General features: G+C 38.4%; 1 protein-coding gene across 3 annotated transcripts; it reads right to left on the reverse strand.

Annotated features, from left to right (window-relative positions):
• Nucleotides 1–54297: 54297 nt before the first annotated feature.
• PAPSS1 (3'-phosphoadenosine 5'-phosphosulfate synthase 1) lies at nucleotides 54298–108999 on the reverse strand. Of its 3 annotated transcripts, none has more exons than XR_008576888.1 (13): nucleotides 108714–108962; nucleotides 101751–101865; nucleotides 99763–99998; nucleotides 98260–98398; nucleotides 96093–96211; nucleotides 85646–85759; nucleotides 83516–83627; nucleotides 80260–80465; nucleotides 77842–77977; nucleotides 76148–76416; nucleotides 72157–72386; nucleotides 61017–62337; nucleotides 54298–60501 (listed from the first exon to the last, which is right to left on the reverse strand). XR_008576888.1 is itself a non-coding variant. In XM_054824223.1 (12 exons), exons 1-12 carry the CDS (start codon nucleotides 108771–108773, stop codon nucleotides 62199–62201), a joined length of 1875 nt encoding a protein of 624 aa, XP_054680198.1. In that variant the 5' UTR covers nucleotides 108774–108999; the 3' UTR covers nucleotides 54298–62198. The 3 variants fall into 3 exon arrangements, 1 of the variants encoding a protein (XP_054680198.1); XR_008576889.1 differs by having other exon boundaries at nucleotides 54298–55532; nucleotides 60350–62337; XM_054824223.1 differs by having other exon boundaries at nucleotides 54298–62337; nucleotides 108714–108999.
• Between the last annotated feature and the right edge of the window lie 12897 nt (nucleotides 109000–121896).

Consider the following 121896-nt stretch of genomic DNA (forward strand, 5'->3'; position numbering starts at 1 on the left):
GGCTAGAATTTTTCAATTCCACTATTCCCAGTTAGGGTCCCCTTTTTTTCCAAGTCCCAAGTTCTTTGCCTTCCCTGGAATTTCCATGTAACAAATACAAAGCCATCATGGTCTGTCTTGGAAATTGTTTAGCCAAGCTTTCCATGTGTAGTTGCTTTTATCTTTCTTTATTAATATGTTCTTCCACCCCCTTGAGCATGTTTAAATTTTGATGGGCTGTGTTTGAGACTAGAGATAAAAAAATACAAGGAAGAAAGATGGTCTAAGATAACATCAGATTTTTTCCAGCTAACTCCATAATTAGAACTCATTCAAAACTGCCCTAGAATAATATTTTCATAGCTAGGAGATCACTAGCTATGAGGAGCAAGAAACAGCAAACAAAGCAATTTATCCCTTTTATTTGTAGCACTTACACCTAACTACATCAGGTGATTTCCACATGGTTGACACATAGCAAACCGATGACGTACATGCTGACGCTAAAGGCCTGTGTGATGGAGGGAGCTGAAGTAGAAGGTCAGTGCCACAGAATTAAGAGATAGTGTCTTAAAGGTGGATCACAGTGACAGATATTCATGAGATAGAGGAAGAGCAAACATCTGGAAGGCAGATCAAATTATTTGGGGGGGGGAGGATGAATGACATTAAAAGCACTGAATCTCAAGGATGAGCCCAGTCTTCAGTATCGTAAGGATTAATATCAAGAGTTTATAACATAGAAACTTCAAAACAACATGTCAATACCACGCTGCGACAGATGTGTTTTAGATGTACCTGAAGCAGCCAGCTCTATCCTAGTCAGGGTGGCAAAGCACAGGAGTACAGCAGATTGACCAAGCCTCAGCATATATTCAGTTGCTAAAGCCTACTCTGCGGCAGACCTACCGTTGTGCACGTATAAGCCAGTTTTAATTGGACAGTTGAGATATGCCATGAGCTGTAATTGTTCCTCTGATCACAGCAGAGCATACCCAACTCTAGCTGAAGACGTAGATCATTTTTGTTTCTCCTCCTGGAGTTTGAGCATTGTATGCACCTAGATAGAATTACATAAACTCATATATACACAGATGTGTATGTGTGCGTATATATATATAAACCCCCATATATATATATATATATATATATATGTGGATTTAGGGTTCAACTTTGTGACTCTGATCCATGGAGTTTCAGATCCAAATCTGGATCCAGATGCTTCATTTGGAGAAGTGGGTGCAGAGAACAGAAGAATTGAGAGTTCTAATGTGCAGCAATATGGATAGAGCTTCTGAAACTAACACAAACTTTGTGCAAACAAACGAAAATAGAGAAATGTTTACATTAAAACTAAGGAATAGTCCTTTTGATCTTTTTAACAAGGGAGAAGAAAAGCTTAGGAGCAATGCTTTACAGGTGCCATGTGTGTTCTTCTAAAAGCCATCCATTTAGCCTCAAACCTGGCTCACCTGTGAAAAGCTGCTGTTTCAATCAACCCCCAGTAAAAATCACAACACGCCCTTTGTGTGCTGGTGGGCACTGGAAATATTCCCATACTCCAGTTTGCTTCCTCGAACACAGAGATTTCTGCTTCCTACACCTGAACTGAGCATCTCTTAGAAATGCTACAACTACCAGGGAGAAAACTGCACTTTATGTATTTCTTACACACATTTGGCCAACATTATACAGGACTGTTTTGCAAGAGAGCAGAATTTATCTCCAGAGTAACGGGCCACATTACACTGTTAACCCAACGCAGAGCCAGTGCCTGCAAAACACGAAGTCTCAGCATGAAGTATACAGCATGATGATTCTTATTCCTTTTCCCAACCTGAAATCTATGTTAAAAGGTGTAATCAGAGATAAGAGGACTGTACCTAACAATATACAATATAATACATTCTTTTAAAAAGCAAGTTCTTTTGAATACTTTCCATCCAAAGTTTCCCTCGCTCTGGGCACCAACCTCAGAGGTTCAGCACTATGACAAGGATTATTTATGCTGAAGTAGAAGTCTATAAAGATAAGAGAACTCGAAGTCTTTATAAATAAATTTTGAATGGTGAGTTCCTGAATTCAATCTACTGATATACTAATACATTATGGTCTCAAACACATTAAATGTCATTTCTTTCTCACCTAAAATAAATTTTAATTGGTACAGTATATTAATTATTTCAGCCAATTAATACATTGACTAAAGCAGGAACCAGTGTTACAAAATAAGGGGGAATCATTTCAATAGATATATTACATGATCTGCAGTCCTATAAAGCAGTAAAAAAATTTCTGCATTTCTGCAGTGCCAAAATTAGGACCATCAGCAGGAGAAACACAAGGGATGTAAGTTAGGAATACAGTCTTACACAAGAACTAAACAGATACATAAGTAAAACAGGTGAGATTTGTGAGGATCAGAGCATAGACAATATGGTTATTTACCTAAAACTACAAAAATACTTTAGAAAGAAATATGCTAATAAGTAGAAGACCATGGGGATCCCTGACTTACGAAATCTGGCTGTTATTCTTAAAAGCTAAGATGCAGTCCTGTAAATCCATCATAATGCTTGAATGCAATTACTGGCAGGAACAAAGGGATTCAGAATATGACCTGGAGTTGAAAAATATCCCTATAAATCTACAGAATGCTTTTACCACTTTTTCACATATTGCAGTGGTATACAGGACCAAAGTGTTACAAGTCCACTTAAAAAACCTCTTTAGCATCAGTCAGAGGTCCTTCTCACTAGCCCTAAGGTCTATTCACCAGGTCTTTGTTGAAGAGCTGTATATAAAACAGCCTTGAAGTCAACTTGCACCTCCCTTTCTATTGTTGGGGTAATTTGCAAAAAGTATCAGTGTCAGAAAACCTAAAGGCCACTCCTATTTTATAACTGTGCTACTTCCCCCTCCTCCCCAAGACCCCTCCCCAATGCTTGGTGGCATATACAATTACAAGTAAGATCAGACAAGCCTAGTGAAGGATTCATAAAACAAACATGACATCTCATGTAGCAGTATGAAGCCATTCAGTAAAAGCAGACATATCGACACCATAAATGCAGTTGTTTGACAAGCCATTTGTAAAATGCATTTTTCTCATTTCTGACCTGTTAGCTTTACCTGCCAAAAGACAAGGCATCATTAAGCACCAAAAGAACTAATGGACACCACTGATCAAGAAAGTGACAAAAGGAAAGGGCAGGTAGAAGCTTCCAGGTCATGGGCATACACAAAACAGGAGTCTTTTCTCAAAACTGAGCTGCAGCTGTGACTAGCCCAGCATCACAGCTACACAGTAAAGACTCCTTAATATAATTTTTTCTGTATTAATGAGAACCAGTCCAATCTCAGCAAAAGTTTTTTTTTCTTAATGCAACTTTGATTCAAAGCAATTGGAAAAAACACTGTGGTTTCTAGAGCTATTCAGTCTAACCAAATGTAGGCAGATCCTGCTGATAAAGGAATGATTTAACTGAAATGAATTTCTATAATCAAAAATAAACTAGGCTAGAGAGCTCCAAGACAACTCTGAATGAAAGAAAACTTTAAAAACATAAATTACTTGTTGCAGTACAGTTAAATATGAATGCATCCTCTTTAAACTCCTTCCAGTCAATCACTTAAAAAAATGACAAAACATGGGTTTAAAAGGGAAATAAAATGTAATGTCTGGGTAACTTCCCCTCTGTGCTATATCCAAACACTGGAAAGGCCCAGATAGCTTACACAGATGTAAAAGGACAGAACCTGGACCTCAGAAGTAAGCCCAGGTTTAGGCCAGACTTGAGCCCCTTACTTACGCTGTCCTGCTGCAGCAGGTCTTAAGGACAGCTTCTGAATTCAGTTCCATGGGACAAAAGTGACCATCTTTCCACCAGCCCACAGGAATCACATGGGAAGTAAACCAAAGCAAAAGCAAAAGCAAAACCAAAAACCAACAGACCACTCCCGGCACACACATAAAGCCTCTCCTCACACCTCAGCCTCCTACACTGCACTACTGGCTGCAGTGGCCTGCAACTGAAAGCCATGAAAGGAGATTGGAAACACCTGGTTCCCCCTCCCCAGCTGAAACCTATCCAGCCTTACCCAAAACATGCCCCACAGGGCATTGGTTGCTGTCCTGTAAACATTTTGGACACTTTTTTTAATGTTCAGGCTAGAACATTTTCCCCCTTTCCCCATCTTCCTAACCCAAACCTGCAAGTCCTGGGAGTTAGTCTTTCCCAACAGTGGCAGAAGATCAAGCAGAAGGGTTAAGCAGGTCAGTGCAGGAGGGTGATCTCTCCAGGATTACCTGCTGGGAGGTATCACACCACTCCTACACCCCAGAAACCTTGACAGTTTCTCAGAGCTGTTTGTTTGTAATCTGGTCAGCCTACTTCAGCTTGCTGGTTACATCACATTTGCAGGAGAAAATATCTTCAAAGCATTCCTTACCCTGTGAGTTATTTGGCAAAAGGAGAATGATGACAACTCTTCCTCCTCTGGCTAGTCTGAGAAACCCTCTGTTTCCTTTGGTCTTTAGATGTTCTGATAAAAAAAAAAAAAAAAATTAATTGCTCAAGCCTTGTTTCTTTCACCTGCAAAATCAGGGTAAAATCTAAAATCTATGAAGACATTTAGAAGGCATTTTCAAATACATGTTTTAACATAAATAAGATAATATCTTCTAAATACATGTATTGCACAGATTACCTACACTTTCCTAGTTTTCCTGTGCGGGATCGTGTGTGCCCAGCAACGTTCCCAGTAACAGCCAATACCCCAGAAATCCTCCCAGAGATGCAGCAGCCAGCTTGTCCTTCCACAGTCACGTCATAGGAAAGGCGGCAGCCATGCCGTGAACTTTCCACTACCCCAGCCATCTCTTCCTTTCAGCAAATTCCTGTTTTCTCTGTATGTACTTCCAAGAGGCATGTGTAGACTGCAGGTACCCCAAGCCAACTCACAGGCCATCCTTTTTCCTTATCCAAGAAAAACACTGCAGTTCTAGTCTTCCATTTGTCTTTGGTCACTGGGACAACTCCAGTTTTCTTCTACAAAGCATACAGCAGTGTGCCTGCACTGTATTGCCAGGGATGCCCCTGGGCTGGAGACTCAAGTACAACATGACAGGATATTTATTGCACTTTGCCTCCATCTGCTGCCTTCAGCAGTATTGTCCTCACGTAAACCACTGCCTACCTTGTCATTTGCTGCCTCTCAAACTCAAAGGGGAAAACTTCTCCCTGATGTACGTCTCTGACTACCTGTCATCATAGTCACATTTCCAGGACTCAACCAGATGGTCTAGAATAAAGGAAAAGATTATTAACAAGTGTGCAGAAATGCAAAGCAATGCAACAAGAAAGGAAGAAATTAAAACTAAAGATGCTTGAAAGAGGTCAAGTTCTCCTCCTTGTGCAGTTATAATCCTTAGATTAGACCATGGAAACATCACCTGCAGTGCAGTGGAAAAACTATTCTGTTTTTTCACAGACTAAGGTTTCTTCCATCACCGTACATATTCAGTTTTCTATGGCCATTTGCAAGCAATAAACATCCCCTTATCCTGAAGGCTCTTCTGACATAAAAATTTTGTTTGTTGAATGTCAATTAACACCTAGGTTGACTTTGCCTTCCAGATCACACTGAAATTGTCATTTCCTTCATTTGAAACAGTAAAACAGGGCACATTCTTCCTCAAATAACATTTCTGGAAAATGACAATTTTTTTCCCCAAACACACAAACACTTGCACAATACTCTCATATTAAGCAGTGAGGACAAGTTAGGTCCTAATAGATATACAGCTGCTCATTAAGAAAGGATATCTTTCCAATGTTATCAGTCAGCCTTAATGATTTCCCCAAAACCATTTTTGTGCAGACGTTACCATTAATTATAAGTGTCCTCCTAGCCCAGTTTCCCAGGATGCAAAGTCATTTAACTACAGATCATTAATATTACATAGGAGACCACATAGGTGCATAAAATTGGAGCTGATCTGAGCTGACTTTGGGCTTTCCATTTTTTCAGTGACATTTTGCCTGAACCAGACAAAGAAGTGTTTTATATTAGCAGTAGGAGCTCCTGCTCTGTTTTGAGGAGAAAAAATAAATAGCCTTCACATAATGTTATGCTGTCTCAAAACAGACTTTTAACAGTGCATTTTGTACTTTATTCAAGTATATTCAAATTATTATCCAAGTATATTAAGGTATATATTATTCAAGTATATTCAAATTATTATTACTGAATAAAGCATTATTCAAATAATGCTTTATCCATTTATAGTGTGATGTTGCAGCCAATTGTAAACTTTTTTGCCTGATTGTGTTGATTATTATGAAAAAAATTCTTTGGGGATTTTGACCTTTCTTGATTGATTTAATCTGAATTAAGCTATTTATTTTGCACTCTTTGCAAATATCATAGGAAATGTAAAACTTCCTCAGCTGGAGATGCCTATGCTTTTGCAATATGTAGAAACAGTCTTACAGTACAGTCCATGTAATGCATAGACAACATAATAATTTTTGCCTCATTCCTTTAATGTTCAAAGTTTACATCTCTTATAGTAAGGCAGCTATAATTTTCTTTCCATAATCTGCACACATCTCCATAAATAAAAATACGCATTCACATCAGATGCAACAAAACAAATATACATACCTCCATTTATGTTCGCTTTACCACATTTATGAGTCACAATTGACACATAGTGACCATAATCCTAAAATCTAGTAAATGCTTTGAACAAAATAAACTTAGTTCCTGGTCTACCCACCGCAAGTCTCCAGATCAGTTTTCTTTTCTTGTGATTACTTTGTCATTTTCACAAGTGTTTTTCCTCTTCTGCTCTACAGAAGACCCTAACAAACAGCAGTGAAAACTGGGTATGGATTAAATATTTCCCTTTTATGATATAACTGTCCACAAAACTATTCCATAATTTGTGAACTATGCCATCATACACCTTTTTAAGAGTATCTAACCCTGAAAAATGTTGGAGTAGAAACAAGTAGAAATTTGCTAATTTCTGGAACAGCAGGGAAAGAAAGGTACAGCCTTAACTCTGCTCCCTGAGAAACACAGGTATTAATCACTCCTCACCAAAGAAAAGGGAGGAAACTCCTTGGCATTCCAGACACAGGACTCATTATGAAATAGATTTAATCACTAGAGGTTAACTATAAAACCATAGGGGTAAAAAACCAATGGCATTATTTTCAAATTGACAGTATGAAATAGATGAGATATTAAAACAAAATCCATAGCCAAACCATTCTTAAAAGGTTCTATTGTTTGGGAGGGAGGTGGGTTGTTATAGACTACAATACACCAACTATGGAATATTGACATCATTTGACAGTGAAACTGGAACAGACCCAAGTAGAAATAGTTAGCTGGGTGCTTTGTACACAAAAATTTAAAAATATTGATATGAACTTCAAATGTCAGGAATATAATTCGAAAAAGAAAATAATATTGTTGATAGTTATAGCTATTCGCAAGTGCTAGTAGGAAATGCTAGCACATCATTTTGCTTTACAGCTAGTTATTCCTTCAATAAATAAGCTGGAAACATGTAGGATGCAACTTTGCAGTGATGTGATAAAAATCATAAACATTTAGCTATTTTATTACTTGTTACGCCGCCTTGTACAGAAGTCCATTTTCAAGGCAGGGGAGAAAAGATATTGTGACAAAATGATTGTCATAGCTTAAAATAGCACTAAGATTAAATTATTTAAATGGACTGAAAGTGCTGAAAATTGTTGTCAATTACAATTTTAGGTCAGCTTTCCCCCTTCTGCACACATAAAATATGCCTTTTGCCTGGCTTTGCCACCAAGTACATTCTTTCTACTGGAGTGTTCAGTGGATCAAAGCCAGTCATAAAGGTTTACGTTCCTGCAAATCTGGTGTGTATATGTTTTACTTTAGGCACATGAGTTGTGACATGAAACTTCTAAAAGGAAGATAGAGAATAGAGAGGAGACTGAATGTACATGATGTGTCTGAATGACTTTGAGAAAAAGAGATTGGCCATAAAACCTCAAATATTTCACCAGGAAGGGTTGCTTTCTGAGAAGCTCAACCTGAGATGCACAAAATCAAGGGAAAGAGAATTGCTGACTACCTACATCACACTGTTCAAATCAAAGAGACACTTTATAGGTTTTATTTTGGTACAAAATACCTGAGATTTTCTTACATTCCTTAGCCTATATTTGTATAAAAATCTTTACCTGTGTTGTCTCTTTCAAATATTCTGTTTGCATATAACTATGTCATAGCTTGAGTTAAAGATAGTGGGATAATAACCATTTATTCTTCAACTAATAGTATGGCAGATATGAAACTGGGTGAAGTAGGACCTATTAACATGTGTTCAGCTCCCCTCCACATCATCCTAAGCTGTCCAAGAACTAGTAGGCTGCAACAGAATAGTATCTGTACAGACTGATTGTAGAGTTGATATCCCAAGAGTCCTATGCAGAAAAGGAGTTTTCTAGTGACCAGCAACAGCCAAGAAAGCCGATGGGCACATGGCAAAGATGTGAAGCACACCTGATTCTTTGGACCTGGGAGATCACCAGGTCTGATGTCATAAAACCATTTTTTTCCCAACTTGGACTGTGAAAGACTCTGTGGGAAAAGTTCTTCTGCCTCACAGATCACTGAGGAATATAGCACCTACTTGGGTTCCTGTCACTACACGAGCCTCAAATATTGTTCTTTTCTGCCTTGAGTTAACCTCCCGCTCAGTCTGAAATACTTTATACAGTGGTTGGTCTTGAAAATGGATATTTGGGTGAAGTATATCTCCTGTGACAAACCAGAGATATGGCAAAATATTCTATGATTTCCTGCTGAGTTGGGAGTTTCTGAAATCCAAGCTACTCAATATGAATCCATGAGTCTGTATGGAATGCTAAGTCTCCTCATCTTCTTCTTTCCAGGTTGCTGCCAAATTGTGATTCTACCTTCATTCAGACATAGCTCGTACCCAGAATCGTTGTTGTTCTGAGATGGCAGAGATCCATATAAATAGCTTGAGGTGCTATTGCAGCGGGTAGTAAGAAGAAAGTATCTTGGCCACCAGTTATTTGGAAATAAGAATGGACTAATCTGGGAATGCAGCCTATGTGCCAGCACTTGCCCTGAATATACCCTATCTGAATGTTCTATGTCAATCTATATTGAAATAATGTACGTAACATCACACAGCTAAAAAGGAAGCTGTCTTGATAAAACTCTGCTAGCTTAAAAAAAAAAAAAAAAGGCAACAAACAAATGGACTTGCTTTCTCAAACTGTTTTACAATGGAACAATTTCTGTGGAATTGATTTCTTAGATAGGATGGATGCTTTCCATTTCCTCAAAAACTCTGATGGCTTAATGGTTTAAGCATTATTCATTCCCTTCTGGATTGGGCTGGTAACAGCCTAGTAATGTGAGATCTATTAAGATTCTCAAAAAATCCTGGATTTTGCTTTGTTTGAACTCTTAATTATGAATTCATTTTGGCTGAATAGTATCCATGATATGCTTGGAGATTTTGCTGTGGAAAATCCCTTTATTAAAGAACAACATCTGAGATCTTGAAATATGCAGAGGTTTTTTTGCAATCCCCAGAGTACAGAAAGCCTTGAATGCTTACCAAAGAGGGTGATACATGTCTGTTCCATCTCCTAAAAACACTTCCTCCTTCAGATTTACAGTCACTAAGAACACAGAGCAATTTTGATCAAAAGAAGCAGCAGCTGTAAGGGAAAAGTGTTCATTTCTGATTGCCTCATCTGGACTAGAAGGGGGTAATAGAATAACTTTATTACACCAGATGCAGTGAAGGACTTTATTTCATTTAATCTGGAGAACAGAGGAATTTGTCACATAGAGAAGACGAAAATAATCTTGTTCTTCTCGCCACCACCCAGGCATGATGGTTATTGGCTGAGTCCACAGAAGAAGCTGGAGTTTATGATGACTATTTACTAACTTTCTCCTGCATGAGTGTCCTAAGAGGGCTGGTATTTTTCTATGCTCCAGAGACATCTTCTGTTGAAAAGTTATTTTTGTTTGGTATTTTCTGGAAAGCATTTGTTTTGGGAATGTGTGCTTCTGGGATTTGTGGTAGGCTCGAAGTTTCAACTGTACACCATAACATACTATTTGTTCCTTGATACAGGTCTTATATTTAAGTTGGAATTTATTAACACTTATTCTTATAACCTTCTGTATGCCGAAGTAATTTTTGACTAGCGATGTACACTGATGACAAACAATGACAACAGATGTTTGGTTTTGTTTTGTTTTTTTTTTATTCTGTATACTTTCAGTGATAGTATATATACCATGTCATTTATTTGTTTAAACTTAGTTTTGAGGGTTGCATATTCTGTAATTATATCTACACCATGAATTCAATATTATGGCTCTAGGTGAAGTCTTTTTTGAGCAGGAGCTTTCGGCAAAGTTAATAGATATGATTAATCCATGAGTTTTGGGTTTTTTTTTGACAAATAGATTTTAAATGCCACTGTTTCTGACATGTTAATATATTACAACTTCTTAGGAGAAGCGGTAATATCTATACAGAATGGAAAGCAGGGGAGAATCAAGCCCAGAATTTACCAATGAAGGAATGCCAGGCAAAAGTATTAAATGCATTTTTTGGAAGATGGAAAAGGAAAAGCAAAAGTTATTAATTTATTTTCCTCTAAAAGAAGAATAATAAGTAATAACTTGTTTTCAGTGGACTAGCAGGTTCATTAACTTATATTTGGCCCACAACGCAGCCAGGAAATTGGGATCCAGATCATGTCCCTTCGAGTGTCCAATATCATGATACCAGGTTGCTCCCATTCCAAGTCATGAGAGAGTACATGGGAAGCAAGTACTTCAGAGTTAGATACAAAAATATAGTTGTGTGTCTCCAGTCTAAATGTACACAGACCACAAGTGCCAGACAAATTAAATCTTGTAAATGTGACTGACCATATAGATATCTTTCTGGAAAAAAACAGACTTTATGAAGATTAATGCCTAATGGCCATAAAAGGTTCTCGTGCAGAAGTAATGACACAATGGTTGCAGAAAAGAAGAGAGATTTTGGCAGACAGGCGGTCTAGCAGTTAGATTCTTGCCTGAATTCAGTTCTGTCACCCATCAGGAGAAACTCTCTTAGTATTCAGCATGTTTCTACTACAGGTTTCTCCTATTTTCTGGTGTCTTGACTATAGGACTAGAAACCAGCACTAGTGAAAGAAATCACAGGTAAACCACAGGTAAAAATCTCTTTGAAACACAAAGCAATATGCCCTCACACAGACACTCACAAAATATGGCTAGGCATAAGTCTTTCTAACACTCTTTTTAGATCTCGATTTGCAAGAATAATCCTGCCCTCAGTGCACTACTTATGGTCTAGCTGGAATCCTACTTGTTATTATGGCTAATGATGTAGGAGTTACTTCATCTTTGCTGTCTTCATAGCACTTACAATCTTCCCCATTTCTTTAGTTTCCAAGGCCACAGAGGTGAAGCACAATTACAGGGGCTTTGTAGGTACTCAGAACAGCAACAGGAGGGACATTTGATGGCCCCATAATGATCTAATACTACTTGAAATCCTGTCCTGTCAGTGTTTTTGTCATTGACTCTGCTTGCAAGTTATTTTTTTAGACTCAGAAAGATAGATCTTACATCGTTTTCACCCTTTTCCATTGAAATGTCTGTTTTCATTCTCCTAGGACCTCTCTGTTAGTATTTACTCCTTCCTGCTAGTTACTATACTGGAAAGAAATAAAATATCTTTATAAAAGGATGGGAGGGATTATCAAGCACTGGGAGGCAGTGGCTACTAGTTCAGAGAAAAGTACAAAAAAAAAATGCTTCTGAAATATGCATTCATGGTGCACAGTGTCCTGTGCCTGAGGAATTACATCTACTTTCTCCATTAACTGCGCGAAGAGCCAAGGCCTATCAGGTCTGCATTATTAATGCTCCCAATCATACATTATGGCCCTAAATATCAGAATTGCCTAACTCTGTTTTAGTCGCTAGAGTAGCCAGTCAGTATAAAATCACTGCCAAAATCCTTGTGTTCTGTTAAATAGGGTAAAATGAAGTCATGCATTTACTAGATTAAACTGAGAAGTCAGCAGCATGCTCTTAACTGAAATTCTTTTGTGATTGGCACAGGAGAACTAAAACACATTTCCTGAAAAAGATAAAAAGCATCAAAAATCAGACTGTAATTCAGTAATACTTTTGGCTATTGTGTAAAAAGCACTGGCTATTTCTGCTCATCCATAAGCTAGTTATTTCCTTGTGCTGGTTTAATTCACATTTGTATAAACTTTTGTTATATTTGATTGCATTTGTTAGGTATGCGGTTCCCAATTCTGGAAAGTGCTTCCTACTAAGAATAGGACATGAAGAGCAGTAATCACATCCTTTCCTGGATCACGGCCATTCCAAGGAAATTAATATTAGTCCTTATACCCAACCTAATCTCATTGATTCCAAAACATCCTTTCTTATTATTGTTTATTCCCCATCTCTCCTGTTTCGTGGGCTATCACACTGCTTTTAAACCACTTGTTTAAGACACTGCTGTTACCAGGGCATCTTCCATAGGCAGAACCTTTGGTATAAAACCACCATAGCCCTGGACAAAGGGTGCATTTCAGGGGTACAAGCAGCATTCCGCTGCAGAGGGTGGGCAATACGCGCTGTGGGGCACATCACTGGGCATTTGTCAAAGCTAGAGATGCAACTTCCCTTTCTCAATGTGGGAATATCCATATGAGCATGGAGTTGGAAAAGATGACCTCCTGCAGGCCTGTCCAATTTAAATTATTTTATCATTTGAGGAACAAACTGTTAAAGCAAAGGTATTCAAAGAATGACACAAGAGCGACAGTGCTATAAAGCCGCAAAGCCTGCTCTAGATCTGAAAGTCCAGCTGTTTGTTTCTTTCCCTGTACTATTGCGGCTGACAAAGGTTTTGAAGCCAGACTCTAGTAAACAATTGATAATACATGAGCCAAGAAAAGATCAAATTATGTATCTTCCACACATTGCAGTCCTTGGAGACAAACTTCTGCTGTATCCCACTTACATAAAAACTGTGCTTCTGGAAAGAAAAATTTTAATATTAATCTCTGGCTATCATGCCTCAGGCTGGGCTACCAGTTTCATGAGTGAACAGAGCACCTTCAAGCAAAATAAATTATGCATCTTTCCAGCTGAGACAATCGGAATTATTCCATGCTGAGGATGCATTTGGTTTCCACTTAAATTTCTGCTGAGAACCTGAATGAATCCCATGAAGACCCATACAGAGTCAGAAAAATTAATGCCGATGTGCCTCAATGAAAAAGAGGAGAGTTACACAGAGCTGATTGAAGCAGAGAAGCATCAGGCAGAAGGTAAGTCCAAGCTAGCGACGAGAAGAAGAGCAGTCCTTCCCTAGGAAGAACACTGCTTGAAGAAGCTCTCCCAGGGCTGTGATGGGCAAGTTCCCATTTCTCTAATTAGCCATATCACCTAGTGAGAGCAAAGTGAAAGTGATTGACATTAAAGAGAAGAAGATGTAGACTGGGATGGGATTTCTGGTGGTTCTACAAGCAGCAGAAAGCAGATGCTGATAAATTGTTTTAAGCACCAGGAAAAACCTGGAAGAGTGGACTTACTTTGAATTTGCCAACTGACACGCTCATAATTCTTTAATCTATGGTCAGGAGGCTAGTGCCTGAGCACAAACACTGACTCACTGCTGCTTTCCTGTAAGGCAAGAGTAATACAATAAGAGATGACCACAGTGTAAAAACAATTCCTACTCAGAGAGCTAGCATTCTATTCCCTCACTTCTTTTTCACCTCAGATCCTCTGCTGAGAGTGGAAGAATCACATACACCTTGTTTCAGTCCCCTGCTCACGGATCAACTTCATTCTGTGAAAACATAAAAATTAGTAACACAAACCTGCCCAAAAAATTTGCCGTGTATCCTATGCATGTAGAAGCTGCTTCCACAGTTGCTTCAGAAGGACTTGTTTGTCCTTCCCTTTAGGCTGTGAGAAAAATACCTGTTTGGCTGACTAACTTTTCTCAAGCCCTAAAAGATAGATTAGCAGTCCTCAGGAGGGGAGCAGCAGTGGCTCTGGCTAATGACAGCAGATCCAAGGAACTATTTGTCCTACCTGCTGGAGAGCTCGTCCAGCAAACCACTCATGGCTACAGCAGATGTTAAAGCTTTGCAGCCACATTTGTTCTCCCCTCCCAGCAGCAAGCTCACAGAGCGTGGATGTCTGGAGAGAAATGGGGCACTGGTACATTAAGAGTGTGCAGGATACAATAGAGGATGTCCAGAGGCCTGCTACCGTGCTATTCACCAGCATGCTCAGCCTAGCCTTCCGTACCCTCAGCAGCTTCATGGCTGCACACCGAGGAAAGAAACACACTGAAGAAATGCACTTCTTGCTCAAGTTGCATGCTTCTTTTTGATTCATTTAATCAATTACTGGGTTTCAGCACTGATGGTGTTTTATGTTTCTGAAAATAAACACTTGCAAAGTGAGCCTTTGGTACTGATGAGCTTGGTTTGTGCTATCTTACGTGACTTCACAGCTAGAACATTTAAAAGCTTTACATGCTAGGAAGGTGGGAGAAAGAGCCTAAAAACATAGATCCTAGGTTACAGTTACAGGAAAACAAAGTTCACAGTTCCTTAATGATATTTGAGTCTTTTATCTTTCAGGTGGATTTGTGTGTTCTTTACTATTCACTTTCCATGGATTCTCTAGCAAAAAGTTTAATGGCAGACACAGCCACCAAAACAACGATTTCTAAAAAAAGAAAAAGAGTACAGAAAGTGTGCCTAACGTATTTTAAAGTGGTGGTCCCAAATGTCTGTGCTGAAAAATTTATTTTAAAGTTTGTTCTGAATAGCACTAAAGTCGGTAGAGATGATTGTGGAGTGTCTAAAGTGAAGCTATAGGAATATCGTGATTCATGCTATTATTAATTTGCATCATAGTAACACTTAGGAGCCTCATTTGTAATCCATGGGCTATTTTGAGTAAGGACCATACACAAAGAACAAAATCTGACCCCCATATTCATGACAAATAATCTTTATTTGAAGTATATTTTGAATATTCACTACAAATTGCTTCTGAACAAGCTACAAGCCGAACTACTGTGCAGACACTGATGAAAAATGCTGAATAATGAATAAATTATAGAAAATTGCAAGCAGAAAGGCACAGCACAGACCACATAATTTCTTCCTCATGCTTTGTCATCCATCTCTCCTCAGCAGGTACTTTTGGGGCAAGTTTCCATGGGTGGTGTTGATTTATTTGATTAATAAATGTCCATCCACTCACTAAGCAACCAGTGAAATAAAGTCTTCCTGCAATAAATGTATTTTATATATTATAGTAAATTAAATGGAGTCTTTTAATGACTCAAACAGTAATGTATTTTTAGTAATCATGTTCCCACCACATAATTTTAATGTAACTAGTTCCATCTTCAGATAATTTCTAAAATAAAATGAGATAGAATTATAATGCACTACAGCTGGTAACAGAAAAATTCTTCTATACCTCCCATACTAGGTCAGTACCTTCAGGGCCTTAAGCATGATACAGGGCATGCTCCATATCAGCTAAGCATGATACAGAAGTCAAGCCATAAATCCAGTGCAACAGGAAGTTTTAGCATCAAAAGCGCTTCCAGGTTTATTGTCAACCACACCAAACTGCAGTAAAGTCACCTCAAAATCTTTCACTTTAAAGTGCTCCTTCAATAAAAATACACTGGGATATCACAGATTGGAGATAAAAAACACATCAATATTTTAAAACCAAAACATTTTAAAGGAGAAAAGTTGTATAGAAAGTAATTTGCTACACATGTTTTACACATACATTACAAAAAGGGGTTTCTACAACAACATATGGAAAGTATCTGAATCAGTAAGACAATCACCTTCATAAATCACTCCAGGTTCCAATTTTAAATTATGTCTTGTTCCCTCTCTCATGGGATATTCACTGCATCTCATACAAACTCATGGTTATGTGTGCACAGTATTCCTAGCTTTATAGGGAATGATGTCATATTGACACAGGGTATGTAAAATGAAGAGTAAACACATTTTTACATGACTCTGACCAGATGAACCCACATATTCCACTCTATCAGTTCCCTTTAGCTTAAGGGATTTTTTTTCTTTGTACATGATTTATTAAATGGATTCGCCAAAACTTTGGGGGATTCCACGTTAGACTTTATTTATGCAGCAGCGCGCTGTGGGTGGCAATGGCCAAGAATAATGTGGGACAGAAATCCCATTTCCCTAACCTCAGGTACATGAAAGCTTCAGGTTCGTGCAAGCCAAAATACAATTGTCCATGAATACAATGAAGATTTATGGGATTTTGATCAAAAGCATCTTACAACTCAGTTAAGACAGCTTTTTGTGGCTACTTACCTTTCCCTTCTGGTCACAGATATGTTTACTGGACAGATGTAGTGTATAGTATCAGTCTTTTGTTTCATCTTCAAAAGCTACAACTGGGCATATTCCCCTCCTAAACGTAAAAAGAGAGTATATAACTGTGCATGCTTGAATTTTATCTCCTGTTTTCAGTAAATGTATACCTGTTCATCCTGTTTGCATAGTCTCAGATGACCACCTCAAACTAACACAACTTTGCCCAGTGATTTTAGACAATAACGATGTAGCTTTAATTACCTGTTCAGTATGCTCTCTTTCTTCTCTAGAGCTTTCTTATCCATAAAGATCTTCAGGGAAAACTCATAGTAATTTTCTCCAACAATTTAGCAGTCAATACTTAGAAAAGACATGTCTCCAAATCCAAAGTTTAGTTCTACTCATAAAGGCAATTATTTGTATCTGGAATATTTTCGTTCAACATCTGCTAACAACTATTTTCGCAGGGTGTATATGCAAAGTCCTACCCAACCATTGCCTTTGTAAAGACAAATGCAGGAATTTACATCATGCTTCATGGACATGATTGGTATCATAACCAATATATTTCTGTCAAATTATTCTTTACTTCAGTGAAATTTATTGAAGGTAAGATACAATAATAGCAGAATTTTACAGTGCTGGCCTTAAACATACATAGATTTGAACAGAATATTATTTCAAAATCTTTATTATTGAATGTGTAATAAGAATATAATCTTTGAAAGGATGCTTGAACTACTACTAATTTAGTCTGTGAACTAACTGAACTTGTTCTGGAATATACTGACGGATGATAAACACAAAATCTCAGCTCAGATGAAGATCATACTTCAGTAGAAATCACATGTCCATCTGTATAGTTCAGTTGTATGTGGTAAAATAAATGTTCTTTCTCCAGCTTGCTAACAAGAGATTTATGAATTAATAATGTCACTGCTTTGCTTAAACATTTAAATCTGTGTGGTTCAGAATCTTCTTTGGCTCTAGCAACCAGAGATTGTTTAAAACAATTAGACCAAAGTGCAGTAAATTGCAATTCGACATAATGGCTGTGTGAAACGCTAAACAAAAATTTTCCAAGTTTCCTACGAAATAGGAGCAACTAAAAATCAAAAACTGGTCTTAAACTGTTGTTGTTTGTTGTTGGGTTTTTTTATGTAATAGATAAATGGATGGTGACTACATTTTTGCTAAAATGGTAACTGTTTATTTCTAGTGACCTGGATTCGAATTGAGCTTTAATTTGAAATTGTTACATAGTTATTGGAACTTAGAGAAAGAAATGAGTGTTAGTCCGCAGTCTAGAGATGAATCTGTCTTCTGACCCGAGACAAGAGATTCTCATAAAATAGCATTTGCCCTCCCTTTCAAACCATATTCCCAGGCAAAGTTAAGAATATCAAACCCCAGACAAAAAGAAAGCATGATGTTCAGCTTTAAATCAAGATATAGCTTGGATGTACAGTATATAGGCAAAGCACAGCCACATTGCAATAAAGACAAATTAATAAACCACAACTATATAGTGCAGGTAGCTGTGAAGAGAAAGAAAATACCACCAGTGCTGTATCTTAAGCAAGATATGGTATTTTTTACTTTACTAGTGGTAAACAATTCAGCTTCTCCCAAGGGTGGCAGGATCTGTTTCGTGTTTTCAGAAATACAGATCAGCTTTCTGGAAGTAACCAACAGAGCTTCAGTGGAAATTTTGTGCCCTCTCCCAACAGGAACACACAGATGAGTGGACAAACACTATGAACAGCTAGTGGACACAAAGCCAGCTACTTGGAAACAAAAATTCTTGTTCGTGCAGGTGCACGTTAATGATGTTCTCAAGCATAGCTTTGAAATTCATGTTACAGGTCTGCCTCACTGTTTTTCTGTACGCAGAGCCATATTTAATCCCTTGGATAACTCCCTTGTCCTCATTAAAGTGTGCCAGCTTACACCATAGAGAATGAGGTAAGGAACAATTTTCCCTTTTTTAGCCTAACACAGATGAATTTTTCCATATATAATATCACTCAGTTAAATATATAAACTGATTAAGTAGCAGAAATGTAGATGCTGGATTTACATTGCTAAAGGGTATATATATAAAAAACATCATATTAAATTTTTTTTAATGCATTTAAGTTAATGGAACTAGAAGATTCTGATTTGAGATTCATCATGACTAAATAAAGTAGTTCTGGCTTTCTGTTTCCCTTCACTGAGACTAGCCGCATGAACGCTGCCAAATTTATCACTTATTCTTGGAATGTCTCATTTGCATCCTTTACTGCTCATGCATGTGCCAGAACAACTGGATCAGGACTTTTCCCACCGGCTTCTGCACTGCAGTCATCAGGTTTCCTGAGCAATTTGACTTCCTCCTCTAAAGTAGAGGGACCAGAAAAATTCCTGAACGTAACATCTAGTAAAACCCCTTTCCGACACACTATAATGAGGCCATGCCAATAATTCCATAGTCAAAAGGTAAGAGTTTCCTTTAAACCATAATCCCAGTAGTGAATTCCTGTAACAGAGGGAAGGAAAGGCACCTTTCAGTTTAAAATATCTCCTGTCTAGACCATACCCGGAGGAGATTTATCACGAAATAATCAGACAAACCATTTTTTAATTATGAGACACTGAAAAATCTGAAAGTTTGGAGTTGGGGGGGTGCTGTTTGAAAATTATACTCTTTCTCTCTTTCTTATTTTCCCCCCTCTCTCCTATTGAAAGGCTACAGAACTTCAGAGTTTAAAAACTTCCTATGCAAACCAGCCCTCAATGGGCTCAAAGAGCTATTTCCAACAAAAACCCATAAATTTGGATATACATGAAATGATTGAGACAGGGGTCAAGAGCTTCCCTGACATAACTGACAAAAATTGCAGTCTTTGCCATGCCTTATGTAAATTTTTCATATTTGTGTTTTATCTGTCTACATTTTATCTTCAAGGACATGTTTGCTTACAAAAACAGTAGTGCATTGGGTCTGTACAGCTGCGGGTCAATTCCTGCATCACTTAAATCATGGGAACAATTTGGATATTCAACATCTTTGAAAAAATACTGCTTTTATATTTAGGGACCTAACTTCAGGCAAGTGATCTGTTAACTTTTCATTATTGAAATTAATTATAGCATAAAACCAGCAGCTCAGCTTGTAAACCTGCCACAGACTTTTTTTTTCCTTTCCCCAAGAATCACAGATGATTCCAGTGACCAAAACCAAATTTACTGCATGAAGTCTAAGCGAGTAGCCCAAGTTCTATAGTTTTCTTACAAACTGGCAGCGCAGTTACCACATGTTTGTTATTCTCTGAACAGTGGGTGTGATCAGAAGCATCTGGACCCATAGACAGAAACTTTTCTTTCCCAGTGAGCATCAGCTACCACTGCCAACAACTTCAGTGCCTCTGCCAGCTAGGAAGGTCCAATAGGGAGAATATTTTCTTAAATCATAGACACCCAGAAGTAATACTGCTGCCTTATAGACCTGTTTCCTTCTTCTGGATTATCCAGGGCCACGTGGTCTGTAATGCTGGAGAGGACCAATGACAAGTTTCAGATAACTATCAGTCATTTTCTCAGAAAAAAACCAAACAATTTTTCCTCTAAACACAACAACCCAAAACTATCAGGGTAAAAAGGTGAAAACTTAAAATGCCCTCACAGTCCATTGCCTCTATTAAAATAAATGTGCACCACAAAATGTCACATTGCACATTCCAAAAATAACCTCCTTGCCCTTGTATTTCTACCCTGCCTCAGGCCATTGAAAAGAACCCTCATAAACCACCACTCGCCAGCGGCATCTGGCAATTTTTAAATTTCTGTAATGAAAACAAGAAAGGGTTGATCAATTTACTTGACACTTAAAAATAAATCTAATTCAGCCAGGGATTAACAGTAGAATTTTTAGGTCAAAGAAATTTCCCAGCAAGAGTTATACAGGAATAAATAAATCAGGTTTCTAATGAACTCCTAGTCCTAATTTTCATTATAAAGAAACTACCATATCTAAATAACACAGATTTCCTTGAGTATCATAGATTCAAAAAGTGTTTCTCTGATGGGTGGTTGCTTTAGGGACCCTAGGTTCTGACCATATGCAATCTATTTTAGGCTTTTTTTAAGCCCAGGTTTTGCCATAAAGTTAAAAGCCTCATTAGTTAGGCATGAAATATGCTCACAGAAGTTGCAGGCTCCACAGGTCATGTCAGCAAAGCTGATAAACCTCTGTGAGGCCTCCAATACCTTTTTTGCTCATGCTGGTTATAAATCTGTACACTACCGAGAACTATACATGGTGGCTCAAGGGACACCACCACTCTTGACAGCCTTCTGGAGAGCTGTCAGTCTCAGGTGAACTTCTGATGCAATGGAGGTCTCACTACACCTAGAAGTGCAAACTATTCAGTCATTTTTTTGCCATTTTAGTAAAGATAAAGGCATCTCTTAATAAAAATGCTTAGGTAAAGGAGAATTAAGGCTGGGGATATATTGTCCTTAAAGGACACTGTCCTGGTTTCAACTGAGAGGGTTGATTTTCTTCATAATAGCTAGTGTGGGGATATGTTTTGGATTTGTGCTGGAGACAGTGTTGATAATATAGAGATGTTTTTGTTCTATGGACTTATTGTTGAGCAGTGTTTACATGGGGCCAAGGCCTTTTTCTGCTTCTTGTGCTGCCCTGCCAGCGGGATGGCTGGGAGTGCACAAGAAGTTGGGAGGAGACAGACAGGACAGGTGACCCAAACTGACCAAAGGGATATTCCATACCATATGACGTCATGCTCAGTTTATAAGGAGCTTGGGGGAAGGGGGGGGGGGGGCAGCGGCATTTGGAGTGATGGCATTTGTCTTCCCAAGTACCTGTTACACATGGCAGAGCCCTGCTTTCCTGGAGATGGCTGAACACCTGCCTGCCCATGGGAAGTGGGGAATGAATTCCTTGTTTTGCTTTGCTTGTGCGCACGGCTTTTGCTTTACCTATTAAACTGTCTTTATCTCAACCCACGAGTTTTCTCACTTTCACTCTTTCAATTCTTTCCCCCATCCCGATGGGGGGGAGTGAGCGAGCGGCTGCGTGGTGCTCAGCTGCCGGCTGGGGTAAAACCACGACAGACACATCCCTTAAATGTCAGAAAACCTTGAAATTTGTAGTTAAGCTCCTTATCTCTGATCCTGTAACTTCACTGTTCTGTCTCAAACTGTTTACGCCAACTCTACTACACAGACAACTCTCTACCCCAGGATCTGACTTCCACACTGAACAGTGGATGACTCTCCTTCAGTGCCTTCAAATATTGAAGGGAGCACGACGTCTGGAGGCAGATTTGCTCTGGTGGAACCAGTATGGATGGGAACAGACTAGAATCTTGCATTAGACTCTCAGTTTGAAGACGCAAGTTTCTGCTGAACTTCCTTAACTGCAGGCATAAAGCATTTTCAAAGAGATGAAGAGTAAATCTCCGCTTAAACTGCTTCGATATCTTGATCTACATGCCAAGAGATTTCAGAGCCAATAAGAAAAAACATGCCAGAGTTAAATTGAAATGGAACTGGCTACATTACTTGTGTAGCTTTTGCTTTTCTCTCTGGCTGGCTGTGCTGCTGATTGCTACCATTTGGTTTCAGCTGCCTTGGGCACTGCTCCATCCAGCTCAAAATTAATTCTCACAGTGGCCAAAAAAACTTTGGAGACTTGTGTACTGGGGTCCCCAGCCCGTTTTGAGAGATCCAATAGGGTCAGAACAGCACCTGCACTTTTTACTGCTATCCAGACTAGAACAAACCTCTGAATATTTTGAGATTCACACATCACCACTATGCTATTATTTCTTAGACACTCAGTGTTGCCGGTATGAATTAAACAAGCTTTGCAACCTATAGTTATGGCTACCCATCAAATACAACATAAAGTACAATGCAGAGCACACAGCTGCACTCACTTGAGTTCTACAGGTCTACACAGTTTTGACAGATCTGTTGAACATTACGTTGAAATACCCTGCCTCTCGTCCATGATTAGAAATTTTCCCCTTATGTGCATTTGTCTCTGTAACACGCTGCACCTCAGGGACAGGAGGAGCATGATAGCCTTACCTTTTAGCTCCCTGTCTGTCCCAAGAGCTGAACAATGGCTCATATCACGTTGCAAACAGCAGTTTTAGGGAAACAGGTTGACACCCCCCCCCCACACACACACACACACACACCACCCCCACCCCCCCCCACCCCCCCGGACTAGTAGTAACATGCCATTGACCTCAGGTTACTCAACTATAAACATTAAATGCCAAAAAAAATCCAACAACAATCTTTTCATTTTCCACTATTTTCCCACACCGAGAACAACATTCTGGTTGACGTGTGGGGCATGATACTAGACAGCTTCAGCAAGGAATGTTACACACAAAGCAAAATGTGATGAGTAAGTAGGACACTGATCTAAGGGAAGCCTGATCTGGCATGGGGAAAGCACAGCTGAATAGCCACCAAGTTACTCTTGTCTCGAAACCAGAGGAAGACCCCAGAAGGGAGTATAGCTGTTAACTAACTCACTGAGCATATCATGTCATCTTTCATCTACTAACCACCACACTTTTACCTTGGCTTTTGAGAATAAAACCAGGGGAAGAAAAAAGGGTTTCAGCTAGTTAGGAAACTCATCCACACTAAAACACTTTGGCTTAAAGCACGGTAGGCTGGTCATCACCCAAAAGCACTAAAATTTTGCTCTCACCAACTTCTCTCTGACATGTGGGAGCAAGATGTACCTGAAACCAGAGGTGGTAGTTTGTCCTGTTCCCTGCTGTTGACGGGGCAGTTCATGGAGTGATGTGGGTAGCAAAACTGGGAGCCATGAATATGTCCATCCTATGACAACCCATAAGCTTGTTCTCACAGTACAGGCAGGTAGAGAGCAGCCAATACATGGCATGGGCCAGAAGAACACTTCAGAAGTAAAAAAGCAATTTAAAGAGAATGGGAGGGAGCTCTTTCGGGATATGGGGGTGTGGGGGGGTGTGTTTGGTGGGTTGATGTTTGTTTACTTTTTTAAAAAATGACACTTCATATGTAGAAAGCAATAATTTCCTACTCCTGTATTAAGATAAATGGTCTAGATCTATTGACTTCAAAGCAGCAGCATCTGTTTACATTGACCAAGAATTACATAAATCTGTTTTTATTAAAACCTTAATAGTTTGAGCTACAGACTTCCTCATTTTTCCTGTGATCTTGTTCTAATTGCTCACTGCTTGCTAATTTAAAGTGTTACCAGTCTGGGGGTTGTTACTCTCCATTTCCAACCAGCATAACAAAAGTAACTGTAGCTGAGGAGAATATTTCTACAGTATGTAAATGCAAAGGCTCTGAAAGGCTTTTAAAAAAAGCCTTTCTAAAAAGTGAGGTAGACATTTCTTTATCATTTAAAGTACTCATGGCTCAGTAGTTGACATATTTTTATGTGTTACTTTATTGGATCAGACATGGAGGCTTTTGTTAAAGAAAGTGGAAGCAGATTGTGGGAAAGAATGTCATAACTGCAGACACAAAAACACATTTCACTCTCACTGAAGTTTGTGGTAGTGATTGGTTTGACCCCGAGGTGTTGTGTGAACAGTAAAAGTGGACTGAAAGCAACTGAGACTGGTTTAAACCATAAAAAATTAAACAACTAGGATACTGAACCTTATTGTGAAGGGAACATAATGCAGTTATTGTTACCCCACATTAACTTTACACAGATTTCACAAACACTTCCTTTCAAAGTCATTACCTTGCATGAATTCTTCAGCAAAAATAAATATACAATAAATAAAAATAAATATTTGGAGGTGCCTGCATTGTTTCATGGAGCTATCCATTAACAACATCTGAAAAAAAGACAATTTCTGGTTGTGCTTCATCCTGGGAAAGCAAAATTCAACAATTTATAGGCTTAGCATAGCTTTTTCTCAACTTCTCACATGACCAATGATAATAATAATAATAATAATAATAATAATAATAAAGCTTACCCTCACTTTCTCTTGCCCCTCCAAAATAAATGAAAGCATTAAATTTGTCTCCTCTTGAACTCTGCGGCTGGTGAAAACCCCCAGAAGATGTCTCTAAAATTTCATTCCTTAGAACTGGTGCACCAATAGTACTTCTGTGGTTGTAATAATTTTTTTTGCCTGAGACAGTTTTAATAAGAACAGATCTCCTTCCAATTTTATGGTGGTTAGCATAAAGAAAAACTCCCTCATTCTATACACATTAGAATTTTTATAATGAAGAAACTCAAGGCTCCATAAAGAAATGTTCCTTCACAAATTCACAAGACAAAAGATTTGGAAGAATATAGAAATAGAACTGGGAACATATCTATTTTTCAAGGATATTTATAGATACTAATGAACCTCTATCATCTGAATTAGTTATGCATTCTGTGTGATCTATGTCTAATTTAAAACGTAAAACCGCTAGTACTCCAACTCAGCTTTTTTTCCATTCCATTGAATGCAGTGTCCTGCTCAACTAGTCAGAAACTGAGCAGAAGCAAATAACAGTGACTTAAAAATTAATTATTTCTAAGACATACCTGGTAGAAAGCTTAAAAAAAAAAAAAATCACAACCAAACTCATCGTCAGAGATAGACGCAGGAATTCATTCTTTTTTGTTTCAGAAGTTTGTGGTTCATGCTAAATCTCCTTCATCAAAAGATTTGTCCCTCTCCCCCTTTTCTGGGAAAAACACTCATTAGCACCAATAGGTTTTTCACAATATGTACCTACATTTACCAAAAAAAAGAAAAAAATTCTAAGAAATATATTTTCCTTTCATAAAATGCAGGAAAAAGTGAAAAACTGTTTCCAATTCTGATTTCTTCAGTGTGTGAGCAGTCTGTAAAAGACATGATGTGGTCTTGAATGTCTGAAAATGAGAAGAAAATTCAGATTCTTCTGTGTCTCACATTGGAAACTTGTAGACTTTTAGCAAGGCATTCAAAATCACTAGTCACTTCAGAAAATCAAAAGCTTTTATATTGAGCCCCTCCAGAGTAAAAACAGTAAGACAAGACAGTGTAACTGTAATTAAACCAAGACATCATGATTGTTATTTTCAAGGTGCAACCCTTCCATCCGAGTTCCTAAGTGGGATTTTTTTCATAAGGATGGATGCAATTAATTTTTTCATGATTGGATTGCAACAACCTGACAAAGACTGCATGGTGGCTGCGTAATCAGGTATTTATCTGCAGTACAGTGATACAGAAACAATAAATCTGTCCCTCTGTGTTCTAAGAGACATAGGAGACTCGCTCACAGGAAGAAAACAATAAATTAAAATAATTTTTGGCATTTGATTTTTTTTTATGTTTAGTTAACAGGTTTACTACTTTTTATTTATATACATATATCCAGAATAAACATTTAAAAAACAGAAGGCCACAAAGAATGCTATGCCCTGTTTAACTATTATATTTCAATAATAAAATCACAGCATTCAGAGCAACTGGAACAAAGTTAATGCTTCTTTAATAGCTTCATTTGGGATTTGAACTAAGAAAAGCCACAGTGCTACCACTATTGATGTACCTACTACAAACAGACTAAATACCAAGCAACAAAAAAAATATGCCGTAACAGAAGCTTATCCTTTTTCCTACCATTCATTGTTGGAATGTTGTTTCACTGCTCAGAAAATGGCTGCCAGGACCTTTTTGTCTTTGATATAAATTAGGGAACTACATTATGGAGTTCATCTCATCTGTTAGAGCCACTCTTTTTTTTGTGCAAATAAACATCAATTGTATCAAACCAACACTGTAGCCAAACAGTACAACAACCTTTGGGAGGTCCAGACTGAGTAATGTATCAGGCAAGGCAATGCACATCATTCCTCCATTGCAGAAGGCAGCCTATTTATCTCTTCTCTAGCATGTCACTCTTTATAGTTGTGTTTTTATCCACATCTCTATCTTTTTCCCCACTGCTGAATGAACGCAGGTTCCAAAATCTCAAAGTTTTATGCCAAACAGAATTACAGCTGGACTTAATAAAGGCACACCCGGAGAAGGCACTCAGTTGCCTCATGTTTCTCATCTTTTTTCATCTCCCTCCCTCTCTCTCTCTAACAATTATATCCTTTCTTGTGACATTAAGCCCTTCTTCCTGGGCTGCACATTACATCTGCTACGTTGCCCTTAACCTAAGAAGGTTCCATTTTAAGCAGCTTCCATCAGTTCAAACCTCAGCAAACAAGAGGCTGAGTACAGACACAAAAGAGATTGGAAACTGCACAACCAAGAGCATGGATCCAAAAGAATAGTTTTCTGGTAGTGTAAGGGCAGAATATAAAGAGGAAGAAAACACTACAATGAGATAAGGAAGAGAGAAAGACCTGGAAAGGGAAAAAGAGAAAACAAATCTAATAGTACCTGATCTTACCTTCACTGGCATATTGGGCAAAATTGCCAAGGGTGATGGTTTTAGTGAATATGAAATGTTTTTTTCACACATTTCTGAGCAGTTGAAAACTTACTATTCAGTTGAATTAAACATTTTTTGAGTCCTCAGTTAAATCTTGTGTTCATATTTTAGCATTTTAGCCTAATAAAAAATTGAGAAATATTTATTTAGGAAAGCATAAGCCAACCAATTTAACATGCATAAAATCAAAATAAAATGTCTTGAGAATATCTACTAATACTTCCCAATATTTTGTAGGACTTACTCACAAAGTCATAAAATATCAAAATGGGAAATTAGAAGCAAGAAAGGAAAACCAAATATCTTCAACTGGGTTTTGAAAACAAAGTGTATACAAACAGAAGGCAACTACAACTGATAATATTTGATCAAGAGTATTGCATGTGAAACTATTGAACCAACATATCATAACTGGGTGTTTTGGCAGCACAGTTATAAGTGCAAACTGTAAAGTGTATTTTTTGTCATAGGTGAAGAAAAAAGGAAAATAATAAAGTGTTTCAAAGATGAGTGTAATGAAATTATCGGCAATTTAGACTGTTGCGTTTTTATCATCCGGTACTTCAGAAAGCAGGATAATGTGAAGCAAATTAAGAATTAAAAACTAAAAAGGTTTCTGATGAGTTCTTCAGTAGATGGTAACATTATATATATATATTTTTAATTAGTCCTGAAATCATGGTAAGTGCCAAAAAAAAATCCTGAAAGACTTCATTCACTATGTAGTATATGGAAGACACAAGGTATCAGTAAGCCAGATAGCTTGACAGCACTCCAAGGCATAATTAAGAAAAACCTTATGTGGAATTAATACAGAGCTAAACAGTAGTCCTCTGCCTTTTACAATTTCCATATCCATATGTATTTTGCAATGGATCTCAGACTCCTTGATAGTGAATCTATCCCTCTGAAAAAGTGCTTTTTTCCTCTTAGTGGGTCTTTGCAGACTGTCTTTAGACACTTGTGTACAGTTGACAGCTACTGAACTAATAACTTGTGAAGGTAACAAATGCCAGTTGCTACTGTTTTAGAAAGCAATACTCTTACCAAAGACATGTGACTTCCTTCTCAAGGGTTATTAGAGAAAAAGTAATTGCATAGATGTAACAGATACAAACTAACAAAATCTCTGACTTAATTCCACATCACATTCAGTTTAAATCATGAACAAGCGAAATGCACCTTAGATGCCTCAAAAACAAAGCGTTAGAATCAGTATTAGAAAAAAAAAAAAACTAATGGCATTGTTTCTTGTGGGTTCTACAGTATTCTTACTCGAATAAGCTTTGTCTATACCTGCCAGAAATCCTTAATGATGATGACAGTAGATATAGTAAAATACACCAATAGTAAGGAAGACAGGTTTTTAAGATAAACTGATCTGAATTTCCTAGTAACTTGCATCTTTTCAGATTATATTAATTTCAATTCAGTGAAATATAAAGTAATGCATTTGGGAAAATGACACACAGGCCAAACCTACAAAATGGGGACCAACAATCCAGAGCCAAGGCAATTAATGAAAACCAACTTCTCAGAGCTATGCTGTGACTTAAGAGGCTGTCATGCCTTTCAGATGTATAAAGAAGGGAATGCAAGTAGGAGACAAGACAGGATCTCTGAATGCAACAAAGCACAAGGGAGCGCCTCATTCACTTTCAGTATCTGTCTTTTCTCTATATTTTTCAAAATTGTTTGTAAAAGCATAAGTAAAAATGAAAGCAGCATTTTTCCATCCTAGTCCAAAAGAGAACAGAGCTAAGAGATGCATCAAGACTTTTGGCCAATTTTAGCAGATCATATAGTATTTCTAGACACTGTCCCCTGAGATCCCACTCCATCCCACTCTAAACTTTTCTCAGTATGAGTTTGAAAGCTGCTGACTATATGAATGACTTGCTGACCTTCTATCCTACCCATTCCTGCCCCTGATGAGGGATTCTTATGTTTAATTTTTGCAAAACTGTAAGGGATTACACTGGGGACAGCTTACATACACAGATGTATAGGCACACATCTACGTATATTTGTGAAATAACACAAAGTGCAAGAAGGCAAAGTTCAACAATGCCCATCAGGAATGAAAAAAGCTGTTTGTTCAAATCCATGTTAAGGCACCTAATTAAAAGGTTAAATTTTCAAATCCACTGAGTAAAATTAAATTAAAATTAATCCTCTTAATCAGATGCCTATATCTGGTCATAGAATCATTTAGTTTGTAAAAGACCCTTAAGATCATTGAGTCCAACTGTAAACCTAACACTGCCAAGTCCAACCACTAAACCATGTCCCTAAGCACCACATGTACATGGCTTTTAAATACCTCCGGGGATGGTGAATCAACCACTTCCCTGGGCAGCCTGTTCCAGTACTTGACAAACCTTTCAGTGAAGAATTTTTTCCCTAATATCCAATCTAAACCTCCCCTGGCGCAATTTGAGGCCATTTCCTCTTGTTACTTGGGAGAAGAGACCAACACCCACCTGGCTACAACCTCCTTTCAGGAAGTTGTAGAAGGCCATAAGGTCTCCCCTCAGCCTCCTTTTCTCCAGGCTAAACAACCCCAGTTCCCTCAGCCGCTCCTCATCACACTTGTGCTCTAGACTCTTCACCAGCTTTGTTGCCCTTCTCTGGACACACTCCAGCACCTCCATGTCCTTCTTGTAGTGAGGGGCCCAAAACTGAACACAGCACTCGAGGTGCGGCCTCACCAGTGACAAGTACACGGGGATGATCACGTCCCTAGTCCTGCTGGCCACACCATTTCTGATCCAAGCCAGGATGCTGTTGGCCGCCTTGGCCACCTGGGCACACTGCTGGCTCATATTCAGCTGGCTGTCGACCAGCACCCCCACCAGGTCCTTTTCCACTAGGCAGTTTTCCAGCCACTCTGCCCCAACCCTGTAGCATTGCCTGGGGTTGTTGTGACCCAAGTGCAGGACCTGGCACTTTGTTTTAACACAGTCTGGTTAGATCTGTCGTTATCTCAACCCTTTGTGTCCCTTTTCAGGTGTCAAAAAGGACTGTCATGGTTTAACCTAGCTGGCAGCTAAAACAACTATACAGCCATTCACTCACTGCCCCCTTTCAGTGGGATAGAGGAGAGAATTGAAAATGAGAAAAAAAGAAGAAAAAAAAAGTAAAACTCATGGGTTGAGATAAAGACAGTTTGATAGGACAGAAAAGGAAGAGAAGAGTAATAATAATAACAACAACGATAAAAGAATATACAAAACAAGTGATGAACAGGATGATTTCTCACCACCTGAAGCCAATGCTTGGCTAGTTCCTGAGCTGCCCTGCCTCCCAGCCAACCCCCAATCATATACAGAGCATGACATCATATGGTATGGAATATCCCTTTGGCCAGTTTGGGTCAGCTGTCCTGGCTGCATGCTCTCTCAGCTTCTGGGGTGCCCCCACCTTCTCGTTGGCAGGCCAGTATGAGAAGCTGAAAAGTCCTTGACTGCTTGGCAACAACTGAAATATTAGTGTGTTATCAACATTATTCTCATCCTAAATCCAAAACACAGCACTATACCAGCTGCTAGGAAGAAATTAACTCTATCCCAGCTGAAACCAGGATAGTGGTTTAGCCCCAGCCAGTAAGTAAGTACCACGCAGCCGCTCGCTCACTCCTCCCCATCCCACTGGGATGGGGAGGAGAATTCAAAGAAAAAAGTAAAACTCATGGGTTGGGATAAGGACTGTTTACTGAGACAGCAAAGGAAGAGGAAAATAACAACCACAATACTAATAAAAGAATATACAAAGCAGATGATACACAATGCAATTTGCTCACCACCCAGAACCTGATGCCCATCCCATCCCATCATGGGCATGTAGAATAACATTTAATTCTTTTATTCTTCATCTAATGAAAAGCATTTCCTAAAGGTACTTAAAATATAAGAACCTTAAGGAACACAAAAGGCTTCTCCTAATGCAGGATTTGCTTTTAAATTTTGTTTTTTCCCTAAAAGGTCTCGTTTCTGACATGAAGAGAGCAAAGGAAGTAAGAATAGAGGTCTCATTTCTGATTACAGATGTACCAACTAAGAACATCCTAACTAAGGAATGATAAATAGTCTGGGGTTTAACAAAGACATTCCTATTTTCTAGATTATTTTTTAGTCTCTAGAGTGGATAGATTTTCCAACATAAAATAGAAAAAGTTAGTGGATTGCAGATCATATGCACTGTTTGGCATCATTTTTTCCAACCTATGGCCTGACCCGTGTTTGGATATGCTATGATGTCAGTGCATTCAAACAGGATTAGCGGCAATCCTTGACATTTTTCAGTTTCTCTGATGTTCTCTTTTGAGCCTATTACCTTTTAATTTCATGTGCTGTGAACAGAAATACATTATATAATTCTGGTGGTCTTCCAAAGAATATACCCAGTGCTTTCAGTATGTAGCACAGATTACAAATATAATCAAATGAAAGGGAGATATAATGGCTGTTGGGTTTTTTTTTTCCTCCGGCTGCAGGAAGAGAAGGAAGCAGGAGTGACTGCATTCCAGCTCTTAATTTTACATATGTTTGTTGTTGTCAGCTCAGTTTCAGACATTTAAGGAGAATGATTATTCTTTTTAACATGCCTTCATTTACAGAACAGGCCATCTATGACAGTTTTCTACATACTATACTAAACCCATGTTAGTAAACATATTTATTGTAATAAATGAGTTATGAATAAAAATTTCATAATGAAATGGTAACAGTATGTAAGACTTTCTTCTTCAAAGCACAAGCCCTTACTACTCCGGCTAATGAAGAATCCCTGGCAGACTGTGACAGCTACACAGTCGCAACCAAACCCAGCCATAATTTCCTCCTGTTCAATAGAATTTCAGTCTCAAATTCATTTGCATTTTCTTTCCAACTGACCTTAGTCAAATTACAATATCAAACTTTTTATCCCTCACACCCCATCTGAGCTTTCTAAGAATCTGTGGAAGGTTAGAGTCTTACATTAATAGGACATACCTGGCTGGACATGAAAGCAGGAGGAAAAAAAACAGTCAGCAAAAACAGCATTGCAGATTTGCATTACGAACATTTCTATCTGCCTTCTTCATGCGGTTTCCATTCAGCACTTAAAATGTAACTGCATGGGAAAAAAAAATTGTTAAACTTCTGCTGTTGCTGAAGGAGGTCTCATTTGCATCTGCTGACAAAAGGTTTCATTAGCCTAACACTGGAAAGCCAATGAAACCAACAGCAGCAAAGAGCAAACTGTCCTGACAACCTTATTTTTGTTAATGGCAAAAAAAGAACTGCATGATCATTGTCAAACAAGCTCTGGGGCTGATCTGACTCAGTCTGGTGTTTATGTAATTTCCGTTTTTGACTTCAGGAAGATCATTATTGTGATTCAAGTGTGTAGCATTGGTCGTAATTATAATTTCAAAAAAACACTATCAGGTTAGTTGGCTGTGACCTACCTTTAGTATACCCATTGTGCACTAAATTCCATACTCCACTTATCTTCAAATTATCCTTTCCTTTGAAATTTTTTCCAAAGCCCTGAATAATATTGCAATGAAGCTCATAATCATCACAAGCTTCCTTTCTGCCTTGCCTTAAATATGCGTAGTATCTGAGATAGTCTTGAGGGTCCACCTGACTAGACAGATATACTAAAAATACTTGGTATTATACCTAAAACTTTCATATAAGCTTTTTCAGAACTCTGGGAAAGTCACAATCTAATTCTCATTCTCTCAGTTCATCAAGATCTGAGTTTCACTTTTCTTTCACTATGAGATCTTCTGTATCCTTGTTTCTACTTTCTTTCTTGCTTTTATCCCTTGCTTCACATGAACTTTGATTCAAGCTAAGAAAAGTATACTCTTGGAAGCTTGCCTATGCTATCTCTTAAACTCCTCCTCTCCCTCCTTTGCACAGATATGAAGAGGTGTGAAACGTATGACACTGGTAAAATGTAACAGCAGCCATACGGGGTCACATCAACAGTCCATTGAACCCCGTACCCTTCCTCCAAAAGTTGTCAGACACATGATGAGGGAACAGTACAAAAACAGTGTGAGCAGCTGGGGACACCATCCTGGAGCATGCTTTCAGCTGCTAACATTTCTCAACTTCAGAGACTTCACAGGCAGTATCTTCATAGTATGTTAAATTATGGTTTACAGCAAATGGTGAAGACTCACTGACCCTGCTGACTAATATAAGTAATCTGCTCTGTGACCATGCCAAGAAAAAATTTGTGCTGTATAACTTGCATAGTACTGACTTCACAGAGATTTGATGTAGCTTCTTCCATACTAAGAGAATAAGGTTACTCTCAGGCACGTAATCACTAACCTAAATGACACCCTAAGCAAGTCTCTATCACTGTAATCAGAAGTTTTCAAGGAAGCAGAAGAAAAATAAAGAACACAACCACATTAAATATCACAGTGGATAAGAATGTTTTATACCTCAATTTTGTATTTAATAATCTGTTTGTCTTTGAACTTGCTAACAACAACAAATTAAAAAATGGAATATTATATTGATCTGGAACATATTCTGAATTTCATTAACAAGAGATAAATCATTTACAAAAGACCTAGCAGGGCTGTAAACGATGAGATAAATATGGAAGGGGGGAGGGGAATGGAAGCTAACACAGTATAGCTGGAGAAAAAATAATTGATAACACCAATAGTCAACTGGAAGAAGAATGTATTGTCAAAGAGAGTTAATGATATTATGTATCTATATTGCAACAGTGCCTGGAAGACCTGCTGAGAACATTGCCCTACTGCATTAGGAGTTGTGTAAAACCAAAACAATACAAAACCGCCCAAACAAACAGCTTGAATCAAGTCCCAAAAGACTTCTTTCTCTGACAGCAAATCAGGAAAGCATGGCTTAAAGTTGCTTCATGTCATGGACCAACAAGGTGGTCCTCTGCTGTTAATTATGTATAACCTCACAGCTGTTAACAATGCACTCTTATACTGTGCCCTTTACAGTTCCAGTACTAGAAAAATATAATTAAATAGGAAAGAAATTCAAATATTAGAATTACAAATAATTTTGGACTAACTCATATTGAAAAATTCAGAGTGCTAAACATTAAAATTAGGATAGAAAGGTCTTTTCAAACATTGACAGTGAAAACTTGTAAATTTGAACTGAAATATATATCAGAAGTATTTTTGAAAGGCAGAGAGAAAACAGTTATGTATTATTAACATGAATAGAATGCCACTCTCAAGGGCAAACCTCTACAGTATTAGCATATGACAAAACAATTAGGTTGTTTTCTCCTTGTGTTACAAGATCAACTGCTTCATATCCAAGAGTAGAAAATAACTACTTTACCAGATAGGCAGCATTTCCTCATAGAAATTCACCACTGGAACAAAAACAAACAAACAAACAAAACAAACAAACAAAAAAACCCAAACCCACAAAAAAAAGGAAAATTTTACCGAATCTGCCTCAATCCCACACAACATCAAGCAGAAATTATGTTAATAGAAAATTGCATTTTTCAATCCATACTATAGATCCCTTTCAGTATATTTATGTATATTAAAGCAGATAGCAAGAAGTTTTGCTCTTAGTTTTCTGTTATGCAAATGACATAGTATTGTTTAATAGCTTTGACTCACTTTGCCAAGAGGTATTTTGGGTTTGGAATTTTGCTGATCATAGGTTTGGAAACTGATTTAAAGAGAGATGTTTCTTTTGAGTTTTACTGCTGTGGTAGTTTTCACCCCTTTTAAGCCAGGCTCTTTATTTTCTGCCAAAATGCACAATTACTTGATAACTAGCAGAATCTGACCTAAACATGTATCCTCAGTACTGACTTCCCAAGTGGCGATTACAAATAGGCACTGGAGGGTAATTAAAACAACAAGATTGCAGCAAGTGGAAATCTTGCTTATCTTGTACTTGTCAGCATGTATGTAACACAGCTTTTGTCTCTGCCAGGAGCCCCTAAAGCTCTGCAAAATTGGAACCTCCTGCTTCAGCTGATTGTTTGGCAATTTGTTCTTGTGCTACAGCTGAGTGCAGGTTTTTTGGCCACAGATTATTTTTACAATATTTTTAAAACACAAACCACTGGCATTAAATTTTTTTAAACATGCAATTTTGGTGCACTGTTGGCTAGTTGAGTGTCTTTATGCAAAGTTCATTTCAACAAAAAGAGCACTGTTTACTCCAACAGTTTGGATCTGGACTGAATGGGGAAAAAAAGTTTATTTTCTGAATCGCCAATGATTCAAAACATTTCAGTGAGGTCCATCCACTGCTATAATCTTTCATTAATACTATTGTCCTGGTTTTGACTGGGATAGAGTTGATTTCTAATAGCTGGTATGGTGCTGTGTTTCAGATTTAGGCTGAGAATAATGTTGATAACTCACTGATGTTTTAGTTGTTGCTAAACTGCGTTTACACCAAGTCAAGGACTTTTCAGCTTCTCATACTGCCTTGCTAGCGAGGAGGCTGGGGGTGCACAAGAAGCTGGGAGTGGACACAACCAGGACAGCTGACCCCAACTGGCCAAATGGATATTCCATGCCATATGACGTGATGCTCAACATGTAAACTTGGGGGAAACTTGCTGGGGAGGCCACTGCTGCTCAGGGACAGGCTGGGCATTGGTTCACTGGTGGTGAGCAATTGTTTTTGATTTCTTTCATCACTTGTTTTTCTTGGGTTTTATTTATCTCCTTTTTTTTGTTCTTAAGCAATACCGAAGTCAATATACCTGATACATGCAACAATACTCTAACAACAAGTTTGATCTAATAATGTAATTTTACATGCAATTGGCTTGTAATGGCCATCAGATACAATAACAAGATGGGAAGTCAGGTGGGGGAACATGTTCAGTAAGAAACTTAAAGTTTCTAAGAAATAACAGCAGCATTGTTGACTATAGCAGCTAACAGCACTGCTAAGTACATTTATTGACCCTGACAAACCAACAATCAACTATTGTCAGTGGAAAACCTCCAATAAATTCAAAATGCATTTTTGAAGACAGGCAAAATACCAATGAAATCTTTTTTTGACACCAATACCACAGTTTCTCATCCCTCTTAAACCTTTCCAAGGCTCAATTAGTAGTGCTTCAGGTGTATTAGGGAACTTCTTTTTCCTCTGTACTGCCTAGTTTCATGTCCCTAAGGAATTTCACCCCCTCTGAAGGTTGCAGTTCATGATTGCAAGGAGAGCTCAGGCTGTGTCCCTTAGGGATACACAACCCCCTACATCAACACAACTCCCACCAGTAGAACTGTATTGACCACACCAATGCAGTAGCTCTGCTTCAAGTCCTTGCCAAAGAGACAGGAGTGATGCCAGCTGTAGACGTAGAAAGAAATGTGTAAAGTATCAACACATATAGTTTTGGGAGGGTTTGGGCATGGGCACAGAGATGAGCAGGGGCACAGGAGGGCTAAACCAAGCTCTAGAAAGCAAAATATGTTGTAAATACTGTACTATTACACAGCTACTACATTAAAGCCACAGTACTACCATGCTACTGATACACAATTCATCACCAGTTCAAACTTGACAATCCTGTATATATAATGAAATAGAGCCTAAAAGAGATAAAAAATACCCCTTGAGGAGGCACAAATAGTATAGTCATTTATTCTCTGCATCAGCTTTGCCAGATGTGTCTTTTAATTCAACCACATTAAGTGATGATTATTTGTATTACATTGCTATACAATTATACATTGCATAGCAGCTACAGGAAAGCAGGGTGGCACTTACACAGAAAACTTAGAATTTAAATAGAGAAGAAAAGATTCCTTCTAGACAGAGGATCAACGAACAAATAATGCAAGGCTAGGAACAATGAAACCAGTAGGAGATAGATGCCTAAGGAGGGGTGGATTCACCAACAAGGCGGAAGCAATAGCTGTGGCAGGACAGAGCAGCATGAGCTCTCCATCCTGTGGGACAGCTGCATCCCACTCAGCTAGGCACCTCTGAACATCTGGCCACAGTGCCTTGCCCCAGGTCACATGGCAAAGAGGCAGCAAAGCCAAACCCATTTCTTTCAAGATCCAGCCTAGCTCTTAATCATAAGGGAGCCCTCCTTTTTGGGGTTGAATTTACTATGTTTAGAATAAGAATGTTATACCCAGAACACTGAGACAAGAATGAAACAGGAGTGCTAGGACATAGATGTACCTTTTTTCCTCTTGAAGCAGTTGCAATTGGGCCTGTTTTGTTTTGGGGCTTTTGGTTGGTTGGGGGGAGTGGAGGCTGAAGGGCTTGGTGGGAGATGTTAATTTGTTTTTTAACTGATACATCTGATCTGGAAGGTTTCAGGCATTAAAAGGTACAGCAAGCCAGTTCCAGACTTATTTCCTATGCCAAAAATAACAAGTGATACTTGTTATCAATGAATAACCCACATCAAACAAATAAACAACTGTAGAAGGACCAGTTCTGGTAAATACACAAGGCATTCACGGACATTACACAGAAAAAAACAAACCATTCAGGCACTTGATGAAAACTATTCACCAGGGTTTAATGTTCATTGCCCAACAAATGGGTTTCTAATTTATCAATATACATTGTGCCAGTTGCACAAAATCTCCTGTAACTATAACTTGGACAATAACTTTATGAACTATATCTGACTCATCAAATTCTATCCTTTTATTCATGTAATAATCCTCCACATCACTTGCAAAGTAATAGGGTACACGGTGCAACTGATGATGACAGTGTCTTGCTGATAGTAGAAAAATAATCTTTCCATTGACTTGAAGGGGTTTGGGATGAATAAGTTTCCTAGCAAAAGCAAATGGTTTGATTCCTGTCTTCCTGAGACTCGCTGTCAAACAGGTGAGAGATTTTGTCAGATGAGCTTAAAAACTTCATTTGGAATTATTTATCAGCACTGATCTCAAAAGCTTGATGATATCAATCTGTACCTCACTGCTCAGGAAATTATTTATTTTTTTCAGTTCCTCTTTGCCCTTAGCTTTTTTCCCTTTAAGCTATATTGAAAAGTCTATCAGCATAACATATCGGCATTTAAATCCTTCTCCACCAGCAGCATGCTTTCAGTCTCTGTAATTTCCTCTCAGTAAAATGGTGGTTAAAATTGCTTGCAACAGCATTCCCAACCTGTTCTCATTGGTTCCTTACTTAATGCCAGAATAACTGATAGCTGAAGTGCTATATTCTCACTTTTCATATGTAATATGAATTTAGTTTTGCCTTCCTTTAAAGATGCTAAAAGCTGAACAGGTGGTTTAGATTCATTATGCAATTTACACTGTGGCTCACTCAGCCAAAATTCAAGCAGAAAGGTAACAGACATAGTATATCAGAATACTCAAAATTAGGAAGCAACAGCCAAACAAGAGTAAAATTATTTTGCAAATTCACTGGACGTTTCTCTAAGTTTTAAGATGGTCTTCGGTTGGACCCTGCCCCCCCCCTTTTTTTTTAAGGCTCAAGCTCAGTAAATATTTCAGCATAAGCCTAACTGCCACAGAGCCAACTTTAGGCCCCACTCGACTATGTTTAGTCAAACAATGCAGTAAAGAATCAGGCCATTAAAGTAAAAGAAAATAGATTAACCCCCAGATATATGCTAAGATAGAGGAAGGGATGAGGTCATACTTGGACTTCATGCTTCTACAACATACTTGTCTGAAAACAATGAATAAGCAAGTTTACCTTTTCCAGAAAGGTTTCCTTCTTTTCTGGAAAACCAGTAGCAATATGGAATCTTACATTCCCATTCCTGAAGAGATAATGTTTCTAGTTCACTTGGTCACCTTTAGAGGTTGGAATCTGGATAATAAGAGTACTGTCAAGAGAGGAAATTCTCTGACATTAAGTCTGGCACTGAAGTCTGCCTTTAGTCTCAGAATTCCCAATCTCTGCACTGTGACGCAAGCCTATGCTTTTCATAACAAAAATAGAGAAATTTGAAGAGGTGCATAGAATCATTTTGGTTGGAAAACACCTTTAAGATCATCAAGCCCATCTGTATGTAGCACTACTGAAATGTGTTACATCCAATTATCTACTGACTTTCTGATTACGTTCTTACACCATGACTGAAGTGTTATGCAGCCATGCTGCTCCTGTTTCAAGAGAAGCCTTCTTAAGTAAAATTCAACCTTCAGTTCTTCAGCTAAAAGAGAATTATACTCATCATGATCAAAATAGAATAAGGGAATCAAAAAGCATTACCGCTGTTGAACATTGTCATTTGCCTGAAAGGTGAGACAATTGGTGGGAGGTGCTTTTTTGTAAGGCAAACACAGCACATTTGAAGTCAAGAAAATTAATGGCTGAAGAGCTAGAGCTGGAGGCAATACTTACAAAACTGTCAAAGAGACAAAGGCAGATGAACAACACCTGAAAAAGGTCAACCTCTACAATGGAGAATTCTATACCTGTTTTAGGGTATAGAGGCTCCATTTCTACAGTCTCCAATGTATCCAGTTGCATTATTCATCCATTGCTGGTCAATCTTAGTCAAAGTAGTCAAAGTTGTTTGCTTTCCTTTGGAATTCATCAATTCACCTATGACAATATGCATACAAGGCATTTATTGAACCATAGACTGTTACAGAATAATTATTTTTATATAGTTCATTATACTATGTAATCCTTATTATAAGCAACAATGGATGATATTTTCAATACAGGACCAATTTCATTATTCTGAAGCAAATTTTTTCCTTCTGAATTTTAAGGAATTCAAAAGTTTTTACTCTGATTCCAGATTCCTTAGTACCTACAAAAAAGAGCAAGTAGTACATTTTCATTGCTAATTTAAAAAAAAAAAAAAAAAAAGGTGTTTCTGATTCTTTGAAATAAATATTGTTCAAATGAGTCAGATAAATTCACATTAAAAAACAAATTAATACTGTTCATGGTATTTTCTTAATTGTTTTTCTATGTGAATACTTTCTGGGTTCCACCCAACACCAGGATCTGGCGAAGATATTGAAATAAAGCCAGGAAGGACACTTTCATGCTCTTTCCAGCTCCCATCAAGCTTCTGGCATGCAACTTGTTCAGCCGTCTGTGGGAGGAGAGGAAGAAAGGGGCAGTGAAAAGAGCATATGCATGACAGCAGTTAGTCAAAGTCATCCCAACGAGGAGACCAATTATGATATTCAAAGCAATAGAAATAAGTGGGAAAGAAAAATACATCTTAACCCAGCACAGTCATCCTAGGATGTGATCTTCCTGATTTTGCCTATTGTTCTATAATGTGAACTGGAACAAGACCTAAGCCTTTGGCTACTTTGTACAACAAATATGTCCACAATTGACATTTTCAAGACACAATAGCAAAGGTCCATGTTGGATATCTTCATAAAGCTGATTCTGCATGATGTTGAGTGCTTTAGCCACCCTTAAGTTAGTCAGAAATCAAAAATATCCAGTGCTACTTTGGATCGGATGTTCTTAAGAAATGCAACAAGAGCTGAGAATTTGCTTGAAAACAGGTAGTAGTCTGACACAGCTGCTATGTAACAGCTCATTAGTGGTTTTTGACTGCTCCAAGGAAAGTTGGTAGATATTTATTTATAATGGACACATCTGGAAACAATAGAATCATAAAAAAATGCCAATAGAAAAATGAAATAAACATTGTGCATACAGTTGTTCAACATAGTTGGGCTCTGGTACAAAGTGTTCCCTTTCCTGTAAAAATAAGAATACAGGTGAAAGGAGTTACTTCTGTTCTTTCCCTTCCTGAATACAATGAGTTTATAGTGGAAAACAAGTTGCAAAACATTCAGTACTTTTTGACTTACAGGTGCAGAAACTCAGCTGTCTAACAACCAAAGTAAACCCTCCTCAAATTCATGCTCCTTTCTCTGCCCAGAAATCAAGATGGTAGTTTAACGTCCATTTGCCTTCTTCATGGAAACTGTACAGTGCCCTCTTGCGAGCCCTTCTTTGCAGAAAAAGCTCATACCAAGAGAAATTGGATTTTGGATTTATGCCTAAACCCTCTGTGACAGACAAGATGTTTTAAGGGGGGTCGGGAGGGAGATGGGGTATTATTTGGTTGGCTATTTTGGTTTTTTTGGGTTTTTTTTACATTTCATTGCTCCTCTAAAAAATTAGGTCGACAACTTGGAGAGGGGTGTAAAAGACTGTGCTTGGCAGACAGAAGGCAAAACTGATGGAAGAAAGTCAGAGGAATTACAAGTTGCAGCAGGAAGCTTCATACAGGGGACAGAGTCACCAAATTGACAATGGTAAGGACAAGCCTGCAAAAATAAAGCAGGCAGGAGAACTGGGAGGCAGTGGGAGCTGGGGAAATCTTTAAACCTGTCATGCCTCTCCCTATCAATCAATTTACTCAAAAAGTTAACTTTTTTTTTATTGTAGTAAAACCTAGCCTTGAGCTTAAAAGCATTTGAGTCCATTTTATGGAAATCATAGGAGCCCTAATGCATGCCAATACTGAGCAACCTTTGGCCTCACTGCCTTTTTTTATAGTTTGCCAGGATAACTTTCTTCCTTAAAATGAGAAAAAGACTACAGTGAGAGAACAATTGAGAAGACAGTATTTTTTCCTTAGTTTTTCTCTTAAGTTCACCTTTTCTTCCCCCCCCCCCCCCCCTTTTTTTTGCCACCTGAAGATGTAGATTAACAAAGAGATTGTAACTCCTATGGAACAGATGTTCTTCTACAGCTGTGGAAGGTGATACAGTACAGAGATAAATCATTTTGTTATAAGACGGGGGAAAAAAAGCATACATCTAGCTTTGTTAGAACAAACAAAACCAAGTATTTTTGTTCCCAGGTTTGTTCCTCAAAGCATCCAGATTTTCTTCCATGGGTCAGTTTTAACATCGCAACAAGTAATTTTCATCAGAGCAATACGATTTATTTTTTTTCCCTAAATAAAATCTTTTGTTCTTCCCTTTTCTCCATCAGGGTTCACAGAGTAATTTAGGTTAGAAGGGACCTCTGGAGTTATCTGATTCAACCCCCCTGTTCAAAGCAGGTTACAGTTGAGTTTTGAATACCCCAAGGAGACTTCACCTCCTCTCAGGGCAATTTTTTCTAATATTTTAAAATCTTTGCTGTGAATATGTTTTTTTCTAAAAACAAACAATTTCATGTGTTGCCACCTGCGTCTGTTGCCTCTCATATCTTGCTATATACCTCCAAGAAGAGTCTGTCTTCATCTTCTCTAAACTCTCACATGCTCTAAATCCTCTCCTCAGCTGTAGGCAGACAGAAGATCTCCCTTTAGCTGTCTCACAGGCTGAACAAAGCCAGCTCTCTCACCCTTCCCTCGTGCTTCATGTGCTCCAGTCCTCTGATGATCCCGGTGGCCCACTCCTGGGCTTGCTCCAGTATGTCAATGCACAGCCACACTTGTCTCATGTCCTCCTTGTCTCCTAGGAATCCCAGGTCTTTTTTGGCATAGCTGCCACTTAACCCCAAAGCAAAAAAAGGAGTTAATATTCATAATTTTAAGTAGGCATTCTGATGAAAGATCCTAGTGTTTTACTTTACCAGGGTCTTAGAACTGTATCGGTTCTCTTCCTGAAGAGCTTGTGAAAAGATGATTGGGAAAGATTCAGAGAGTCTTACAAATGTCCCTAGACTACAAAAACTACAGTTATAACACTCTTGCATGTGTTATTTGGGCTATTGTACCATAACGTTGCATGATGAATAATGAATCAAGTATCTTTACTTCTCAGTCCAATGTTACATCCTAATAATGTATTTTTTATTGAGAAATGAATTGACTCAATATGAGTAATAAATAAAAGCAATAATTGCATATGCCTAATTTACAAATAACTTTGGGCTGAAACCAAACTATTTAAACCGTTGTTCAAAAAGAACAGCTAACCAATATTTATTATAGCCAAGGGACTCTTAGCTTACATAATACCAAGACACAGGAGGAATTTATAAAGAAACTCTTTTGAAAGAAAGGCCTTCTGGGAAAAGGATTATGCTGTCCTCATCATACAAAAAAAAAGTCTCTTATTCATTAAATGATTTAAACAGGTTTTACAATGTATTTTTTAAACATTTTAATTGTATAAAATTCCTGTATCAGAGAAGATATATTTCATTTGCTTATTTAATTTTGCATGTCATAGAACAAATAATTTCTCCCAGAGTTAATTAACAAACAAAACTATGCTATTTGTAGTAAAACTAATGGATCCAGGTGGTGTTCATGTAAATCTCTGACCTCCTCCCACAATTGTATCTAGCATTATTTATCAAGATACCTCCTCAGATCTTGCTCTCACGGTAAATGACAGTCCAGTTTTCTTTCAAGCACGGAAAGAGAACAGAGGAATTCATAAAGTTTATAAATCTGAAGACAGGACACCAAATGTACTCAGCATTTGTTTTTCATCACAGGATCCCTTATTACCATTATATTTTCTTATCTTGCGATGTGGTTTTTTTTTTTCTTCTATGATACTGAAAGGCTATAAAGTCTTCAGCAGACTGCCTCCCTGTTAATTCAAATATACAGCGTTCATTTCAGCAGGCATTCGCAATGTATGACAGCAATAAAACAGCCAGTGAGATCTCTATCATTCTTATCACCCTCAATCATTCGATGTAATAACAGCACACATAACATCATAAGATTTTAAAATGTTATCTTCACGTGCCAATTTAAAAGAATGAATAGGTATAATATCCCTTCATACACTCTGAAAGGACTTTGCAGTATACTGAATACAGAAAAGGAGGACATCAAGTTCATGTACTGCGAAAGTATACCATAGTCTATCTGTATTTTTAGATTTTTAGAGATTTTAGAGACTTCCTTTTTTCAGATTTTTTTAATGTAGAGATTTTTAGATGTATCCTAATACTCTACATTTCTAAGATGTCATAGAATATTCTGTGGAATAAGAAGTTTGTTTTTCAGAATTAAGAGCACATTTAAACAACTATAGGATTCTATATGGGACAGTTAATATCAACTTGTGTGCGAGACAACTCTATGGTAGGCAATGATGTGATACACACATTCGATAAGAATATCAATGTGATTTTATACACGTTTCATTTTTAGCCAGCTAATGATCCACTCTGCGAATGGCAACCCTGTGATTATGAGTCTGTGTGCCAGTATGTCTGAATACAAATACAAACAAAAGCCTTGAAACCATCTGAAAAATGGCCACCTTGAAACTCGGGTGTTTTTTGAGTGAACTCCCCCTGCCTTTCCCCTTTGGGCCTATGAGTAGCACTAATGGTGACATCTAATTCCATATTTCAGGACTCTCAGGATTTTGATAAAGGGCTGTGACTAAGGATTTATTCAAAGTACAGTGTTAGGTTAGCAATGGAAATACTTCAATTCCTTGTGAACAGTGCTTGCAGTGCAAAAAGAGTTTTTGCTTCGATCAAATAGGAAAGGTATTCTGACCATGGCAGGGACAGGAGTTCTTTTACTTCCCATCTCTATCTACTTACACCTACTTTATACTGTTACAACCCTCTGTGTAACAAACAATAACATCACACTGGCATAATGGTGTACATTGGGCCCAAGATTTTTATATAAAAGTTGATTACTTTCTACACATTTTCCCAACACTAGATAGCAAAGTTACCTTGGTAGGGGCCAGGCTGTGTGGTTACAGCAAGCGTACTACTCCAAAAGAACCACAGATGTGCACCCTTAACTTAGGTTACTCCTTCTGAAAGAAAAGTAACTTACCATGAGGCAGTAGAAGTAAGAACTTGCACACACAAGCAACTTTCAGGGGGCAGCTTGCTCTCTCTGTTTTAATATCACTGCTTTCCACTACCAGTTTGTGAATCTGCACCATTGACCTCTGTGAGTGAATCAGCCTTTTTCTCTTGAAAAGAGACTTTGTATACTACTAGTTGTCAAGCAGCAGTTCCACTTAAAAACATTAGTGAGAAGAATATCATAGAATCATGGAATGGTTTGGGTTGGAAGGGACTTTAAAGATCATCTAGTTCCAACCCCCCCTGCTGCGGGCAGGGACACCCTCCACTAGACCACGTTGCCCAAAGCCTCATCCAACCTGGCCTTAAACACTTCCAGGGAGGGGCCATCTACAACTGCTCTGGGCAACCTGTTCCAGTGTCTCACCATCCTTACGGTAAAGAATTTCTTCCTAATATCTAATCTAAATCTACCCCCTTCAGCTTAAACCCATTACCCCTTGTCCTGTCACTACATGCCCCTGTAAACGGTCCCTCTCCAGGTTTCATTTCAGTATGTTAAGAGGGAGAGTCACACTACTTGATATAAAACACTCAAGAATTTTTATGATTTTTCAACCACAATGAAGAGTCATTTGCAGTTTATGAGCAAGAATTTTCCAAAAATGAGGAGTTCAAACCCTCTCCCAGCAACAAAAAACACAGCAATCATGGCTGGCAGCTGGCACGCTAAATTTCAGCTGGGTAAAATTAGAAATGCCTCACATGTGGGAGCTTAGGAATTGAATTTGCCTAGCAAAAATGCAACAATTCTGCATACAAGCACTTCTGTTCTAAGAGGTTTTAAAACCCGTCACTACCACAGATGTTTATTTCCATCTTTATAAACTACAATGAACTATTTTTTGTTCAAGGCTTGTATTAATATCTTGTTACAAGAAAGACTAATTGTCCTAAAGTAGGGGGTTTTTTCTTTGCAATTACATCTTCTGTTAGGATTAGGTAAACATCTAAATTAAAAGTACCTTCCATCTTCATACATTTCTTGCTGAAATCAAGGTATGCCTCTCCTAGGTACTCTTGTTCATCTGACATTCACAGCAAATGGTTGCCGATACCAGTCACTGGAAATCAGCAAAAAACCGCAGGTGATCAGCTTTCAAACACAAAGCCAAAGTGGTGTATTAGAACCATCCATACATGTGCATTTCACACTTGCCAAACAGAAATGCATAAAGGATAACACTGGTTAATAATATACATACTTTCAAATTTTTATAAGCCATTTCCAACAATGGTGGGTAAACAAAAATTTAAACGTAATAGTGAGCAGCATTATCTTTTGAAAGAAATTAAAGACCTAAAACAGTTTAGCAGTTTAATCATGAAAACAAGTTCTCACTAGAATTGCCTGCCTGCCTGCTGTTTATGATTTCCATATTCCAAGTGTTTTTCTGTAATGAAGCCACAAAACCACCAGGCATTTACCCTGTTGGCTTTTCTGGAGTTCATAGATCCACCAAGCAGCATATTCAGGAAATATGTTGTTCCTCTTTTGACATCATTAGCCTGCTTATGTTGCCCTCAACCTTATAAGGAAGAAGAATTTGGTCACAGCTGAATGCTTCTGCAAGTCACATTCCTTTGTCGCTGCAGTCAGAGCACCGCCATATGCAATCAGGGAACTTCGCATTCAGGATAAATTATATGAATATATTCTGTAGACAAACCTTCGTGTGATCAGCTGTACACCTTTGTATAGCTCCTCCTCTCACCTACAGTATTTCACCTGGATACTCCTACATCATGCCCAGTTTTGTCTACAACACCTTTCAAAGGCATGTGGCCTTTTGATGAAACGAGAAAGAAAAACCATCACATCTCTAGGTAATTTGTTCCAACTGGTAGTCATGCTCGCTACAAAATACAGCCTTATTTCTCATTTGAATTTGACTAGTCTCTGTAGATCAAGAATCTCTGTTCCTCTACAACTTTAACCTAACTGTGGCACTTCTCAGACCCTTTCTGAATGTATTGAATTTATTATGGAGCACTTCAAATGTCTTTCTGTAAAATGTTTTCCAGTTTATTTGGATCTTATGCTGATTTTTTTTTGTATTCTTCCCTTCTGTGCTAACCTAAGATAGCATCTGATGCCAATCTTTGCAGTTCTGTAGAACAACAGAATCCCACACCCCTTCCTACTCCTGCTCCTGTTCCGTTTATAAAAATCAAGAACTGCAGTAGCCATTATGCATTTTTCTTACAACAATGCCATAATCCCTTTTAGCATTTGCACCCTACAGATTTTGCATAATATAATGACCTTCCCACTGTTTGAACCACAGCCCTTATGAGAAATAAGGAATTCATTGGCTCACATGAAAAAAAGAAAAAAGAAAAGAAAAAAACCCCAAACCTAACCAAACCCAGAAAAAAAAACACCCATAAGATGAGCATCAGTGAAGGTTTAAAGAAAGTTCAGTGCTCATCTACACTGAGCTTGGTAACTATCAATTATGAAACACTGAAATACTAAGGGCTATGAAAGAGTCATTTTCTGAAACATAAGAATCTTGCATTTTGTCATTACTCTGTGTAGAAGGCAGGACAGCTTTATTTTTTAGAAGGTAAAAGTCTAAACCAGGGCTATGAAATAAATTTCTAGAGCTTATTGTTTTGCATTACAGTAAGACCGCCTTCCAAGGCTTACCTCTAAGTTATATTTCATTTATTCCGAGAGACAAAAATCACATGATCTCTTCCAAAGCTCTCCATGAAGCTACAAATATCTTAATACTGTGGTCAATCAGAAGACAAACTACAGCAATGGCGTTTAAAAAAAACAATCCAAACCCACCACATCAAGTCTCCAATTCCCTTCCCTAGAATTTTCAGCAATAGGTATAGAATTAGTATCTTCTAATTAATCCCATATTCTGTTGCCTTGAGCAGTACAGGTGTCCAAAATGCAGATGAAACTTAGAGTTCATACATGCTTTCAGAGGTCATGCGTTTTGGGGTTGTTCCTTTTTTCTTCTTTCTAGCAATCTACAAGTCTCCTGGCTATAAATTGCTCCTTCTAGCAACCACATGCCATGATTTTGCTGGCTATTTTTATTCATTAATACCAGCTGCTTCACAGTGCCTGGAGGTAACAGAAAAAATATGTATATGTGTTTTAACCATATGGTAAAAACTGATGAAGGCCTTTTATGTAGAATAATCCATATACCCAGGGTAAAATTCACTCTTACGCAAAGACCAGGCTAAAAGGCCTGTTCTGCACTTGAACCTTCAAGAACCCACACCAGTTCAAGTTTCTGAGCCAAATCCAAATGTGTAAGTTTGCATTGCTCCCTTGAAGTCAGCAGAGTAACACCCATTTCCACTAGTGTGGATATTCTAATCAAGTGGTAAGCAAGCCTTTATTAGCCTTCTGTACAGGGATGGATTTTACCATTGTACTTAAAGCTAGAAAAGCACAGGGTCCCTTCTAACAACCGTTAGTCATGCTACACTTCAGTTCCAAAACTGTTCTGTTGCTATCACTGCTCAACAAATAAGGTTTTCTCTGAGATTATCAAGTTCCAAAGTTTAACATATAGACAAAAATTAAAATGGGGATGAGACAGCTGCAAAAATAATGTATTCAAATGTCATGTTCTAATTGTCTAGAGAAGTATTCAATAAAATCAAAGACATTAAGTGCTAGCACATAATCAAGTGCAGAAGGCTTTACTTAGGAAAATACTAAGTTTGTGCACAATAACAAGTTTTGTACCTCTTAACCACAATAGTCCCCAACACAGAATTATAGGACACATCAGAACAAAACACAACAAGATCAAAATAGAAAGGGAAATAGGGTTGACAGAAGAGTAACAACAAAAGAAGGTGGAAAAGAGTCATGGATGGATTTATCCAGGAGTACTATTAGGATCCCAAGCTAAAGTAATTCCAGGAAACTATCTTGATTTCTTTTGCTAGAGGTTATAGACTATTCTATGTGACCCTTTTCTTTCCAGGATGATCTACCAATTCAGTTAATGGATTATTTTTAATTCATGACATTTCTGTTACATAGAATTGGAAGAGGTTTGGGTGGGTTTGGTTTGTTGTTTTAGGGTTTTTTTTGTTGGTTGTTTTGTTGGGTTTTTTTCATTAGGGTAGGTTTTGTTTTGGTTTTGGTTTAGGGTTTTTTGTTTATTTTTACAAGACTGCATACATTTGTGAATTTTCTTTCATACCAGTCTCCCATTTTCTCCTTTACTACTACGTTCAGGTATGAAACATTAATGTAGCCAGCATATTCTCTGACATAAGAGAAAAGAACAATCAAGTCCACTGAAATCCTGAGCATTCATCTGTGCTGCACCTTCATTAAAAAACTGGACACAGAAAAGAATACCCTTATATCATCAGGGACAATGTCTTCAAGATCTGCCGTTGGCTTAAACAGAAAAAAATTCCCAAGTGTGGGACAAAGTTATACCTACTCAGAAAGTTAATTCTCACAGAACTTGTCAGTGTTATAGAGTAGAATTAACCTCTTAAAATGACACCAAACTGAATTTTACCAAGTGATTAAATGAGAAGTTAACGGTGGACTTTTTCCTTACTATACTCTCTGTGAATATCAAGCTAATTCAAACCATGATTTTTCTATTATATGTATTACAAAAGAAAAAAAATGTTAAGAGCTTTCCTTGAATCTAAAATGGCCTTTATGAAATCCTGAACAGTTCTAAAATCTAATAGCAATGAAAGTCTCTTTACCTTTGGCTTAACAGGAAAACTTTTCTCAGTGATATTAACTATTCTTTCTTTGCCATTGTACATACACCATTAAATTAAAACAAAGTAATAAAAAACCACACTGAGTGTGCTTCTCTGAGATGAGGAAGGACATCCTGAACTCTAAAAAGCTTCCCTTATGTGTTATATGTTGACTTTGTTCTCAAATGACAATAATAAGAAGCCTAGGAAGTTTGTCTAGGTAACTGAAATGAGTAACCTGAAAGGGCTTACAATAACATTCTGTATGCTCCCTTAATCTCCAAGAAACATTCCAACACTGAAGAAAGATACTGTTTGCTCTTCCTCACTGATTTTCCTACTACTGACTTTCAATATGCAAACTTGGTTGTATGGCATATATCTTTTTCCCAATTGCCAGCAGAGACAGAATGACAGGATCTGAAAAATCATGTATTATTTCTGCCAGAGGCTATGCATCTGTCCTCTGAACAAAATAACCAGACTAACCGACCACTTGGCTGATTAAGCAGTACAGCAGCCAGCTCATTCTTCCATATCTGTATTAGCCTGCAATCCCAACAGGTATAACCATTGTGGCTTTGTCACTGAAGAAAACAGATGAAACTCAATAGAAACATATGTTGTGGCTAACATACTTTCTCTCTTTTCACATACCTCTATGTATGTATCTATACATATATATACAAACACTTACAAATACCTTAGTATCTCCTGAATGTGAACAACACTGAAGAAAAAAAATATGCCTACCAATTGTCATTTCATTATCAAAAAAATCTTTATATTACAGAGAGAGCTTTTTTTAAGAGAGCTCTCTGGTATTTCTCATTATGTGATTTCTACTAAATAACATTTAGCACTAGAACTCTACAGAACTAATGCTGCAAGCCAGAAAGGATCAGTAACAAACTCACCTCTTGATCATAAATTAGGATGAAACTCACCTAGTAAAACGATTTCACCATACTGAGTATTCCTTGCTCACCCATCAGGAAACTTGCCCTGTGGAAACAGGCTAGCATTTCTAGTGCACATTCCCAGTGAATGAGAAAATCATCACAACATGAAAAATGAATGAAAATTTAGTATGAAAAAAATATTTTTGCTTCTAAATATGGCTGAAGATTTATGTCTGGTTTTAATGGTAATTGAACTGATTAAGCCACAAGTAAAATAGTTTGGTTTATGGGTGATAAGTATCATGTAGTATAAATCCAGATAAACAAAAAAACCCCAAACTGATAGAAGTTAGATTTGGCAAGTTCTTCTGAGAAGCAATGAAAAGCTCTATCAAACAGTAGAAAGATTAATTTAGCCTAATTTTATGCCCCTCATACTCTGATGCATAAGAATTCTTTAAGATGAAATAGAACCATGTCAAACTACATATCCCAGAAACAAAAATGCAATTTTTTTCTTCTTAGGGCTTACAGTGAGAGAACAATTAATAATTTAATTAATTATTTTCTTTATGACAGAAGTAGCCTGATGGCATTACAGTAAATGTAGGCTTCCATCAGAAGGAAACAAAAGAAAAAACAACAAACCAAACATCAGTGGCTAAATATGTCTTAAGAAGAGAAAATGGAGAGCAGAAAGGACCATGTTTCAAAAGTTCTACTCAGATAAATATACAATCCACAACTGTCTGCATAAAAGAAAGCTTAAATAAGCCTGTAATTAAATCCTATTCGGTTCCTGCTTTTTTATTTGGGCAAAAGATCAGAGCAAATGCAAATAAGCGTGTCACATATGAACAGCAGGTCTGGCTGGTATTTAATTCTGAGGAAGACCAATACAGTCCTGCTTGTTCAGCAGAACTCTGCAAAGGGAAGACTTTTATTCTTCTACACATATTTACAGAGAATGTTCAATTTTACCAAATAGGACAGAAGGGGTAAAAGAAATCCCTCAGCAACCACTGAAGTTTTCGACAATATTTCAATCTTCCAATTAAGCATTCTAATATACAAGAAGGCCTGTTCAGCAGTGTCAGGAAAAGATCAAGTACTGACTCCTGCAGTGAAACCACAATGCCCTTTTTTTGCACTTACAAAATGACTTTTCCAGGGACAAGATTCACCTCTAAACATAAGAGGGCATCTGCCAGCACTGACTGCCGCAGAAAAAAGGTCCAAGCGGCTTGAAAGTCTACCAAGGCAAGAACATGCTAAGCCAGCTGTTCCCATAGCAGTCTGTTCTCACAGAAGTCTATGTAGCATTTTGCACTACATCCATTAAATTAATCCCAGAGCATGAGCGGTAAGGGCAGATCTGCTGTTATCCCATTGGGAATGACACCCTAATTAGTGCAATGTCAACAGGCCCACAGAGGAGCTGTAACAGAGCGCATAGATGTGTTCATGTGTAATAACCATCAACCTGCAGATTCAGCTTTATATTTTCAGGCTGGGTTGAAAACACTTATGGTACCAGAGACAAGGGAAAAATCTAAAACATTAAGAAACTTACAACTTTCCAAGTGCACTTTCCTGTCCTCCTACAATTTAAAAGTGCTATCGATTAGAAGAAATTTAGCAGTTCTTAGATAATTGAAAGTCAGTGTAAAAACAAGAAATGGTAATAATCAGTTCTTTGAACAAGCTTAATATTACAGCTTTTATGCAATCAGCTCTTTACTAAAGAACCCTGCTTAAGACCAATATTAGTGAAAACACTAAATTCCTTTAGTATTTTGTCTGTGCTGATTTGAAGTTTTAATGTCCCCCCCATTGCTCCCAATCATTGCAGGACTGGTACATTTCTATTTGGAGAACAGCAGGCTTCTCTTTTGCTCTTTATTTCCAATAAAGCCTGTACCAAATATGCCTTTTTTATTATTTCCCAGTTTGTGCATCAGTACCATGGGTGGTGTTAGAACAGTTCTGTGAACATTTTGCAAATGAAGTGCTACCAGATGCAGCTTAATTATGTCATACTGCAAACAAGGAGGCTTTCCTCACTACCATGATTATTTATCATTTTACCTTGAAATACTGAAGAATCATGGCCTTTATGTCAGATTAGTAGCAAACAAGGTTTAATCTCTTCGATCTTCACACACACATTGCCAATTGATGCTCCATAGGTAGAAGCATATGGAAGTACAGATAGAAGCATATGGAAGTATAGCAGTTGCAAGCAATTGCAACTATCTTTACCATCTCTCTGGCTACATCAGAAGAGCAGTATCTGCCCAAAATGGAAAAATCTCAGGATTTCTGGAGCTGCAGCTGCTCTGGCCTTCAGAGCTCTACTTAAGAAGCAAAGGTTTACTGGGTTTGTTTGGATGGAGTTAATTTTCTTTACAGCAGCCTATATAGCACTGCATTTTGGATTGGTGACTAAAACAGTACTGGTAATACACCGATGTTTTGGCTATTGCTGGACAGTGCTTGCACAATATCAAGACTTTCTCTGTTTCTCAGCAAGCAGGCTGTTGACTGGAAGCTGAGACACGAAAAGCAGCAGCAGAAGCACAGAGAGATGGTGAACTAGGATGCTTAGGTTCATACTACAGTAACTGTTGTTTTCAGCTCCACAAGTATAAGGCAGGGGAAAAAAAAAAACCACAAAACCCCCCTACAACCAAAAAACAACCCACCCCCCCAAAACCACAGACCACAAAAACATGCTCCAGAGATAGTAAAAATAGCAAAGCTCACTGGAAAGCGTGCTCAAGAAACCCAGAAAATCTGGCTGTGAAAAAGATCCAGCATCTGCCACAGTGAGAAAGCAGCTGAGAGCCCAAACAGAACCAACTCCTGGAGGCCCACAAAGATAGCTAGAGTTCAGGTAATTCCTAAGTATGAACGATCAAGGCGGACAGGCCCAAGACAAATAATCCCAAAGTAGCCAAGGTTAAGGCAGCAACCACATGGCAGACAATGCTTGCTTTTCTGATGAGAAAAGCAAGTGGAAGAACATTAGTATCCTACATGATTTCTTCTTACACTGACAGGGTTCAACATTATGTACACAAGACTATTGTAGATGAACATTCCACTAGATAAAGTGGTGGTATTTGCCTTGGCTCCAACTCCATATCTAATGTACAAGAGGTCCCAAAGTTCAGGGTCACAGTTCCTCTTCTGCTCCCCTTTAACTGGAGAGCAAGAGTCATCTTTCCTTCAGATGCTTGCCTCCTAAGCTTTGGCTGGTTTGGAGCTGTTGTCTTTGCTTTCATTGGGTTCTTACCTGTATTTGTGGTAATGTACAAACCCAGAAAGCCAACATATACCAGCAACTTTCTTGTATGCGGTGGATGTAAAATGGAGTTTGGCCTAAACAGGAACATGCTAACCCCTCAAATACTGCCTACTCCATGTATAATCATCTTTTATTCTTTCCTTTTATTTTTATTCTTGTTTCTTTGAATGTTTCTGTACTTTGTAATTTTATATAGACAAAATACATGAAAACTTATTAACTGTTATTCTAGACCAATGGTTGTAAACTTGTGAGCTGCACTTCCAGAAAGGCTCACAGACTACCCTTAAAGGAACCTCAGAAGATAGTTAAACAATAACAAGATTACAGGCTGACTAATGCTCACTAAAACAAAAAAACCCAACCAAATAAAAAATGCTACACACCTGTCTGCAAACCAAGAAAAGATTGTAGGCCCCTGTTATACCAGCCTTGACCAAAATCGGAAACTTCATTGTCACAGAACACTCTCCAGCCCCTTCTCTCATAGTTTTCACAGCTGACTGATGAAACTGTAAACTGCATGAGTTCCCTTGTAAACTGCGATGCTTCCCTCAGCACATCCAAGTCAAGAAAATTTTCAGTCTGAAACAATAGCAGAATATTTTATGAGAAAAGGAAGAAAAAGATACAAAAGGGGAATGTACTATGAGCACATATTTTATTAAAATTTCATGTGGAGATTGAGCAGACATTGAAAATTCCACAGGAGCCATGAAATGCACAATAAATTCATACTGCATAAAATCCTCTTCGATGCTGGAATTCTTCACGTTACTGATCGTCTCCCTGGGGATATACACATGCACAAACCTCTGGGTTTTAGTGGGCAGGTCATCTTTAATTTCTACTGATCGTTTTGTAAGCCACTGGCTAAAAAGCTCCTAGTTTACGATTTTTGTCTTTATTTGGCTAGTTAAGATAAGTATTACTTTGGAAACCCCCATTGTGTCACATTTAAGAAAACAGTGACAACCATTTTCTGCCAAAATAAAAGCCTCTGAGTATTCCAACATCCAGTCACAGACTTACAGAGAGGAGAGTTAACACAAACTCTGCAGGCTCTCAATACAATCAGATTCATTTCTCCACAGGCAGCCAGATCTTTCAAGTTCACATTGACAAACATCGATGATGTCTTCCAGAGATAACATTACAAAAACAATGTGGAAAGGCACCTATTTCCTTAGGATTAGTTTCAAGATCTACAGACACATATAGGATAATAATCAAACCAAGAACAGGTAAAGAGGCTGAGTTTTCTTTCATTAGTTACATAGTTATGTAAAAAAATCTGAAATAAGGAGTTGTTGCAGGTTACATACAGGTGAAAAAAGTCAATTGAATATGTCTAAATGAAAAAATGAGTTTGCATGTTTGAAACTGTCTAGTGTAGAATTGGTCTAAATAGACCATGATTTTCAGTTCGCTGCCAATATTCAGCAAATGCTCAAACTGAAGACAATGCAACTGTTTGAATAAGAGACAGAAAACACATTGGTCACCTATCAAGACACATCTTTTAAGTATGGAAATGGAAAGATCAGGATGTTTATGTTTCATTTTTCAAGTACATTCAAAATGTGAAAAGGAAGCTTTTTCCCCCAGAGAACCACCGACTGAAGAATGTTCATTTCTTTCTGCACATGTTTTAGACAGAACATGCTGCTTTGAATTTGCATTTATTTCACAACTATGATTATAGAAAAGGCACAGTATTCTTCTGAAAGAATTACATATTACACGATGTGGTCTTTTATTGTTGGTGCTTGAATGAAGCTATCCTGGAATTCTCCACCATCAATTCACCGTCTTTAAATACACTTTTCTCCAGCACATGAAGTATTTGACAAGAAATCCTCACAACATGAATGAAAAGCTTGTATGAAAAGGAAACCAGCTATAGTTATTCTAATAGTTGATGAAAATTCTGTACCCAATCTCTACATAAGATCAACCTTTATGAGACTTTTTTTTCCTCTTTGTACAGAGGAAAAAATGACCAAACTACTACAAGTAAAATAGCCAAGAACGTTTACAAAGGAGAACTTTAAACCTTTAATGTTCTTTGCAAAGCCATTTCATTGTGGAGCTCAGAAGTGTGCGTGTATTTAAAAATACTCACAGCAAAACAGTAAAAACTATGAAGAATCACTGCCTTTCTGAGTGTCTCTAGCTACCAAGTAAAAGCAAACATATTTTCAGTTTTCAAAAAGAAGCAGTATTTTTCCTTGAAGAAATAATGAACAAAGGAGTTATAAATGTCTCTAATGAAGAAGTGTCAATAATACTTAGCATTTTGCACTGTACTTCTGATGTTGACTCTGATGGCATGTTTATTGCTCCGCTGTCACATAGCATGATAGGAAATTTTTGCTCATATAATTATAACACTGGATCTTTCAGACTGTACCCTAGTTTATATTTAAACTATAACAGTGCTAAACTTTTTCCTAGTGGAAAGTTACGCTTAAACTTGATCTTGTCTCATGATTGTCTTCATTGTCTGGAAACAACTGAATCAAATGATCAAAATATTGTTTTTCACAGGTGGTAGATGAACTATACATAAGGCAGAACTCAATGACATGTGAGCAATCCTGCAAACAACTTTCCGTGGACTATCTGGCTGCAGTTTTCCATTCTACAGCAGACAACCCATTTGACCCAAATGTTTAAGGGTCAAGGAGTCTCTTCTGCTTCCACTTAAGCCTTTGAGAAAGCTGTTGATCAAATCAAATTAATAGTACGAAAACCTAAACGTTTTCTCTTTCTCTGATGAGCACTCCTGAAAACAGAGAAGTGTTTCCATGTTAGAGGAGTACGTTTGTCCTCCTGAACAAAATGTCATGTTTTATAATCAAATGCACCAATGATGTTCAGGGAATATTAACACATGGATATAGGTGTCTTTCATCTGTCTCATCACAATTATTGCAACAAACTTTACTATCAATCATTACAGAAATAATTGATTTAGACCATAAAAAATCAGGCAGAGGTCAACTGGGTGGAAAGCCTGCAGATCTGCAGGTGCTCAGCAAAAACCGAAAACCTCACAGCTTAGACTGTAAGTCTTTTACTTGCAATCATAACTGCTGTTATGAGATGAAAATAAGTGGATATGGCCAAAATGTTTATATTTTCTCATATGACGCAATTTAGAGTAACAAGTGTAGGACCCCACAGACAAAACAGCTTTGTTTGCAGAGGATAAAAGCAAGATTTGGGCACTATTTCCACCCCACTGAAATTTATACTGAAACGGACTTTTTTTTTTTTTAAATACTTAGACAGGTAGCATTCTGACTACAATCATACTTCAAAGCATTGTGTAGTTGTACTTTAACATGAAGGTCGGGTGACAGTCCTTATACTGAATCCAAGGCTTCTTGAGTTTTATGGCATATAAAATCTCTATATTCTCTGTTTTAAGTTGGAGCCATTTACTATCTAAGAATTCCAGATGTGGCTTTAAAGTAGTGTTTTCTAGCTTTCAGTGTAGTTGCCTCCCCCCTCTCAACTTCAAAATGATATCAAGATGAGGTTTCTAGGGCAAACAGCTCTGGAAATGTTGAAGGCATGATTCTGGCTCACGCACATATATACCCTCCCATAAAGAAAAAAAGAAGTGATTTTAATAAAGACTAAATAATGAAAAAGGATACAGGTAAAAAAAAATCCTAATACCACAAGAGCAGACAGAGAGCTTGCAGGAGACACAAAGAAAACCCTTCAATGGACACTTCAAAAGCCTAGTAAAAATCCAGCCATATTCATAATCAAAAAGGTTTTTTTTGTGAAATGAGAAAGCAAATTTAAAAGAGGCCCTGCTATTCCAGCCCTCAGGCTTTCTTCAAGGTAAAACACCACAACTGAGCAGAAACCTCAGCACAGTCTTCCTTTAAATCACATGTTTACCCGACACCTGTTTGGCTGCTGGCAAGGAACTCTCATATCCAATGAATTGGCCGTTGAAGGCTTTAAATTTACCCTTGGCAATCTAGCGTCTCACCTCTGTCTTGTAAAAAACTCTAAACATTGGAAAAAAATGGAACTAGTGTCATGCTCCTCTTTAACAGCATCTGAATCAGGAGTTTTGGTAAGCAAGTTTCCAAGACCAATTCATAAAGAACAACAAAATATTAATTCTGAGCTATCAGTTGCTTCCATTCTACCATTTAATTCAACAAAATTACTCCAGGCTGAAGTCCCTATTATTTTACAGTTGGTGTCGGTGAAGGATTCTGTGTCAGGTGTGATAAGTGGAATACCACCCCTATACATTCATTACTAGTGTTCAAGCACCACAGTAAATCCTGTTCCTATAGATGCATAAACAGACATGTATGCAAAGTTTCTATCTTATTTTTTCCTGTGGATTCTCTTATATTAAGTGAAGGAATAGTTTTCCCTTTCCCTGTCTTTAGAGATGGTGCCATAGTAAACTTGTCTTCTGACTCACTGGGAAGCACAAATGCGAGCTTTTTTCCTATGTTCCTACAGTGCCTAGTACAAAAGCTTAAAGGTTCAAGACTAGAGATACAAGGGATACCATGTGTGTAAATACCGAAAATGACACACACACTTGCTTTTGAAGCTGTCAGCATTTACAGAAAAAAGGATAATACATTGATTAGCACCTTTAATCCATCAGGAAGGGAAAAGGATCTGGACTACTCTGTTAGTATTCAATCAGGATGCTCAAAGTAACTTTTATTCTTTTTGTAGCATGGAAAGGCAGTACGTTTAACTCTGTGTGACCTACCTGTGGAACTTTTTGAAATTAAGGAAATATGAAATGCAAAGGAGGTCCAAATTCAAGCCAATTACAGTATTTGCTATGCAGCTCATGGTAGCACTGTTCTATTTCCACCACCACCATGACCGTCATGCCAAGACATCCACTCATTTTCTCCCCCTCCTGACTTCTACTGAATTATTCCAGATGTAGAAGCTTGGTTAGCTTCAAACTGCATCTAAAAAAACCTGTGACCTGGTCTACATTTTCCATTTCACATCTCTGATGTATTACTTTGTTAGTGCTCAGATCCCCTATTGAAAGATTTAAAAAAAAAAAATCAGACAGGAGTCAGCATCCTCAGCGTTCATCAACTATTTTTCCATCACAACTGTAGATCCTTACTCGAGAAGTTACTCTGAGTATTTGTGTTAGTCAAAAACAGGCATACAGGAGCTCACATAGGAAAACAGAATTCTCAGCCATGAGGTTCTTTACAAAAAACTTGCCTTTTTCTTAAGTTGCTCATAGGTATTGCAGGAATCAAAGTCATCTGGAATTAATCATTTCACCTAGAAGAGGTGGTAATTTTGTACCATTTATTTAACCCTAAGGATTAGGGTTTGGTATTCTCCACCTACTTCATTAATCCTTGTATTTTGGAAAGCTGGGTCCAGATTATCCTTGTATCAGCCACACGGATTGAGGGTGGTATTACTTTCATACATCAGAATTATCAGCTAGAAGTGAATAATCATCCTGAGACTGTACAAGCAGCACAGTATAATAGCCATAAATTATCCTGCACAAGAGTAGCAAGTAAAGAACCCTTTACAAGATAGATCAATGTAGAGGCAGGGGAAACAGTTTTTGACATTTTTCATTTTAATGAACAGAGTAAAACTTCTCTTGATTGTTAAAGCAAAATGACCTTTAGAAAAAGGACATACTCGGAAGTTTGATTTTGCTGTTCTTCATAAGAAAAGAACACACCTATATAACTGCTTAGATTCGTGATTCATGTACATATCAGTACTTTTCCAGTAAGAGAGTTGTTTTAGGAACTGAAGAAATGCAACAATGGAGCTTTTTATTTTCCCAGCTGGAAAGTTAGGTCCTGCTTGCCCTCATATCCATCACATGGTTCAAGAGTATTACTACTTTTGTGTGGCATGTTCCTGAAGTCTTTGTTCTTTGGTGACAGTGCAGGTGTGGGAAGACAGGTGTTGGGTACAACAACCATTATCTCATTAGTACTGTTGCTGCCTCCTAGAAGACACTCAACTGTTGTTTCAGAAGATCTTCAAATGCCATAGCACCCTTAATGAAATTGAACCTACAGAATGAGGACTGGCCAACTGACAACGCTACCAACTGAGATAAGGCAGAGAAAAGCTAAAGAGACACATTGACAAAAGAATAATTTCTGGGGTAGCCCTTTCATGTAAGTACAGCTTCCTTAAATAAGGCAGCTACAGACAAGAGGAAAAATTTGAACTCTACAGTGAAAACTCATACGATACCATAAGATACTGCTGCATAGAGCAAGTCCTGCCCACAAATTGACCAGATGCTCCTGTTCTTAATCAGCATTATGCTGGGAATGCCATAGCTGTTGGCTTAATGTTAGAATAAACCTGAAAGCTGCTTTAATACAGAGCCTTGCAAGGAATACTTTCCAGAAGCACTGTAACAACAGGGCCTCAGCTTTAAACCAGCTAAGCATGAAAACTAGATCTGCTTGTTATCACTGTATTAATTTGCTCAAACTTCCTGCTTCTAAATTAACTTCTAAATGATTCACATTCATGCTCACCACTCCCACTTATTTTCCGAACTTCATATAGCGCACACAGCATTTTTAAAACATTAACTTCTACAAACTTTCACCTGTATTTGCTATTCTGCCAAAGTATTTTTATTATATTTCATCATAGCTAGCAAAAGAATCAAACCTGACAGCAGAGTCCAAACTCCAATTTCCAACAGCAAATCCCATTTTAGAAGCTTGTTCACCTTCATAGTTGAACTTGAAGTTTTGCACAAACAGCTGCACATAAATGAAGTCCTTCTTCTGGATTTTGCACTTCCTACATATTGATGCAATCTAAAGAGAAAGCCAAGTTTGAAGAAAATCTGTTCAGCAATTCTGAAGAAATAAGCTTTACACTACCAAAACAGTCTCAAGTAATTGTTGTGGTTTGCTAATAAACATGCCTCTTGCCTTTTCCCAATTCTGCCTTACTTTCTATCAGAGATAAGAATCCCATTGAAAGATACTTTCTACATCTCTTCAAAGAGACAGAGGAAGAAAAGAGAAGGAAGTAATTATCAAAGCAAACAAACAAAGATTGCAAGTAGCATTTGTCCCATTCATTACACAGGTCCCCTCATCACAACTTTCCCCCCCCATCCAAAAAAAAAAAAAAAAAAAAAAAGAGACATGAACATATGCTTCATCCAGGCTCAGTGGGAGGACAGTATCAATACTCTAAAAACAATTTTGAGCTGGTTCTTCCTATATACACTGTTTAATAACAGAAGAGTAAGTTTCTGTGAGAAGGATATGAGACAGTTTCTAGCTAATAGGCTAAAAGGGGTTACAACACTTCCACCGATTACCTGCAAATGCTTGAAAAGATCCCAACAAGTCAGTGTTACTTTACACTTGAAGTGTTTTACTTTATTTTTTATGTCTTCCTTTAGCAGTTAATGTTTCATATACTGAATGAATCAATTTCAGGATTTTTGAAGAATCCTAGAAGAACAACACATGCTTTGTCTTTCAAGCAAGCAGAGCTGAACCAAGAGAACGACATTACTCTTTGGAGACCTTGAAAAATAGCCAGAAAATTAACCTCAGGACTAAGCATTTGTACCACAGGAAATGCCAAGACCTAAAGATTTTGTTTTTATTTTTCTTGCAATAATTAAACATGAATTCAAGGTTGCTCTGTCATACTTTTTTTAAAGTTGTAGTAGGCTGAACAAGTATATTTGGAACCAAAACAGAAAACTGGCAAGTTACATGAAATGAAATAAAACATTTCCTACTGACACCTATGGCAACAAGCACATATTAAAAAATAAAAAAAAAAATCTAGATTAGTATCAATTCAAAGTGAAAACTGGATATTTTCTTTTATTCATTACTTGGCCATCTTTACAAGTCCACAGCAGAAGAGAATCACCACCGGACAACTCAATGAACTCAAAAACTAAACAAAGAAAGCAAAAAGTTTAATTATGCTACATAAAAAACCCTCTGCTTTTTGATTACGTATAGTGAGAAATTAATGTTAAGTGCTTCTGGAGATGAGGATGAGTTAAAGATGAGGACACTTTATAGATGTTTTAAAACTTATTTACTTTTTCAATTTATAGATAATCTATTAATAGTTAAGGGTCTAACCATTACCTTTTCTTCTATAAACTACTAAAACCAGGGACTACCCAGCAGTTTAAATAACATGTGAAAAAAGCTGCATCTATTTAACAGCTGCAGAACTTATAGGACAGAGGCAGTAAAATATATAAAAAAAGACAAGAGTTAAAAATCCTACTGCAAGAATATTAACTGTAATAAAAGAGAAGACATTAAAACCAGCAGCTAGTTAGGTGCCAGGACATAATAGAATCCATAAGGACAGGCAAAGAATGATGCTAAGTTAGGGAGAAAGAGTCTGTTTTCAGAGAAGAACTTCCTGACAGACACCACAACAAAGCAACATGAACGGTGACTGTGTGGTCCCCTTCTCGTAAATAAATCAGGCGTCAAAGGTTGATCTGCAGTTAATAAGAGGCCTAAGCCTTCTCCAAGGATTTGTAGTATTCTGTCAGCACAGTCCAAGCCTTAGGAGCCATGAAGCCTTCCGGTGGGTTTTGTCCTTCTCGAGCCAGCTTGCGCATGCGGGTCCCCGATATAAATTCAAAGTCTTCATGGCTGAGAGAATAGGAGTGGGGGCAAGGGGGGAGAGGGAGAGGAGCAAGGTGGGGAGGGGGGGGAAAAGAACATATTTTAAAAGCAGGCAAAGTTGCTCATAACCCTTCTGCTTTCTTGATGCTTTATAAATTTCTGCTTGGGAGCATAATGCTGTATAATGTTCCAGACATTTGGCCAGCAATGCCAGTAAATCTCTAGAATATACATCTTCTAAAATACTCAAGCTTAGGTAACTCCTGGGGTTTAGCAGCATGGTCCAACTGATCTGTGGACTGAATTGAGTCTGTGCTTCCATCTGTGGAGGATGACCTTCCATCTGGCTCATTCTTTATGAGGAAATAGGGAACTGCTGTTGGAGAGAACCATCTCCACCACCTCCTGTCTCAGCCCTCTGCCAAGCAACAGCAGCCGTCCTATTTTGCACCTCGCCCTGCCATGGCAGCAGACCAGCCCTATGTGCTGGCTGAAGGCAGTCATTCCAGTGCTGGTTGAAAAAGGTCATTTCAGTACCATACAGAATGTGAAATAACATCATTGCACAAAATCTTAGTGAAGGACAGTTTGCAGAACAGAGAAAGTAAAAACCTCAGAGTCTAGAGGCAAGCTGGGCCACTGCAAGCCACTGAGCATGCATACACATGTATATGCATATCAGTAATGTGACACATACAGTTCAAAAAAAAGAAAAAAGCAGGGGAATAATAAAAATACCTTTCCCTAAAAAACAGAATTCAGTTGGACAAATGCACAAATGAACCCAGATCAAGATTGTTTATTATTGTTAACATGACAATCTAAATTAATATTAAACTTCTCAGGTATGTGGTCATAAGCAGCAAAAGCTCCACAAGTTTAACGCTTACTCCTCACAGGACTGAAACAGTAAAAGCAAGACAAGAATGCCAGAGTTCTATCAAATGCTTCAAAACAAAAATTATTTATTCTTAAATTAAATATGCAATTTTACTTATGTCATTTGCTCAATTTGCAACATGTATGCATTACTCATTCTATAATTGTCTGTTTGAAATAACAGCCAAGTATTGATCTCAGATGCACATGCCTTAAAGAAAAACAAGAGCCAAGTGTGTGCATCAGGGGGCAGAACTTGGCTCTAAGTGCTGAGCTACACTCAGTAGGGTATGGAAGTTAGCAAGAAGCAGAAAGCATTCCACAGTTCCCTTTCACAAAACCACTAGCCCCATAACTTTTTAATTTGAATTGTATACATTTACACAGCACCACTGCCACGCATCCTCTGTTCTTTTGCTCTCAATTCGGGACTGTGAGTTCCTGAAGTACGACAAGGCAAAAAACCCTGCTGTGCTTCAATTCCGCAAAATATAAATTACATTAAAATGAAAACTTAAAGTTGATGTAAGCCCATGGGAGAAAAAGTTATGTCACTGCTATTTATAACACCTGAAAATTTTGTTCGTTGTAAGAGAGATGCTGACTGTTCACTAACACTGCTTGAAGATAACTTGCGTTCTTTGCAAAGAACTATTTATATAACATATATATGGGGACGTGATAAGCCTGGTTAACTCTAGCGAAAAAATATTGAGTCTTCAGATGATCAGGAAGAGCAGAGTAAAGCTAGTGCTATAAAGTTTCTCCATGTATGGTTTTCTCCACAGTGTGGTAACCATAACAAAGTTGGAACATTAAAAAAATGTTAGCTGCTTTATCCCCTCCTTGTCTGTTAAGTTCTCAGAAAAACACTCAACTTTCTCCCATGCCCTACAAGTGAAATAAAGGTACTCAGACAATAAATTTAGATATGCCATATAAGTTTGCTTCAATAAGACCCCCAATTCCTTTAGCTGCTTCTTATCCTTAGTTGCATAAAAAGCAGCTCTTGGAATAGGAGACATCAAGAAAGAGAGAAACGTAAAAAAAGCTAAGGAGATCTACAGAAACTATAAGAAAAGGAAAGAAAAACAAGAGTGAGAATCATTTAAGAAACATATTGCATTCAGCATCTCATAACATATCTAGAAATGTTTCCAAAATACTATTAAAAAGTACAAAAGTATTAATGGTGACCTCTCATTATCCCAAACTTCTCTTTTGAATGGGTTTTTCTCTTAAAAAAAAAAAAAAATTACCCTCATTAGTAATCCCTAAAGTGACTCAAACAGAGCTTTGGCAATATATACTGTATGTTGAAACAACACAGTAATTTTTGCCTTTTTTAAAATTACTGCATTTGCAATTGTATTGTTTCCAGTTTAATCTCCACTGTCATATCTAAACCAGAATATTTGAATAACCACTCAATACTCATTGTCTTTGGTAAAAATCAAAACTCTTGAATATAAGAAACTGATACTTCCTCTAAGCAGAAATACCTTACCAGTACTGGCACTGTGGTGTGATGTGAACCACAAGCATTTTGAAATAAAACATATCAGTATGGGTAATTTACGTTTGTGGAAAAAGAAACCAGAAAGAAGAGTCAAGTAATTTGGATCATAGTGAATTTTCAGGATATTAGGAGTTACTGTACATAAAATTGATTTAAGCAGAACATGAGAGGGGGAAATACTTGACCATTACAGCTGCTATGAAATATAAATGCCAAAGCCATCCAAATTCCATTCTCAATTGAGATTTGGAATGACTCTCAATGAAACTTAACCCAAGCCTTTTGTGAGCATGAGATTTAAGTGCCTTTGAAATTTTTATTCAGTAGCTGCTGGAAATAGCTTTCTTTCAGTCACATTGTATGTTAGTAAATGCTTGTAACGTTGATTGGACCTTTTACTACCAATTTAGTTTGACTAGTATCAACGTAATATTTGGTGCCAATGTAATTAAAAATATTCTCCAAAAGAAAGAGGAAAAAAAGGCAGAAATAAATTCACAACAAAAACTTGTCAACAGAAAACCAGTCTTGAAATATATTACATTGAGACTGGTATTTGCTCCATGGCATAGCATCCTAGAACCCGATTAGACTCACAGTGTGGAAAAAGCCTTTTATACACATGCTGTGAAATCTCCTTAATTACAGAGGACAAGGCTAGGCAAACAGAAAATACATAACTTTGCTGTGGTCTCATACATCTAGCAAAAGGAGAAAAGGAATCTTTTCTTACACTTTGGATTGTGCTCTCACACAGAGCTATATATACGTACAGATACCCACAGGTACACAAGTATTTTATATTTGGAAAGCAGGAAGTGATTTATTCAGAATAACATAGGAACAATTTTGTACTGTTAATTAATCTTCAAACTATTCACAGTGACTATGAGACTCAAAGGACACTAAAAACCATACACAGAAGATTAAGTATTCATACACCAGTTTTTTCCTTTCTTTCATTTACAAAGACTTACATTTTAATATTAAATGGATTTCCCATTTTTTATGCATTCAATAATCATTTTTCATTCTAATACCACAAGTGACCCCAGCAAAAATGACAGGTCTTTATGCTTTGTTATGAGCTCAAACATGCTAAGAGCAGTGTATGAGGCTAAGATTTCAAAGACCTTACGGTTCTTGTGAGAAACCAAAGAAGTTGCACCATTTTGCAAGTGGGAAATGACTGCATGAAGATGCCCACAGCCCTACAGGAAACCTCTGCTGTATATCTGATGCATCAATACAGTACCTTAATACAGTGACTGAGAAGAATATTTTTTCCTGTTCAACAATTATTCCCTACAGGTTTAATCTAAGTATAAAATATATTAAGTAATTGATTTTTCACTTGGGAGCACTAAAGGCCAGTCATAATCTTGGGAACCCTGACCTTCTGTTGGGGTATCTGGCAATGTGCAAATGCCCTTCCTGGAATTCCCATTCTCTACGGAGGGCAATGTCTGGTGCTCTCAAGGTCTGAAGAAATTACTCTTAAATACAAAACTCATCATAAAAGTACAGACCATTCTTTCACAGTTTTGCCTATTCATAAAAGTATGTTTTTTGGGAACAAGTGTATGGAAATAAAATAATAACATGACTTGTTCACTTTGGTTTGGCTTCAAAATGACTGCCATGTTCTACTCAGCTGGTAAACTTTAGATCCAATTAATTCCTAGGATAATTCACAGCCTCCTTATCTGGGATTCAATCCTTTAACAATTCTCCTTCTCCAACTTCACACTTCCTGAACAGGATTTGTCATGAGGTAAAAAACTAACCTTACAACCCTTTTCAGAAGGATTGTCACTGAATTTAAATTTTGCCTTTGCAGCATCAAGTCATGACTTACACAGTAACTCCTACAGGAACAGAACATTGTCCCTTACAGTATCAAGTCTTTGTTACATCGGTCTATGCTGTGCCTTGGGAATGCCCCATGATGCTGAGTGAACCAACTAGTATCAGCTAGGTTCAAAACCTGACTGCCCAAGAGCAAACTCTTTGTGAAGGTAGAACATAATAATGTGATTACTATCAACATAGGCAAAGAAAATCCTTTACCTGCTGTGAATGAAATTCCTTTCTGACTGGCAGGAGGGTTTAAGTCTTCTGAGCTGCTGTAGTGTTTCAATGTATCCTGAGTTATGTACTAATGATAATTGAGAAACCATATTTCACATAGCTTATCTCAGCCTCCTACTATCACTTTAAAAATCAGGTATCACACCAAATTTGGGAACAGTATGTACTTAGCTGGAACAGCTGTCCTGTAAGTATGACTTGACAGTATTAAAGCAGTCATGACAACCATACTAAAGGTCCTGGGAATAAACTATATAAAGTCTCTCTTCACAGATACCCATACCTCATTGACATTTTACAGAAAGTATAAACCGTCTGCCCCAGTAACCTTACTTATGAGTTTCTTTTAGCCAAAATGATCTCATCAGTTTTCTTTCAGGACCAAAAAAAAAAAAAAAAAAAAAAAATCCCATTTTTCCAGACACTGCTGTGGCTTTTTTAATTGCCAGACTAATTTCCTTTCTTAATTGAGTTTTTTCTCAGCAGCAGCCTGTGGCTGCATTTTATAGGACTGATCTTCTGTAAAGAATTGGGAATCTCTGCTCACCCAAACAACTACTATTATTAAGCCACCAATCCCAAATTACAATTGTCTGTGGTAACTGTTTGAGAGGCCCTTTTGGCTGAAGAAACACACTGTTTTTCTGAAGGGATTTCAGCATTGGGTAGGGATTTTTTGCGGGGTGGAGGTGTTTTTTGTTGGTTGCTTGGTTCTTTGGTTGTTTTTTATTTATGCTTCAGTCTAATAGTGGTTCACAGATCAGACATTCATTTGGAATTTCTCCCTTATAAGTAGAGTAAACTTTTCCAAAATGTTTGGACATATTCAATTACTGATCCAAAATTCTATGAAATCTAAAAGGGTAAAAACTATGATAAGCAAAGGACTGTACCAATATTCATACTAGTTTTTATATGTATTATTTCTTCAGAATTCTATGCAAGTGGAAATGCTCAGGCTTCTCACAGAAACTTAGACTAGGCTTGCTATTTGACTTCAGCAACAATAAAAAGGGAATTTTTATTATCCTCATTTTGACCATAGGGAAAATAAAATTAAGTTAGCTCTACCTGTGCTGCTACACATTGCTTCAAATGCATTCCTCAAATCACTTTCCTAAATCTTAGTTTTAGGCACATCTTTTTCAAAAATATGTTTTAAGACTGCAGTTCCATGAGGTGCTAAACCTAGTTCTGATATCCAAGAAATAAAGTAAAAATTGTGGTGGCTTCATGAGGTAAAATACAAAGATAGTTTCAATTCATTGATTGTTCACAGGTCTTAATACTTTAAAGGGCAACTTTAGTCAAACAATTCATACAAGTTAAACTTTGTGCACCACTCTGCAACTACAATTGCTGTGCAAGTAGTATAAAGGCTTTTACATCAGTCTTTTCTTACCCCCTTTCGTCACACACAATGCTCCATGACTATCCCTGAATGCCTTCCTCTTTATCCCTATCTCTGCCTTTCCTCATAAACAGGGGTACATGTAGATACACCTGCTGCAAGTGACTTCAGCTCTAACACAACATCACAGCAGCTCAATGTTGTTAACCAGCAGCATGACACCCTAACACACAGTTATGTTCTCCAGACTGTTCCCAAGCAGAGATACCGGGTCTACTGAAACTGCAAGGGCAGTGTGCATTCTGGAGGATGCTAATGGAAGCGAGAAACAAACCTAGCTTCTATATTGACTATGTAAAACTGCACTTGCATGGACACCTTTGGGAGCTGAAGCCCTTAAGAACAATGACCTCTTAGACTCACAGGCAGCACACCTGAGAAGTAAGGGCCTTTGTTACTAATTTGGAGGCAGGGCCAGTGGTAGGCTTTTCGATGCTTCCCAGGCTTGCCACCAGGTCATGAGCAGCTTAGCCACAGCTAGGTCCCGCATAGTTGCCCAGTATCTTATGGTATGTAGCTGACCAGTACCAACTCAGCACACAAAAGCACTCCATGTAGGCCTGTGGGGTTAGGTTTTGAGCATGTGTTACATCTTTCGCATAAAAGCTGAGCATGAATGTTTAGAGATGTCACAAGCAAAGCAACTCTCTGCCACTGCTAATGCTGCAGCCCCAACTTGTCAAACATCCTTCTGGCAGTTGGATCAAGCTTTTGGTAACCTCTTACCACTAGCCAAAGATTCATCCCCCATTGTCCCCACGGCTTGGGATTGCCTTCAGAAGCAGAAAGATAATTTACTAACATCAGCAAAGAGCCCAACTGCAATAACCTCTGCATGTCTTTGCTGCCAAGCCAGGTGTGGGCCTAACTCTGCCAAATTAGAGACACCCAAGATAGCAGATGGTGTCCATTATGGCTTCTCACAAGCACCTTCTCAGATAGAAGAGTCTAGGAGGCCTGAAAGAATAGAAGAGATGACCACTCAGGGAGAGAATAACTGCTTCCAGCAGCTAAGACGCACAGCTCAGCTATAGCTCAGTCCAAGGGAAACCCACTTGCCATAACCTTCTGTGCATCCATTAGCGATGTAAATTCTTGAATTGCCTAGTTGGCTGTCAAATCTCCAAGCCTCAAACAACTGAGAAAGGTGCAACAGAAATCAAGCTACTTATTTCCAAAACAAGTCAGAGCAATGCTTCTATGCATACAACCTCTTCCCCACATTTTCATGCTGTGTTTTTCACCAGGTAAGTGGTGCACTCATGAAAGATTTCAGTGAACATCACTATTTCACATCCAAGGGTCTTCCACCAGTACTGATCCTCTCATACTTCCAGACAACCCTCTCTTCCCTGCCACCCTCCTTACGGAGTCAAACACCACACGGTCCAGGATCCTGCCACATTTTCAGCATTACACAGACTATCTTGAAATGTAGCCAGCTGCACCCACCCAAGTTCTAACTCTCTCTGGAGCCTACAACAGTGTTCTGTCTATGGCAAGCAGGAGCAGTAATGGCTCTGTCTTCAGGGAGTCTGCATGTGTCTGCATTGCCATCTAGAGGATTGCTGCCACACTCCAGTCTACACTGTAGTTTACAAACAGTATCTAGGGAGGGACAGCACAAATGGTCTTACATTCTGATAGCAGCAAGGCAAAACTGCACACTAATTGCAGTGTGGTCTTTTTTCCAAGACAGTGACAGAAACAGAAAAAAAAAAAATGCCTCAAGCCAAAGGGTCCCCACAGGCATAATGAAAGGATAATAGGGTGCACATAATGCGGTCTGTGACAAAAGGCAAAACCTGTTACCACAGAGATTTATTTTTTTTAATCATTTGTTCTGGCTAATGACAGAGGTACGATTTTACTCCCCTTGATCTAAATCAAATCTATCCTAAGAGTACAGTATAGATGATCACAGAATCAATATTCTTCTACAAAGATTTTCTGTTCCATGCAATGAGAATTCTGGCCTCTCACATTGTTAGTCCCCTTCTATTCCAAATTATAAGTGGTACACCAGTATAACTATTTCACTTTAATCTTTGTGTATTTATCTTCTAAAATTTGCTGAATTACTTTGACAACAAACAGGAAAAATACCCATAGTATCTACTACAACAGCCTTTTGAACATTATGCTATAGTGTATACAGGTTTGCATAACACTAGCAATATTTACCCCATAATCTAGTTACTGTGCACAGCAACAGGGCTTCCAGATGCATCGCAAATAATGAAAGGCACAAAGGTAGTAAAGTGTTCAACAGCTAGCTAAGAGGCATTAATTCTAGGAAAAGGCTTTCATGTCATATATGCTAGGAGTGCCCTTTCCTCTGATTTTATTCCTCCTAATGAAAATACCATTATGTGTCAGGGCATAGACCTGATCTGATGCTACTGTCCGTAGCTTCACTTAAGAAGAAAAAACCTGTTGCAATGCCATCCAAAGAGAAGTTTCACAACAATAAGGAGAACTTTACACTGGAATGCTGCCTATATGGGAGGGAGGAGGAAGGAAGAACATCATCATCAAACTACAACTGCTAAATAAGCCTCCCTGATTAGCTTCAATTTTAAAACACCTGCAATGTAGCGAATTTCTAAACACATATGGACGTCAGAGCAATACACAGTGAAACTATTTTAATTGTCAAGTTTCAACAGATTTGCCTTTATCATGCTGCTTACGATTTCCAAACAACAGAAGAACATAGGAAGTTATATTTAGTTCTGCAAGAGATGGTAACACTTTGCAGCTTTTAAAAATAAAAGCAGACTAATTCAGGTGCTTGTAATTTACTGCTGAAATATAAAGCAGTTACATAGCTTACAATCAAGGTTAAGCCAGCACATTATCTACTAATAAACACAACTCATGGTAAGAAAGACACAAGCTGCTGAATAAAACTTGCTGGTTGATTGTCACAAGCCACAGTGACATCCTTGGAGACTTTAATACTCAGTATAAATGCAGCATAAGCAGCTGAAGAACAAGAGATAAGAGATGGGTTCATTTTTACAGATCAATCTATCCCATGCTGATTTCGTGCTTTCAAAGACGAATTATGTTCTACAGACATACTTCTTCAGTTAGAAGCAGTAGGAAACAGCCAGAATATAAAAATCCCAAGGTTTTTTTAGAAAAACATCTTGCCTGACAGTTTGTATTTCAGTATTAACTTCAACTGCAGTTTGATGTCAAACAAAAGTACAGTTCAATAATCTGAATAAAGAGGTTTAAACTAAAATGACAAGTCATCTTTCCCAGTCCCACTCATTGGTAACACAGCTATATATGTATTGAGTTTTGGACTCCGCTATGCCACAAGTGAAAAATAATATTGGAACATGCAAGAGGTGAGATTACCTGTCCTGTAACCGGATTTATTTTTAAAAAAAAAAAAAAAAAGCAAGCTGAAAACCCTGGGACATACAATGGACTTAGGGCATCATTTTGCATTATTGTTAAACAGAACGAACAGCTATTTGTCACCCTCTCTTGCCTGCTACACTCTCCCTGCTACACTCTCTTATTGTTTCTCTTCCATCATATTTGATGCATACCTGACACCTGACCTGAGAAGCACATTTAGAAAGATAAACCAGTAGAAAGCTAATCTTACCATTATAATAAATAGCAATATTTTTCTGTGGATTTACTAATCTGTGCCAACAAGTTCCAGAACTAGAGAAACTCCAGTACCTGGGAGGAAAACGGGAGCTTGCAGTGGCAGCTAAAGTTGGATCAGGTTAGTTGTGCTGTGAAACCGCACCCAAATCATGGTGAAGTCAGAAGTCACGTTGCATTTGTGATCTAAAACCACTTTTAAACACTGCCATCTTTAAGCAATATGAATTTAATTAATAACAATTTTTTTATGTGGGCAAGGGGTAAAAGGCAGCTATTGCTCAAAAAGTCTTAAAATGAAAATACAACTTACTGATCAGAGTCATAATAATCCATGCACTTCTTTTTCTTATTATAAGCTGCAACTCTGAAGGGTACAATTTCAAGTGCTCGGAGGCCTGGAGCCATTGTCAACACTTTGGCACCATGGGTTGGTTCATACAGATCTTTCCCAGTGTCAGGGTGTGGCATGCCTGCGGGATCTCGCCCTACAATGTAGAAGTTAGCTCCTGCAACCATCCGTGATCTACAGTGCCATTGAACCTAGAACAGAGACAGTTAACAGAAGAAGAAAACAGTCAAAATATAACCCTTAAATATGCATGCATTGTGTAATTACCACTTTTTCCCCTAATCAGATATGATTTTTCTGTGGAGTCACAGCAAAACAAAGAATCAATTAGGTGAATCACCGCCAAACTTACAGCTAAGACATACTATTCCTGTTTCATTTGCACATTAGGATACTTAAAAAGTTACTTTAGCACAGTGTTTCAAACACTATAATCAGGGCAAGAAAGATGGAGCTCATCCATTTCTTAGCTCAGTTCTTCCTGATGTTGTCACCCTCCATCCCTTTCCTTTTACATAAAAAGATCAATCGAAAAGCAACTGCTTTTGGGAAGCTAGTGGGATCTATTGCTCTATTTTAATCACAGTAATTTCTCTAAAAAGACACCCTGACCAATACATAGCTGCCAAACATCTCATCGGAAGACGGACAAGATAGGTTACTTAAACACAGTGTTCACAAGTGATCTAATCAATCTACCTGCACATTAAAAAAGAAAAATTACCCATGCTCTGCATTTTCACCTGGTGCATGTGGCAAGGATGCTGTCCGAGAAAGGACTTTAACACTTAGTCTGTGTCAATGTTAAGACCCAAAGGACGTATAAACTAGGTATATACTGCACATGAATGTTTGGAATAGGCTTTCAGAGCATTAAGATTGCCTATTTATACCACAAGCTTCCGAGATGAAAACTTGATAAAGCAACTCCAGCTTTGGTAAATATTTAGTCACTTTTCCCCCGATCACTTTGAAATAATTTGATTCTAACACATCTATATGAACTGAGGAGGAACCGATGTCAAAATCGGAAAGCAGCTTTACTGAATTCTTGCTTGGATGCACCAACTCTCTTCCATCTAATATTTGAAGTATTGTAAATATTGATGAACAGCTTTCCCACATTACCTTGCTGCACATTTTAAAATGAGTTTTCATAACAACTTGATTTTTACCTTTTTTCTTATAGTTCAGTTACTACAGAAGGTAAAAAAAAAAAAATACTTCAAAGGAAATTCTGCATACAGACTACTCAGTCATCCATACCCTACAACCAAAGAAATGCTTTCAAATTATTTAGAAAAGCATCTCTTTTACTAAATATGGAGAGGATTTTTTTTTCTCCAAAAGACTGTTTGCAGTATTTACTACGCCCTAGACTGTTAGATGTGTTATAGTTATGACAGTTTTTAGACATATTGTGTTATAGGACTGTTGGTGAATTTTCTTAATTCATTTTTATATGTAATATTTTCAATAAAAAATTTAACTGTGCAGTACAGGAAAAGTAACTATTACATCACTTTAGGTAACAAAGACACATCACTTCAGGAAATGCCACTATGTTCTCATATTGGGAAGTATTCCCCTAAAAGAACTGTCATACTATCTATATAGCTTAGTATCTGCCAAAGGATACTCACAGAAGAGTTTAAAAAACCAGCAAGTATATAACAGTACTTTCTTATATGTGCAGCCTCACCTTCACACAAAACTGAAGGGCCTACCCAGTAACTACATAGTGTAAAATAGCTTCTCAAGTTAAGCAGTAATAAACATCTGTCAAACCATCTGTCAAGCACTAAAGGAAAAAAAAAAACCAAAACAAAACACAAAAAGGAGACAGGAGGGAAAAACCCCACAAACCATAGGACAAAAGTTGCTGGCACTACCTTGTAGTAAATGGATGATGTGATGGATAAATTTTCCTTCCATTAAAAAAAAAAAAAGTTATGCATGCTGTTCTATGTTAATAGGCTTTAGACAAGAAGCTCAAAAGCTATTTCCAAACTAGCAACTAACTGTTAACTCTACATTAGTTCTGTAACTGTTATAGAAACCATTCAAGGAGAAAATTCTGCAGTCGATACGGTCAGAGTTCTGTAGAGGAGTAGTCAGATAATGAAATTAGGAACGAGTCATGAGTTATGAAGGTACCATTGGTATCAGTTTTCATCTTGACCACAGCCAGACGTCACACATGCCAGATTCCACTGCTATTCAAGCATCTAGGTGCTATGGAAGCATCTGGATGCTGATAGCTATGCTACTAATTTTAATATTTATGTTACAAGCACAGAGTGGGCCATACACATGAAATTCCAGCATACAATAGCAGCTAGCTGCATATTTTCCGAAACTATTCTAGCATAGCTAAGAAATTTGTCATTTGGGTAACAGCAATTAAGAACTCCATTTTGAATAAGTGAGGCTATTTGACTAAAACAATTTAGAACAATGCAAACCACGTTTGACACATAAAACTAGCAGCTCTTGTCCCATTTCTATACATCCATGCTACCTCAGAACATATTTACTTTCCTAAGCAGGTGAATTTATTGGATTTTGATACAGAATTTTCCCGTATAGAACTGTTTCTTTTCTTCCAAGGTAATTATGAGGAATGTTAAAAACACAAAAATGCTAAATTGATGCTAATGAAATACATCCATTAAAATCTTTACAGACTGGATGGTCACATCCATCCTGTAGATTACCATACTAACAACTGCTTGTTGTTCTGTAAAGTACTTGTGCTACAGAAACAGATCTGGTGCCAATGTCTTTTAAATGACCTATAGAAAATGATCAAAGGAAGAGTCTCTTTTATTACTGCTCTACAAATATTGAATATTATTGTCAGACTGTATTCTGAGGTGACTGGAAATGCCATATAGGTTAGGAGAAAACTCTTATTCTGTTCAGAATAAGGATTGCGTATTTTGTTCCTCCTTCCATGCTCATCAATACCAGACTGAAGTGAAAGATTTCTGTTAATTCTCACAAAAGGCCTATGGAGAACAGTACAAGATTCCCTACAGTAGCTTACTTACATGACTCAACTAGATCCGGACTACAGTTTTTTCTCTGGACTGAAAGACAGCACAAGCTCTGTTCGATCAGTCAACTGGCCAGCAGAAAATAAGCGACACCTGTCTAATTTAATTCCACTGGTGAGATACCCTATCTATCAAAAAGCTACCAGAAAGTTAACCTCTTGAGCCTGGTCAGAATTTGAACTTCCTGTGACTCATGGAGGGGGGAAGGAGGGAAAAAAAAAAAAAAAGAAAAGAAAAAAGTAATGAGATGGAGAACCAATATCCCCTAAAGGAATTGCCCTCAAATGAGAGCATTTATTCTCTCTGCTGCTTCCCACAAACCTCTAGGGATTCCAACCCAAGAGCTGGCTTATAAATAAAGCGTTGCCAAAGAATTATTTCATACAAAAGCCTTGAAACAGTTCTCTCTGAATCAAGTTTGCCAAAAAATAAACAAAGCTTTCCCCCCCCCCCTAATTTGTGTATAGCCTTCCAACATACAAACTTCTTGCTTAATAGTCATAAAACTTAAGTATCTTAACATTCAGGACAACTACTTGGTATGTTAACAGATCTCATAATTCCTTCTGAAAAAGACTGTTAAAAAGGAGGAAGGATTAATTCATTACCATGCCCTTAAAACTGTAAAGAAATGAGGACATAAACCCAATATTGTCTTCCACCACCTCCAGCAAAATCCTCCAATATAAAAGTTTCTTCATAGAAGAATGTTTTGGTTGATGACAGAAGGAGCCTTTAGAGTCTGGTCTCCCAAGGAAAATTAGTCTCCTCTCTCCATTAAAAAAAAAAAAAAACAACCAACCCCACAATGCACAAACATCAGGCATAGCATGAAATACTTTAGTGCACTATCAAAGTGGTTTGGTTTTGTTTTAAACTCTTGATGCGTTTACCTCAGTTGGGCCAGCATACATCATGGGGGAAGGGAATATAGCCACCACTGTTGTTTCTGGATTCAAGATCCCCTCCTCAAGTACTGCAGCATGTTGCTTCATGCGCCACATGAGAGGAACATCATCCTCCTTTGTCCAGCCTCCAAGAGGATGCAAGAGTAAAACTGGGCGCCGGTAGCCACGTTCCAAAAGCTGCTTATGAGTATCCTGCATTAAAAGAGCGTGCCCATTGTGCACTGGGTTGCGCAACTGGAATGCAAAGACAGCATCTATGGAGAAAGAACAGACAAAACATATAAGGAAAGCAAGTTATTTTATCAGGAGTTGAACAACCGTAGAAAATTCTTCAAACAGTACAATCTTTCCTCTGAACTCTATTAAACAAGTATAATAGCAGTAGTCACAGGTCACTAAAGGATTATGAATTATTATAAAATCATTATACTCAATAAGCAAAACTAATAAAAATCCACCATACTAAAAATCCCATAAATCAGCTTCCTTCATTTTTGAGATTTCCACAGAATTACTCTAGTTTCTCCAATAGGTATAATCTCTTTGGATTTTTCACTTGCATGAGTATATAATATAAAGTTATATTCTAAGAGGAAATCAAACTATGCTACCTGTCTTAGAGGCTCAATGTATCATTAGGAGAACAAATGGACATGTTTGCAACAAAACAAATAAAACAGAATTTAGAGTGCCTTAATAAGTTTCCTTCACCTAAACAGCTTAGTAGAGTTTACACACAGTAAGAACAAAGCAAGGCTAACTGCTATTCCAAAGTATTACAAAGCTTTCAGCAGAAAATCCTGACACAACCAGGTTTTCTCCCTTCTGCAAATTAAGATGAACCTAAGTACCCTGCAAGACAGCAAAATCACCATAACTGAGAGGTTTTCCAATAAAGAACCAATGAAATCTAAACAACAGGTTGTTTTCACGTATCAAATATATTTATTTAGGGGCTAGCTAAAACAAAGACTGGTATCTCAAACCTGCAGATCCTGGAATTACTGACCACACTGAAAAAAGACAGGAGCTCAGGACTAATCTCCGTTTGCATTCCTGACGTTAATCTGTTCCTCACGCTTAGAGGTGATTAGCAGCTATCTGCCAGTCACTGCCACAATGAAGGCAGTTATGTTTGATTGTTGTCTGCTTTATGACATTACTCAGCCTCTTATCTGCCTAACACAACTGCTTTAGTAAGAAAAACAGCTTTGGTTTTTCTGCAATATAAAGCTAGCAGTTAGCTCACAATTTTTTAACTGTGATATATTCCACTTTGCACCAGTTTACTTGCATTACAGTTATAAACTTTGCTCCCCAGAAGTAGCACGGAATGGACCTAAAAATAGCAGAGCATGAAAGCTTAGTGCTCAACCATACCTCTACAGTGTTAGCCGAACCTGGTAATTTTAAAATCACATTCTACCTCATTTTAACATTATCTTTTCTTGCATTAGCAACATTTCTAGTGTGCATGGGAAGACAAAATTCAGAACCTTTGTATTTAGGCAATGCAATGCCTGAGATCATGAAAATTAATACCAGTAAGAGGCAAAGAATGCCACTTAAAAGCGCATTCAAAATCTTCATCCTTGAAACAATGCTAGCCCCTGTGGTATTGAGGCAGCAGGCATATGGATAAATCTTTGCAAGAAGAAACAGAAACAAGAAAAACTTACCAGCATTCATTTCCTTGAATTTCTGCCTTAGTTCAGCTGGAGTGAGACGGTATTGATCAAGTCCATCATTCCAATAAATACGATCAAGGACTTGTAGATCTCCACCTACAAGCCAGTTCCCTTGCTCCATAACCATCTAAGAAAAGAAAGGAAATCGTTGTTAGGATTGGTTGTCAGCTTCTCGTGAGCATTTAGAGCATTGCAATGGGGTCACATCTTTGCCAAGGGAAGCGTTCCAGGTTAATTTTATTTGACAGTCTCAAGCCAAGCAGAAATGTTTCAAAAAAAAAATTATAAAAACCTCCCCAAAACCACTGGAACATAGTCCAGACACGTTATACCACAGTGCAGGAGAGATGCACAAATCTTCAGTAGGCATATGCCTTTCTCAAAATAAATGATTTATAAGTATAATAAGTAACCAGTATTCTTAACCGACATTATTACATGACAAAAGGAGATAGTGCCTGGAGAGCCTAATACACTAAGTACAATGGAGTTGCACATTTTATAGTTGTTGGTCAAAGCAAATGCAGTTCTAGTATCACCCTGCATTTCACAAGATTCTGGTCAGCAATAAAGTAATTAATAAAACAGTTCTGATTAACTACTCACCCACTTCAATTTACGAATAAAATCAGAATCTTTGAGGTAGGATAGCTTTTGGATTTATTTCATGGTAGCACTTTACCAAGGCAACATATATTGTAGACTCACTAGAATTGCTTTGATATCTTCAAATACTACCTCACCCTTTTTAAAAAAATAATTATGACAAGCTGCTTAATGTACTCTAGCACTGGCCATAGAAAGCACTCAGAAATTGTTAATTTCTGAGAATACATTTGCTTTTGAAAATGGAACCACAAAAACACTTCCACATTTCATACACATTTCTGATAATTTTTTAGCCTTATGTAATTTAAGGATGACAACAACAGTTGATATAAGACGTTATATACTAAACCCACAATCCAAGATGTTAAAATTACGTGTGGATTTGTCAATTTATTTTTGCTTTGAGGTAGAAGACCTGCTGGAATTAAATGATGCCACAGTCACCACCCTCTTCCAAAAGAAAATGGCAGACACTGACATCTTACCAAGGTGGGAGGTAAGAGTAATAAAGATATGAAGATTGAGAAAACTCTCACTACAGTAACTCTCAGGCACTCAAAGATTTCTGATGAATTTAGAAGGGCCACCAGATTCATGTGCTGTCATGATACTACTATGCACACATTCATAGGCTGTAATGATACTACTATACGCCCCAGTACAGACACAAGAACATAGCCCCTTACCTTCTACATTAGTTTCAGCCATGTCATTCAGTAATTGCTAATGCATGATAACAAGTCATTCCAATCTTGTCTGCATGAGATTTTCTTAGAATTTTTTAAATTTGTGTTAAGCTTTCAATAAAGGGGTAATCTTATGTTCATCAGCACAGGACACAGCAAGAGCTTTGAAAATCTTCCAGAATACTCTTACTTGTATCTAGCAGGAAACGTCCTTTTTCAGATATACTCCTGAATACAACTTCAGTCAGTAAAAGTATGTCATCACACATTAATAAAGAAATTGATTACACATTAATAAAGAAGTCAAAAAAATCCATAGTTTTCACATATGTATAACTATTAGTCATACAGATACTTTTAGAACACATCAAAGGCAAGCTCATAATTTGAGGTTTGATTTCTTTTTATATGATTTTAAGTCATAGTTGTAAACAAAAAGAAACTATAGAGACAAATGGGGAAGAAACACATGTTGGCTCTGCAGAGTTAAGATGCACCATTTACATCAGCTTGCAAAACCAAACACAGCATTGTGACAAGCATGTTACAATTAGAATATTTCAGTATGACATACACATAAGGTCAAGATAATAAAACATACTGAACACAATGGATGGGAAATAACTGCCCAGAGACTTAAATGATGAACTCTCCAGGAACGAGGCCTATTTCAAAAGCTTCTAAACCAGGTAGTTCTCACATGCTCCACATGCAGGCAGAATAGAAGTTTTCTTGCCTTCACAATGCATATATCTGCTGATTAGCGAGCTTTAATGATCCATCTGGCTACACAGAGGGATGTGTTTCCTAGGCACACTAGAGGGCAAAGTTCCCTCTTCTGTAGCACAGATTCTGCAGTACATTCTAAATTCATTTCATGTGTACATTTTTACATTAGATTTTCACACTAAGTGCAGACTATTCAACAGCTGCATAGAACAAGAAAAAAAAAATCACCTTTCTTTCTGCTCAAATGTTTTAATTAGTTCCTAAAGTAATTTTGTTGTTGAAATAGACACATAGTGAAATAGTCACAGACATCAGCTTCACTTAATTTGCAGCTCCACAAACAGTACAGCTAATAGGACTAGATTTTCAACTTTTAAACACACACCTTGATGTAGGGATGTTCCTTGCATGTTGTCCCCCATTGCCTTGCACAGCGTTCCTCTTTCCTGTGTTCATAGAATTCAGGATTACGGAGAATGGCCACGCGGTGACCTGCATACACCAGTGCAATTGCTGTACACCCATCCAGTCTTTCTTTGTCTTCTTGAGTAGCCGTTAGCACTATAGGCACTGACAGATTAATAACTCCCCCTGCAGAAAGAAGGAAAAAGAAGTCCTTATCCTTAGTAGTGGTCATCAATGATACTATGAAAATCTACCCTCCTAAGAAGGTAGAGTCCAGACTGTATCACACAACATGTAGTTCAAGTACCTATTTTAACAGGGGTTAAAAGCAACTTTTAGCATGAACTCTTGCAAAAGATATGTGTGCTATAAAAATGTGCAAGCACTGAGGTTTGAGAAAGAGTAAAGACAGTACTGAAAAGAGCAAGCACTAATAGCTGCACACAAGTATTTAGACTGTGAAGATACTACTTTTTGGGGATCTCAAATGAATATCTTGTTCAAGAAGCTATATAGTAAGCAGAAATACACAACTGACATTTTTAAACAGATCTAAAATATTATGCAAAACTGCTACTGGAGTGGATAATGAGTAAAAAAGAAATAGCATTAGATTGGATATTAGGAAAAATTTCTTCATCAACAGGGTTGTCAATCATTGGAACAGGCTGCCCAGGGAAGTGGTTGAGTCACCATCCCTGGAGGTATTTAAAAGACTTGTAGATGTGGTGCTTAGGGACATGGTTGGACTTGGCAGTGCTAGGTTAATGGTTGGACTTGATGATCTTAAAGGTCTTTTCCAACCAAAATGGTTCTATGATTCTCAGTAGCCATACTTCTGGTCTGTAAGAAAAGTTCAATGCGATAGAAGCAGCCAAATGTACCCAAGTAGTTAGCATGTATAATTCAACTGTTTCAAAAGGTGACTTTTTCTGTTTACTTCAAACTGTATTCAGATTCAAGCATATGTATTTCAGAAAAAACTGTTGAGTCAGGCAGGCATTTTGCATAGTTTGTTCAGCTGAAAGCTTAAAAGCTACTTTACTTCTAAAACTAAACCAATGTATCTGAATTTTAAGGTTATGTGTGATCCTCATTTTTAAGCATTTACTCCACTGCTAGATGCTGGAAGTCTTGGGTTTTTTGACCACAAGAGCAAGATTTGAGAAACCCAGTGGAGTAAATACTGTACAAAGGCTTGAATTCTAATGAGCATATAATTGCTGAAAGAGTGCAAAACTTTTGGGTGGTCTCCAGAAGAAGAGTCATGGGGGTTTTGCTATTGGCTTTAATAGGGCCAAGACTCCAAATAACACCGATTTTGCCAACTTGGTCATAAAACTGAGCTTGGCAACAGTCACAGAGAGGGTGATTTGCCACCCCAACTTGTTAATTAAAAATATCCTTTTGCTTTGCAACCAATAAATACTTCAAACTGGCAAGATATCTCAAACCTGTTGATTATTAAAATTTTGTCAGCAACTAATAATAAATATATAATATCTTCGATATCTGTCTGCAGCCACTGTACAAATGAGAAACTGAGGCAAGATAGTGGAGTGAGTTTTTTAAGTCAAAGATGAGCACAATGTCAGCTTGAGACTATTTCAGATAAGCTTTAAAGCTTAAGTTATCTGAACATACCTGCACAGATCTCCATAATGTAGAAGTCAGTCAGTATGAATGTTGCATTAGAGCCCAAAGGATGAGATACATTGAAGGTATCAAACAATTTCTCTCGCCAAAATCAAAACCTTGGAAAATGACTGCTGCTTTGAGACTCCAGAACTAACATACCAAGCAGGGAGAAAACTTTTATGTTTTTGTTTTTTAACTGTTGCCACTACTTCAAGCAGCAAAGCAGCTTTAAGGCAACCACATTTTTCTAAAAAGGTTCTCATATGTAAATATTACAGTAGATATCTAAGAAAAGGAGATATGGTAGCATCTAAAAAACCACGACTGTCCTATTCAAGCTTAGGACTGAAAATCAATAAGTTATTCATTACTTTTTATTACTCATATTTTTTGCAGCATACGTGAGGTACTAAAAACAATTGCAAGAGAAGTTTAAAAACTTGTAATATTGGCATATGTGAAACACTCGCCTATACAAGGTCTTAAATGTCTTATAAAAATTCTGATTTACACAAGATTACAGAACAGAATAAGGGGCTACAAGCTTTTTTAGCAGTTGAATGCATAGCATGCCATCTGCAGAGGACGTTTCACCTGAATGAACACACAGTAGGCAAATGGAATGAACACAAAACTAGCAGTCCAAAACGATACTTTAGATACTCCAAACTTTAGATACTCCAAAATAACAGGGTGGCATTATTTTGCCTAGGATAGTATCTGACAAACTTATAGAAAAGGGGACTAGAAAAATTTAAGAGGGACAACAGATGTCTGGATCATAGATTTGAAAGACAAGCAACTTCTTTTTTCCTGCTATTTGGTAATGCAGAAGGAAGTGGGGAGACAGGAATTTTTACTATTACTCTTTGATACAGAGAGTGCAAAAAAACCCTAAAAGGCTGGAGTAAAACAGAGCCCTCAGAGAGGAATAAATGAAAAATAACAGATGATCAAAATCAAATTCCAAAACCTGAGGATGGTATCAATTGTAGACTGCTGTAAGTAATGCTTGCTCTTAGTCAATTGGTAATGAAAAAATAAAATATATTCGTTTAAATCATCACAGGATAATTACTATGTCAATTACATGTGACAGTTGTTCATATTCAAGCCACCTCCTCAAGTTCTGATTTCATACTTGCAATAGCTCCAGCACTCAAATCAGTTCATTGTCCTTTCCTTCATTATTATTATGGAACAAATGTTTTCGCACACATTATCTTTTCCTTCATTACTATTATGGAACAAATCTTTTGGCACACAGAGCTAAACAGCAATTCTGAATTCTAAAATCAATTTCTTCAAAACAAATTAGAAATGTGGATTTTAGGTTTAAATGTTTTTCACAAATGAAAAAATTTGAAAAATATAAAGGTGAAATTGCAAGACATTCAAACTCTAAGACAATGGTAGATACAAAAAGAATAAAACCATAAAATTTAAAACTGATTATTATAATATCCCATTCTCTTACCCCAGGTTGTCCACTAGCCTGATAACATGTTACCACATCAGCTCAAAGCAGCAAAGCATCAACAATATTTTAGAAGTAGGATTAGTTTGCTCAGTTTTACAAATGCTAAGTTTTACCCTACCATCGAGGAGACAGTCAAAGTGAAGGCACTGTAGGTATTCTCTCTCTCTCATAAAGCCATTCAGGGGTGTTGCCCAACCTTCTGCTAGCACTTGCACCCATTGCATATCCACCTTATAAAAACACGGAGAAATAGAGCAGATAAGATGTGTTGCTTAATGATTGACATCAGGTATTAATCATAATAGATCATGATTTACCCATAAAATGCATGACAGTATAAATGGAAGATTTCTCAGTATTAGTTTTTAATCACAAAGAATCAAAGTTTCTACAATTAAGAAAAAAAACCCCTAACACCTTGTTCCACACTGTTCATATTTTTGGCTATTTTCCAGTCCTTACACTAGATCAAATTTGTTAAAAAACAAGCCAAACAGCAACAAAAAACCCCACAACAAACTTTATTTGTAAATGTTTGATAAAGTTCAACTTAACAGAATTAGAGCTCTACTTGTATTTATTTTAACAAAGCAAGATAACCAAGAGGTTAAGAAAGAAAAAGAAAACCAACACATACAATTACCCCAAAAATATCAGAATATTAAGAGGTGAATATTAAGAGGTCTAATCTTAAAACAGATTAGAAAGAAAATTTTTATTGCAGAAACCAATGAGACAATCCAGAAGTAAAATTCTCTCAGGACTAGTACTTATTTTAGTTTAAGAGGTATCAACTTACAGGGAATTTCCTTCTTTAGCACTTAAACAGTCATACTATGACTTAGTGTGTGGCCTCTATTATTTCTGCATGTGCATTACTAAGACTTGGTCAAGTCTTTGACAGACAGGCTTTGCTGTGCAAGTCTCTTTTGCAAAGACCATGACTAATTTTATTACACCATATAATTTATGCTGAATCAAGTACAACACACATTTTCCTCCCAAGCTTACATTATATGCTTGCTTGATATTTAACAAACAACTGGTTGCAGGTGGAGGGGGAAAGGATTTGTTTTTCTAGATAGGGAGCAATTTAGAACAGGACACTACAGAAATTTAATAATGGTGACCTTAAATATTTATTCCTCATCAAAGCAATAAATAGCTTTACAGACACATACGTGAAAAAAATCTAGTAAGATGCAGTGAAAATAAGTATTAAAGTTTATTAGTAATAGAAGGCTAGGAAAATTTTAAAAATATTTAATTCAGTGCTTAGTATGTCATCTCAATCTTTCAAAGTCAAGTTACTCACTGCAGATGCTCAACTGTGAGCTTAGTCAGCTCCTAGATCAAATGCTTAGCTTTAAATTCTAGTAATACTGTCCAAAAAAAAAAAAAAAAAAAAGAGCAGTGAAAAAACTCATGCATTGTATCTGTGTTTAGGCCTAGTTCTTCAGAAAAAGAAGATGAGGTAGAACAGAAACACAGCCAGAAGCAGCTTTAATTTATCTGAGTTGGAAAATAAAGCATTTAACCAAAATAAGAACAGTTGGTCAAGTTGATCCATGCTTTTCCATATTTTCTCTGCTGGAAGCCAGAAAAGTAGCATGAATATGTTCTAAACAGAAAACAAACAAAAAACCCCAAAAAACCCAAAAACAAGCAATAAAGTAGACCTGGTCATTTCTCTGTAGACTTAAGTTTGCAACTGTTTGAGCCTGGTATATAAGGTTACTATCACTCAGCTGAAGGTTACCAACAAGGAGAATCAAGAAGCAGTAACTGATTTCCTTCATGTTTCTAGGTCATTACCATTCAAAATAAAATGGTTTGTGTAAGTAAACTGGAAAAAAAACCCCAAACAAAAAAAAAGAACCCCCCCACAACTATTTCTTCTAGAAAACACTATTCATACAAGCCATGCCAGGCATGGTTTAGTCCATGGATGAAGAGGTGGTAGGGGAGACGTGGGAGGAAGTCATTGTAAATTTAATCTCCAGGCTTGAGACAAACTAAGTAACACTATACCAGACGTTATTTAGGAAATTACGAAGATTCAATTGTTATCTCTAGTAAGTGATCAAAGAAAACACAGATGCTGCTATTTCTCTCAAGAAAAGAAGGAAAAAGTATATTGAGATAAATTGTGTAATCAGTACAGGTGTTTTGACTATATCTACTTCCACTGAGCAATAGATTAGACTGCCTTTCAACTTCACCAACGAGACAACTGAACATACAATACCTTATTTATTTCCAAGGTTAACAGAGACTCAGCATCAGTTTTGGCCAACTGTAGCTTGTTTTCTGGCACATAAAGCTCTTTCACCTCATAAGAGGCATCCACTGGTACAATATCCTGTATAAAAGAAATAAACAGAACTTAAATGTTTGGTCAGAATGCTGCTTGGACACTGAACAGATGGTCAAGTAGTAAAATTCTAATGTTGCACTACTCTGTAGCAAGAGTTTATTCATTAAGCAATTTTTACTCATTTAAAAATCAGCACTGTTCCAAGAATATGATATATTGCTAGCCAAGCTTCTGGCTTGAGTAACTGAAGTGAAACATTCTGACAAGATTTTTTTTCCAAACCTTAAGTGCCTCATGTAACATTTACCTACTAAATATTTAGCTATTGAATTAAGTGCAGTTTTATGACTTATTAATGCATATATTATCTACAGCAGAAAGGAAAAGTCTATGCTTTTATACTTGCTAAAGTAAAAAAGGTTTTAGAGACTGAGCATTTATAAATTTAAGTCTTTCACTATACAACATCCATTGGAAGTGGTAACATGGAGGTAAAAAAAAATAAATCTCTCAACTGAAAATGATTAACACAGAAGTACAAATTAAATGTAGTACCTACAGCTAATGCCATAACACCAGTGTCTTAATCTATACACTGACACTTAGAACATTTAAATGTGAGGCCATTCGTGCATATACATATGCAATGAACTGAAATCTAGTTTCATAGCCAGAATACCACAGAATATTAATTGTTTATTTGAAAAAAAAAAAAAAAAATCGACATTTTCCTCCATGTGTTTTAAACAAAGCATTCTCACTCCATGATGCTCAGGATTCAAGACTTTAAACTTCTGATAAGATATGAATGGCCATCACGATAAAACTTTAAAGGATGGTGTAAAATGTCAAAACTTAGTCAAATGTTCCAGTGATACTCAGCAGCAAAGAAACCAAAAACAAACAAAAAACCCCAGTGAAAGGTAGTTGACTATTCTTTTTAAAATAGGTTTTTCAGTGTTTTGGAAATTTTTGTAAAGTATTGCTTTACTTTTTGAGAAAAAAGCTCACCCTTACAGCCAAGTATATACTGACCTATAACAAGACTAAAGAAATTATCTTTATTTTTCCAGTATATGCAACTCAGAGTAAACAGGTACGCCTGTAGGAAACACAATGTTTGCCCAAGCATTTTAAAGCATTTATCAGACATTAGGCACTACCTTCATGGAAAGTAAAACAAAGGGAGTGGGATGATGAAAGGAAGCGGGAGATTAAATAACTACAGGAATGAAAACACATAGTGAGTCCCACTGGCTGTTACATAATTCATATCTCCAAAGACAAATTAGAGGAAAATTAATTAGAGCTAGTACTTAGAAACTGTGATTTATAAGGAAAAGCTCAGTCCATTACATATCAGACATCATTCGGGAAGTTGATTTTATTAGACAGTAAGTTAGACAATACCTGCCTTCTATTTCCTCTGCCTGAGCAGCAGCATTACAGCCCAGGAGAGCTGCAGCAGACTCCTGCCACAGCAATAAGCCCAGAATCAAATAAAGGTATTGCCTGCTGTAAAGAATAGCAGACCTTACAAACAAGATATAATGACTGAGTACACATTATGCTGCTTCACAGAAGATTCCCCTCTGGACCCTAGTTCACTACCATGCTAGAATGTCCTAAGTTTACAAGCCATCAAAAGCATAAAGTAAATGTACCTATTAAAAGAGTCTCTTCAAATATTATCCTGTTTTTAGTGTCCCACTAACGGGCAAAACAATGGAGAAAACAAAGGTTTCACAATGCAGTTTCTGTCAACAACCTACCTCATTATAAGGATGTAAACAGCTTGAAGACAGTTCTAGCAACACTGAGTCAGACATTTAGAGAATTTGTAGGATTTGTAGGATTAGTAAGCCTAGACTCCCTTGCAGACATAAAAATGGTATTAAAAACAAGGTCTTAGATTTAAGAAAAAACAAACCAACAAGCAAACCAACCAAAAAAACCACCACAAAACAGCAGCAAGAGGAATCCATAGGTCTTTAAACTGTATGAATTTTAGGAAAATGCTAGGCTAGCAAGCCATCTAGTGACCACTTTAAGGTAGTAACTTTAGTCAAAGGTTCATTTTACCAAGTCTCTAAAACTTTTTTTACTTTAGCAACAAAATATTCCTCAACATTTATTATTTCTCAATGCACTCAAATAAATAACAACAAAATAATAAAAACTTAAACTAGATGATTTATGGGAATGTGCTGCCTCAGACTGCAGTGGTAAGTTCTTTGCTAATGCTAACATCCTCAACACTCTGTAAAGAAAGGGCCTTCAGGCAAGTTTCCGGTAGATGGGTGTTCACAATTGACATCCAATTTACATTACTGAATGACTAGTCTTATAAGTTCATATTAATTGAGGTGTGAGACCACTGAACTGTTTATATATGGAAAAAAACAAACATAAGTATTTGCTTGACTAAAATAACCACTGAAGTGTTGGTACCTACAGCTTGCAGGGAAGTTTGTCAGTACTTTAAGTACAGGGAAAACTGAAAAGTGCAATGACAGCCATGATCTTAATCTGCCCATCAGTTGTGCTCTATCACATTTTAAATTCACTTGAGCCATAGGAACACTCCTCCTCTTGTGCCAACAAGAGGGATTTCTGATCCCAGCCATTCACTGCCATTTTTCTCAAAAGGTGTCCTTTACACATTTGTTTTGGTCAAACTAAGTCATGTTTAGTTTACATAGTACGTCTGTATCAACCTAAATCATTACGACCAAAAACATCTAAGAAATACTCATATAAACCTATCAGCAGATTTAACTGGATGACTGTTGCCTAACTGGTCTCTGCAATTAACATGGAATGGCTCTGAACTTAAACCTTGCCTGTGCCTTTTCCCAGGATACAGAAGTTAAAAACAAGAGAAGAAAGCAAAAGAAATAAGTAACAAAAACTACACCATCACGATATTTAATGATTAAACGATTCAATGTAACTAAAGCTTGTTCTTTAATAATAGTGCTGAAATTTTACATGCTTTTTTACCAATTTGAGCTATGGAAATCTATTTCTATAATATTCAGTAGTATATTTTCAGAAGAAAACAACCACAACCAAAGCACACATACCTCAAAAATAGGAAATCTATAACTTAAAATACAGGAAGTTCTGCTTACTTTCCTAAGCATGAGAAGAAATCAATGTTTCATTGATGTGGGAATTACAGAAGTTGAATACTGAGGTGTTTTGTGGTTTTTTTAATTATGCTTAAAGACTCATACTGGTTTCTGTTCACTCCAGCTTACATCTTTACTGTTGCGTGTTTAAATCTTCACTGTAACAGTATAAAACCAATAGTATAATCTTGCATATCCTTTACATAGAGTGTGGGGGTTTTTTCCCAGTTTCTCACACAAAATAAGTATTAGCATTATCACAGAATCACAGAGGGGTCTCTAGAGGTCATTTCATCCATCTTCCTGCTCAAAACTAGTCCCACTGCAACAGGCTGCTCAGGAACTTGGCCAATCAAGTTTTGAGTATCTCCAAGGATGGAGCATCCACAAACTCTCAGGGCAACTGGTTCTAATATTTTATCATCTTTACAGTGAAAGAGTTTTTCCCCTATGTCTAGTTTGAATTTCCCATGTTTCATCTCATGTCTGTTGTTCCTCATCCTACCCTTGTGCACCTCTGAGAAAAGTCTTCATCAGTCTCCTCTATGCCCTTCCATTGGGCTGCTAGAAACAGCCACAAGACCTCCTTTAGCCTTCTCTTCTCCAGGCTGAAAAAGTCCAATTCCCCTCAGCCTCTCCTTGTATGGCAACATGCTCCAGCACCTGACCGTCTTGGTGGCCTTCTGCTCAACTCACTCTAGTACATCAACATCTGTCTTCTGCTGGGTGAGGTAGAAGGGCACAAACCTGGACGTGGTATCCAGATAAGGTCTCACAAGTGCCACACAGAACAGCAGAATTGCTCCTCTCAACCTGCTGACTATGGTCTTCCTATTGGGCAAAGTTCCCACTGACTGGAAGAGGGGAAACATAAGCCCCATTTTTAAGAAGGCTAAAAAGGAAGACCCAGGGAACTACAGGCCAGTCAGTCTCACCTCCATGCCTGGCAAGATCATGGAGCAGACCCTCCTGGAGACTATGCTCAGGCACAGGGAAGATAAGGAGGTGATTGGTGACAGACAACACAGCTTCACTAAGGGCAAATCGTGCCTGACAAATTTGGTGGCCTTCTGTGATGGGGTTACAGCATTGGTGGATAAAGGAAGGGCAACTGATATCATCTACCTGGACTTGTGCAAGGCATTTGACTCTGTCCCGCACGACATCCTTGTCTTTAAATTGGAGAGACATGGATTCGATGGATGGACCACTCGCTAGATAAGGAATTGGCTGGATGGTCGCACTCAAAGAGTTGTGGTCAACGGCTCAACGTCCAAGTGGAGAACGGTGACGAGTGGCCTTCCTCAGGGGTCAGCACTGGGACCGGCACTGTTCAACATCTTTGTTGGCGACATGGACAGTGGGATTGAGTGTACCCTCAGCAAGTTTGCTGACAACACCAAGCTGTGTGGTGTAGTCGACACGCCGGAGGGAAGGGATGCCATCCAGAGGGACCTTGACAGGCTGGAGAGGTGGGCCCGTGCAAACCGCATGAAGTTCAACAAGGCCAAGTGCAAGGTCCTGCACGTGGGTCGGCACAATCCCAAGCACAACTATAGGCTGGGCAAGGAATGGATTGAAAGCAGCCCCGAGGAGAAGGACTTGGGGGTATTGACTGATGAGAAGCTCAACATGAGCTGGCAGTGTGCGCTTGCAGCCCAGAAAGCCAACCGTGGCCTGGGCTGCATCAAGAGAGGCATGACCAGCAGGTTGAGGGAGGTGATCCTGCCCCTCTACTCCGCTCTTGTGAGACCCCACCTGGAGTACTACGTCCAGCTCTGGGGGCCCCAGTACAGGAGAGACATGGAGCTGTTGGAGAGAGTCCAGAGGAGGGCCATGAAGCTGATTGGAGGGCTGGAGCACCTCTCCTATGAGGACAGGCTGAGAGAGTTGGGGTTGTTCAGCCTGGAGAAAAGGCGGCTCCGGGGAGATCTAATTGCAGCTTACCGGTACCTGAAGGGGGCCTACAGGAAAGCTCATGAGGGACTGTTTATCAGGGAGTGTAGTGACAGGACAAGGGGTAATGGGTTTAAGCTGAAGGAGGGCTGATTTAGATTAGATGTTAGAAAGAAATTCTTTACTGTGAGGGTGGTGAGGTACTGGAACAGGTTGCGGATGCCCCGTCCCTGGAAGTGTTTAAGACCAGGTTGGATGAGGCTTTGGGCAATGTGGTCTAGTGGAGGGTGTCCCTGCCCGCAGCAGGGGGGTTGGAACTAGATGATCTTTAAGGTCCCTTCCAACCCAAACCATTCTATGATTCTATTACAATACAGTATGCAATTGGCCTTCTTTGCTGCATGGGCACATGTTTTCATAATGCTGAGAAATGTTTCTGTAATGCTGAACAATTTATTGCAGTTCTCTTGTATCCTCCTTATATCTTAGGAGGAGAGATACTTTATTTAGTTATCAAAAAGGTGAGTTATTCCACACAATGTCAACATATATTGAAGTTAAAAGGTAGGTATGCTGCAAGTTAATGTCATTGTACCACATTTCATGCAATGCTGGCTTACTTCCAGCATTTTAAACCATTTATAAAATCCCAATGGTTTGCACTTTGTCTGTTGAAAACCAGTTGGTCCCATCCCATCACCTTTTGCTGTAGGTATTTGGTTTGAACACTGTGTCCAAACAAACAACGGTTGTATTCATACAAATTTTCTGCTGAAATGATTTTGAAAGCAGGAGGAGACAGGAAAGAGTTTCATGTAAAATAATGATTCAGTACTGTGTTGGGTTTGTGTGGCAAGGTTTTGGTAGCTGGGGGTGCTACAGGGGTGGCTTCTGTGAGAAGCTGCTAGAAGCTCCCCCTGTGTCTGACAGAGCCAATGCCAGCCAGCTCTAAGACCGGCCCGCCGCTAGCCAAGGCCAAGCCAATCAGCGCCTCTGTGATAACATATTTAAGAAGAAGAAAAACACTGAGAGGGAGAGCTTTTGCAGCCAGAGAGAGGAGTGAGAAGATGTAAGAAACTCTGCAGACACCAAGGTCAGTGCAGATGGAGGGGGAGGAGGTGCTCCAGGCGCCGGAGCAGAGATCCCCCTGCAGCCTGTGGTGAAGACCATGGTGAGGCAGGCTGTCCCCCTGCAGCCCATGGAGGAAGGATGAGGGGGTGTAGAGATTCCACCTGCAGCCCGTGGAGGACCCCACACCGGAGCAGGTGGAGGCACCTGAAGGAGGCTGCGGCCCGTGGGAAGCCCACACTGGAGCAAGTTCCTGGCCGGACCGGTGGACCCGTGAAGAGGGGAGCCCACGCCAGGGCAGGTTTGCTGGCAGGACTTGTGACCCCGTGGGGGACCCCACGCTGGAGCAGTTTGCTCCTGAAGGTCTGCACCCCGTGAGAGAGACTCCATGCTGGAGCAGGGGAACGATGAGAGGAGTCCTCCCCCTGAGGATGAAGAAGCGGCAGAAACACCGTGTGATGAACTGACTGTAACCCCCCACTCCCTGTCCCCCTGTGCCGCTGAGGGGGGGGGAAGGTTGAAGCCGGGAGTGAAGTTGAGCCCAGGAAGATGGGAGGGGTGGGGGGAAGTGTTTTAAGAGTTGATTTTATTTTCTCATTCCTCTACTCTGTTTTGCCTAGTAATAAATTAGATGAATTCCCTCTCTAAGTTTGGTCTGTTTTGCTCGTGACGATAATTAGTGAGTGATCTCTCCCTGTCCTTATCCCGACCTACAAGCATTTCGTTATGCCTTTTCTCCCCTGTTTAGTGAATGAGGGGAGTGAGAGAGCGGCTCTGGTGGGCACCTGGCCTCCAGCCAGGGTCAACCCATCACAAGTACCCAGCTATCAGCTGGGTATAATCAATTGTCTCAAATATACTCTACTGAGGGCCTAATTTACAGTCAAATAATGAAAAAGTGGGCTGAAGACCTGTAATGCCTGCTCTACATGAATGTTACAGATATTCAAAATACTAAGCTCCCATGTTTGCAAGCTTCTTAAAAAAAATACTGAAAGATGTTTTGGAGCCTGCTGTAATTCACGTGACCAAGGTGATCACACAGAGTATTCTTTATTATCAAATATTTGATAAGCGAATGAGGAACTAGACAAGATTGAGAACTTTGCTCCAGAGAGAATCATTGTGTTGTTTACAGTGATAGCTGCACTATAATCCAAGGTATAAAAAAATCCAATCAAACAAAAAACTAGATGTACAGAACAGCAGAATCTATTTCTACATATTTTCTAGGAACCACCAGCCTCAAGCTTCACATCTTAAAAAAAAAAAAAGAGATTATAAACCACAACAAAGAACTTCTACTCTGCTCCAAATTCTCACCACTCCAAAATACAGAATTTGAATACAATTGCAGGGAATTGTGTGAATATAGCTAGGAAATCAGTACTATAAGATACCATGAGGACCACCTTCCCAAATACAGGTGTAACACCAAGCTCAGATAAGAACTTGAGTGTAACTGTTGGGGGATGGACAGGAGATAGAATAAGGGACAGAAAGTTTATACATACACTCGAGTGGATTGATCTAAATAGTAGTAGAAGTGCACAATGAGATTCCAGTTTGGGGGATGGTATTCGCAGAGCCACCGTAAGTTGATGTCCCTAAGAATGAGACTTTTATACAAAAGTAGTTAAAAGTTTAAAGTTACGTACTGGAAATGCAACTCTTTCCTTGTATACTTTTGCACTTCCTTAACAATAAAGGTGACATTCCTGAGCTATGACTTCTTCAGAAAATATTTTCTAGGCTAAATATTGAACTTATTCCATATTTAAGAAAAGATGAACTTTGTGCAATAGGCTAGATCAGCTATATTTGTTGACAGGAAAAACAAGAATGAAAACAATGAAACCTTTACAGCCAAACACCCACACGGGGCTCATCTGACTCCATTGGAAAATATCAGCAGATTGAAAGCCAAATTTTTCAAGCTCAAAAGCCACATGAGCCTTTTTGACTGGAGGGGGAAAAAAAAAGTGTGCAAGCACTGATTTGCATAGTACTGAAGGGGTGGGGAAGAGGGAAGAGTAACTTCTCCTATTACTCAGACTTGGTAGCTTTAGGAGATACTCATCAGTACCTTGCATTCTAGGTCCCTGAAAAGAACTTTGAAGTATCTACTGCATTTACAAGCAAAGAAAAAGAAACCAAACCAGGTGACTCTCAAAACAAAGTTATACCACACAAGAACTTTCCAGATTCAACAGCTGCTTATGTCCTATTTCTGTGTGGTTACCTCCCTTTTTCTTCCATAAAGGATTGAACATGTTTTTGGAAAAGACCTTATAAATTTGTTTCAGAGTTCTTTTCAAATATTATGAAAAATTCTAAGAAAATTCCAAGAACCAAGTAATTCCATTACCTATAAAAGAACAATATTTCAAATTCTTGTTTAATAAATATACATATGTGTATATCTGTCTCTAACTCAACACACAGTTCCAGCTGTCTTCTCTTTACTGCCATTATTGTCTGAACTAGTATAAAAACAGTCCTTGAAAGTCAAAGATTATCAATACTTTGAGCAGACTACTTTTTTAATAATTCAGCAGAAGAACACAGATACAGCTTGTTCCAACTAAAGGAAACCTACAGAAATTATATTCTCAACATATCACTGTATTAATACGGCCTGAGAACAAGACATGCCTGTTCAGCCATGCCTTGGTTTCATTGTCTCTCATTAAAGTAAGCAACAACTAAGATATCTTGGCATTCAGGATACTGTTGTCTACAAAGAAAGGAAAAAAAAAAAGTGCTAAGATGTGCCTTAAGCCAAGGACAGAGCAAAGCTGACTGGGCCAGGAGCCAGCATTCAGCACTGGTACCAGTGCAAAACTTTGGGGATCACTATCTTGGCACACGTGACATTGGTTTCTACAATTATGAAATGTACTGAATTGTTCCTCTGAGCAGGAGATGCAGGGCCTCCCACAGTCAGGAACTGCCATCTCCCATTGGCAGAACTCCTACACAGCTCTCCTTTTTTTCTTCCAAAAAAAATATTCAGATGAGCATCAGGGTAAAAATCTAGAATTCTGCTCTGGTTTTCTGCCCTGTCTTATCTCTTGAGCAAACTTGAGCAAGCAGTGATCTATTAACAGAGTTTTCTTGAAAATTTAGATACAAGAGACTGAATTTCTCCAGAGCTGTACTGGCACAGAGAGTTAAAATTAACTCCATGCCGGCTACGTGATGAGGTCTTTTGCTTGTACAACTTCAACACTTGGTGGAGCTTTACTCAAGCAACTGCCTACACCCTAAATTTCCAGAACATCCATCTCACAAAAACACATGAATAATTGTCTGCTAGAGTATCCAAATTAAAATAATTGTCTGAAATATCATATCACTACCCACTGACTGTAGATAAGAATGTAAGGAGACACATTTCTTCTACATGAAGATTAGCAAATTCTGGGGGTATGGTTTCAAGAGGATAAAGCCATCTCATGTCTGCCTTCACTTTTAGTGGGTGGGGGGGTGTGTCTGTTTGTTTTGTTTTCTGTGGGTGGTTTGTTGGGGTTTTTTTGTTTTGTTTCTTTGTGGGTTTTCTTGGGGTTTGGGGGGGGGGGGGGTGTTTAGGTTGGGTAATGAGCTGAATCCACTTATCAGACAACAGGAGAAGGCCCGGAGGCTTCAAAAGGGATGGTGTAGATTGTATGCATGAATGAGGAAAGAGCCCTACCTTTTCAGAAGCTATAAACCATTAACTCAACTCAGCCACATCAAGAAGATCAGCTTCCTGAACTGGTCATACACAATTGCAGGACCACTTTTACTAGTGCAAGAAAAACAATGGCAACAAGGGAAACCAGTCACGAACACAGCAGCCCCTATTTAAGCCAGCTCAAATTACTGTCTAAGCACATCCCTGCCTCTTCGCATCTGCAGTATATATTAATTTGTACGCCACAGAGGCAAAGTAAAAAATTTCAGCCTCTTACGAATACCAGCAATCAATTTTAAAGTCAGCATTCATCGTTGGTTCTGTAACAACTGACACAGCCTTCTCTTCCTTCCAGTTATCAGTTATAATATAAATTCATTTTCCACTTGTTCAAATCTTATTTCACTTAAGAGATCAATGTTGTTGCAATGCTTAGGTTTAAAAAGGAAACATACAATAGGACAAGTTTAAAAGCTAGAATTTAAAGATATATAACCCTTTAACTCTTAAAAAACTGTCTCTGCTTTCCCCAGAACATACATTCAGATTGCAGGCACGAACGCTTTGAAAAAGGTTACTAAGATATATCTGAATTTCTGCTCACCCTCTCCTGAAGAAGTTCCACAACTTGTTGTACGCAATCATTCACATCACAGGAATCAGTTTTCAGCACAAGCTCTGGCGCTTCTGGTTTTTCATACTCAGAGTCAATCCCAGTAAAACCTACAGAACATAAGACAAAAATCTTAAGTGACTTCTTCCAAAAGATGACTCCAACTTTGTTCACAGGCAGTTTTTTAGATATAAACAAACACAACAGGCAAGAGCACAGAATTTTAGCTTCATTAATACAGGATTTCTTAGGGAAATCAACATTTTTTTCTTTATCAGACCATCTGCTAACCCTACTACATGACTGCATCAAACTTCAGCATTCTGCAGCACATATACAGCATGTTTTTCTTGAAGTTATTTGATTTATATTGTGAATAAAGAAAGGAGCACTGGCAGAGGAACTGTGCACATCAGTCCAGTTAGTCATCCATCAGCTCTCCTTCATTATTAGCTGTGATTGTAGTGGGGTTTTTTTGAACACAAAGCTTGATATTAAATAACCACTATATATGTAAATTTACACTCATGCCACCAAGCAGTACTCTGAAGAGTAAGGAATTCCAACACCTATTACATTAGGTTAGCTAATATACCCATCTTTAGATAGCTGTTAATGTAAGGTAGATGTATGTGTTTACTGTAGGCATAATAACTATGGTCACAGACTATACAAGCTACCAGTTCTGTTGTTCTGGTCTATTTAGCTAGTAACCTGCTTTGAAACAGGAGATTCTGACTAACCGTGCATAAACAAGTAAGAAAAAAAATCAAGCCCAAAGGCAAAGCATGTAAGCACTACAAGTCAGATCTGCAGCAGAAATATCAGCTGGGCTACAGCAACTGAACATCTGCATCCTCTACAGCTGCAAATGCAAACATTGAAAGTTGAGTTTTTCACTTCAGACTTAAATACTCTCAAAATTAGTAGCTTAATTCCTCATCTAAGTAAATTGCTGCAGGACTCCATGTGATAAAGAAAAGCCAGTATCTGTTACAAAAACTGTATACTTTATAGGTATCTGATTACTGGAGTAGTGGGAATAGGGGGCAAAGAAAGTGTCCCATTGCCAGATAAAAAGAAGAGAGCAGTTGCTGACTTTCCTTGCAAACAAGCAAGTTCATTTAATTTTCATCCTACATGTATCCAGTCATAAGATACAGCCACTTGTAGCTTACTCAGACACTGTATATCACACTACCACTCTAAAGTAACACAATTCCATTATGGGGCTTGTAAAATTAACCAAATATTAAAGAAGTTCTACAGCATAAATAAGGATTCTGTACAGAACTACATCTTTGTATCGTGCCACCTCAAGCCATCTTGCTTTGATTTTCAGCAAGCCTTAGTTCAGCCTTATTTATTCTCGGTCTTCACATGATAAATTTGGTAGTACTAGAAGTATCAAGCAACCAGTCATGTGGATTGTCTTCGATTTCTTGAATTTTAGATCACTTTTGACTAACAGTGCATCTGCAAATGCAGCCCCTGAAAGCAATTACTTTAAAAACTGCTTTGCTGCTTAATACAGATAAAAAGTGCTATCGTCAACCTCTGCAAACTATAACACAGAGCAAAGAAGCAACTTGAAACAACATTTGCAATGAGTGATCACATATTTAAGCTTTTTTTAATCACAGGCTGTACTTAAATCTTGATCTGAGGATAGGAAATAATTTTCATGGGCACTAGCATAGAACCCTAATATGAAAATAAAAGCCTCTTCAGAAGTGTTCTTAATGGTCTTTACAGAAAGATGGTGATCATGCTTTACTTTTTGGAAGTTAGTAACTCTTATTAATGCAATTCTTTATAGACTTTAGAGAGAATCAGACTCTTTTTTAACTAGTCAATGGGCACACAAAGGAGATACACTGATCCTCAATCATAAGAGCTTGCAATAGAAACCATGTAATCTGCTCAAGGTTTTTCCGATGTGAGGATGGCCAGGCTTGCCCCTTTTACTGTCCTATGCATTTAACTAGTCAGTTGCATGAGCTAGAAGTTGATCCCAGTTTTCTGCTTGGTCCTGTACCCAGTCCATGCTGCTTTTAAGGATGGTACACTCACAAACTTGAGCACATCCCCTTGTGTGGAGTCAAATTACACCAATGTTTCACTTCTGTAGAAAGAATGTGACTACATCTAGGTTCACCTTTAATTTCTCCAGCCCTGGCTTTCTTATAGAGTCCTTTAACATCTCTCTGCTCACAGACATGCAATGGAGCATCCACAAATACTTCAAAAAAAGGCAAACTTGCCCCTTCATGAATCCGTCTGGCATTATTACGATCCTGAAAGAAAACAGAAAAAAAAACCTAAAAGATTGCACCCACATATCATTATTGTCTTTCTGCTTTCAAAGTTCATTTTAAAGAAGCTGATAGTAAACTGTAAACAAGTTCTCAGAGTTTGAAAAAAGAAACATGATTTGATCAACTGATGCCCTGCAAGCTACATCAGTTTAGCTACAGTTCATTACATAGTAAAAGCTGACATGAAGATCTGAGATATTTTACAGTAACCTGATTTATAAAAAAAAAAAAAAAAAAAAAAAAAAAGAAGCACTAGGCATAGAATGCAGAATTTTCTATGCGTGCCCCATCTTAGGGGTTACATCCCCAGTAGTTACATCTGCCTTGCTCACTGAAGTCAGAGGAGGTATTACCTGCTGCTCCTGATAGGATCACCATTCTCTCCAGACCACCAGATTTCTCTACATTAGTTAATCGGACAAGACTCATATACTCCAAATACTATTTTACTTGTATGGTTTGCCAAGCATTGAAACAATTGGTGAATTTCATTTAGAGAACAAAAAAAACTTCCAAAAATTCCACTAAAGCCATCTCTTACTGAATATGGTTATTTTTCCTCATATCTAAAGACTTCTGTTTTACTGCAGGACCTTGAGTTCCCCAAATTATCATCAGAACTGTTTGCACCACTATAACCAAAGAATTAACACCTTCTGAAGTTGTGAAACATCTGAGCTACAGCCCCTGGGTCATTCTTCAAGATACTTGGTGTTCACACATCCTTTTTGTCTCTCCTACCATGTTCTCATACACAGATGAAAAAAAGTCTTCACAAAACACTGTGAATACAGATTTATGTTAATTTTCAGTATTATCTAATGTCATGTTGTATACACAGCATGAAACACGATAAAGAAAACTACAGGAAATTAAACATTTTTCCCTCAAGCCACTTGATAAAATACAGCTCACGCCATTCATTCACTGAAGGAAAAGTTGCTATTAAAAAAACAGTTTAACTGATTCTCCAGGTTAAGTGCATGCTTAGTCTTCATATTTATAAAGTATTGGAATCTACATGGATCAAAGCAAATACTGTAATTTTAAGACTCTTTCTTGGAGTATCATTTGGGTTTGTTCCTAATATTAGATTAATAATTCTGCCTAATAGACTGAAGGACAGTTCCAGTTATAAGACTAATGTAAACTTTTTTTATATTTAAGATAAATGTTTCTGAAATTTGAGTAATCATCTCTAGAAAGCACAAATGTCATTAAAAAAACAAGCAAGCATTTGATTCTGGCTACGTTCATTGAGGAATTCATGTAACTAAAATTCAGAGTGACATTTTGCATTTTATATTTTCCCTACACTTTATCTAGAGGGTTGTCACATTTACCTGAGTATAAGGAGAGATGAAACTAGTAATGCACACCAAACCAGCATCTGCAAACAGTTTAGCAACCTCAGCAATACGACGGACATTTTCTTCTCTATCTTCTGGTGTGAAACCCAGATTCTTATTAAGGCCTTGGCGAATATTGTCACCATCCAATGTGTAGCATGGAATGCCATGGCATACTAAATACTCCTCCAGTGCCATGCTCACTGTAGTCTTTCCAGCACCAGATAGACCTAGAATATTCAATAATAATATAAATATATATTATAAGCATAGAAACATGTTAGGGCAAATTGTAGTAGAAGTACCACTGCTAGTATGAAAAATCCAAAGTGACATCAGCAGCAATGCCTTTTGGAGATGCTTACCTGCAGTATAAGCCAAGTGCCTTTTACACAGACAATAGGTATAGGAAGAGTAAGGCACAAAGTTAAGTGTGCAATTAGAAGCAGATAAAAGAGCTTGGCCTTGAAAGCTGTTGCCGCTTATAGAGATGATGCACGTTCCCCAGTGCTACTGCTGGCAGTTGTTACTACCTGAGCAAACTAAATTCAGAAACTCAACACAGAGTTAAGATGTAGTGTTTACATCAGAAGAGCAAGATCTCACACTGAAGTGAATTTCAGTCAACAAAAGAAATGAGATCACATCAAACCACACTCTGTTCTTACAGAATAACAGTACTGAATTAGACACCACAGACACAACAAAACTCACTCAAGACTCACACATAGCAGTCATGCTCCACTAACCAGAGTGTGTTAGCAACAAGCAAAGACAATTTTAATATTAAATTTTGGTCCGGTTCAGAATCTTTGGCAACAAACCTTTAAACAATTAAGAAGTCTTGCTGCCAGTCTTTTTTTTTCTTTTTCTTTTCTTTTTTTCCCTTTTTTGTGTGTGTGGGGAGGCTGTGTTAACTTTACTGCTGATTTAGCAAGTTGAATTGGCTCAAGGTTGGGCTGGGCAAACGTTACTGCTTGTGCAAGGCTAGAAAAGGAAAGCAAGGCTGGAAACAGAACAGTTTTCTTTTGGCAGCAATTAAGTACATCCCCATCCTAGAAAATAAGCATGGCAGTCCAAATTAAGATTTCAACAACTTCATCATTTACTTCTCATTGATGCAGTCTTTGAATTGCAATTTTTGTCTCCACATCTAGCTTGCTATTCACTCAAATGCTCTAGCTTTTCACACATCATTTGGTCTCCAACATGTAAGGAAATGCAAAAGTTAAGGCTATATAATAATGAATATTAAAAACAGCTTTTGAGCTGACATGTCTTTAAAATAACTTACACTCTCAAAAATTCACACTATTTTACACATGAAAATAATACTTTAACATATTTTTGATACATCACTCAGGGCTTTTTTTACTAGGACCCTGTGACTCAACAGCACAAGACATTCATTAGTATTTAGCTCTCAAATAAATCTTACTTTAAAAATGAAAAGTGATCTCTGAAATATTTTTCTATACACTCCCACCCCGTGAGTGCTGACGAGGTGAGAGAATCTTGAAGGGAGTATACTACCGTTTCAGCTTTTATTCGAAAACCTAGCAGAGTTTTGAAGACTCATGTTTGCACAGTTCTAGAATGGGTAGTATTGCTTACTTCAATACCTACAGTCCATTTCACTCCCTACTATTAGTGCTCAAACATCTTCAATAACCTAGCTTCCCCGATAGACTCTGCTTAATACCTGAAAGCCTTACTACTATTCTGTATTCTGCCACCACCCTTCTTAAAAAAGGAATTTTGGCATTAAGATTACATTTGTTTAAAAAGAATGATGACTGAAAAATGTTACCATGTAGATAACTGAGAAAACATTTTTATCATGACCTTTTTCAAAAAGATATTAATGAATTACCAGGAGAAACACAAACATTCAACTTTGCATGAAAAAAAAGGAACTACAGCTAAGTAGCTTTTCAGAAGAGTAACTAAAACAAAAGGATCCTGAGAATCAGTGACAGTACCTGTTAACCAGACCGTACATCCACGAAAACCACTTCTTGTTCCTACCACTTGGCCTCTCTTATTCCTGCTGACATGATGAGCTTGGTAGGTAACATTGGTTGCCCTCTGCATTCCCTGTAAAAGAAGGAGTTGATTAGGTCTAACTTCTGAAAGGGTAAGCTGGCAAAGCACACTAAAACTTATTCACAGGCACAAAGAAAGACTCGGAGACAGACCAATGGAAGTAAAAACAATACTCAATCCGTCAGCTGCAGCATAGATCCAAGGACACAAAGGAAATTAGAAAAGCCACCCATAGCAAACCACATCCATTGTGCTCCTTCTGTGAAACTTGGGATTGCCAGGTTAAGTCAACTACTACTTGCAAATACAACTTAAGAAAAATCAACTATAGAGATGTACTGCTAAAGATGCTAGACTTGACTTCTATTCAAGTCATTTAAGTCTAAGAAGATCAAATGGATTCTCTCTCTGAGCTACAGGTTTCCATCATAAAACAGCGAACACTGGCTCATTTTTAACTCTTAAGAGGCCTTTTCATTGCAGACTGTGCATGTCTGGTCCAACTTTCAGTTCAGCAGACACACCTGCAAACCACTCTGCCTTTACCTACAATATCTTTAGTCTCCAGAATTGAGACACTTATATATTCTGAGTGTTTAAAGAAAGTACTATTTCTCAGTGATTTATTAAAGAATTTACTTAAAAAGATGGGATTTATTAATATAATTTTAATTAAAACAAAGCTAGTTACATACTTTCTTAAAACTATTTATTCATCACAAGAAGCTGCTACATAAATATCTTAAGGAAGATGACACTGCTGTCAAACATATTTCACAATATAAGGCAAGAGAACCCACAGGAAGATCAGCCTCAGCATTCCCTTAAGCTTAAAGGGTATCTGTTTATATGAACTTTATTCATAAAAGATCAAGACCTTAGATAAACCAGACAACGCATGAACAATTAAACAGAAGAGAAGGCTTAAAAAAAAGGGAGGGGGGAGAGGGTTAGGATTACTGGTATACGTAATGCTGCTTTGACTTCTCCTGCTTACAAACATAATGCAAAATATTTGCACTATCTTCTGTTTCATCATTGTATCAGCGCTAGCTGGAAAGAAAAGCACTTATGACATTTAATAAAAAAACAAAGGGAGGATATTCATCTACAGAGTACTAGCAAAGAGCTGTTCATAGTTTTAGAGAAAGACACCACAAAGTAAGGTTAACAGAAAAATTGTATCTACTTTGTGGCTTCAAGAACTGGTGTTACATCATTCTTCCGTAGAAAAATACTTCAAAAGTTTATCCTTAACAGGAAGTTATTAATTTCTGTGACTGTACATCCCCACTTCTATACACAGCTGGGCTCATAGTTGATACAAACAGAAACTCAAGGTAGGAATAGATGTTCAAGTTTTTAAATACAATAACTCCATAATTCAGTGGTGAGAGGCCAGCATCTAAAATTAGATCAAGACTGAATACCAACCCATAAGAAACCACCACCTGCAAACAGGTTATAACTATAGAAGATTGTTATGTTTGCTTATCGTGTTATCTTCCAATAATTTACATCCTAAACCAAAACTGGTTTGTACACGAAGTCAGTGCAATACAGCTAACTAAAACCAGAAGTCAAAGACTCAAAATATCAAAAAGTCTTTCTTCTTATAGTAGAAGCAATTATGCACTATATAAAATTGGAGATCTCAGCAAGCAAATGCATAAATCATAGAATTAAAAACAACAAAAAGAATTTAAGTACTTAGCCTTCAATTAAAAGAAAAATACACTGTGCATAATGAAAGTACACAGCAATTCAAACATACATTAATAGCAACATTCTTTCTGATTAATTCCAGTTGCACTGTATTGTACCAGGCACTGGATAAACAGAAGACAGTCTCAAAGCACAACTCCCATACCACTGTCTCAGTAAGCTCTATTGCATTAAAACATAAAAACAAACATAAAATCATTTGGGTTGGAAAAGACAAATTTAAGATCAAGTCCAACTGCCTATTATCAGACTAAAATACTTTGGAAGTCAAATGTCTCATCCAAGGGGATTTCTTCCAGTCCGTATTCAGTAAGTTACATCAGTTTTCTTTGTTTTCCAGAACTAGTAAAGCAGCAGTGAAACTGATCAGGGTATTGCACTAGGCTTATAAACCATATGAAACTGAATAGGCAGACAAGAGGCATTCTTAAAATTCTGAAAAAGACACAACTTTAGAAAAGAAAAAACAAAAAGGTATCAAATAACAAATCAGCAGAGATGACAAATCCAGGCAATGAGAAGGCCAACAGATTGCTAGAGTACAAGGCACACAAGAGCAACAGAGCAGCCAGCCAGCTCAGTGGTGGGACAATAAGCCATCTCTGCTTCAGAAGCAGGCATCTAAGACTAAAGGTTAAAGTGCCCAAACAGTCTGCATGCATTCAAAAACACACCCGTCCCCAGCAGCCCCACCTTTTGTTTATGGGCACATGCACACAAAGAAGACAGCTCAGTACTACTCCTAGAGAAAGCAGCAGCAAAATCCTCCTTATCGTCCAACAGAAAACAGCTTTTTATAGAGGTGCTCTAAAGAGTTCATAATTTAGCAAGTCATTCTCTCTTGCTGGAAAAAAAACCCAAAAAACCTCCCACTAGTAATGTTTCCTAATCACATCCACTTTGCTACTAGATGATTCACTACCACCACTGAGCAACCAAAGCTGAACATTGGATTCTCAATAATAAAAGTTTTTAATTACTATCCCTGATACATACACTTACTACAAATATTAATGTGGCACAGAAAAATACCCAGGAGCAGAAATCAGTGGCTCACATTGGTTGTGCTCTTAAATTACTTAGCCAGACTTCAAATTCCTGTACATGAAATCTGATGGGTATCAACTGATGAAATTAAATGGCCATCCAAAATGATAGCAGAAATAAAAACCAGTCATTTCCTTTTACACTGTATCGAAGCATCATTCACGTGGAGATTCATATTATCAGTGTTAAAAGAAATGTATCATAAAAAAACGAGTAATGGAAAAACTCATTGTGATGAGCAAGTACTCTTAAAAAAGCTATTTTAAACTTCTTAGCCTAATTACATTCACTATAATAGTCGTTACTGAAAGGACACACTAGATTTTTGTAAAGGGGCTAATGAAAAAAGGGCATTAATCTCAAAGGTCTATTTATCTGCTTTTTTTATAACCATTGGAAATTTCCTTTCTGACATGCCCACAAAAATATTTCTTCCACCCTGTGTTGCACACTAAGTGCCTCTGCACTACTTATATAAACACTGCATTTTAATATTTTCCCTCCTACTCACCACATTAAATAGAAATAACGCTTCAGTCCACTGTGTTTCGTTATAACAGTAATGTCAGCCAAGAAGGCTGATGTATCCTTCCTTTCTTCCCCCCCCACTATGCTAGTTTGTTTCCCCACATGAAATGTGAAGAGAAAGAAAGAAAGAAAGAAAGAAAGAAAGAAAGAAAGAAAGAAAGAAAGAAAGAAAGAAAGAAAGAAAGAAAGAAAGAAAGAAAGAAAGAAAGAAAGAAAGAAAGAAAGAAAGAAAGAAAACAAAAGGAAATTCTAACTCTGTCAATTTCTCTGTGTAAAGATTTGCTGAGATAGACTTGACCCATTTTTTTTCTTATTCTTGATGTTTTGCCCAGTTGCAACTGTAATTTTTTTTTTGCCAAAGCCAAATCTGACTATCAGTGCCAAACACTAAGAACTTAGATCAGACATCCAGATGAAGAAGAGCAAACCCAAGTTGCAACACCAAGATCAAAAGACAGCAGAAAAAGATTATTGCTTAATTGTTTCATAGTTAACAGACAGATCACTAGACTGGCATAAACGGAATTTATTCTTCATTACTTCAGAGCAACAATGAAACATTCTGCTGCTACAGTCACTTTACATCAAATTTTAACTTTTCACAAAGCAAGACCTCTGGGGTAGAAGTAAAGCTTTCAATGGCAGGCAGAGACTCCCCAGGCTACAGCACCAACTTGAGACAGCTTTGAGGTTGGAAGCATCAGGAAAGAACTGTGTAAAGAACAGGCATGGTTTCTATACAAACCATACATACTCAAGAAGCTGCAACTAATTCCGTATTCTTCTGCTCTAAGATGACAGTGTTGATTGCCCAAGCTAACAACTCCCATAAGCTAACAATAGCAACACATCCAGCATCATCTCTGAAATGTAGTCTTATCTTTAATGCCTTTCCCATTTCCCAGTCATCTCAGATATTTTCTAGGCCATTTACTAATTTGCTCACCATGTGCCTTTTATAAGCCAGGGATACTCCAATAACAACACATTTTTATGGTATTTATTTTTCAGCGCCAATTTCCTTCCAAACTGCTCTCCTCAATAGCCAAAGAGCAACTCAAGCAGAGTGAACATCGCCCGTTTCCTTTGTCTACATACAAAGACAAGCAAGGAGAACAGACACAGCTCCAACATAAAAATTCGATCACCACAGATGCTAAAACAACTGCAATTCACCTGAGAGTCTGTTTTTTCGCATATTTAGGTGAGGTTTCAGGACCCATTCACCAAAAAATCTGCCAGCAATGCCTTCCAATAGCTACTTTCTCAAATTCTGGTTTGAAAATTTGCGCTTTGATTTGGAGAACTGTGCTTGGGAAAGAAGGGCAAGCCCAGAAATTATATCTGAATGATAAGATGTTTTACAGTTATTAAAAAAACATAATTCACCAATCCATATTCTGCCATAGCCTACAGCCTTACATTTTCTCCCACTTAAAACAAAAATTCTTACTTTTATTCTCACAACTGCCCCCCAGAACGCAGTTTGCCACAGCAATACTGATACAATAAGGCATCTAAACATCTTTGCATGTAGCACCACCCAATCTGCCAAATGCGTGCTCTCCTGCCATTTACACAGACAAGAATCACAGCAGTAGAAAGCAGCCAGAATCTTCTATAGTACTGTGGACACAAGCCACTCGGCGATAACCTGACTAGAAGGACTTCACTTGCCACCTGCTGCAACAACAGCACAACCAAGAGCAGAGACAGCTTATTCACCAGTGCTGGAGTGGAGTCATCGGCTGGCATCAGAGGGAACAGACAAAAACGAAGCCAGAAATCCTCTGCTGAATATGCTCTCAGAAACAAGAATTGGGGCAAGTTCTCATTAGGAGTTTCTTGCAAAATGATGCAACACCTCAGTTGCGTTACAAATTCGAGCTACACTAAAGGAAGCATTCCACAAGTCTTCCCATCAAGCTAGTTTAATGGCAGCATTTGTGGCTATGTTCTGTGCTGCTCTGTAATATGGAGTTTGCTGTGCTCAGAGGCGGGCTTGGTGAGGGGGTTTCCACAGACAGAGGTGTATTTTGAATAGGGCTGGATGCCTAGAGAAAGTTTGGATGGCAAGGCTCTGTCTACTCTCCTAGGGGCTGCCGATTCCATCAGGGTATAATAGGTCGCTTTGATTTTGCTCTCAGCTGAACAGACGCAGTCAGAAGTACCAGAACATTTGTCTGTGGAACGTGTGAATCAGCAGCATTTTTTTTTTCATGGTGAAGCTTATTGGGTTATAAAGAGCATTTCAGCTGAAGTCCTCTGAGGAGTAAGGAAGAAGCGGAAGACTTCCTCCGCTTGCCACATAAAATAGAGGGGGTTGCTAACCTCAACTGAACTCAGCAAACAGTTAGTGTCAGTTAATTTTTTTAAGATATGATTTGCCTCATTTGGACAAACCCATCCTGGCTTTGGTGCTGACAAATTAAATGATACAGAGTAACTTTTGAATACACTTTGTTACCCCCATCCAGACACAATCTATTTCACTGTCTTCAAAACATGCAATTTTTACCTTTTCCTCATAGAAACATAAAGAATGTAACTTATCAATTACTCTTTTACGTAAACAAGTTTGATCTTGAACGCAGTGGAAGATGCTTGGACAGGCACAACATCTACTGAATGCTTTTTAGTACAATACCAACTTCCCTGTTTTTCAGGCAACTGTGAGACTCTCTTCTTCTTTAAAAGATTTGTCATTTTAATAAGAAAGTTGTGGCCTGTACTACTCACAGCAAGACTTCGAAGACTGTTTTACACTATTACTTTCATATCAAATGTTTTCTGGATCTTATCTCTCATCTGCTTCAGCCCAGCATTGTTCGAAAGAAATTACACTTTTTTTTCCCCCTTGTCTTGCATCATCAAAAGTATCAAATGTTCTCAAAGGCCTGCAGTGTATCTTCTAAATAGCTGCATTTTGGTCTTTGCTGTAAACCGATCTTGCACCATCTTTATGAAGAAGAATGAAGGCTTTGGTTAGATTTTTTAAGCCCTGTCTCGACAGTTTTCCACATAACACCCACCATACAAAGAACCTCAGTCTCTGGCCAACCCAGGGTTATGAATGGCCACATTGTACATCGCATTCTTAAGTCTTCCTTCTTCCAGAACGCTGGAAGCTGAGGGCTCACAACGGAAGAGGCTGGGATGAAACCCCCAGAACCCCGGTCCTCTCCGGAGGGACTTCCTGCCCTTACCCACAGGCAGCCCCCGTCTTCCCGAGGGCTGCGACGGAAAACCAGCACATCGGTACGGGGCGCAGCCCTCCCCCCAGGGCCTCCCCCGCCGGGGTCCATGGCGACGCTCCCCTCAGGGTGCCCGCGCGGCCGTTCCGTTAACGGTCTCGGCTCGCGGCGCCCCGCGCGCCCTTCACTCCGTATCCCTCCCCGCCCCGGGCGGGCGGCAGGGAGCGGTGCAGGGAGCCCCCGTCCCGGCTGCCGCCCACTGCCACATCACCACGGAGCTCGGCCGCTTCTTCCTCCCTTCCCTCTCCTCTCCTCTCTCCCACCCCCCACTCCCCTCCACGCCCGCTCCGGTCCCCCGCACGCCCACCTGCCCACAGGCGCCCCGCTCCCCGCCCGCTCGCTCACCCAGCTCGGCACCCTGTTGCTCAGCTTGACTTTCTTGCACTGGCTCTCGGGCAGCTCCATGGCCGCGGGGGCAGCGAGAAGAGGAAGGGAGGAGGAGAACGGCGCCTTCCCTACGGATGCTTGACGCGGATGAAGCCGCTGCCGCCGGGGAGCCGTGCCGTGTGCGCGTCCCCGCCCGCGGCTTGGCCAAAGGTGGTGCAGGGAGGAGCCGCGGCCCGGCGGGAGGGAGGGAGCAGGCAGGGAGTGAGGTGGCGGGGGGGGGGGGGGAAGAGGAGCCTGGCCACGCGCGTGCGCCGCCAGGCGGGGCGGTGGCGGCGGGAGGCAGCCACTTCCGCCGCTGCCACGGCAGACCGCCCGCTGCTGCCCCTGCTGGGCGGCGGGGGCTGCACGGTGCCCGCCCGGTGGCCCTGCCTGCGCGGCCGGCGCGTTGCCTACCGGCGCAGCTCGCTGCATTCCCGCTCGCTCTGCACTATAACGTTACGCTTGGGCGGCATTACGGATGCGTTATCTCTTGCGTGTCATGCTTTGGATTGCAGAGTCAGACCTACTCGTTTGGAAATGACGACTGCAGCAGTAAGAGGCTGCTTGTCTGCTCGTACTGCCGGAGTCGCTCCTGGCACCAGTAACCCAGAAGCTCCCCAGGTTCTCCAGTTACCACGCAGAGGTGGAGGAGAGGTTGTTACGCCCCTGACGCCATCAGGAAATGTTGGGGAGGGGGAGGGAGCGAAGCGACTGTCTCATTTTTCTGTGACGGGGACAAGCTAAAGAGGTAGCCAAAGCAGAGCACTCTTTTCCTCTGCCTTTGCAGAAAGATAGGGCTTTGCTGCAAAGCTTTAGCTTGGAGGTGATGACACTCCGAGAAGCAGCAGAGTGGGCATGGGTGGTGATGCTGTCATGAGTGACTTGGAAGGCAAGGATTGTTTCGATTAAACCTCCCACCTTTTAAGGATTTCCCCAACAGACAAAGCTAATCCTGTGCTGCATTCTAGGAAATGTCTCCTATTGTGAATTTAGAACCAGTTCTTGGATTCTTACTTCCAGAAAGGAACTGGTTTAGCACTTGGGTGCTAATCCCAAGGTGGAGATGATGTCATACTAACAGGAGTTACATTGGCTGTATAACTATTAGGCCATTTATATTAGTTCAAGAAAGGAATTGCTTTAGCACTTAAGTACTAATCTTAAGGTGGAAATAGTGCTGTACTAACATGAGTTACATTTACTGTAAAAATATTAGCCCATTTACAATCTGTATGTAGATTGTTTGTTCTCTGGTAGTTTAAACAGGAAATAAAAAGGCCCTCTTTGTGGATGAATGTTTACTCCTAGTATATTAGAAAGACATCCTTCCAAAGATACTAAGATGTTGGTTTTAAAGGACATTTTGGAATTCAGATTAAAAGCTTAAAATCCTTATGCAAGGTAGATGACGTCTCTGAAATCAGGAAAAACAATTGCAAATGCTCTCAAGCAATTTGAAGGTCAGATAGCATTGATACAACATAACTAAGTGTTGTGGTTTAACCCAGCAGGCAGCTAAAACAACTACAAGGCGTGCGCCCACTCCCCCGCATCCTGATCCAATGGGATGGAGGAGAGAATTGAACAGAAAAAAAAAGCCAAAACTTGTGGGTTGAGATAAAGACAGTTTAATAGGATAGAAAGGAAGACATAAAGGAAGATGTAGTAGTAATAATAATAATATAGAATATACAAAAGAAGTGATGTGCAGCACAATTGCTCACCAACTGAAACCGATACTCAGTTCTTGAGTGGAACTGCTTCCTGGCCCAACCCCCAGTTATATACGGAGCATGACATCATATGGTATGGAATATGATGGGGTTACAGCATAGTTACAGTGGATAATGGAAGGGCAACTGACATCATCTACCTGGACTTGTGCAAGGCATTTGACTCTGTCCCGCACGACATCCTTGTCTCTAAATTGGAGAGACATGGATTCGATGGATGGACCACTCGGTGGGTAAGGAATTGGCTGGATGGTTGCACTCAAAGACTTGTGGTCAATGGCTCAATGTCCAAGTGGAGAACGGTGACGAGTGGCATTCCTCAGGGGTCGGCACTGGGACCGGCACTGTTCAACATCTTTGTTGGCGACATGGACAGTGGGATTGAGTGTACCCTCAGCAAGTTTGCTGACAACACCAAGCTGTGTGGTGTGGTCGACACGCCGGAGGGAAGGGATGCCATCCAGAGGGACCTTGACAGGCTGGAGAGGTGGGCCCGTGCAAACCGCATGAAGTACAACATGGCCAAGTGCAAGGTCGTACACGTGGGTCGGCGCGATCCCAAGCACAACTATAGGCTGGGCAAGGAATGGATTGAAAGCAGCCCCGAGGAGAAGGACTTGGGGGTATTGACTGATGAGAAGCTCAACATGAGCCGGCAGTGTGCGCTTGCAGCCCAGAAAGCCAACCGTGGCCTGGGCTGCATCAAGAGAGGCATGACCAGCAGGTCGAGGGAGGTGATCCCGCCCCTCTACTCTGCTCTTGTGAGACCCCACCTGGAGTACTGCGTCCAGCTCTGGGGGCCCCAGTACAGGAGAGACATGGAGCTGTTGGAGCAAGTCCAGAGGAGGGCCATGAAGCTGACTGGAGGGCTGGAGCACCTCTCCTATGAGGACAGGCTGAGAGAGTTGGGGTTGTTCAGCCTGGAGAAAAGGCGGCTCTGGGGAGATCTAATTGTGGCTTTCCAGTACCTGAAGGGGCCTACAGGAAAGATGGTGAGGGACTGTTTATCAGGGAGTGTAGTGACAGCACAAGGGGTAATGGGTTTAAGCTGAAGGAGGGTCGATTTAGATTAGATGTTAGAAAGAAATTCTTTACTGTGAGGGTGGTGAGGCACTGGAACAGGTTGCCCAAAGAGGTTGTGGATGCCCCATCCCTGGAAGTGTTCAAGGCCAGGTTGGATGAGGCTTTGGGCAACATGGTCTAGTGGAGGGTGTCCCTGCCCGCAGCAGGGGTGTTGGAACTAGATGATCTTTAAGGTCCCTTCCAACCCAAACCATTCTATGATTCTATGAATATCCCTTTGGCCAGTTTGGGTCAGCTGTCCTGACTGTGTCCCCTCCCAGCTTCTTGGGTGCCCCCCTGCCTTCTCATTGGCAGGCCGGTATGAGAAGCTGAAAAGTCCTTTACTGCTTGGCAACAACCAAAACATCAGTGTGTTATCAACATTATTCTCATCCTAAATCCAAACCATAGCACTATACCAGCTACTAGGAAGAAAATTAACTCTATGTCAGCTGAAACCAGGACACAAAGAAATACAACAATCATAGTTCTTTATTTAGGCTTGACTTGAATGACAAGGTTGTACAGCATGTTGTCCTGCAAATAACTGTTCAACAGATGGTCCCTGGCTGTATACGGACATTCTGAGCATGACAAACAGCAACAGAGGCAGGGCCTGGATTTTAATTAGCAAAATCTCTCACACAATGCTCTCCCAAGCATAGAAAGAGAACCAGCATACTGCCGTGGGACAGTGGGTTGAGGGCTTCCCCATGTTGACTATTCAGTTATGTCCAGGGCAGGCTTAGTTAACTGCCCTTTGTACAACATTGTTTTTCATGGCTTAAGATTAATTCTAAATGTTATTTGCAATCACATTTTTTTTTAAATTCTATGGTTACTTTATTGTATCTCTGTTGGTATAGATTGGTACTGTTCATTCCGCAGTCTGAGAAAATAGTGGGAAGATGGTAGTTTACAAGAGTAGTAAATTAAATCAAAAAACACAGGCAGCCCACTTAACTATGGAAGTGACTTCTTACAAGTACCTTTGGCTCCCTTGTGATACTCACACACTGACTGGGAGCAAGACACATTGCATTTTTTTAAATGGTCTGCATAGGGGTTTTGCCTTGGTCAGCTGTTTGCCAGCAAGGAGTTCCATCCCATCACGGGATTTTTTTTTGCCACCTAGTTTCTAAAGGAACTGTGTTGGATTCTGATTTGAAGGTTGAGAAAATAAGGCTTTAAGCACAGGTGAAGTTTTAGGCAACGGTACTTACAGTTTGGAAAATCACAAGAAAAGAAAATACAGTTGTATTAATCAAGATGTATGCACAGTACGGCCCAAACAGACTGAAGGTGGGGAACTGCATGATTCCTTCCACAAAGTATTGCAAAAACCTGATGAATGGACCATATACTAGTGAAATCTGAAGTGCAAATATTGAAACTGGTGGCCAGACAGATGACATAATCTGTCTGGTAATAAAAAAACATTTCTGAACAGCAATTCCTAAAACAGATTACCTTTTATGATTACACTAACGTTCTAAAACATATACATACGTATGTGTATATAGTATAGTAAAATATTAACTATATCATAAAACCATGTGTGTGGATGAGGTATATCAGGCAATAACCAACATTTACATATTTTACAGAGACTAATGTCACAAACATAGGTCATATTGGCTCAGTTCTCGTCAACGCTGTTTCAGTGAAAATGTAAGTATATTTTTGGTGTTCAGCAGTTTGACATATAAGTCCATCCAGAACTGCCCAGGCATTTTTCCTCTCTTACATCTTAAACTACTAAAAAAGGAGATGAGAAGAGCATTCTTTAAACATAGGAAGCAAAGATATGTTAATTTATACAAAGTTTTGGGGAAAATGAACAACCTATAAATTCTTTGTAAGGTTATATGTAAGTTCTGCTTGGCTTTTAAGGGGTAAGTTCCAATTCCACTTTCCTGAAATCTTTCATGATGAATTGATTTAGATATCCAAGCCAGGTGTTTTCTGAACTTGAAAAGCAAATTTCTGTGGGAGCTCTTAGTGAAATTCAAATCAATAAACAATCTCTGATGAATTGCTGTTATTTCTTAATCTGCTTCCAATTGGAGATCAAAAACTGTTCTCATGGCAGCAGGTGCTCTTGCAACCCTTCTCCATGGAGCTAATGTGCTGTATGCCTGTGCCCTAACTAAATGTTAAAGTCTGGTAAGAGAATGACAGCAGAAATGACATTACGAGCTAAATCTTTGGCTAGTCTGAGACCCCAAAAAGAAGACCCACTCTACCTCTGGAAGAACCACCAGGATTTAGTATTCTTGAGTTGATTGTGATGCTGAGTACTTCTGTCAAAGACCTACTCTGTAAAATGACCATAATAAATTTGGATTTAATGTTCCTGCGGGAGCGACAAAAACAAAATGTCCATTACTGTTGTGCTTAATTTCAAAAAAAGGAAATTACACAAAAATGGAGGTACTTGTTAAAAAGGAATTACTAGAAACTTTATGGGCAGCATGGAGACTGGTTAAAGAAACTGTTGGATCCTGCTTTGAAGGTTGAGAAAAACAGGCTTTGAGCACAGATGAAGTTTTAGACAAAGCAGCCTACACCCACATAATAGCACTGAAGAAGGACTGACAGCTCAAAGCAAATTCTACATATGGAAATGCTGACCAGACCAACTCATAGGGAAATCCTTTCAATTCTACATAGGCATAATGCCATAGAAAAGAATTCTCTACTGAGCTCTACTGAGCTTCTGCATAGCCAGTTACACTATCTAATACCAATCAAACCCAAATATACAGTAAGAGTCCCAATGTGCATTATTTAACATTTTCAAACAGAGAGATACATGGTACCATACAGTTTCAATCTCCAGTAAAATCTGAGCTACTGACCACATCCGGAAAAAGATGAGAAGATTTCATCTTAAGTTAAATTCCAAAGAAATGTACAAATTTGCAGGGGGAAAAAAAACAGCTTTTAAATGAAAAAGTATTTATGTAATCACAATATCAAAAAATTATGATGTCTGAGATATTTACTTTTTAATACAGTGTTTCACCAGACAATCTGTCCCAAGATGTCAATTGAAACAATAAGACCTAAATCAAGCTTTAGGATGTTCAAAATTAGACAAGATTATTTTGAATAACTTCCAGACATCAGTTATAACATAAAAGGAATGTCTGAATTAGACTTGACTACAGACTAGAGTCAAAGTATTCTCCTGTTTAAGACTGACCATCTACTTGTATATGACTGATATACAAACCCAGAAATGCCTTACCTATAAATATTATCTTTGAGATGCATGTTCTGTTATTTCTAGGAAAAAAAAGTATTAATGAAGCATTCTCAAGAATCCATCTACTATAGTCACTTTCAATAAAATGAGAAGCTAGGGTACAAATTCCTTTAATACTGGAATTGCTCCTCTAGTAAGCATTCTGATCATATTTTGATGACATGTCATAGTCACGTAAAGATGCATCTATTCAATTATTTTTTTCTTGAAAAACATCCACAGCAATTTTGCCTTTTTTTTTTTTTGAGAAAGAGATCATCTTCAATGTAGCTGATGCTGCCTACATAGAAAAGGCTCGTCACTGTTCTGCCAGGATTGTTTCCAAACTTTATTTCTCACATAAATCATTCTTCTTTTGACACCATTCTGGTAAATGAGAATTTCAGAATGCCTTTTAAACAGATTAAGCATTTTGCTCAAGCTCTTCTCAAGTATTTTTCGACTCTGGAAGTAGGACCATGAAGCAACCTCTCCTGGCTCTTAACCATAAATTCCTTATTTAGTGGTGTCCTGTTAGAGGTGCTATTTTTCTTCTGTTGGGTTTGTGTAGCGGAAAAGATGACCACCAAAAGCTACCTGAGATTAATGTAATCAATGTATGGATACATCATCTGTAATGCAGCTTAGGTTTGCAGACAAGATATGCTCATCTACATACAAAATATGCAGATGCAGGAAGTCCTGTATAACTCCCATATTTGAGAAAGATGGGAATAGAGGAGATATTTCTGGGAACCCATTCTCTGTCTTTAGCAAAAGCTTTTAATGAATTCTTTAATATTTGGACTGAAATGTACGCCCAGCAGAAGAACAATCTGTCCCAGCTGTTTAAAGAAGCCACAGAAAAATCAGCAGAAGTGCTCATAAAAACCCTGGGTGATGAGAATACCATTTGTTGTCTGACATACTGCTGAATGTTCACCTCAGATTTCTTTTCGTGTCCCACAATAGTGAGGATTAGAGCTCTCTTCCCAATTATGTTGCCAGTATTCCGTCTGCTGGGTTTGCTCTTTAGATAGACAGATAAACTCACTCCATGTGCCGTCAGCGTTCCAAATGAAGTGGTCTATTTTGGCCAGCAGTGAGAGATGCTGGTTGGTGGCCAGTTCCAGGTAATACAACGATGCTATGAGAAGCTGAACAGGTATCATACAAGGTAACAGGATACACAGTAAGGCTGTGTTGTCCGATGGAAAGCTGCCTCTGACAAAAGTTCAAGAGAGGTAGACTGAGGGAGGTAATAACTGGCAAAGAGACACAGCAAGGGCCAGTGCAGATACTAAAATTCTGGCTTAAAACTCCTGCAGAGTTCACAGGGTGCTCACTTTGTAAAGTGAAGTAAAATAGAATTTTAATAGTGAAACAAGGAAGCCCTCAGGTGTAGAGCAAAAGACCATGGTGCAAAGTTTTGAAAAAGTTGATCTTCATGCTCCATATTTTGCAAAAACTGCACACGTCCTCTAGAATGTTCCGAGTGCTGGCATGTCAGCTGCTGTAACAGCTGTGGTGACCACTAGAGGTCCTTCCATGAATAAGAAATAATGCAGGCTATGGCCTTTCAGTTTGGCGACTATCTGATTTGGGGTATATTTGTTTTATTTTGTTCGTCATTAACAACATAAAAAGGTAACTTTACAAGAGAGCTAAATACTGGACTTCTGAAGATAATTGACTATCCATGTACTCTGTAGGTACGCAGTGACTGTAGGTAGACCTAGGTGACTGCTGACATTTTCAGGAGTGCTAGTTAATTTGATTGGGAACTAGACATACACCTAGGAACCTGAATACTTTGTTGCATGCTTCTTTGTGTCTTTCAGTAATTAACACCCTTAAAAAATCTGGTCCAGTGTTTAAAACTTAAAAAATATTTATCTATAGGACAAATGTTTATTTTCCATATAATTTGTTTACTTTAACTTTAGGTACTATATAATTTCACCTTGTTGTATCAGTCTTTGACAGATACAAGGACATGTGTATTGTTTATTTAAACATCAAGTGCAAGGCTGAGAAACTCTAGACAGAGGAATCTCTAGTGAAGCAAAACTAAAGCCAGAATAACTTTCAAGGTGTTTTCTCTATTCGTATTGAAGTCTTTGTTCAATGTTTGAAGAAAACTACTTTTTTTTTCCTTCTTTCTTCTTCCACGGCTGGATGTGACATTATGTGGAAAAAGAAATCTTGTGGAAATCCTGTAAATAAGATAAACCTGGTGGGGTCTCTGGGATTAGGAATGGAACAGAAGTAGTTTATCAGGCAGGAAGACAGAGAAGAAAACAGGGAGAAGGATAAGCAGTTACAGCTCCTGTCAGGTGAGCAAAAGATGAAGAAGAGATATGCAATAGTTCTTACCCCAAAGCCAAAGAAGGACCAGCTCTTCTTAGCTGTGGTCCTAGTAGGAGAGACAAGCTGAGAAAGAAAGTGAACGTGAACTAACACTTTGTTTCCTCAGGGATGAGGACATACAGAGGACTTTCACACTTGTCAACAATCCCAGGACGTAACGTCCCTAGGACTGGTTTTGCCAAATCCCAGCTGTTGAAAGGGATATTCCTTCCAAGAGAGTAAATGGTTTTCAACTAAAATAAATTTATTGTACATAAAGATTTGCAAAGTAATTTCTAATGTCACTGTGCTGTTGAGTTGCTTTCGCACCAGCTACAGGTATTCTACCACTTTCTGTTTACTACTCACTACGTACATCATTTAGCTTAATAATAGTTTTTGTCATTAGAACACAAATTTTCATTAACGAGGAAAGCCCTTTCTCAGAAATATTTGTAATACAATTTCTTCTTCAGTCATTTGATTTGTTGCAAATGAAAAGTGAGCCATTAGAGTGCTTTTTAATAATTTATTTCTCTCAACATGCAAATCCACCTCCTAACAATAACACATTTAGGAGAAAAATACCTGTCTCATCTTGAAAAGATTTTTGGACAGCTGAATAGAGGGCTGTATCACAAGCATACCCACCTGTTGGAAACAACTGTAGCAGCCTGACTATCTGCTATGATTAATGGGATGAAATTTAACAAGTCCAAATGCCGGATTCCGCACCTAGGATGGATTGACGCTGGGCACAAATATAAATTGGGAGAGGAGTGGCTGGAGAGCAGCCCTGCAGGAAGGGGTCTGGGGGTGCTGGTCGGCAGCAGGCTCAGCATGAGCCAGCAGTGTGCCCCGGCAGCCAAGAGGGCAAACCCCCTCCTGGGGGGCATCAAACACAGCATCGCCAGCCCGTCAAAAAAGGGGATTATCCCGCTGCATTCAGCGTTGGTACGGCCTCACCTCGAGTGCCGTGCGCAGTTCTGGGCCCCACAGTTTAAAGATGTGAAGGTCCTTGAATGTGTCCAGAGGAGGGCAAAACAGCTGGTGAAAGGGCTGGAAGGCATGTCCTGTGAGGAGCAGCTGAGGACTTTGGGCTTGTCTAGTTTGGAGAAAAGGAGGCTGAGAGCAACTTCATGGCTCTCTACAGCTTCCTGAGGAGGGAATTATAAAGTGTATTTTGGTGGAGAACACCCAAGGGCCAAAGCTAACAGAGATTCAAAACACATTTCTAGTTCAGATCATAAGGTGCTTAAATGCAGCAACTCAGGAACAGGGAAAACTCTAAAGTACCTAATCAAACTACAGACATTTTACTACAGGTTAAAAATATGGAATTATTTGCCAGATGTGCAGGTCTGAAGCAGCTTTAACTGAAAGACTGTCTTAAAGACATCTCTAAGGAACTTACAATTAGTATTTTCCCAGAATAACTGCTTTAATCCACAATGGGATGCATTACCAACCAGAGTTAGGAGCAGAGCTGTTGTTGCAAGCTGTCTTGGTGATACTTCACACCCAGAATTGGTCCCTTTCTGTGACCCCCCTTCTGGTTAATAGTGGCAGCAGCAACAGTTGTTTGGTTGGTTGTTAGTTAACTAACAGCTAACTTGGTTCCGGAGCAGCAATCTCTCACTTCAGTGCTTCAGACTGATGCTTGTCTCAGCCTGACTTTACTGTGGCTTTGGTCAGTGATACAGAAGTGTTTGTACCCAGACCTCTCACTGACTTAAATTAGAACAGATGATTAGTGCACTTAATCAAATCAAAAGGACCTGAAGGTTTTAGCCCTTTTTAAGAGGCTTTCAGGCCAGTAGCTAATGGGATCAATCCTTAAATGCTAGAGTAATCGTTTATTTTCCTTTCGTTCCTTCTGATGTTTGAGAAGAATACTCTGGTATACCAACAAACACACCAGCAAAATTGAAATAGGAGAAAAATAACCAAAAAAATGCTAGCAATTTAACCGTTCTTTCCTGTGGGCACAGTCAATTTGGTCGGACCCATTTATTTAGTCACCTTGGCTCCTCTCTGTCTCCTCAAAAGTTCTCTCCTATGACTACAAACAATATGAAAAATGGGAGGGAGAGTTTTACAAAGGTCTCTGAAACCTTTTAAACCTTTTCAATTTTGAATCTCATTGGAGTAATCCTTTGAGTCACTAGAGGTCCCTAACCATAGAGCTAAATGTGATCACGAGGGTTACTCCTGGAAAAAAGTCTGGAATTGTTGTTACTGTCTGAAAAAAAAATGTGCAGTCTCTTGAGCTAACTCTTCAGTGAGCAGACCAGATGGGAATGCATCCAGAATCTGACATTCCATTCAGTGACAGCAGATCACGTTTCCAGGCTGGAACCTGTCTGTTCAGCAAAGCTTCGATTTTGAATTGGGGGAAGAAATCCTGAAAAACATAGCCCCAAGATAGTGCCTTGAAGGCTTTCAGAACAGGACATACTGAGGTGGGAGAAGAGTAAAGAGAGCTCCTTTCATCATCATGTGAAGAATGCAGAAAGAGAAGGAGGCAAAGAAACTAGGACAGCAGCTATATATCTGGTGGGAAAGTTTTTCTGAAATGTTGGCCTGTAAAATGTCTCAGTAAGAATGAATCATTACTTCATGAACACTGTAAGCATGTGTCCTTATCATGCATCTTTCTTTGTTGTAATATCTTTCTGCCATAAACACTTCTAATCATATCAGGCTTTCTCCCCAATATCAAATGGTTCATTTAATATAGACTCCAATCAGATAAACTGGATGACTGTTAAACATTGTTATGAATATGCTGTGTCTATGTGGAATATGTTTGTACTCAGGTACCTATTCTAAGGATTTGATCTGATTATGAACTGCATTTACCTTGGACTTAAAATATTGATTGTAAGCCCATATGTCATTTCTTTACCTGTATTTTGAAGCAGAATTCCAAGAGGAGTTGGCATAAGATTGTAACATTTTGGCTATTATCTTTTGGACAAGGAGATGCTTGTATTACAACACAGCCTTTCTAGTCTGCAGCAGGAGAAAAGAATAGGGCATTTAAGCTACGGATCACCTGATTCCAGAAGGTGATGACAAAGATAGAGAAGGACTTATGGAAGAGGGGCTGAGAACTTAAAAAAAATTAAGAACTATTTTACTTGGGCATTTCCACCTGAAGCAGGTAGAACAATTGCAGGAAGGAGTCCTGTCACATTGAACAGATAGTCTTATAGTGATTTGAAAGAAAAAAGCACATTGCATTCAGATACTGTTTTCTAACCAATAAATCTGCTACCTTGTAAGTAAAGACAGTATTTTAGTTCTTTTGCCACTCACTAAGTCTTTGCCTTCACATCTATGTATGCCCAAAAGACTAAAACATAGCCTCAAATGTCCATGCAAATCAAATTCTTCTTGAAAGTGTGCTTGAACAACAAAGGAGCCTCAAGAGTCAGCAATAGGCACAGGAGTCAGTTTGCTGAACTGTACGTTTGGTTTCAGAAGGGAGCATTAAAATTTGCACCTCACAATACAAACACAAATGAAGCACCTGGAGTCTCTTCAGGCTCCAGAAGCTTAACACATACCAGGCCTTGTGGACTGGGAGCAAACAGCACCATCTGGTAAGTGTCCAAGGAGCAGACTGACCTGCTCTGCGGCAGCATTAACTCATGTATTACATTGTGTTTCATTTGGGCACGGCAGATGTGGCTGCAGTTTCTTTGGCATTTCTAAATCCTTATAAAGGTTATGTCTGTATATGGCCTTTAAAGTCCATGGTTTACTAGGTATTCACTTACATTTTAATTCACACAAAGGATTCAAGTAATGTTCAAGAGAATGCCTAATAGTAATTAGAGAAATCTTGGGAGATTTATTATTGTGATGAATAATTGTTCATATTAACAGTATTACTCAGAGTTAGATTGTAATTATATAAAATACAGCCATGCAGGAAAAAATGTTTCAACAGTGTGCTTTTGTTCTCTAGAAAACTGTGCTGCAGCATCATCTTTCAAGACGTTATGAGAGAATGAAAAATAAAGCTCACAGTAATTTGAAAAAAAGAGAACATCTGAATAGGAGGGACAAAAAAGCAGAACGGAAGAAGTTAAATGAGACAGAAAACAAAGAAAACTTTGAATTTGTAAAGCGAGGTGTACCTGTGCCAGAATTATCACCGTATTCATATCCAAATTTTCCTTTATACAAAACCTCCCATTTCAATCTTCTGTTAGTCTGGAAATCAAAGCAGATGATCAAGATGAAATTACTTGAAATGCAGGCATTCATAGAGTCACCCTTTCAAGAAAATTGTTCCTCCTCAGTAAATTTTAGAGACAGTGCTTCATAAACATCATTGCAACACTTCCAGTGTTTACATATTCCCTGATGATTTTGAGTAATAAACACCATGGCTGTTTTGACTGGAAGAAATGGTTACATCTAGGTTTAGCTTACCACATGTAAACATAATCTATATACCTCAATCTGCAGTCAATCAACAGAGTGCTACCTAAAGTCAATCTACAGGACAGAGGGGAAGAAGCATGACGATTTAGTTGTTTAGGGTCTAAGCCAAAATGCTTCTACATAGAGCTCTGAGTTCAATAATTTATCTAAATTGACTACCTTCAGGTAAGGCCGCTTTAAACTGCTTCTCTGTGGGAGCTGGGCAGTGAGTATGGTCTTGTTACTACAAGAAGATGGAATATTGCCAAAGGGCTATTTTATCCATATTTCAACAAACACTTTTTTTTTTTTGGGGGGGGGGTGCGTGCGT

The sequence above is a fragment of the Grus americana genome, chromosome 4 (assembly GCF_028858705.1).
Source record: "Grus americana isolate bGruAme1 chromosome 4, bGruAme1.mat, whole genome shotgun sequence".
NCBI lineage: Eukaryota > Metazoa > Chordata > Aves > Gruiformes > Gruidae > Grus > Grus americana.

What these genes read in the sequence shown, in the direction of transcription:
- PAPSS1 (XM_054824223.1), bottom strand. Translation starts at nt 108,773, where the DNA reads ATGGAGCTGCCCGAGAGCCAGTGCAAGAAAGTCAAGCTGAGCAACAGG. An exon ending in ATGTACGGTCTGGTTAACAG is followed by an intron (nt 99,999 to 101,750) that starts GTACTGTCACTG and finishes TGAATATTCTAG; the next exon opens with GTCTATCTGGTGCTGGAAAG. An exon ending in CAGGGCTGGAGAAATTAAAG is followed by an intron (nt 96,212 to 98,259) that starts GTGAACCTAGAT and finishes TATGTTCTGTAG; the next exon opens with GTTTTACTGGGATTGACTCT.